General features: G+C 39.6%; 1 protein-coding gene across 1 annotated transcript; it reads left to right on the top strand.

The window, feature by feature from the left end:
- Window positions 1-32,210: 32,210 nt before the first annotated feature.
- On the top strand, window positions 32,211-115,695 carry MAPK1IP1L (mitogen-activated protein kinase 1 interacting protein 1 like). The gene is made up of 4 exons (XM_053697613.1): window positions 32,211-32,375; window positions 50,691-50,718; window positions 74,713-75,706; window positions 114,287-115,695. Exons 2-3 carry the CDS (start codon window positions 50,695-50,697, stop codon window positions 75,655-75,657), a joined length of 969 nt encoding a protein of 322 aa, XP_053553588.1. The 5' UTR covers window positions 32,211-32,375; window positions 50,691-50,694; the 3' UTR covers window positions 75,658-75,706; window positions 114,287-115,695.
- Window positions 115,696-144,179: the final 28,484 nt, after the last annotated feature.

Consider the following 144,179-nt stretch of genomic DNA (forward strand, 5'->3'; position numbering starts at 1 on the left):
TAATTAGGTAGAGAGAAGAGATTACAAACAAATCTGAGTCTGTTTAATTAAACATTTTAATAATTTATAATTTAACTAAAGGGACAGTCTACGCCAGAATTTTTATTATATATTAATATAACAATGTGGGTTGTGCAAAGCTGGGGAATGGATACCGTAGTAAAGTTGTTATCTTTCTTTTTAAAAAATAACAATTTTGGTGTAGACTGTCCTTTTAAGTGCCTTTAAAGGGACACTGAACCCAAATTTTTTATTTCATGATTCAGATAGAGCATGCAATTTTAAGCAACTTTCTAATGTACTCCTATTATCAATTTTTCTTTGTTCTTTTACTATCTTTATTTGAAAATCATGAATGTAAATCTTAGCAGCCAGCCCATTTTAGGTTCAGCACCATGGATAGCGCTTGCTTATTGGAGGCTGACATTTACCCACCAATAAGCAAGCATAACCTAGGTTCTCAACAAAAAATGGTCCAACTCCTATGCATCACATTCCTACTTTTTAAATAAAGATAGCAAGAGAACGAAGAAAAATTTATAATAGGAGTAAATTAGAAAGTTGCTTAAAATTGCATGCTTTATCTGAATCAATAAAAAAATTGTGTTTAGTGTGAAGAGAGGAAGGAGGGCTTTGTATTGTGATTTTAATGTCTATCCTACTGCACATGTGTGAACCACAATGTACATCCATATGAACAGGGTTGTGATTGGTTAGCAAGGGCTATTTGTGCAAAATGTTTCTCAAAAATAATTTATCCATTTAATTGATTCATTAATAATTATTCAAACAACAACAAAACTTATAAATCAACTATGATTATGTTGCACTACATGTGCCAGAACACACTCACAAATATATTTCTATGAACCAGATACACCTGTCTAGTAGAATAAGATCAGTTTGCAAACCACAACAGTATCTGCATTATCTGCTTAAATGGGTATTCTGGGGTAGAGAGAGACTGGGATATATGCTGCTATAAACAGAACAGACAACTGTTCAAAGCTGTTCCAGCTGTACTGACAATGCCATTTAATAGCTGTGGTACAGGACATGATAACATTAGCTTTTTTAAGAGGAACTGTATATTCATGTAGATTTTAAATACAGTAACATTGTTTTAGTTTTTCTGAAGCCTGCGTAATTCAAGATTTAAACTCCAATGTAGAAAAGGGGATATTTAAAAAGATAAAATAATAATAATACTAAGAAGGTTATCTCCAGACTCCAGCTTATTTCATATGAACATTATAAAGGGACTCTTGTTTTCTAAATTTTATCTTAAAGGGACATTGTACACTTGATTGTTCTTTGCATAAATGTTTTGTAGATGATCCATTTATATAGCCCATCTGGGTGTGTTTTTGTAAAAATGTATAGTTTTGCTTATTTTTAAATAACATTGTGCTGATTTTTAGACTCCTGACCAAGCCCAAAAGCTTTAGATGTATACTGATGTATACAGACGTCAGACTGCTTCTGTTTGAATAATGGGTCTTTTCATATACAGGGGGGGGGGGGTTCTGCTTTTAGTGTGTGTCCCAGGCTAATCTCATCAACAGTGCTAAACTGGGAGCTTCTAAGTAAGTTTTTAAAAGGTTTTATACTGGATTTTGATATCAGTATCTGAGCATAATATTATTTATAGTAGTGTCTATTACATGCAGTTAAAGGACCACTCAATGCAGTAGAATTACATAACAAGTACATAATAAAAACAATGCAATAGCACTTACTCTGAATTTCAAATAAGCAGTAGATTTTTTTCTGACACATTTTATTTTTTTCAACCATTTGCCATCCCCCTGTATCATGTGACAGACATCAGCCAATCACAGAGTAGTATACATATACCCTGTGAGCTTGTGCACATGCTCAGCAAAATCTTGTTCCCTAGGAAGCGTAAATATACAAAACTGTGCAAAATTTGATAATGGAAGTAAATTGGAAAGTGTCTTAAAACTGCATGCTTTGTCTGAACCCTAAAAGTTTATTTTGATTTGAGTGTCCCTTTAAATTAAAATCGTGGAGCTTATGCATAGATTTTGTAGAATGTTGCAGCCTCTGGACTCTGCAGGATATATGGTGCATCCTATTTTCACAATTATTTAAAGGAAAAGCAGACAAAATAAATAATGAAAAAGAAATAAACTGACTTAAGTTTAGCCTATTAAATTATTTCTCAGCCCCGGTCCTGAAAGAGCCCTATCCGATCAGATGTCAGTCATTCGTATTCTGAATCTGTTACTCACTCACCTGTGGTAATGTAGGGTAACCTTTAAATCAGGTATGTTAGGTGTATTTGAGGACCGGAGTTCAGAAACACAGTCCTATGAGACAGCAGTTTAGATTTATTAAAATATATAGGGCTACATTACAAGTGGAGCGCTAATTTAACACGCACACGCAAAAAGGGTAAATTGGCACGTTTGTGGGCACGTGATTAATAATAATAATAATAATGACAGCACTATACCTGGTGCCAGTGATATAGGGTCCACAGCTCCCAGTCTTAAGAAGAATCTTAGGCCTAGATTTAGAGTTGGGCGGTAGCCGTGAAAACCAGCGTTGGAGACTCCTAACGCTGGTTTTTACCGCCCTCTGGTATTTAGAGTCAGGCATTAAAGGGTCTAACGCTCACTTTCCAGCCGCGACTTTTCCATACCGCAGATCCCCTTACGTCAAATGCGTATCCTATCTTTTCAATGGGATCTTTCTAACGCCGGTATTTAGAGTCGTGGCTGAAGTGAGCGTTAGAAATCTAACGACAAAACTCCAGCCACAGAAAAAAGTCAGTAGTTAAGAGCTTTCTGGGCTAACGCCGGTTTATAAAGCTCTTAACTACTGTGCTCTAAAGTACACCAACACCCATAAACTACCTATGTACCCCTAAACCGAGGTCCCCCCACATCGCCGCCACTCTATTAAAAAATGTATAACCCCTAATCTGCCGACCGCACGCCGCTGCCACCTACGTTATCCCAATGAACCCCTAATCTGCTGCCCCTAACACCGCCGACCCCTATATTATATTTATTAACCCCTAATCTGCCCCCCTCAGTGTCGCCTCCACCTGCCTACACTTATTAACCCCTAATCTGCCGAGCGGACCGCACCGCTACTATAATAAAGTTATTAACCCCTAATCTGCCTCACTCCCGCCTCAATAACCCTATAATAAATAGTATTAACCCCTAATCTGCCCTTCCTAACATCACCAACACCTAACTTCAAGTATTAACCCCTAATCTGCCGATCGGAGCTCACCACTACTCTAATAAATTTTTTAACCCCTAAAGCTAATTCTAACCCTAACCCTAACACCCCCCTAAATTAAATATAATTTTATTCTAACTAAATAAATTAACTCTTATTAAATAACTTATTCCTATTTAAAGCTAAATACTTACCTGTAAAATAAACCCTAATATAGCTACAATATAAATTATAATTCTATCAGCCAATCGGAATTAAGGTAGGAAAATTCTGATTGGCTGATGGAATCAGCCAATCAGAATCAAGTTCAATCCGATTGGCTGATCCGATCAGCCAATCAGATTGAGCTCGCATTCTATTGGCTGATCGGAACAGCCAATCGGATTGAACTTGAATCTGATTGGCTGATTACATCAGCCAATCAGAATTTTCCTACCTTAATTCCGATTGGCTGAATCCTATCAGCCAATCGGAATTCGACGGACGCCATCTTGGATGACGTAATTTAAAGGAACCGTCATTCGGCGAGTAGGCGTCGGTAGAAGAGGATGTTCCGCGTCGGCTGGAAGATGATGGCTCCGGAAGAAAGAAGATTGAAGATGCTGCTTCATAGAAGACTTCATCCCGATGATGGACTTCTTCAGCGCCCGCTTGGATCAAGACTTCAGCCCGATGATGGATTTCTTCAGCTGCCGCTTGGATCCAGACTTCAGCCCGAGGATGGACGTCACTCTTCAGCCCCCCGCTTGGGCTTGGATCAAGACTTCGGACCCTCTTCTGGACCGATCGGTGAACCTGGCATGGTGAAGACAAGGTAGGGAGATCTTCAGGGTTTAGTGTTAGGTTTATTTAAGGGGGGTTTGGATTAGATTAGGGGTATGTGGGTGGTGGGTTGTAATGTGGGGGGGGTATTGTATGTTTTTTTTTTACAGGCAAAAGAGCTGAATTCTTTGGAGCATGCCCCTCAAAGGGCCCTTTTAAGGGCTGGTAAGGTAAAAGAGCTTTGAACTTTTGTAATTTAGAATAGGGTAGGGCATTTTTTTATTTTGGGGGTCTTTGTTATTTTATTAGGGGGCTTAGAGTAGGTGTAATTAGTTTAAAATTGTTGTAATTTTTTTCTAATGTTTGTAAATATTTTTTTATTTTTTGTAACTTAGTTCTTTTTTATTTTTTGTACTTTAGTTAGTTTATTTAATTGTATTTATTTGTAGGAATTGTATTTAATTAATTTATTGATAGTGTAGTGTTAGGTTTAATTGTAGATAATTGTAGGTAGTTTATTTAATTAATTTATTGATAGTGTAGTGTTAGGTTTAATTGTAACTTAGGTTAGGATTTATTTTACAGGTAATTTTGTAATTATTTTAACTAGGTAACTATTAAATAGTTATTAACTATTTAATAGCTATTGTACCTGGTTAAAATAATTACAAAGTTGCCTGTAAAATAAATATTAATCCTAAAATAGCTACAATATAATTATTATTTATATTGTAGCTATATTAGGGTTTATTTTACAGGTAAGTATTTAGCTTTAAATTGGAATAATTTATTTAATAAGAGTTAATTTATTTCGTTAGATTTTAATTATATTTAATTTAGGGGGGTGTTAGGGTTAAAGTTAAACTTAGCTTTAGGGGTTAATAAATTTATTAGAGTAGCGGTGAGCTCCTGTCGGCAGATTAGGGGTTAATACTTGAAGTTAGGTGTCGGCAATGTTAGGGAGGGCAGATTAGGGGTTAATACTATTTATTATAGGGTTATTGAGGCGGGAGTGAGGCGGATTAGGGGTTAATACATTTATTATAGTAGCGCTCAGGTCCGGTCGGCAGATTAGGGGTTAATAAGTGTAGTTAGGTGGAGGCGACGTTGGGGGCAGCAGATTAGGGGTTAATAAATATAATATAGGGGTTGGCGATGTTAGGGCAGCAGATTAGGGGTACATAGGGATAATGTAGGTGGCGGGGGTGTACGGAGCGGCAGATTAGGGGTTAAAAATAATATGCAGGGGTCAGCGATAGCGGGGGCGGCAGATTAGGGGTTAATAAGTGTAAGGTTAGGGGTGTTTAGACTCAGGGTACATGTTAGGGTGTTAGGTGCAGACATAGGAAGTGTTTCCCCATAGGAAACAATGGGGCTGCGTTAGGAGCTGAACGCGGCTTTTTTGCAGGTGTTAGGTTTTTTTTCAGCTCAAACAGCCCCATTGATTTCTATGGGGGAATCGTGCACAAGCACGTTTTTGAAGCTGGCCGCGTCCGTAAGCACCACTGGTATCGAGAGTTGCAGTGGCGTTAAATTATGCTCTACGCTCCCTTTTTGGAGCATAACGCACTGAAAACCCAGCCATTCTGTGAACTCTAAATAACAGCGGTATTTAAAAGGTGCGGGGGGAAAAAAGAACGCGTAGCTAACGCACCCCTTTGGCCGCCAAACTCTAAATCTAGCCGTTAGGCTTTTATTGAAGCATCATGGCACACAACAGCAACCAGCAACGTTTTGGGTTATTCACCCTTAATCATGCTAATACAGAGTACCTGTGTGTTGCTCCTTATACACCTCCTACATTAACTCGTAAATTATTTTCACATATCAAATACAAGTAATACTGCCACCTAGTGGTCAAAGTTACAAAACATTTTTTTATACAATGTTAAAATATATTTTTTTGCTCAATGTTTGCCTAACAAGATATAATTTGATTCACAATATTTTAAAAAATGATTTGGTTTAAAAAAAAAACATAGACATATCTATTTCCCTATTGAGTCCCTTAGGGTACAATGTATCCAATTTATCAATCCAGAATGATTCCTTTTTTAAAGCAATAGTTCCCTATTACCACCTCTTCTTAAAGGGCCCACGCTGTCAATGCCTGCCATCTTAACTGTGATATATTGTGCCCTGCTTCTAGAAAGTGACAGGCTACCGGCGCCTTTTTGTCACCACATCTGATGTTAGATCTGTGTCGACTGAGTCTGTATTTGATTTTTCTTGTCGTTTCACCTAAATAAATCCTAGAGCACTGACATTTTATTATAAATATATATAACATAGGATGATTCACATTCTTTAATGAAAAACTTTTCCCCTGTATGGGGATGAAAAAAATCAGTACCCTTTATTACTGAATGACAGCTGGCACATCCTAAACATGGGCAGGTGCCCTTATTTTTAGAGGTGATATAACTTTAGTGACCCTTTTTATTATTGATGTCTATATAATTTTTTTTTTTTTTTTTTTTTTTAAATATTCTTTTTATTGAAGACAAAGAAAAAGCAATAAGGTTACATGCATATTATCACGAAGCCATATAAACATGAGAAAATACAGGGATGTAAAATTATACATAAGCTAGATCTGTAGGAATGTTTATAATACACAAACTTGCCAATGAAATGTATTCAAAATTCTCAAAGTAAGTCAAGTATAAACAATAGTTATGGCATATATTTCACAATATGTAAATAGCGAATGGTCTTCATGTGTCTTCCTTATTTTTTTTTTTTTTATAACACAGCAAAACAAGTTTTTGTAATATATAAGTAGTGTGGTGAAATTGAACATACTAAACTTAAAACTTGTAACTCAATTTGTAAGTGAAGCTTAACAGTTTCGCTTGACTAGGTAGTAGAAATAGAGTCAATTTTATGGTAGAGTGAAAAGCTACACATAATGGGGTAGGTTGCGGTACTGGTTAGAAAGACCGCATAGATAGGCCTCCTTACCTAGGAGGTACATTATAAGATGGGGGGGGAGGAGGTGGTCATTGGAATGTGAATGGAAATTTAGACCAAAAACTATGGCTAGAGGATAATTGTTAATAGTAAGAATTAACAAAGGAGTAGCTCAGCATTTAGGGAGATTTAAGGAAATATATAGATATTTGATACCTGTCAGACTGGTCTGTAATATAATATAAATATTCATGTCATGATAAGATGGGGGAGACCCATTACAGTAGGAGTTTGCAGTTGTAAGCTAGATAGGACAAACCGGATTTGGAGTTATAAGATAAAATGAACAGTTATCATGTAAAAATAAAAGCTTGTTTCCCATACATGTACTGGGCATTATGAAAACTAGAGTGAACGTTAACTCCTAAGAATTTGGCTATCACAGAATTAGTTCACCCTAAGGATCAGTATCAATTCAGAGGCCATGTCGCATATGCAGGATTGCCAGACAGGAGACATGTAAGTAAGACAATCTCTGATCATCTAAACCGTGATTACATGGATGGGCAAATAGAAAATAAGTCTACCACAGGGCATGGGCCCTATGCCCTATAGTATTAGACATAAAGATCCAACATACAGTCGAGCACAAACTGAGTATAATAATTTTTAGGGCAAGTATAGTATCGGAAGTGAGCTCGAACTGTACTGATGCTAAAATATGTAGTTTTAAAGACAATGGTTGGGGGGGGGGGGTGGTTACTGATGTGTAGTAAGTAGCTTATATGTCAATTATATAGTGGGCTAGTGTTATACCCGGCTCAAGGGAGCCTCAAGTTCTAAATTCACAGGGCTGACACAGCTTATGGAGCTTAATTGAAGTGCGGTGTATGATAAAGACCTTACATATACTAGCAATGCAGGACCTGCCTGCACCAAAGACAGTGTGGTAGATTATTAATTAAAACTATGTGTCTCAGTATGGCCATGTACCCCTCTGTGAGTTATAGATGTACCCACTGTACCATGAGTTAGACCGGAAGAGCACTTAGTAAGATACTTATGGACTAAGCAGCCAAACCTAAAGATAGATTAAATGTAACTGCTAACCTCTTTGCAGATCTGTCAAGCTCCAATTAGTTAGGAGGTTAATCTAAGTTAAATCTATCAAACATAATGTGCTCCATAATTTAACATTAGTTGCGCTACACAAGTGCAGAAAACGTTTGTACATACAAAGTGATGCTCAGTATAATAAGAATAAGATGAGGGGAATACAGTCATATCCACAGTGAATACATCTAATTTAATAAAGCAAATTACTGGGGAAGACACTATGCGGGTAATGCGCCTGGATAGTTGGCGTTAATATTGATATGTGCACTAGATCTATGACCTGACAAACTTAAAACAGATAACATTGAATAACCTCCACCCCTATAATGTCTAAGAAACCTGCTAGCGAACATAAGCAGAAATAAACTTGTAATGAACCTTAGAGCGTCTGAGTTCATGTTTAAGTATAGATTTTTGAATAGCTATGAAGCCGGGAATCGTCCAGAGGGGTGTCCATAGAGGTAAAGTTAAGTTCACATAGGTGCCGAATTAAATGATCAGCGGCACACTAGCGACCTGTACACAACATCGGGCATGGTAAGGACTTCAGGATGTTTAACCTATGCCTTGTTTTTGGGAGCGGAAAGCTCTTTTAGACTGAACTTCCAATCTTGTCAAGGCTAGGGGAAATGTGGCCTGTTTCTTAACGCCGGAGCTGCTGTTGCTCAGATCCAGCACCATACCGGGTAGGCGTACAACTTTAGAGATCTCTTTGGTAGTGGTCGCCATGTCATCAGTAGCGGTATTTTTATTGTGCAGAGTCAGTACTTGTGGCGTTTCCATAGAGGGCCTGAGAGCCGGATCCAAGCTCCCAGGTCCCAGTAGCGCCATTTTATCCGCAGCCATGTGTCTCATTCTCCCATCGCTTTCCAGTGAGCCTGCCTTGCCTTGAGCCGCTGAGCAAATTTCTTGATGTAGCTTAGATCTCTGCCCGGTGGAGCTGCCAAACACTCTCTCGGTGGAAGCAGAGGCGCACAACATGTGCCGGGGCTCAGAAGCAGCTCCACTGACTCCATTGTCGGCCATTGTATGTAAGCAGTGAGGTGAGGTCTCGGCAATAAGCACGGAAACAGGCAGTGTATTGAAAGAGGCTTCAGGTTTGAGTCTATACGTTTCTAGGAGCTTACCGAGCTCTAACAAGATCCAGTGAGCGCTCTCCATAGTAAATATATCACTAGCTCTCGTGGCCATATGGTTGCTGTCTGCGTAGGCTGAGTTTAAACCACCGGCCCCATTTTTAGATTGTAAATAAAATCGGCTCTCCATCAGTCTGTAGCCAGGCAGTCAAGTCATAGATTTGTGTTTTGTTTTTAGATGAAATGGATAGTTAAATGCTGTATTTTATAGCAGTTAGAGCCAGAGCTCCAAAAGCTTGCGACCGTTCCTGTAGGTTGCTGGCTCCGCCCAATGTCTATATAATTTTTAACAATGAAATTGTTCAAATTGGGAACAGGTCTGTAGGCCATAAGTGGGTATTGATGAAAGTATTCTATGTCTTTGTTACAATTCTTTAATATGTGCCAATACCTTTTTTAAAATCTGACTGATTTCTTGGCTATATGGGTTATATTGTGTGACACATACTAATCTGTCATTTTTGTCCTTATTTTTAACCCTTTCCACCACATTTTTGTCTTTTTCAATGACCCTTTTTTTTCAGAATCAACAAGATTTTTGGGGTACCCCTGCTTCAATAAAATCCTAAGATTCTTCTTATGACTGGGTGCTGTGGACTCTGTTTTTTGTGTCTGACAGCATGAGAAGGAGGCTCCCATTGGAGCCTATGGAAGTGCACTCTCTGTTGGAAGCACGCTTCTGTGCAATGTAAACAGGACCTCACTTGTAATACCAGCGCACATTAGCGTGCGCTGGTATTACTCAGTTGAGCACAAATATTGATTTAGCATAAGCGATATTTTGCCAGGGATAGGCAAGGTGTCCATGACTAGCCCTTGCAGTGTCCGCTACAACCTTAGTATATCTTTTTTTCTGATTAAATAATAGGAATAAAAAAAAATATGTAGTGTGAATAAAGTTAGTGGCTTGTTAAGAGACTGCTAGCGATATTGGGTGATAAGTTATGGAATAAATAAAGCCTGAGTGAAATACTGCATGTGTATCTGCATCTGTATAATAACACCCTGCTCTATACAAAGACACAGTAGTGACACTGGCACATGCATATAGCCAGACAAGGTTATAGAGTCAGTGGTATCTGCATCAGTATAATAACACCCAGCGCTATATAATGACACAGTAGTGGCACTGGCACATGGGTATAGCCAGAGGATGGCTGGTTATAGGATCAGTGGTATCTGCATCTGTATAATAACACCCTGCTCTATACAAAGACACAGTAGTGACACTGGCACATGCATATAGCCAGACAAGGTTATAGGGTCAGTGGTATCTGCATCAGTATAATAACACCCAGCGCTATATAATGACACAGTAGTGGCACTGGCACATGGGTATAGCCAGAAGATGGCTGGTTATAGGATCAGTGTTATCTGCATCAGTATAATAACACCCAGTGCTATATAATGAAACAGTAGTGGCACTGGCACATGGGTATAGCCAGAGGAGGGCTGGTTATAGGATCAGTGGTATCTGCATCAGTATAATAACACCCAGTGCTATATAATGAAACAGTAGTGGCACTGGCACATGGGTATAGCCAGAGGAGGGCTGGTTATAGGATCAGTGGTATCTGCATCAGTACAATAACACCAAGCACTATAAAATAATGTTTTTAATTTCAAATGTACCTTGGTGTCCTTCACTAAGGTCTGTACTTTTGAAAATGTCCGCCACAGCCTTTGTCTCTGCCTATCCCTGTATTTTGCGCTCAACGCGTAATCTGGCCCATAGAAAGATATAGATATAGATAACTATGTTAGCCTTTAGTTCATAGTGAAAAGCTCTACAAAACTAAGTGAATCTTCTACCAAGGATACTTGTTTTACTGTAGACTTTTCTGAAATATATCAATATGATTATTTCGATTTGCTAAACATACCCTACACTAGTGGGAGCTAGCTGGTGATTAATGCCTGCATACATTTGTGTCTTGCGATCAGCTAACCAGATGTGTTCAGCTAGCTGCCAGTAATGCAATGCTGTTCCTTCAGCAAAGCATAACAGGCATATTTGATAATAAAAGTAAATTTAAAAGTTGTTTAAAACTATATGTTCTATCTGAATCATGAATTCAATTTAGGGGTTTTCTGTCCCTTTAAGGGAAATAAATACTGAACCGGTGATTTTTCACCATTTAAAAACACATTTTTATGTTTTCTTTGGTTTCTGGGTGATTTTGTTTCCCTATTTTTTATATTGTTAACCTTTTTTTTGTTAAAATGCTCAATTTTGTTACAAACTTTTTTTATTTTAACTTTTTTTGCATTCCAATCCATCCAAATTCCCCATGAAAAAGTGCCTTGCATGGCTTTTTCTATAACTTGCATAGGACATAAGTATTCAGATCAATGGGAAAATCCTTTTCTAACAGCTTTTTTCATTTTTTTTGTTTTATGAATCTGTTTCGTAATTGAAATAAAAAGATGCACAGATGCAAAAATCTGTGGACCTAGTGAGCTGTACATAATCTACTGGATATCTCTGGTGCCCATCCGTTTAAATATTCAATCAATACAGCACCAGCAAAGCTTCAAATTGTTGTGAATATTGTAACACTACTGGTTGGTGCCACTACCCTGTAACAATTGGTCTGCCTGCTGTGAAGCATGGTGATGGTCTGGATGTCCCTGGGGATAAACCTCTTTATTTGTGTATATCAAGCTGTATCCGGTGGCCACTCGCCAAGTGTTCTTCCATGGGGGCCACTTGAACAGAGTGAGTGCTCTGGAAATGGTTATACTAGTAAATGGAAGTGACATTTACCCAAGTAGTAGCGCATGGCAGGTTCTGTAGTCTACAATAGACATACCCAGTGTATATTTATCTTGTGAGTGACAAGTGAAGTGATCAATCTGGAACTGAATAAAAAGTGACATTTATCCAAACAGTGCATAATGGGAGACTATTCTGGACAATGCATGCTTCTTGTCTTTATATTTATCTTGTGAGTGTCTATATAGATCAGCTTGCTACACCTCTTAGAACCCTAAAAAAGTTGATAGGGCCAAATTAATAATTTACCTAATAAACAAGGGAGGGCCAGATTAAACTATCTTGAGGGCCGCAAAAGGCAGCAGGGTCGGTACTTTAAGGCCACTGGTCTATATAGAGGATGCTCTATCATTCACTGTCAGGACATTGTAGGGGTTGATATAGGTATTATAGTATTTATAAGTTTATACGTATTATGTGTAATTTTAGTGAGTTCCTTATTTGAACTTTATATGAAATCCCTACAGTCTGATACATAGGGGCCAATTTATGTCAGTGTGAGCGGACATGATCCGATATTGCGGATCATGTCCGCCGCACATCGATAAATGCCGACAGCATACGCTCTATACATTTATCATTGCACCAGCAGTTCTTGTGAACTGTTGGTGCAACGCCGCCCCATGTAGATTTGCGGCCAATCGGCCGCCAGCAGGGGGTGTCAATCAACCCAGTCGTATTGGATCAGGTTGATTTTAGGCGATGTCTGTCCGCCGCCTCAGAGCAGACGGACAGGTTATGGAGCAGCGGTCTTTAACTTGTGTTTCTGGCGAGACTGAAGGCTCGCCAGAAACACGGGGCTTCAAGCTCCATACGAAGCTTGATAAATATGCCCCATGAAGTTCTATTCGGGTCTTACTAAAGAGATGCACATTCTTTTGTGAGTAACTATTGCTGAGTATAGAAATCATAGCACTATATTTCTGGAGACTTCCACTGTTTATTATTTAAAGAAACATGAAACCAACATGCTTCCTCATTTTGTGGTATTCTATGCTGAAGGAGCAGCAATGCACTACTGGGAGCTAGCTGAACACAACAGTAAGCCAATGACAAGAGGCATATATGTGCCGCCACCAATCAGCAGCTAGCTTCCAGTAAAGTATTTCTCTGACTGAGCCTACCTAGGTATGTTCGTCAACACAGGATACCAAGAGAACAAATTAAATTTGATAACAGAAGTAAACTGGAAAGTTGTTAAAATAAAATGTTCTATCTGAGTTCAATTTTGATTGTACCATCCTTTAAACTTTAAGAGAGAACTAAACATATTTGGAATTAATTTGTGGACTTATTTTGATAATCTCCTGCCATTGGAATGTGTGGCCCATAACATATAGTAAATTAAAGGTACCAGGTCCTTCTGTTCATGTGCATGAGTTCACAGTATGTTTGTGTGTGCGGAGATTGGCTAAAAGCTGTCACATGACACAGAGGGCAAACAAATCAAAAGAAACTACTCATCTGAAAATTAAAGTTAGTGTTACTGCATTGTCCTTTTTTTGTGCATCTCTTGATTATACAATTCTAGTATATTTAACCCCTATTGACGTAGGTTTTTACTATGTTACAGGGTACTTTGCCGAGCATACCCTGTTGACGTAGTGCCTACGTCCAACCTTCTGCCTCATGCTGCGGTAACAGCTGTCAGCTTTGACAGCCAAAACTGCAGTCAGAGGAAAAAGGCATCTGTATTCATACGATACTGATCGTGCTCCCTTTACCATATAAAGACAGATCGCCAATCTAAACAGTGAAACTCTGTGTCGTCGCTGTCTGCATTGGTTTGTGTTGATGCCATGGGTGGTGTGGGAGGGAAGAAGGGAGGCAGGCGGTGCATCACAGGAGGGGGGAGGGGAGAAAGGGAGCTCTATACATATTAAAAAAAAATATATATAAAATATATATATATATATATACTGTGTTTTATATATATACAGGGAGTGCAGAATTATTAGGCAAATGAGTATTTTGACCACATCATCCTCTTTATGCATGTTGTCTTACTCCAAGCTGTATAGGCTCGAAAGCCTACTACCAATTAAGCATATTAGGTGATGTGCATCTCTGTAATGAGAAGGGGTGTGGTCTAATGACATCAACACCCTATATCAGGTGTGCATAATTATTAGGCAACTTCCTTTCCTTTGGCAAAATGGGTCAAAAGAAGGACTTGACAGGTTCAGAAAAGTCAAAAATAGTGAGATATCTTGCAGAGGGATGCAGCACTCTTAAAATTGCAAAGCTTCGGAAGCGTGATCATCGAACAATCAAGCGTTTCATTCAAAATAGTCAACAGGGTCGCAAGAAGCGTGTGGAAAAAACAAGGGGAAAAATAACTGCCCATGAACTGAGAAAAGTCAAGCGTGCAGCTGCCAAGATGCCACTTGCCACCAGTTTGGCCATATTTCAGACCTGCAACATCACTCGAGTGCCCAAAAGCACAAGGTGTGCAATACTCAGAGACATGGCCAAGGTAAAAAAGGCTGAAAGACGACCACCACTAAACAAGACACACAAGCTGAAACGTCAAGACTGGGCCAAGAAATATCTCAAGACTGATTTTTCTAAGGTTTTATGGACTGATGAAATGAGAGCGAGTCTTGATGGGCCAGATGGATGGGCCAGTGGCTGGATTGGTAAAGGGCAGAGAGCTCCAGTCCGACTCAGACGCCAGCAAGGTGGAGGTGGAGTACTGGTTTGGGCTGGTATCATCAAAGATGAGCTTGTGGGGCCTTTTCGGGTTGAGAATGGAGTCAAGCTCAACTCCCAGTCCTACTGCCAGTTTCTGGAAGACACCTTCTTCAAGCAGTGGTACAGGAAGAAGTCTGCATCCTTCAAGAAAAACATGATTTTCATGCAGGACAATGCTCCATCACACGCGTCCAAGTACTCCATGTGGTGACATTTTATCACTGGAATATTCACTTAGCTGTTATTGGGATCCCTTCCCCCAGGTACACCTTTCTCTCTGAACTATAGACACTCCCATTGGTCTTTTTGAGTGGCATTTGATAAGCCACTCCCTTTTGAATTGGGTTATAAAATATTGTAACACCAGAGCCTCTGCCTCTTCTTTTGTATCCTGCTCCTGCTAAAAGATGGATGATGCTGGACACAGAGAATCTGGCTAAGTATTTCTGGGATAATATTCTGTGTAGCACAATTGGGGTTAGTTTAGAAAAGTTGCCCTGTATCTTAAAATGTGGACTGTATCTGTAAAATAGATTGATATATATATACACCTGTAAATATTTATCTTATTATTAACATATATTGATTCCTAAATAAACTGTTTGACAAATAATGGAGGATCCTCATATAGTTTATTTTCACAATTTATCTGTGTTGGTTTTAGTGGTTTCACCATAGAGATTTAGTATATTATATTTAGTAGAAAGTAGAGATATTTTAAATTAATAGATAACCACACTCCACAGCATGGCTGGCAAGAAAGGGTATAAAAGAAGAAAATCTAATGACATGGCCTCCTTGTTCACCTGATCTGAACCCCATTGAGAACCTGTGGTCCATCATCAAATGTGAGATTTACAAGGAGGGAAAACAGTACACCTCTCTGAACAGTGTCTGGGAGGCTGTGGTTGCTGCTGCATGCAATGTTGATGGTGAACAGATCAAAACAATGACAGAATCCATGGATGGCAGGCTTTTGAGTGTCCTTGCAAAGAAAGGTGGCTATATTGGTCACTGATTTGTTTTTGTTTTGTTTTTGAATGTCAGAAATGTATATTTGTGAATGTTGAGATGTTATATTGGTTTCACTGGTAAAAATAAATAATTGAAATGGGTATATATTTGTTTTTTGTTAAGTTGCCTAATAATTATGCACAGTAATAGTCACCTGCACACACAGATATCCCCCTAAAATAGCTATAACTAAAAACAAACTAAAAACTACTTCCAAAACTATTCAGCTTTGATATTAATGAGTTTTTTTTTTGGGTTCATTGAGAACATGGTTGTTGTTCAATAATAAAATGAATCCTCAAAAATACAACTTGCCTAATAATTCTGCACTCCCTGTATATATATATATCCCTAAACTGCATACTGGCAGACTGTCTGCCAGTACCTAAGATTATGGTGACCATTGGGGGGTGAGGGAGGGAAGAGAGCTGTTTGTGAGAGATTAGGGGGTGGGAGGTGTCTGATGTGCGTGTAATCTCTACACTACACTACAGCTAAAATTAACCTTACAAGCTAGCTCATTAAACCCATTAACCCCTTCAATGCCAGGAGTGTGGTGCGAAGCAACAATTAGCACTCTTCTAATTTCCAAAAACAATGGCAAAGTCATGCAAGTCTGTTGTTTCTGAACAAAGGGGACCCCATAGAAGATTTTACAACCATTCGCCTTGTGACTGCTGTAGTTGTGTGTAAATAATTTCAGTGAGAAACCCAAAGTTTGTGAAAAAGTTTACGATTTTTTAAATATGATCGCATTTGGCAGCAAATTGGTGTCATAAAATATACCGAAATGGACCTAGATCACTGATTTTCAAACCTATCTTCAGGCCTTCCCAACAGGTCTGATTTTCAGGATTACCATGGGTGGAAAAGGTAAAATAACAATGTTTACTAATCCTCTGACTATTTCACCTGTGTTCCAGTTCAGATATCCGCAAAATGTGGCCTGTTAGGGAAGTCTGACGACAGGTTTGAAAACCAGTGACCTAGATCAATACTTTTGTCTACTAAATATATATGCAAACCCAATTGCGTATTCTTAAGTGTGCTAAAACGACATGAAAATATTAATATTTCACATTCCAATGTTCTTCACTTAGAAGAATGTTCTATTTATTCATAAATACATATTTCTACATATATCTGATGGTATTTTGGTACAATATATATCTATACCTATATATATATATATATATATATATATATATATATATATATATATATATAAAATTAAATATAGATATATACAGATATATCTATATATGACTATTTAAAAATACATAGAACATATCCCCCTATGTGAAAAACATTGGAATGTGAAATATTTACAGTATATACATAGTGTAACACTTTATTAAATATGAATATTGCATAAATGTTTTTACATATTTTCAGCTACTTGACTGCAAAAGGCTCCTATGCATTTCAATATATGTCTATGTGTGTAATATGTATTTATATGTGTATATATGTCTGTAGATACATATATACACATATACATATTTACACACATATACACATATATACAGGGTCCAGCAGAATAACCTGACTGTTTTCTGTCAATAAACACACAGACACAGTTTTCTAGTTTAAAATGTTTATTTAACATCATGAAAGAGCAGTAACTACCATTTTTAGTGGTATCTTCGTTTTATAGCTAAACCTCAGCTAAACTATACCAGAAGCAAAATAAAAAAGTTATGTTTTAAAAATTACATTGTCCATATGATTCCCGTCATTTCAGACACATTCATGCAGAAGTGCTCTGAAGGTTCTCATCGCTTGCCTGATCATTTCCTCAGGTATTGCAGTGATTTCATTCTGAATTGCAGTCTTCAGCACAGCGGTGGTCTGGGGTTTGTGCTTAAAGACTCTTGCTTTCAGGTACCCCAGAGAAAGAAATCGCACATCGCGAGGTCAGGTGTTCGTGCTGATCAGATTAATTGAATAAGAAAAAACATAATTTATGTAAGAACTTACCTGATAAATTCATTTCTTTCATATTGGCAAGAGTCCATGAGCTAGTGACATATGGGATATACACTCCTACCAGGAGGGGCAAAGTTTCCCAAACCTCAAAATGCCTATAAATACACCCCTCACCACACCCACAATTCAGTTTAACGAATAGCCAAGCAGTGGGGTGATAAAGAAAGGAGTAGAAAGCATCAACAAAGGAAATTTGGAAATAATTGTGCTTTATACAAAAAATTATAACCACCATAAAAAGGGTGGGCCTCATAGACTCTTGCCAATATGAAAGAAATGAATTTATCAGGTAAGTTCTTACATAAATTATGCTTTCTTTCATGTAATTGGCAAGAGTCCATGAGCTAGTGACATATGGGATATTAATACCCAAGATGTGGAGTCTTCCACTCAAGAGTCACTAGAGAGGGAGGGAATAAAATAAAAACAGCCATATTCCGCTGAAAAAATAATCCACAACCCAAAAAATAAGTTATTTTCACTTTTGAAAGAAAAAAACTTAAATCAAAAGCAGAAGAATCAAACTGAAACAGCTGCCTGAAGAACTTTTCTACCAAAAACTGCTTCTGAAGAAGCAAATACATCAAAATGGTAGAATTTAGTAAATGTATGCAAAGAGGACCAAGTTGCTGCTTTGCAAATCTGATCAACTGAAGCTTCATTCTTAAAAGCCCACAAAGTGGAGACTGATCTAGTAGAATGAGCTGTAATTCTCTGAGGCGGGGTTTGACCCGACTCCAAATAAGCTTGATGAATCAAAAGTTTCAACCAAGAAGCCAAGGAAATAGCACAAGCTTTCTGACCTTTCCTAGGACCAGAAAATAAAACAAATAAACTGGAAGTCTTGCTGAAATTTTTTGTAGCTTCCACATAATATTTCAAAGCTCTTACCACATCCAAAGAATGTAAGGATCTCTCCAAAGAATTCTTAGGATTAGGACACAAGGAAGGAACAACAATTTCCAGGAAAGTAGTTTAATGTCCAAAGAATGCATAGGCTCAAATGGAAGAGCCTGTAAAGCCTTCAGAACCAAATTAATACTCCAAGGAGGAGAAATTGATTTAATGACAGGCTTAATACGAACTAAAGCCTGTACAAAACAGTGAATATCAGGAAGAATAGCAATCTTTCTGTGAAATAAAACAGAAAGAGCAGAGATTTGTCCTTTCAAGGAACTTGCAGACAAACCCTTATCCAAACAATCCTGAAGAAACTGTAAAATTCTAGGAATTCTGAAAGAATGCCAGGAGAATTTATGAGAAGAACACCATGAAATGTAAGTCGTCCAAACTTTATAATAAATCTTTCTAGAAACAGATTTACGAGCTTGTAACATAGTATTAATAACTGAGTCAGAGAAACCTCTATGACTTAGAACTAAGCGTTCAATTTCCATACCTTCAAATTTAATGATTTGAGATCCTGATCGAAAAACGGACCTTGAGATAGTAGGTCCGGCCGTAACGGAAGTGGCCAAGGCGGGTAACTGGACATCCGAACCAGATCCGCATACCAAAACCTGTGTGGCCATGCTGGAGCCACCAGCAACACAAAAGAATGTTCCATGATGATTTTGGAGATCACTCTTGGAAGGAGAACTAGAGGCGGAAAGATGTAAGCAGGTTGATAACAGCAAGGAAGTGTCAGCGCATCCACTGCTTCCGCCTGAACATCCCTGGACCTGGACAGGTATCTGGGAAGTTTCTTGTTTAGATGAGAGGCCATGAGATCTATCTCTGGAAGTCCCCACATCTGAACAATCTGAGAAAACACATCTGGATGGAGAGACCACTCCCCTGGATGTAAAGTCTGGCGGCTGAGATAATCCGCCTCCCAATTGTCTACGCCTGGGTTATGCACCGCAGATATTAGACAGGAGCTGGATTCCGCCCAGGCAAGTATCCGAGATACTTCTTTCATAGCTTGGGGACTGTGAGTCCAACCCTGATGATTGACATAAGCCACAGTTGTGATATTGTCTGTCTGAAAACAAATGAACGGTTCTCTCTTTAGTAGAGGCCAGAACTGAAGAGCCCTGAGAATTGCACGGAGTTCTAAAATATTTATTGGTAATCTCGCCTCTTGAGATTTCCAAACCCCTTGTGCTGTCAGAGATCCCCAAACAGCTCCCCAACCTGAAAGACTCGCATCTGTTGTGATCACAGTCCAGGTTGGGCGAACAAAAGAAGCCCCTTGAACCAAACGATGGGGATCTATCCGCCATGTCAGAGAGTGTCGTACATTGGGATTCAAGGATATTAATTGTGATATCTTTGTATAATCCCTGCACCATCGATTCAGCATACAAAGCTGTAGAGGTCTCATGTGAAAACAAGCAAAGGGGATTGCGTCCGATGCTGCAGTCATGAGACCTAAAACTTCCATGCACATAGCCATTGAAGGGAATGACTGAGACTGAAGGTGCCGGCAGGCTGCAAACAATTTTAAACGTCTCTTGTCTGTTAGAGACAGAGTCATGGACACTGAATCTATCTGGAAGCCTAAAAAGGTGACCCTTGTCTGAGGAATCAAGAAACTTTTTGGTAAATTGATCCTCCAACCATGTTTCCGAAGAAACAACACTAGTTGATTCGTGTGAGATTCTGCAGTATGTAAAGACTGAGCTAGTACCAAGATATCGTCCAAATAAGGAAACACCACAATACCCTGTTCTCTGATTACAGATAGTAGGGCACCCAGAACCTTTGAAAAGATTCTTGGAGCTGTTGCTAGGCCAAATGGAAGAGCAAAAAATTGGTAGTGCTTGTCTAGAAAAGAGAATCTCAGAAACTGAAAGTGTTCTGGATGAATCGGAATATGAAGGTATGCATCCTGCAAGTCTATTGTGGACATATAATGTCCTTGCTGAACAAAAGGCAGAATAGTCCTTATAGTCACCATCTTGAAAGTTGGTTACATAACGATTCAAAATTTTCAGATCCAGAACTGGTCTGAACAAATTTTCTTTCTTTGGTACAATGAATAGGTTTGAATAAAACCCCAAACCTTGTTCCTGAAGAGGAACTGGCATGATTACCCCTGAAGACTCCAGGTCTGAAACACACTTCAGAAAAGCCTGAGCTTTTACTGGATTTACAGGGATGCGTGAGAGAAAAAATCTTCTCACAGGAGGTCTTACTTTGAATCCTATTCGATACCCTTGAGAGACAATGCTCTGAATCCAATGATTTTGGACAGATTTTATCCAACAATCCTTGAAAAACCTTAATCTGCCCCCTACCAGCTGAGCTGGAATGAGGGCCGCACCTTCATGCGGACTTAGGGGCAGACTTTGGTTTCCTAAATAGCTTGGATTTATTCCAATTTGAGGAAGGCTTCCAACTGAAAGCAGATTCCTTGGGAGGAGGATTGAGTTTTTGTTCCTTAATATGACAAAAGGAACGAAAACGGTGAGAAGCCTTAGATTTACCCTTAGGTTTTTTATCCTGAGGCAAAAAAACTCCTTTTCCGCCAGTGATAGTTGAAATAATAGAATCCAACTGAGAACCAAATAAATTATTACCTTGGAAATAAAGAGATAGTAATCTAGATTTAGATATCATATCAGCATTCCAAGATTTAAGCCATAAAGCTCTTCTAGCTAATACAGCTAAAGACATGGATCTAACATCAATTTTGATTTTATCAAAAATTGCATCACAAATAAAATGATTAGCATGTTGCAGTAAGCGAACAATGCTAGATATGTCAAAATCCAATTCATGTTGCGCTAAATTTTCCAACCAGAAAGTTGATGCAGCCGCAACATTACCCAAAGAAATAGCAGGTCTGAGAAGATGACCTGAATATAAATAGGCCTTCATTAGATAAGATTCAAGTTTCCTATCTAAAGGATCCCTAAAGGAAGTGCTATCTTCCATAGGAATAGTGGTACGTTTAGCAAGAGTAGAAATAGCCCCATCAACTTTGGGGACCTTTTCCCAAAACTCTATAGATTTTGCTGGTAAAGGATACAATCTCTTAAACCTTGAAGAAGGAATAAAGGAAGTACCTGGCTTATTCCATTCCCTAGAAATCATATCAGAAATAGCCTTAGGAATGGGAAAAACACCTGGGGAAACCACAGGAGGTTTAAAAACAGTATTTAAACGTTTATTAGACTGAACGTCAATAGGACTGGTTACCTCAATATCCAAAGTAATTAACACTTCTTTTAATAAAGAACGCATATATACTCTATTTTAAATAAATAAGTAGATTTGTCAGTGTCAATATCTGAGGAAGGATCTTCTGTTTCAGATAGATCCTCATCAGAAGAGGATGAATTATTATGTTGTTGGTCATTTGAAATTTCATCAGCTAAATGAGAAGTTTTAAAAGACCTTTTACGTTTATTAGAAGGTGGAAATGCAGACAAAGCCTTCATAATAGAATCAGAAACAAATTCTTTAAAATTTACAGGTATATCATGCACATTAGAAGTTGAAGGAACTGCAACTGGCAATGTACTATTACTGATAGAAACACTATCTGCATGTAAAAGTTTATCATGACAACTATTACAAATGACATTCGGTGGAATAATTTCTACAATTTTACAACAAATGCACTTAGCTTTTGTAGAACCCATGTCAGGCAGCAATGTTCCAGCAGAAAGTTCAGAGGCAGGATCAGATTGGGACATCTTGCTCAATGTAAGAGAAAAAACAACATATAAAGCAAAATTATCTATTTCCTTAAATGACAGTTTCAGGAATGGGAAAAAATGCAAAAGCATAGGCCTCTAGATAGAAAAGAAAGCAGGAGACAAACAACAATGGGGTATTGAAATAATTAAGAAAAATAGGTGCCAAGTATGACGCACAACGTAACGTAAACTTTTTTGGCGCCAAAAATGACCGGAAATGACACACTTGCGTCACTAATGACGCTGCCGTGTGAAAGGTCTCGACGTCACGTATGACGCCGGAAATGACGAAGTTGCGTCAAAAACGTAATTTCCCACGCCAAAAAAGTTTGCGCCAAAAATGACGCAATAAATACCCGCAAATGCAAAAAGTAGTCAAATTGAAAAAGACTAAACCCCAGGTAAGAAATACATTTCTTAAAGTGTTTATATTCCCAAATATGAAACTGACAGTCTGCAGAAGGAAATACATGAACCTGACTCATGGCAAATATAAGTACAATACATATATTTAGAACTTTATATAATTTGCATAAAGTGCCAAACCATAGCTGAGAGTGTCTTAAGTAAATGAAAACATACTTACCAAAAGACACCCATCCATATATAGCAGATAGCCAAACCAGTACTAAAACAGTTATCAGTAGAGGTAATGGTAAATTGAGAGTATATCGTCGATCTGAAAAGGGAGGTAGGAGATGAATCTCTACAAGTGATAACAGAGAACCCATGAAAAAGACCCCCGTTAGAGAAATCATCGTATTCAATAGGTGATACTCCCTTCACGTCCCTCTGACATTCGCTGTACTCTGAGAGGAATCGGGCTTCAACAATGCTGAGAAGCGCATATCAACGTAGAAATCTTAGCACAAACTTACTTCACCACCTCCATAGGAGGCAAAGTTTGTAAAACTGAATTGTGGGTGTGGTGAGGGGTGTATCTATAGGCATTTTGAGGTTTGGGAAACTTTGCCCCTCCTGGTAGGATTGTATATCCCATATGTCACTAGCTCATGGACTCTTGCCAATTACATGAAAGAAAGACTGGATATAAGAAACCAGAAAAAAATCTTCAAATCATAAGCGCTATTAAAAGCTTAAAATAGGTGACAGTGGTGCATAAAAAACTTTGTGAAAAAAATGAATAAACAATTATGTGAACCTACAAACTAGTGGACCTTCAAAGATTGTGTATTAAGTGAAGCCTAAAACAGGCTAGATAAAAAAACGAAATAGGATAAAGTGCAAAGTCTGCATAAATTTAATACAAATATATTAAACAATTAGAACAAATATAACAAGTATACTGAACTCCACATGCGTTGATCAGGCGCAAATATAAAGTGTAGCATACAAACTGTGAAACAACTCGCAACAATATATTAAAGCTATGTTGCAAAAATAATTACAATATATCAATATAAAGTACTAGCAATAAAAACATTAAAGCGATGGAACAGATGGTTTCCAGACGAATATGAGGATAAATTCAAACAACAAGCCAGACGTTTTGTAACGGAGTGAGGCTGAAATGAAATAAGGAACCGGATCAAACGGCAGAAAAGACACCAATCAGGCAACATCCCCACAGAGAGAAATCAGGTGTCCAGGGAACATCTGCTTCATCACCTCCATTGATGCTCTTGCAGTATGGGCTGTAGCTCCATCTTGCTGGAACCAGACCGGAAGATTTCCAAGCTCTGCAAGTCTTGGTCCCAGGAAGGTTGTCAGCATCTCCACATATCGATTGGAGGTGACAGTGACCACACGAGCATTCTCCTCAAAAAAGTATGGTTCTATCACTCGAAAGTTAGAGACAGCACACCAGACAGTGGCACGGTCACAGTGGAGAGGTCTTTCATGAAGTTCCCTAGGGTTATTTTCAAACCAGCACCGAAAGTTTCTTTATTGACACAGCCTGACAGGTGAAAGTGCGCTTAATCACTTAAAAACACACTGATGTCAGCTGTGACACTGTTAAGGATGGCTTCACAAGAGGCTTTGCGGTTGGCACGGTCACGGTCATTTAGCTCCTGGACCACCATTATTTTTTATTGTAGGGATGGAATTTCAGATCGGTGTGTAAGATTCGTCTTAAACTGTGATCTGATATTCCTAATGTAAGGGCATTGACCACACATCTAGGCATTATTACCTAATTAACTAAATAAAATAAAACACGGACACAGAGTATGGGTGAAAAAGGCCGCAGCCCGCATTTATTAAAATAAATGAAGAAAAAACTTTATTAAAATACAGAAACTTAATTTAAATGTGCATGCCCTAAACAAACAAAGACGTGCCTTCCACTGGCACTCAGCCAGGCACGCCCCCATATAAATCTCTCCCCATATCTGAGGAGGTACCCACAATAATATTCCACTTTTTAGGCTAGCACCCCGCCACAGCTGCGACAACCACTTACCAATACCAAAGGGGGAGGGAGGGACGCTTCTTCCACAGGTCCTCTTCGATCTACGCTGAAGAAAAAGTGAGCAACGGCTCACGCAGCCACGCCCCTCTACGCCTTGAGTGAGGTCACTGGCCCCTCCTCTCAAAGGCGCTCGACGGGGCCTCATTGACCACAGATCTAGGCATTATTACCTAAGTAACTAAATAAAATAAAACACGGACACAGAGTATGGGTGAAAAAGGCTGCAGCCCGCATTTATTCAAATAAATGAAGAAAAAACTTTATTAAAATACAGAAACTTCATTTAAAGGTGCATGCCCTAAACAAACAAAGACGTGCCTTCCACTGGCACTCAGCCAGGCACGCCCCCATATAAATCTCTCCCCATATCTGAGGAGGTACCCACAATAATATTCCACTTTTTAGGCTAGCACCCCGCCACTGCACGAATTACAATCGTGCTCCAACCCACAGGGCTAAGGCCTTTTTCACACCTTCGCTTAGATTAAAATTAAATAAATGAAGACCAATCTCGTTAAGGTGAACACCATCATTCAAAAAGAAACATCTCCCCGTTTCACCTTCGAATTCAACATGACGGATTGCACAACCACCCAATTTTGTCACAAAGCTAGAAATTGTCCTGTTAACCTTCTTTCTAGAGCAGTCCAATTTCCGAAGATCCCATGCAGATCTCCAACTAAGGCTGCATTCTATATCGGACCAAACAATCGTGATTTGAGGAAATAATTCCCTTAATCTAATGATATCCCACTTAATCAAATCTATTAACTTTTTCTGCAGCATGAAACCAAGGTCATTGCCCCCCGCATGAATGACTAAAATATCGGGAGGGTGAAAAAGCCTAGCCCAGCTAATAATACGCCCTAACAATTGGTCCCACCTCAAACCCCTAATACCAAGCCACTTAATGAATACATTCTCAACTGAACAACAAAGTTGAGACACCGCATCTTTACATGAAGCTGCTTTTCTCGCCCAGTAAATATAGGAGTGACCAACGATCCAACAATGCGGAGCACCTGCTGAAACAAAAAACTAACACACTAAGTCTGGCCTAACATATAACTTGAAACAACCAGACTTCCACCTTCCAATCCTCTTAACCACACCTTCATTCAGACCTAGTATGCTCGCTTCTGTAGCTGCCCTAATCCTAAAAGAGTGGCATCCAAAATCCTTACTATCCACTCCAATAAGCGCTAAAGCTTTCTTCAACACCACTTCAAATTGAAAATGGGATAAACATGTTCCATCCTCATGTATTAACAAAGATCTACCTTTTAAACAACTCCTAAACTGCAAAAATTCTTGAACTGCCGTAACTGGGCAGCACACCACACCAATCCTTTTTAATCTAACCCAACAACCCCTACCTTCTTGATCGGTTTTTGATCTTCTCAGCCATAACAAAACCTCCTGAGAATTCAACACAACCTCATTTAAATCAAAACCACCATGACTTCAACGATTAGGAGAAACCAATTCAGACACTCTAAAAGCTCCGAAATAGGCTAATACAAAAGCTACCTTAAATAACGACACTTCAAAGTCAGAAAAACAAACCTTATGTAAAACTAAAACTAATCTTTTCAAAATTGAAAAGACCAATGGACGCCTCTTATCAAAAACAACCCTATTCTTTAACAAACTTTTAACTGCCATGCGGATACAAAATAACTTTGATAAGTCTTCCCAACCTAAAATTTTAAACAAGAAGGATAAAGCCGACATGTTCTGCTTTATAAAAGATTTAGAAAATTTTTTCACCCTCCACACCTCAATCCAATCCAAAAGTAAATACACATCATCCACCTGATTATCTTTCTCCACCAATTTATTAAGCCATTGAACCCAAACAGCCACATAAGCCTTCCAAGTCCTAGGAGCTAAGGCTCCCCTTACCATATTCAGCACTCTAGAAAATTCAGGTAACACATTTCTTCCGGGCATGTAGCACCCACCATGTCTGCATCTGGAACTGCCTCTCGAAACCTCTGCCACTGAAAACGAGAAAGAGCATCAGCCCCTATATTCTCCTTTCCCGGCACATGAACAGCTCTAAAGTACACATTATGCTTCAAACATTCGAAAACAAACATCCTGATCAAACCAATAACCGGTTTAGAACTAGAAGACAGGCGGTTGATGGCAAAAACCACTCCCATGTTATCAGAATGAAAAACCACCTTTCTGTTTTCAAACTCGACGCCCCAGATCTTCAAAGCAACCACTAAAGGGAATAACTCCAGAAAAACTAGGTTTTTTGTCAGGCCAGCAGACGCCCAAACACTGGGCCAAGGGCAAGAACACCATTTGTTACCAAACAAGGCACCAAAACCATGTGCACCAGAAGCATCCGTAAACAAATGCAATTCACTGTTCAACACTTCTGCAGACTGAATTAATGAGTTCCCATTGAATTCCTTTAAAAAGGCCTTCCAAACCCGAAGGTCTTCCTTAACCTGAGCAGACAAACGGATCCTAAAATGAGGGATTTTAACCCCAACCGTTGACAAAGACAACCTCCTACAGAAAATTCTGCCAACAGGGATAATTCTACAAGCAAAATTCAGCTTGCCTACCAACGATTGAATCTCCCTCAAAGAAAGCTTCTTCCTCTTCAGAGCAGAATCCACAGAAGATAATAAATCTTTCACCTTGTCCTCAGGAAGCCTACATTCCATCCTAACAGAATCAATGCAAATACCCAAAAAACTAATCACAGAAGAGGGGCCTTCCGATTTGTCTGAAGCAATAGGAATACCAAAATCCTCAGCCATAGTCAAAAAGGAATCCATAAGCACCTGACACGAATTCTTGCCAAACGGCCCCACAAAAAGAAAGTCGTCCAAATAATGGATCACTGATGACAACCCAGAAGTCTGTTTCACCACCCATTCCAAGAAGCAACTAAATTTTTCAAACAAGGAACAAGAAATGGAACAACCCATAGGTAAACACAAATCTACAAAATAGGAACCATCCACGAAACAGCCCAATAAATGATGGCACGTGGGATGCACCGGCAACAACCTAAAAGCAGATTCAATATCAACCTTAGCCATCAAAGCGTAAGAACCAGCTTCCTTAACCAAAGACAAAGCTTTATCAAATGACACGTATCTTACCATAGACAACTCAGGTTCAATTCCATAATTTACCGAAAAACCTTTCGGAAAGGACAAATGGTGAATCAGCCTAAATTCATTCAGAACCTTCTTTGGAACAACACCTAAGGGGGACACCCTTAAATTATCAAATGGAGGAACACAAAATGGGCCAGCCATTCTGCCCAAAGAAACCTCTTTCCGAATTTTACGCAAAACCACCTCAGGAAATTCCCTTGCAGATTTAAGATTACCAGAGAAAACAGGCTCAATATCCTTAACAAAAGGAATAAAGAAGCCATCATTGAAACCATTAAACAAAATATCCGCATCAGAAGCCATCCCCCTCCTCCTACCGTACAATCTTAACCAAGGCTCCATCTTTTTTAATCTCACTGGAGTCTTGGCTTTGAATGACACTATCAACTTTTGTTGAAGCTTTAGCCCTCTTGAAACACTTGCTGCTGGAATGAATTCCTCCACAAAAGGAACATTCGTGCTTGTATTTACAGGACGATCCAAATTTGCACGTCCCTTCATTAAACTGAAAGCAGAGGCCTTTTCTAAAGGCCACTGCAGACGCAGCTGACGAGGAGGAACTTGGGACTCCTCCCGAACCACGAAAGGGCTGCCCAGACCTTAGCGGAGTCATGAGCTCTAACCAGATACCCATGTCCCTGTCGTCCCAAAGCATCTCCGGCCGAACCGCCAATTGCTGACGGAACTGCTCGTCGTACTTCCACCAAGCTAAACCCCCATACGTACGGCAAGCACTTGCTATTTCGTCTAGGTAACAGAAAAGAGAAGAACACAATTCAGGATTCCTTTCCCCAATAACACTGGCTAAAATACAAAAAGCCCTAGACTAATTTGACAAAGTTTTAGGAATCTTCCTAAATCTTCTTTTCCTATCATCATCTTCCTTCTTACCCGACTCACTTTTAGAATCCTCCTTGTTATCAAAACTTTGCTCCACAGGAAGAAGCGAGAATATTTCGACGAACTCTCGTCTCCATATCCTCTCTTTAACGTCCTTAGTAAGATGAATACCCAAAGGGCCAACTGAACACAAGCACGGCCGCCTCAATGCTTGATCAGAAACCTTAGCCTGACTATCAAAGAATCCCCTGATGGAACAGAAACCGACTGATCTAATAAACTTCCACCGGAAGTCGCATTTTGCGCAACCCAGGCACCAATCGGGCCCGAGGGGGCAATAACATTAGCCCTCACACTGTTAACAACACTAACATTAGATTGAGAACTGTTCTCCATTTTAGAAACTAAGTCCTTCAAACCTTTCAATAAAACCTCACACCTGTCGTCTGCCACACTCCCACTCACACCTGGAAACACACTACTACACGCACCTACATCAAATGAAGATTTGGATAACTCCTTAGATGTACCTGACTCTTTCCTTGCATCCGGGCGGCTATATTCGTTTCCGTGTCTTGGAACCACTCTATCTTTGTGACTCCTTCTCTCCGGAGATCTAGATCTCCTATGTCTCACTCTCTCCCTTGACTGACTGTCTATTGTACCCCAGACAGATGTTCCTGACTCCTGTTTTTTTCTGAAACTAATAGGCGACCGGGATCTTACCCGACGCCGTGCTATTGGAATCCTGGACCTTCTCTCCTGACTCTTCCATTCTCCTGACTTGACCTGTGACCGAGAGGATGCGTAATCCCTGTTATCTACAATTCTATTACTAACAGATTCAGTATTATCCCTGTGGCTCCTGACCGAAATATTCCTATCCCTAATATCACTACACTCAGCTAAAGGAGAATTCCTACCCATTGGACTACTAGAAAACCCCCCAACTTCACCCGGAACTAAGGCTTTAATCAATTGATTTAAGATATCAATACCCCCTACCTGCTCCGCAGTAACCGGTCCTGAACAAGATGGGCGTTGTTCCTCATCCTCCTCACCAAAGTCGCTGTACTGCTCCTCTATCCACAGCGAATCACCTTCTTCATGGCCTCTCCGACGAGCAACGTCAGCCTGTCCCGCACCTATCCTGCAAAACAGCTGGGGAAAAAGACATATTACCCTGCCGACAGGCATCCCCCCTAAAATCATTAAAACTATGGTTAACTCCACTATCTTTAACCCTGCTAAATTGATTACCTCCCTTATTAACCACATCATCCCCCAAACTACCAATCTCCTGAAAACCTACATCTAAACTAGCATCCTGTGACACAGTGTAAACAGGTCCCTCCAAATTATCCAGATGCTTTGTCTTTCTAACAGCTTTTTTACCCTGCCCTTTGGTGTTGTGCTCCTGAAAATTTAATTCTCTTCTTGTTGCACTAAATTCCTGCCTTTCACTCGACCTAGCCATAGGCCTAACGCCCGTTGAGCTCCTTTTTCCTCCTGACATTAATAAAGCCCCACTGGCACCTTCAGTGAGGGCCGTATTCTCCTTCAAATATGTTCCCCCAGGCCCAGCGGCCGTAAAAGTTTCCTGTAACGCTGCACCTCTTAGGCCTACCATAGCCGTTACCTCGTCCCTAATTGGCGCCAAATTTGAATAATCCTCCTCTTCCAAATCCTCACCTACTGCTCCCATGGCCGCCTCATTCTCCTCATTGCTGCCTCCGAGTTTCCCCACTTCACCTGCAAAATAAATTATATTACCTACACCAGGCTCCTCCACCGGCAACCGTGACACCTCCGGAACGCTGCTGACTCCGGTCCTGCTCCAACGCTTCTCACCGACTCCCTGCTTCCTTGCGACGGTGCCGACCTGCACCGCCCGTTGACCGGAAACACCTCCCGCTGACAAAGTCTTCGCCGACCGTCTTCCTCTGCTGCCGGAATCCCGACGTTTTGCTCCAGACGGACTGAGCCTCTCGGGCGGGCAGGACCTGCGGACAGGCCTGGAAGATCCTCCACCCGCCGTAGCTGCACCTCCGGAACCGACGTCCTCATCAGAAACGAGTCTTCTTTGGATCCATTCGATGCCCTTCGACTTCAGCAGCTCCTGGACCGTCCTAAGAATTGATTGCAGATCAGCCATGGTGAGTAGGTCCTCTTCGATCTACGCTGAAGAAAAAGTGAGCAACGGCCCTCTACGCCTTGAGTGAGGTCACTGGCCCCTCCTCTCACAGGCGCTCGACGGGGCCTCATGCTTCACAGTTGACCGGCATGGATACTGCACAAATGCTCGTCTGACAGCTTCAATATTCTGGTGTCCTGACCGCACGCATTCTGCCTGAGTTTTTTTTTTTTTATGTAGACCCTGTTTGGTGGAAATATTTACCCACAGCATAATTGTGTTCCTGCTTGGAACACTTCCATTTCGATCAATGTTAAAATGGGTTCTGAAAAGATGCTGTGTTTTAATCAGTCATTATGCCGGAAAAAGCTTTCTATCACAAAAGCGAGGCACTCTCCGGTCCACAACATGCTGGCAACACAAATACTATGGCCAGACTGAAATATTAAAATTACCGTCACCCGTCCTACACCAATAGCCTGGGATGATCTGACGTCACAAAATAGGTTATTCTGCTGGACCCTGTATATATATATATATATATACACATACATATTTAGACATGTATATGTATATATATTTATGTTAAAACTCTTTGCCTGCCATTTTTTCTCCCAAACACCATAGATCTCATATCTTTGAGCCCTTATAACTTTTTTTGTGGAATATTTTTTTTTAAATTCATTTTTATACTTTGTAATGTATTTTTTTATGTGTTTTGTGACTTTATTTTGTTTCGCAAAACAGTTAACCAGAGCTGAGGACGCAATAATCATTCTAGTGTAAATTGCTATGGCGCTCAAGCAATCACATTTACTTTCAACTTGTAATAAAAGCGATAAACCTGAAGTGCGCAAACACCCGCAATAAGCCCCTTTTCGCTCGCACGTAACTGTTAATGCGACACTCATTTTTACTTTTATTACCAAATTGCTTCTTTATCTTGGTATTCTTTGTTGAAGATACAGCAATTGCACTACTAGGAGCAAGCTGAAAACATTACTTGAGCCAATGGACCGACATACAGAGTGAATTGCTGCTCATAAGCCTACCTAGGTATACTTTTCAACAAAGCTTGGAGAAGTAAATTGGAAGGTGGTTTAAAATTTAAATCTGAACATTAAAACAAATGCTTTTATGTCCATTTAACTACACACTGTAAGTTGTTTTACTAATTGAAATGTTAGATTGGTTTTGAATGAAAACCCAAACAAATATGATGCATAGAAAGATTGGATTCGTTTGGGGACTGCTTTAATATTTATGAACCCTTCCTGATTCCGTATCTCACTCGTTGACTAACAACACTGTTAGTCACCTCTAGTGACATTTCCAGTCTGCCAACATCACTGTCTCCTGTATTGACAAACTTGCTCAATGCGCCCAGATCCACTAGTGGGTGTGGACGAACTTTGAGCCTTTGAACCCAGCTGGGTGTGAAGGTTTCCTGTTCCTGTGACACTGAGCGTTCTGCAGGAGTTTTACTTACATCGTCGCAGCTTCGTTTTCCTTCCGATCAGACCCCAACACACACGGATAATTCAATCTAGGTATTTTTGTTCTACCTTTTCGATTCTTAGAATGGGAGTTACTTAGGATCTTGTTGAGCTATTTTCGCAAATTCTTGTTTAAATTATGCCAATGTTTTTATGAGACTTTCTTCCTGGAAAAAAAGTTTGTATTTGTTTTATTGGACCAATAACAAAATATATAATTTGCGAGTTGTTTATATCTAACAATATCATGTTTCCTGGTAAGATTATTACAGAAAAACGGCTGCGTGCACGCAGGATAAAGTTGCAAAGTACTAAAAAGTCACGATCTTGCTGGTTTCTGTTTGGTTTTGACGTTGTGAAAATTCTAATGATTCTTTATTTTAGTTATTTTAACTGTTTCTTGCTACTCTTGCAACAACCGCAGACTGTCAAATACTCTTCTATTGTGTAAAATATATTAGCAAACCATTAAAACAAAAATAAGATTATAATATTAAGGTGTGTCAGTGTCTCTATGAACGATGGAAACATTGACAATTGTATTGGTACCACCTTTTTAATGGACCAACAAAAAACTTGTGTGGTAATCCTCTTATTTTTACGTATTTGCTTAATGTTGCAAGTAATCAGACAGCATGAAAACCTGTGAAGCTCACCATTTCATGCCTTCAGTTTCAGTTTTAACAACTAGTATTATGCCCTGTAAAATTAACCCTTTATTGCCTACAGTAACTAGTACTATGCAGTGTAAAATTAACCCTTTATTACTAGTATTATGCCCTGTAAAATTAACCCTTTATTGCCTACAGTAACTAGTACTATGCAGTGTAAAATTAACCCTTTATTACTAGTATTATGCCCTGTAAAATTAACCCTTTATTGCCTACAGTAACTAGTATTATGCAGTGTAAAATTAACCCTTTATTGCCAACAGTAACTAATATTATGCAGTGTAAAATTAACCCTTTATTGCCAACAGTAACTAATATTATGCAGTGTAAAATTAAATGATGCCCTCTAAAATGATCCCTTTATTGCCTACAGTAACTAGTATGCTCTGTGAAATTAACCCTTTATTTCCTAAAGTTTACCTTACATACCAAATTCACTCCTAGAGTCATGTGTCTTACTCTAATTTTACTTCTGTTTTTTCCCTACCCATTATACCAAAATTCTAAATTACCTTGAATAACGGCGTGTCCTTTGCTTTTATTAAAGGGACAGGAAACCTCAAATATTTGTTTGATGATTTTGAAAAAGCAACCAAATAATGAAAAAATGCACATCTGAATCAACTGGCTATACAGGATAGGGTTAAAACAGGTTAGAGATTGTAAGGTAAATGGTTATACGGCAAGGGTGATTCCACATTCAACCCTGTAAACATTAGAAAGTGAGTTACATGTCTGAAGGCAAGCTGAATCTGAGCAGAAGGATGAAGGATATAATTTGTTTTATTTTTATCAAGATGCAACATTGTATTAAAGGGACAGTTTCATCCTGAAAGTTTTTGGCCACAAGGCCAAGCTGTGTTAACACAGCCTGCAGAATAAATTACACTCCCAGTGGGTTATAGAAGAGAGAAGGTAATACAATTTTAATTTTCCATTGTTCTCTCCAAGTATTGGTGATTTGGTTTATGGACAGATATAAGATAAAGAAGCATGTATATGTACACAATGTGATAAAGTAATGAGATCTGATTACACCTACAAGCTCAACCCATTTTATTAGGTTGTCACTTCAAAACATAAAATCAGCTAATTCATATACACAAATACGCCTTAAAAAAGCTAATCTCATACATTTTATACTCTGCAACTGGTAAAAAAAAGTAATTGGAAACACATTAAGGGAAAAATAATTTTATAGTATACTGTCCCTTTAAGGAACATTGTATAGAAAACTTCAACAGTGGCTGGGAATTTAAAACGCTTATTTCTCCCATAGAGAATAAAATACGCTAAAATAAGAGATTACCCATTGGTTTTTCATAATCTTTAAGTACCTCACTGGAGCTTATTGTGTGTGTTTTTTTTTTTTTTACCTTGAAGCCATATGAAATAAAAAAATATTTATGAACAAATAAAATGTATGCATAAAGCTATCATAGGAATTCATAAAGGGTCAGTGAAGTCAAAATTAAACTTTCAGATCCAGATAGAAAATACAATTTTAAACAATTTTCCTGTTTACTTTTATCTAATTTGCTTTGTTCTCTTGCTAACCTTTGTTGAAAAGCTTACCTAGTTAGGCTCAGGTGCAGTAATACACTACTGGGAGCTAGCTGTTGATTTGTGGCTGCACATATATGCCTCTTGTCATTGGCTCACCGTGTGTTCAGCTCACAGTAGTGCATTGTTGCTTTTTCAATAAATATCAAAATAATTAAAGGGACACTGAACCCAAATTTTTTCTTTCGTGATTCAGAGCATGACATTTTAAGCAACTTTCTGATTTACTCCTATTATCAAATTGTCTTCATTCTCTTGGTATCTTTATTTGAAATGCAAAGAATGCAAGTTTAGATGCCGGCCCATTTTTGGTGAACAACCTGGGTTGTTCTTGCTAATTGGTGGATAAATTCATCCACCAATAAAAAAAAGTGCTGTCCAGAGAGACTTATTTTTCAAATAAAGATAGCAAGATAACGAAGAAAAATTGATAATAGGAGTAAATTAGAAAGTTGCTTAAAATTGCATGCTCTATCTGAATCACGAAAGAAAAAAAATTGGGTTCAGTGTCTCTTTAAGCTAATTTGATACTATAAGTAAGTTGAAAAGTGGGGTTCTATCTGAATTATGAAACAAAAAAAAAATCAAGTTTTGTGTCCCCTTTAAATAACCACACTCTTGACATGCTCTTTGTGGTTAAGATATATTTTTTTCCTACTGGGTAAAACATATTAATTTATTTAAAAAACACATTTTTCCTTTTCTTTGCTATGTGTTATAACCAGCTTTACCTGTCGCACAACTTCTTGTGTTGCGTATGATGTTTCTAATGTCCTTTTACGTTTGAATGCTGTAAAATGTAGTTTCAGTAAAGTCACTGGGTGTCCGCGTTAATCAATAATTGCATATGCCTCAGCATTCATTGTTTGATTCTATATCTATCGATCTATACACAAACCCACACAGGTATATGCTCACACACCCACACACACTTGGAATCTGAAAGTATGTGAACACCACTCCTGTTAAATACATTTAATTTCTTAAGCGGTGAGTAGTGTTACAGGTGCTTTAGTCTAAGGGAGTGTCACATCAAGGTAACGTGCATACTATGAACATGCTTTTTAAAACAAAAATCCTTTGACCTCTAACAGATTAGTAAACCTAGTATGCCTCAAGCATAAAAACATAGAAAGCAATCTTTCTAACCTGCTATATGGAGTCATCTTTGTGCTTTTTATGTCATAAAAGACAGTAAACACTTTTGGGAGTGTAATATAAATAGCTTAATTATGCATAATAAAACAATTTTGCAATAAGCTTTCATGATTTATTTTGGCCCCCTTTTAAGTCTGTAAATTGTGGATTTTTCACCCCCGAAAACTTAGACAACATAGCAGTCTTCACAGGCCTATCCTTGTTAATTTGTAGTTTATCTAATCATTTCTGCTGAAGCCAAACAATAAAGATTTTTGAAAACACAATGACAGAAGCAAACCCTGTCATCTTCAGACTCGGGTGCTTTAAATAAGGATAGCGGTGGGTAGCGTTTGACCATTCAAAAGCAATTGAAAGAAACTAGGTTAAACTGTTCTAATAAAGTTCAGACTCTACTGATATGTTAATCTTTTGGAAGAATGTAGCACATTTTTGTAATGACATAGGGGCTGATTTATGCCCCCTGTTTCCGTGCGAGCCTTGCCGGAAACAGAGGTTATGAAGCAGCGGTCTAAAGACCGCTGCTCCATAACTTGTCCGCCTTCTCTGAGACCGCGGACAGAAATCAACCCGATCGGGTTGATTGACACCCCCTGCTAGCGGAAGATTGGCCGCAAATCTGCAGGGGGTGGCATTGCACCAGCAGTTCACAAGAACTGCTGGTGCAATGATAAATGCAGACAGCGTATGCTGTCTGCATTTATCGATGTGCAGTGGACATGATCCGCTATATCGTATCATTTCCGCTCGCACTATGATAAATATCCCCTATAGTGTTTACTAATCGTTTTAATGTATTTTTGTTTAACTATTGAAAAAATAAGTGTAAAGTTTTATTCTCCATAAAGCAGTTGAAAGCCCGGCTTCTTTCTCAGTAAGGCCAAATTGGGATGGTTATAAATTAGTTACTAGACTGTGCAGCCAATGATTGTGCGGAATACAGCTATGTCAAGTCTGGAGTCTGCACTTCCTCTTTTAACAGGATTTTAAATATATAGTGATAGGGCTTCATATTAAATTGATTCGATATCAATAATGTAGTCTAGTGCTATAATTAAGACTTATTCACATTAAGATTTCAAACTAGTAGCTCCAAAGTACATTTTACAATAGAGATAGTATACATTTAATGCAGCCCATTGGTTGAGTATTGCACCTGTGCTACTTGCCCAAAGTTTGGCTGAATATGTATGTTTTCCTTCCCCCCCCCCCCCCCCCCCCCGGCACTGTTAAGTCAATACCATTATTCAAACTTAAGTTATTTGTTCCTGTTCTGTAACTGTCATGTAAAATACATTATTGGATTTCTGAATACAATGTTTTCCTATCCAGTATATTTAGTTGAAATATTTCTGTATTTGTAGCATGGACATGAGGTTACAACATGAAAAGTATACAGAAATAACAATCAGTTCCCTTGTTCCCATTCATGAACTTTGGCCCTATCATGGCCTTAATGATTGAGATTGCTGGAATCTCCTTTTCGGTTATTGGAGACTTCTAAGTGCTTATCATAACAAAGTCATTCACCAGTGTCAAGCTGCTCTGACGGCGTAAAGTCTTTTTGAGTGAAGAAGTTCCCCTCTACTTCTTGAGTGATTGTTGAAGTACTCTTACTCCTCCTTTTACTTGGTTGTTAATACTGTAGGTATCAAAGACCAAGTCTCAACTTGTATAAGTACATTGATATGCTACATTGTAATCCTATTATCTTTCACATTGTAGTATACTTTTTTTTTTTTTTTAAATATTCATTACTTTTTTTTAAAACAAACTGTATAACAAATAAAACAATTTTAACCAAATGTAAACAATTCTCAGGTCCTATGTGTGGTCATCTACACTCCGATCGTTCTGTAACAGGTCTAATCTCGTTCTAGGTGAGGGTGGTATTCATTCATTTACTCTCGTTATTTTAGGAAGGCTAACTTTTGGTAAATTCCCATTTAACTCAACGACCCAACTTATCTCTTCTAGATAGTACTTGATGATTTTTACCCTTCCCCATTTATTCTATCTGTTCACTTTTCCTCTTGCATGATACAATAAAACCATATCTAAGTAAACTGTTCCCTAGTCCCCTGTATTGTGGCTGCTAATTCTGCCGTAGTGTATGTATATTCTATTTTATCTAACACTTCTCGCCAAGCTGGAGCTCCTACCTTCCAATGTCTGGCAATCACAAACTCTAGTCGCTGTGAAAAGAGTCTTGATAAATGTGTTAATTGCCTTATTGTACGTTGTGAGTCTCTGATTTAAAAGAGCCTGAGTCACTGTCAAAGTAATTGGTTCTTGTAGTACCCTACCTAGGAGTTTCTGTAGCTGATCCCATATAAACCTTATCTTGGGGCGTTGCCACCACATATGGTAGGTAGGTTTCTTTTTCTCTACAACCTCTATAGCACATTTTTGTACCAGCCCATGAGGAGAAGTGACATGTTCTCTCCGAGAAGTATTAATGGTTTTATATTGGAACCCTGTCGCTCTGACTGCCGTCGGTTCTGAATATATTCCCTTTATTGCCTTCATAAAAGCCCCCCCCAAATCCCATTTCCTTTAGGATTGTGGTCATATAAGCCCAGTCCACCCTGTCAAACGCCTTCTCTGCATCCAAAGAAAGGAGCAGAGCAGGCGTTTCAGGGCCCACGAGATAATCCACCAGAGCTATAGTTCTTGTTACATAATCTGGAGCCTCCCTATCTGATAAAAAACCTACCTGTTCTGGATGGACCAGTAGCGGGACTAATTAAGTCTATTGGCTAGAACTTTGGTAAGAATTTTAACGTCCTGATTAATCAGGGTTATTTGTCTATAACTCTGGCATTTCTCAGGATTTTTGCCTATCTTAGGAATCGCTACTATTTTAGCACTCAACACATCTGTTGGTATCACTTTGCCCTTGCAAAATTTTTGTAGATGGGGAACCAATTCTAACTTAAATACTTTGTAATACTCTCCGGGAAAACCATCCGGTCACGCCGCCTTTCCCGGTTTCAGATCTTTAATTGCTGATAAAATTTCCCCCTTTGTAATTTCTGCATTTAGTTCCTCACTATCCTTTTTGTTTAATTTCTTGAGTTTAGCTGTAGCCAAAAACTTCCTAAGCAAGTTCTGTGTATGTGGGGTTTGGTCAACTTTTATCCCGTCATAGAGAGTGTTATAATATTCCGCAAATGTTTCGGCTATCTCTTGCAGGTGGGAAGTACGTTCTCCATCTGCTTTTTGTTATATTGGAATAGAAAAATTCTTAATCCTTTCCTCAATTTGTGGGCTAAGTATTTATCAGGTTTGTTGGAATACAAATAGTAATGGGCCTTCAATGTCTGAATAGCTTTTATCGAATTGGCATCTAAAATTTTGGCTAGGGCTGTTCTCTTTGTTTGGAGTAATTTAAAAGCAGATGTGGATATTGTTTGTTGGTGTTGTTTCTCAAAGTCCTTTATCTCTAATTGGAGTTTGCTTATTGCTTCCGTATTCTTTTTATTGGTGATTTATTTTTCTTTAATTAATAAACCCCTAAGAACTGTTTGTGAGCTGCCCACGTGTTTATGGAATTGCTAGTTGTACCCTCGTTTAATAACCAGTATTCTTTTAGGGCCTTGGAGATATTCTTTTGTGTAGGTTGTAGTTTAAAAATCGTTGGGTCAAATGTTTATGAGCGTTGTCTATGTATATTATATCCGTCAGTTCTATTTGTATTAGTGAATGATCAGACCATACGCATGGTTGTATAGATGAGGAAATAACGTTAGGGATTAGCGTCTGACTATCAAAAATATAGTCCAACCTGGAGTAAGATTTATATGCATGTGAATATTTAATATGTGTAGTCCGGTGTTGGTCCATATTTAGCCTCCCATGAGTCTGAGATTATGCGTGGCTAAGGAGTCTTTCATTATTTTCGCAATATTGTTTATTAGTTAGTTTTGTTGTTGTTGTTGTTGTATGGGGAGATAATGAGATATTAAAATCTCCTGCTAAAATAATTAGAGACTGCGACCATTGTGTCAGCTGTTGTGATATTTGCCAAAAGAAAGCGTCCTTCTTTTCGTTGGGGGCGTACACATTACAAATGGTAACCGGAGTGTTTTGGATGCGTCCCCTAACTATATGATATCTACCTGTCGGGTCTGCTATGACTTCTTCCGTGTTAAATTGAAGTAATCTTTTCTTTCTGTCGAGTGGTAGTGTAGAGGGTAACATTTTTTACCAGTATTTAGGAATTAGTGTTAGTAAAATGAGTTTCATGTAGCATTATAAGGTCTGCTTTTGCCCTAGAGTATTGGGTCAATGCTGTTTTACGTTTAACATCTATGTTTAGACCTCTCACATTATGTGAGATGATTCTAATAGTCTGAGTCATAGGTCAAATCCTCCCTGTCTATCCCTTATGTACCCACCCTCACCTCTGGTGTAGTGCCTAGTACCACAGTAACAGAACATTAATAAACAATATAAACCATGTAACAATTTAAACTTAGGAACATGCATAGAACATACGCCCAGTGCCCATATACTATAGGTGAACATTTACCAAAGTAACTTAGAAAAATAAGTTTAAAAATAACAATCGTTAAGTAAGAAATATTGAATTGACATTTTAACTTTAGTGCAAAGGAGCTGTATGTGACGTGGTAGTATCTTATCTTCTCTAAAGCGACTTTGGTCATTTCACCCCTTTTACTTTCTTGTCACATCAGATAAAGTCTGAGGGATCTTGTCTCATTTCTAACCCCAAAGTCACCTTTTGCTCTTCGTTATTTGCCGTTATGTCCTCCCTTCAAGCAGATCCACCAAAACTGATGTCCTCCTAGTGGTTTGCCTCACCTCCCAGGACCATCAAACCCCCCCCCCCCCCAAAAAAAAAGGTCAGGTATGGGGTTCTAACCCCTACAACAAATATACACATATAAATGACTCCTATACTCATCTGAATCTCGTCGTCCCAGAGGATTTAAGGAACACAGGTGTTTCGCCCGTATCTTAAGCCAGCTGAAAATTCAAGCCTTTTGTTTCTTCTTTGGTACCTTTGTCCAATGTGGAAGGTTATGTGTTTTAAGATTTCCTTCTCCTTTACCGGAAAGGTTGTGAGGCAGTTGGGGGGTTTCCAGCCCCAAGTGGCTACAGATATCTGGAATGTCTTCTGCCTCTTTTATAGTGAGTATTAATCCGTTGTGAAGGATATTAAGTGCGAATGGAAATCCCCATCTATAATTCATTTGAGTCTTCCTTAACAGCAGTGTGAGTGGTTTAATGGCACTTATCCTCTGTAGGGTCCTCACACACAAGTCCTGATAAAACTGGATTACTGACCACTGGAACTTAAAGGTTGGATGCTTCCTTTTCTTGAAAGCAAAACATTTGGACTATGACATCCCTTGGTGGGGCTTCACCTTTAGGCCTCACTCTTAAAGCCCTGTGTGCTCTCTCCTTCTGGACAATATCATCTTCTGCTTGTCCTGTAATTGCTTGGAAGAGCTGTGTTAGATATTTTTCCAACTCACTTGGAGTTATAGTCTCAGGGATTCCTTTTTAATCTGAGATTGCATCTACGGCTCCGGATTTCAAGATCTTCCATCCTCTCTTGCATTAATTTTATCTCTTGCTGGTGTGAGGTTACCTGCTGGGATAGTAAGGCAACTTCTTCTAGAACTGAGTTTTCATTCTACTTTAGGGTAGATGCATGGTTACCTAAATCTTGGATATCTCTGCCAAACTACTGGTCACCATGTGTTGCATTGCATCCATCTTTTCCCAGAGTTTGTCAAAGTTGACAGATATATCTTGCTTAGAGACCAGCATTTTAATGTCTGCCTTAGTTACTGGAATTTGATCTTCATGAGGGGAATTTGAGTTAGTATCTGAGTCTGCGTCTTCCTCCTGCATAGCTACCTGGGCTTTTGCCGATTTGTCCCCTTTTGTGGGTTTAAAAAAGAGGCTTGCATTAGATGTTTTACCCCCTTTGTGTGGTTTTCTGGCAGACATTTCTGTAGATGTGTAATGGTGAAATGCCTCACTTTTATTATCCTTCACCTAGTTATAGGCGGGCGTTCCCTCAGTTGGACCTGTAGTAATGGTTAGGAGTATAAAGTTAATGTCCACTTGTTGATATAGATGGAGTCTTTTTTGATGTGTCAGTAAAGCAGCTTTGTTATTGGATCATCAGATTTCTCTAATCCTCTGGTGAGCTTGCATCCATAATATAAGCATTTGTGAGGTTTCACTATGATGGCACTGAATTAATGACTGTTTATATCCCCCAATTATGCTTCCTTTGTAGTTTAATTATGTGAGGGTTCTCTTATGTTTATCTGTTTGGCTGAGACCTGCATACTGTCCCTCCGGTTAGTTAGATGGCCCTCTAATGTGAGTAATTCATAGCCCCATGTCAGGGAAAGTTGTATATACGTAGCTGACTATTATGTAAGCCATTGCCATTTCTAACTTTCTTTTAGTGTATAATGAGGTACTCACTCAGTCACTCGATATCATCCCTTAATGTTCGAAACCTTTTTATAGGTACTGGCTTTGCCTCGACTCCTTTTATTGCAGCCCTATCGACCGCATGGCTCCTCCCAAAACGGTGACCGCAATCTCTGCACCGTTACACTCCGGGAGTGTTCAGTTCAGGGAAATGCTCCAGATCCATTCCAAGTGTTTCTGCAGGTGCTCTTATGCTCAGAGCATTGCTGGGTCTCTGTTAGTGTAAGCAGTGAGGATTTAGTGCAGTGTTATTGCCCCTTTGCTCTTAACTGTGCACGGAGCTGCTAGATTAAGCAGCCAACTCCATGTTCCTCCAGACTCCGCCCCTAATCCAGTATATTTAATCTGGATAAGATGTACAGTAGATAGATGAGCTGTTGAAAATAATGATGTTACATCTGATGTAGCCAGACAGTAAAAAACTTACTGACCTCTTTTAGTCTGTATTCTCACAAAAATCCTAATTCTGCCTTTGAAATTAATACAGTGTGCGAGGCCACAGCTGTATGTGAATAGCTGGTTCTGTTAGCGGTGTGTACTTATAGCAGGGGTGTTTTTAGAACATAACATTTTGAGAAGGAAATCATTGGCCACAAAGCTAAATATCACAGGTGCAGAGTGTACTGGGGGGGGCTCCTTCCTTTACTTATTAAAACCATAAAGAACCGTAAAACTTCCACTGATCTATGGCCACATAGCAACCCCCTGTAAAACTGATACTGACATATGGACGCATAGCAACCCCCCTAAAACTACCACTGACCTATGGGTGCATAGCAACCCCCTCTAAAACTGCCACTGCCGTTTGGGCACATAATAATCCCCCTATAAAACTGCCACTGATGTTTGGGCGCATAGTAACCCCCCTGTAGAACTGCCACTGACATATTGGTGGATAGCAACCCCCTGTAGAACTGCCACTGACGTATGGGCACATAGCAATTCTCTATGTAGAACTGCCACTGACTTATGGGTGCGTAGCAACCCACCCTGTAAAGCCACCACTGATTTATGGGCGCATAGCAACCCCTCCTGTAGAATGTGGGAGGTTAAACGCTTGTAGGCAGTGGCACACTGGTAATTTGTCGGTCACCCCTGTATGAAAGGGGTGGGGTTACAGGTGGTCTGTGGTCGTGCTTGGAAGGGTGTCATGCCCCATTGTGTCTTGAACTCTGGTCTCCCAGAGGGATTTAGTTGTGGATGCTTTCCTGGCTCCACCTCTTGCCAATTGTTGGTAATATGCAATTACCAACAGACTATTTATTTAAACCTGCATGGCTAATCAGTTTTTGCCCTGACATTGGGGTTCACTCCTGTTGTTTGTGCCTCTGACCTGCACCCTGCTGTGTTGTTGATTTTCTGGCTCCTGGACCTTGCAAGTCTTTTAACCTTCTGGAATATCCCTGTGCTTGTCAAAAGATTGGAATGTTACCTCAGTCTTGTCTTTGCCTCCGCTGGAGGAAAGGGAATAATGAAGATGTGCATGATGTTATCCCTTTTAAGTCACAAGCCTTCCATGGGTGTCGCAGGGACTTGTCCTTTTGCCTCTTCCTGCTGGGTATTCTATATATTAGAAAATATAACACTGCCCCCAGCCACCTACTTCCTTATGCTACCTGTCTACTTCAAAATGTCACAGAGCTAGCAAAATTTTCTGTGGAGAACACTATATGTGTGTATATGTATGTATGTATGTATATATATATATATATATATATATATATATATATATATATATATATATATATATATATATATATATATTATTTTTTTGCACACGTAGAGCTTACTTGTTTTCCCGCACATTGGCTTTAGGGTATATACGTGTTTCGGGGTTGCGCATGTCCGGTTTTGGCATGCTTCTTTTTTAAGACGACTGTTTTTTTGTGTATTCCCTAAGTTCTTGGTGCGCTAGCTAGTTGTTTGGTGTGGAGTCTGCTGGTATCTTGCTTACAAATTAGCATGCTCTGGCCTAGTAAGTTTTCAAGGAGCTTCTTTTGGAGAATGTAAGTTTTCCTTTTCCTCAAACTCTTTTTTTGGGGCGATGGGGCTGTGCCTTTTTCAGGGAGCTTGGTTTTAGTCTGTTCTGCATCCCGGGATTCTAAATATCGTTTCCCAGGGTTACAGATCGAGGCCTTTGAGAGGATCCTTTGAAGGCTCAAGCCTTTTCTTTAATCAGATTCAGAATCTATAGGAGTGATTGCTCCTGTTCCGTTGTTGGAACAAGAGATGGGATTTTGTTCAAATATCTTCATATATAAAATGTGTGTGTTTATAAATCCCTCTCAGTGCTGTTTTATTTTATTCAGTCATTAATTCATGCAATTTCTCAAGGATACAGGAATAGGTGTAACCAGGAAGGTATTTAAAAATAAACATATAATTAAGATTTCACAGTGAGTCCATGTTCGTAATTTCCAGTCAATGCAGTCCCTTCAAGATTTATAATTTTTTTTTATTTTTTTTTTTCTTCTTCAAATATTTTATTGAAAGTCAGTCATACAGGTTTCAAAAAAAATTTCAAAAAATTATTTCAAATAATGACAATAAAATGATTGGCATATTACATTTGGTCTATGACATGAGCAGTTTTCATCTGTATTATAAAGGGGAGAGAAAAACAGGGGGAAGATAAAAAGATCACTGAAAGTAGTTACACCGTTTTCAGTAAACCCACAAAGCAGGGTTTACTCTATGCATTGTTTATATAGTTTTACAAAGACCCACCTGTCCTGTCTTTATAACCTGGTTAAAAATAAAGGCCTATGTATTGGTAAAACGTAAAAGTGCTAGAGGCTTAGATCACTTTCCATTTGTTAAAGGGGAGGGTTGCAAAAAAAATATATGGCATCAAAAAGATAGGAGCAAACTACACATTTTAGGAGCCAAATGGTTTTATTTGTATAGTAACCTAAAAATTATAGCCAGGAGTAAATATTAGGAGTTTTTTTTTACATGGTTAGTATATATCAGATATTAAAGGAACAGTCTACGTTATCTTTTTATTGTTTAAAAAAATACCCATTCTCCAGCTTTGCACAACCAACATGGTTAAATTAATATACTTTTATAACTTCTAAATTTCTAAATATCTGCCTATTTCTAAGCCCCTGCAAGGCCGCCTCTTATCTCAGTGCATTTTATTAGCTTTCCACAACCAGGCAGTGCTAGTTCATGTGTGCCATATAGATAAGTGTGCAAGTTTGCAAAAAGCACTGAAATATAGGGGTAGTCTGCAGAGGCTTAGATAGAAGGTTATCACAGAGGTAAAAAATATATTAAAATAACAGTGTTGGTTATGGGAATGGCTAATAAAGGGATTATCTTTCTTTTTCAAAAGACTGTCCCTTTAAGCACTGTACTGCAAAAGATCATCACATACAACAAATGTTTTAAAAGCATTTAATTTGTTGGCAAAATGTAAACGTTTCTGAAATGATAGAGCAGTTCAAGTACATAACCAAGTTACATGTGTTGTGGCATAAGTGATGGATTTATTGATATTTGTCTTCAATAAAAACATAAAAATAAAATAAAAAAAATCTGTGGTGCCCATGTGCGCCCTGCATTTTCCCCTCCTCTGGCCTCTAACAGCCACACACAAAATTTAGCTTTTGGCAGCTGGAGCCTTTCTAGGCCTTGCAGCTGTGAAATACAAATACTTTTTCTTGTGTTATATAATGTGTGTGTAATGTATACATCATTTATATACAGGTAGCCCTCAGTTTACGCCGGGGTTAGGTTCCAGAAGGAATGGTTGTAAATCGAAACCGTTGTAAATTGAAACCCAGTTTATAATGTAAGTCAATGGGAAGTGAAGGAGTTAGGTTCCAGGCCCCTCTCAAATTGTCATAAGTAACACCTAATACATTATTTTTAAAGCTTTGAAATTAAGACTTTAAATGCTAAACAGCATTATAAACCTAATAAAATAATCACACAACACATAATATATAATTAAACTAAGTTAAATGAACAAAAACATTTGCTAAACAGCATTATAAACCTAATAAAATAATCACACAACACAGACTTCACTTGCATTTTTCTGCAAACAGTTCTTTCTATGCTTTACAATCTGGACTGATTTATAGACAGGAAGTTCTTGTTCCTTTGAAATCTGCTCGATAGGGGGGCGGAGCCAGCCACAGAGGGAACAAGGCGTGCAGTTCATGGGCTCCTGATAACTAATTTGATTTAAGGCTATATTTCCTAGATCCAAGCAGAGTTTCTGATCTACACTTATAAATTGGGAAAGTAGCTACTTTAAAAACCCAGCTGGCGAACTTTTGCATAACTACTACGGCAATTTTTAAAACCCTAATACATCAGATTGACCACAGGGCAATTGAGCCTGTAGGCCTAGAAGACGCAACCTGATACAAGTGGGACTCTTTTTCATACGCCCAAACATGGAACATTTCTGCTCGCAGATACAAGCACTGTTTAATGACTTTCAGAGGAAGATGTTTCATAGCCTAGATGAATTTCTTCCCACACCAGGGATTCAAACTGTAAGAGAAGTCTATGTGACATCGGAAGTGACGGACGGCGCAGACCGATGACATACCGCAAGAGCTCTCAGATGATTGCGAGAGGCTATGTCCCGGAGCAGAAGCCTGACCACTGCATACAAGTTCCTCGTATGGGCAAGTTGTGCGACCTACAAGCACCTCATCTAGTTGTGAGAGACATGGATGTTTCTAGGAGCTGGCGTGTGAACGCCGCTCCACCATTTGTGCAGCCCGCCTTGTGCGAGAATCAAGCAAGACCCTCAATAGATCCTACTACAGAGAAGGACTTGTATTTTCCGGATTTAGTGAGGGACGGTTTATACGCAGATGGCGATCCTTGGCGGTTTGTTGTCGCCCCGACAGTGCTTGCCGTGCTGCAACCTAGAATAAGTGCTGGGGCGCTCAATTTTAACACACCTCCTGCAAAGGTTATTCGAACATAGCTGCATCTGCAATGTGTCCAGTCTGCTGCTTCTTTCCCGCAGTCGGCGTTGGTTAAAACAGCAAGGCTTCTTACAGCGAGCGAGTGCTGGGTTTTTCCGTATAGTTCAGTCTCCCTCCTTTGACTTATGGGCTACAAGACGTTCATTGACAGTTTCATAGATTCTTTGATACTGAGTTCTTATGTTGATACCAGGTGGATTTATTATAGCTTATCCTTGTGCTCCGATATTTTTCTCTATTATACCTTTTTAATATGCTGAAAATGCTTAACCATTCAGAGACGTTGCTTGCTTATGTTTGAACTCTATACATATGTTTCACAGCTGACCATAGTACTTGTTATTTCCAACACATGCATTATTATTTGTATTACATTGAATGAAAAGTTTAGTATCACAGTGTTTATGGACAGGTAACTTAGTGCTGTGTGTTGAGATTTACCCTCTAGGAAAACGTTAACATAGATAGCTTTCTAGCATGATTGAGCTGCCTTTGAGAAATTTCACTTAGATATCTACTTTAGTGTATGTGCAGTTCTCGTGTTCCATTTAAATTCCTCATCAAACTGGAACAAGCTTGGATTTAATATATAGATCCCTAACATTGGTTCCCCCTTAAAATGGTTACAGGTTTCACAAAATACTTTGCTATCACAAACCTTCCGTAGGTATACCGAACTGTCTTCATACTAATTTTTTGATTGAGTTTGTTAGTATTTTATAGGGTAGATTATGTTGGTTGTTAGAACCATTCAGCTATTGTATAAACCTGCTGTGCATGATGTTGGTCATAAGCACCCTCTCCAGGGGGATATCTATCTAGCCCGACATATGTTATGATATATCTCACATGACCTAGTTAATTCTTTGATATTTTTGATAATTGCTGGTCTGTTATAATTAGTTATTTCCTTTGCTTTAACCTCTACAATAATAGTCACAGACAGGTAATGCGAGGTTTGACCTGGTGCCCCCAGTTGTGTATTCATATATTGCTTTAATTTGCAATTATGTTTGGGAGCTTGGATGTCTGCGGCCGGGATGTTCGAGCCCTTCCACATTTGTATTTATGGATAAAGTTTGTAGTTTGCATGCAGAGTGGGGATTTCTGGGTCTTTTAGAGCATATGAGTTATTAGTTGCCCTAGATAACTGTTTACTACTACAGTTGGATAGGTCATGGTAGATCTCTTGGAAATTTGGCAATAACACAGGCACCGCATATGAGTTGGATTCAAAGGGTATAAAATGGGGTTGCAGATATTACTATACCTCATCACATAATTTTTCCTTTTTTTTTTTTTCTTTTTTTTTTCTTCTCTCAAAGAATTTACCATGCCTCTTGTGCAGGCTGGACCTGCACCACTGCTAACATTTGTGGCCCACACCTGATATGTCACCTTTACATGTCATCAGCCAATTCTTATTCATACATTTAATTATTCACCTGCTGGCAAGACTTTCTCTAGTGATATGATTCTTAGACAAGATGAAGCCTGCTTACTCTGAGTTATGATGTAATAGTCTACCTTGTTGTTATATGAAGCCATCATTTCTCTTAGTTTACACTAGCTATCAAGCTTTTAAAATTGTTTAATTGTACCCTATTTTAAGTTAGGATAATGTAGCTTATCTTGTATTCACTAGAAAAATGTACGTCCCTCTGAAACACCCTAATTAATCTATTTGATTTACCACCTCCTCTCTCCTATAAGAATGTGCCTCCTATTATAGGAGGATTAACTACGCGGTTTTCTCACCTATACCGCACCCCACCTAACAATTCCTATGTTCCCTCGAATATATATCCCATATCACTTTTTGACACAATATTTACAGCATGTATTACTTAAGTTCACTATTTAAAAAGAAAAAGAGGTATGCTATGGGGCCCAAGAGTGGTCCCCCTTATTTTGTGATAGCCTTCACTAACTTTTTTTTACTTTCTGTACACATGAGGTTCTAAAGTGACCTCTCAAGCTCGTTAGAAGGCTCACAGATAATTTGGCAAATCACTACTGTACACTAGAGTTGTTCACTAATGTATATTTTCCTTCTGAGACTACCTATATATACTATATTGTAATATATTTGAAATTCTTTGTAAATTCTAAATGAGCATACTGTATTTCCTTCTTATTTGTGATTTGTTTTTTGAAACCTCAATAAAAAATATTTATATAAAAAAAGGTCTGGTTAAACTGATTAATTTCAGCTTGCTTGGCTTTGTTGCAACACAAGCAGACAGCTCCACCTACTGGCTATTTTAATAAATGCACTGCTTCTCATTGCTTTTCAATAGCAGTCACATGACTGGAAAAAAAGGTTGTTATTCTGAAACGGTGTAAATTGAACCGTTGTAAAACGAGAGCCACCTGTATTGGCTTTGCCCCTTCTCTCAATCAGGTAAAATAGATCATTGGGAACAAATTAAAGAGAGCATTTTTACAGCACAATGGTAAAACAAAGCTGTTATATAAATGAGATTTTATTTATTTTTCTCTTACTGGATTTAAATGCTACGTGAAGGGGATTTCTTGTGCAATAACAAGTTCTCTACTGATAATTTGCCCGCATTAAAATTACATTAAAAGGGGGCAAGATGAACATTGTTTTACTATGAATAATTAAACATTTTATATTACAATCTCAAGTTGTTTAGTCTCTTTTTAAGACATTTCTGTTGTGTCGCTATAAAATAACATATCAACCAAGTCTTAACAAATTAACGTCCTTTTTACTGCAATTATTTTTCAAAATCCATGCTCCAGCCACCATTTGTCTTATTTAAAGGTGCCAATCAGAGCTTTAGCCTGCAGACAACAAGGCTAGCCACAGTGATACAGTTAATATAAAGTACATTGTTTTGCAGTTGTTATCTGATAAAAAAAAAAACAATTAGGAACAGATAAGTATCAGCGCTAGCCTTGACAATTTAGCAAGCTGCATTTTAATATCTTAGTATTAGAAATTTACATTTTTTTTTAGCTAAATTACATGAAAATGAGCAAAATAAATAATTTAAAATCTTTATTATTAAACAAAAATATTTTACTTCAAAATCTCAAGGTGTTTACTAAGGGAACATTCTAATGTAAATATAGAACGGGTCATTTGGTACAATATTTATTTTAAACTAAAATTGTCAGTTTTTTTTTTTTTTTTTTTTTTTTATGTCCCAGGAGACAATCTTGAAGCATCCTAAGCTGCACAGTGCGTGCTTTTGTCAAGAAGAAATTTGATTTGCACACTAATCTCTGAAAAATAAGACCTAAATATTGCATATTTCAGGAAAGAAAAACTACTTAAATCACTGTGTGCTATTTCTCTTTTTAACTACAATAACCCCTTTTTTAATGCAAAAAAGTTTTTGTTCTTTCATAAGTGTTGTAGAAATCTGGCAATGTTCTTTAACGTATTCAAGCTAAGATATTTTTTTTTAGTATTGTCTCTAAATCCTTTTGCACTTGTATTTTATGCAACATTACATATTTTTTTTTATTAAAAATGTTTTTTTTTCTTTTTTTTTCATTCTTAGTACAATGTCGGGATCAGATGAGCTGTCGGTAAGTGGAAATAAAATATTTATAGTTGTTTTACAAACATTAACGTTGTCATTGCCCTGTAGACAGTGTTTTCAACCGCATTATTTTCATATTGGTTTGTTTTAACTTATGCAGGTGGCAGCCCCACTGGTTAATAAACCACACATTAAATATTTATATTCATATCTATTTTTATCATTTTTAGTCAGTGTATAAATAAAATGTCCTGTTTTTTTTTCAGAACTGTTCATTTAAAAAAAAAAAAAATCCACTTTTTTTCTTTGTTAAACTCATAGTCCGTATCTCCCATTTGAAATTCTGTGCAACTCCAGATAAGGGTTCAGCTGGTGAACCAAAAAGCCAAATACCAGCTGTGTCGAGCTTAGGACAGGTTTAGTAGGGTGCCTGCTATAGGAGCTTAACCCCTTAGTGACCAGACCATTTTTCAATTGGACCAGGGCTGTTTCTGCAGTTTTGGTGTTTAGCTGTATTTCTCCTCTTACTCATTTACTGTACCCACACATATACCGTTTTCTCGCCATTAAATGGACTTTCTAAAGATACCATTATTTTCAATATATATTATAATTTACTATAAAAAGAAAAATAACACAGTTTTTCTAAGTTTGACCCCCAAAATCTGTTACACATCTATCGCCACCAAAAATCACCCATGCTAAATAGCTTCTAAATTTTCTCCTGAGTTTAGTAATATCCAATGTCTACATGTTCTTTGTTTTTTTTGCAAGTTATAGGGCAATAAGTACAAGCAGCACTTTGCTATTTCAAAACCATTTTTTACCCAAAAAAATTAGCGATAGTTACATTGTAACACTGATATCTGTCAGGAATCCCTGAAAAACCCTTCACGTGTGTGTGTATGTGTGTATATGTATATAATGTGTGTGTATGTGTATATATATATATATATATATATATATATATATATATATATATATATATATATATATATATATATATATATATATATATATATATATATATATATATATATATATATATATATACTATTTCTATCTCTTGTAAGGTGTATCCAGTCCACGGGTTCATCCTTTACTTGTGGGATATTCTCCTTCCTAACAAGGAGTGGCAAAGAGAGCACACAACAGAGCTGTCCATATAGCTCCACCCCCCAGTCATTCTCTTTGCCGGCTCTAAGCAATAGGGTCCCTCTCGGAAGGGTGAAGTGAATGTGGTGTTAGATTTGTAGTTTTTGTTCTACAAGCAAAAGTTTGTTATTTTAAATGGTACCGGTGTGTACTATTTACTCTCTAGCAGAAAAGCGATGAAGATTTCTGCAGGGAGGAAGATGATTTTAGCATGTTGTAACTAAAATCCACTGCTGTTCCCACAAAGGACTGAGGAGTACAAGAAAACTTCAGTTGGGGGGGAACGGTTTGCAGGTTAGGCTGCAATAAGGTATGTTCAGTCATTTATTTCTAGACAAGACTGTGATAATGCTAGAAAAGGACTGATAAGATCCCCATGAGGGAAGGGTAAGCTTTATTCAGAGACTAAGTATGGAATTGCAAGCTTACATAACAGGGCTAATTTATGCTGGTTGACACTATTTTATGGCAAACGGTTTTTACTAATAAAATCGTTTTTTTGAGACACTTTGAAGGTTCCTTTGGGTTTCTTTCAGGGGTTGTTACCCACATGGCTATTATTATAACACTTAGGAGTGTTTCTTTAGGCCTCACAGCACCGGAGTAGGGTGGGTGGGGCCTAATTTCACGCCTCAGATGCGCAGTTAGATTGACTAGATCTTCAGGCCGTTTCACATGGAGGGTCCTGCTGCAGTTTGAGGGCCTATAAGAAGCTTTTTCCCCACAAATCTGGTTCCTAAGGGCAGGTAGGGCCACAGCAGAGCTGTGGCAAGGTGCTGAAGTCGTCTTAACCGGTTGTTAGCTTGCTATTGATTTGGTTTGGGCATTAAGGGGTTAATCATTTTTCTTGCTAGTTGTGCAATCTTACCAATGCTTTAGGTACATACTGTGAACATTTCGAAAAGTTTGCTTCATTTTTCACTGTTTTGGAAAATTGTGTGCCTTTTTTATCTCATAAAGGCACAGTAACGTTTTTTGCAAAGTGTGTTTTTACTTGATTAAAGTGATTTCTAAGCCTGTTTGTCTTACTACTAGTCTGTTAAACATGTCTGACACTAAGGAAAATCCTTGTTCAATGTGTTTAGAAGCCATGGTGGAACCCCCTCTCAGAATGTGTCCTCACTTGTACTGATATGTCTATACACTTTAAAGAACATATTGTTGCACTTAAAAATGTGGCCCAAGATGATTCTCAGACAGAAGGTAATGAGGTTAGCCCGTTAACCTCTCCCCAAGTGTCACAACCAGTTACGCCCGCTCAAGCGACGCCTAGCACCTCTAGTGCGTCTAACTCTTTTACCTTGCAAGACTTGGCGGCAGTTATGGATAATACCCTCTCAGTGTTTTTATCTAAACTGCCCGTGTTACCTACAAAGCGTGATAGCTCTGTTTTAAGAACAGATTCTGACGCTTTGGTAGCCGTATCCGATATACACTCACAACGCTCTGGAATGGGGGCGAGGGATGTGCTGTCTGAGGGAGAAATTTCCGATTCGGGAAAGGTTGCTCCTCGGACAGACTCAGATACGTTGGCTTTTAAATTTAAACTAGAACACCACCGCTTATTGCTCAGGGAGGTATTAGTTACTCTCGATGACTGCGACCCTTTGGTGGTTCCAGAGAAATTGTGTAAAATGGACAAGTACCTAGAAGTTCCTGTTTACACTGATGTGTTCCCGGTCCCTAAGAAAATGTTCCCCATATCTGACCCCACGCGGGACTCGTGGCAGACGGTCCCTAAGGTGGAGGGGGCTGTTTCTTCACTTGCTAAACGCACAACCATACCAATTGAGGACAGTTGTGCTTTTAAAGTGAAGGTAAAGTTTTTCGTTTTTGCAGCCTGTATTCTATTCCTCATCTAATATATAGTATAATCGCAACTTTTCTTTTAATTTTTTTTTTATATATATTATTGTTATAAATACACTTTATATTTACATTCCCGGCCGTTCCTAGCTCCGCCCTCCATGTATTTCCGGATAATTGCCTTTATGGGACCGCTCTGTACGTACTTCAAATGCGCGTTCCCGATTGCCGGAACAATTGCGCATGCTCACCATTCCCCATACAATCGATTTGCGCCTGCATGACCCAAAAAATGTTATGCCTAAAGCGCAGGCGTCAATCGTTACAACATAGTATTCAATGACTAGCTATTCATTCATTACTATGTTGTAAGCGAATTGTGAACGCTGCAAGGGCCCGATCCGATATGCAGCGTCGCCCGCAAATGCCGGCGACGCTGAAATTTGCGCTGGTTTGGTATCCTATATACGAGCGTAACCTAGAAGTTATGCTCGTATATTTCTGCCGTCGCCCAGTAGTTTTTTTGGGCCATAGGCAGGTATACCAAACCAGCGCAGTTTGGTATCCAATATACAGCGTAAGGACTTACGTGGCGAAAATGGAGAAATCTTACTCCATTTTCACCTCGCCACAAAAGCAGCCGTAGTAAGCCTTACGCGGTCTATTGGAGCCCCGTAACTCCCTAAACTAGCTACAAAATAATCCTAACACCTAACGCATACGCAATGTCTATCTACCTGTCAACCGCGATCCCCCGCCGCAATCCCTAATAAATATTGGACCCCGCCGCCACCTACATTAACTCTACCCCCTAATGTGATCCCCCTACACCAACAATATTAAACTACACCCTAAAGTGAGCCCCTTACACCGCCGCCATCTACCTTACCTACCCACTAAAGTGAGCCCCTTACACCGCCGCCATCTACCTTACCTACCCCCTAATGTGAGCTCCTACCCCGCCGCCATCTATTTTAAAATTATTGACCCCTAATTTAATCCCCCTACCCCGCCGCCAGCTATATTAAATTATTTAACCCCTAAAATACTAAACTACCACTAAACCCAAGTCTAACCCTAAAAATAGCCCTGAAAAGGGCCTTTTGCGTGGCATTACCCCAAACTAACAGCTCTATTGCCAGCCCTTAAAAGGGCTTTTTGCAGTGTTTTGCCCCAAAGAATTCAGCTCTTTTACCAGCCCTTAAAAGGGCTTTTGGCGGGGCTTTGTCACAAAGTAAACTGCTCTTTTGCATCTGATCTAAATCCCCTTACACCGCGGCCACCTATAATAAATGTATTACCCCCTAATCTAATCCCCCTACACCGGCCCTACCTATAATAAATGTATTAACCCCTAATTTAATCCCCCTACACCGGCCCTACCTATAATAAATGTATTAACCCCTAATTTAATCCCCCTACACCGCCTATATTAAACACATTAACCCCTAATCTAATCACCCTACACCCCCGCCAGCTATATTAACTATATTAACCCTAATTATATTAGGGTTAATATAGTTAATATAGTTATTATATATATTAACTATATTAACCCTAATTATATTAGGGTTAATATCGTTATTATATTATCTATATATTAAGTATAATAACCCTATCTAACTCTAACATCCCTAACTAAACTCTTATTAAAATAAATTTAATATTAATATTATTAATGAAAATATTCCTATTTAAATCTAAATACTTACCTATAAAATAAACCCTAAGATAGCTACAATGTAATTAATAATTACATTGTAGCTATTTTAGGGTTTATATTTATTTTAAAGGTAACTTGGTATTTATTTTAACTAGGTACGATAGCTATTAAATAGTTAATAACTATTTAATAGCTACCTAGTTAAAATAATTAACAATTTACCTGTAAAATAAATCCTAACCTAAGTTACAAATACACCTACACTATCAATAAATTAAACTACAAATATCTAAACTAAAATACAATAAAATAATCTAAACTAAATTACACAAAAAACAAACACTAATTTACAAAAAATAAAAAAAAAATATTACAAGATTTTTAAGCTAATTACACATATTCTAAGCCCCCTAATAATATAATAAAGCCCCCAAAATAAAAAAATTTCCCTGCCCTATTCTAAATTAAAAAAAGTTGGCTCTTTTACCTTACCAGCCGGGGCATGCCCCAAAGAAAACTGCTCTTTTGCCTGAAAAAAAAAAAAACACAATACCACCCCCCAACATTACAACCCACCACCCACATACCCCTAATCTAACCCAAACCCCCCTTAAATAAACCTAACACTACCCCCCTGAAGATCTCCCTACCTTGTATTCACCCAGCCGAGCAGAACTCTTCATCCGATCCGGGCGATGTCTTCAATCAAGCGGCAGAGAGTCTTCTTCCATCCGGCGATGTCTTCAAGCAAGCGGCAGAGAGTCTTCTTCCATCCGGTGATGTCTTCAAGCAAGGCTGCATCTTCAATCTTCTTTCTTCGCTCCTCCACCGCGGAGCATCCATCCGGCACGACGACTTCCCGACGAATGAGGTTCATTTAAATGACGTCATCCAAGATGGCGTCCGTCGAATTCCGATTGGCTGATAGGATTCTATCAGCCAATCGGAATTAAGGTAGAGAAATCGGATTGGCTGATTGAATCAGCCAATCAGATTAACTTGAATCTGATTGGCTGATTGAATCAGCCAATCAGATTCAAGTTAATCTGATTGGCTGATTGAATCAGCCAATCAGATTTTTCTACCTTAATTCCGATTGGCTGATAGAATCCTATCAGCCAATCGGAATTCGACGGACGTCATTTAAAGCTACCTCGTTTAGTCTTCGTGCCGGATGGATGCTCCGCGGCGGAGGAGCGAAGAAAGAAGATTGAAGATGCCGCTTTGCTTGAAGACATCGCCGGATGGAAGAAGAGTTCACTGCCGCTTGATTGGACATCGTCCGGATCGGATGAAGAGTTCTGCCCGGCTGGGTGAATACAAGGTAGGGAGATCTTCAGGGGGGGTAGTGTTAGGTTTATTTAAGGGGGGTTTGGGTGGGTTTAGAATAGGGGTAGGTGGGTGGTGGGTTGTAATGTTGGGGGGTGGTATTGTGTTTATCTTTACAGGCAAAAGAGCAGTTTTCTTTGGGGCATGCCCCGCTAAAGGCCCTTTTAAGGGCTGGTAAGGTAAAAGAGCTTTGAACTTTTTTAATTTAGAATAGGGCAGGGAAATTTTTTTATTTTTGGGGGGCTTTATTATTTTATTAGGGGGCTTAGAATATGTGTAATTAGCTTAAAAATCTTGTAATATTTTTTTTATTTTTTGTAATTTAGTGTTTGTTTTTTTTGGTAGTTTAGTTTAGTTTAATTAATTTATTGTATTTTAGTTTAGATATTTGTAGTTTATTTAATTTATTGATAGCGTAGGTGTATTTGTAACTTAGGTTAGGATTTATTTTACAGGTACATTGGTAATTATTTTAACTAGGTAGCGATTAAATAGTAAATAACTATTTAATAGCTATTGTACCTAGTTAAAATAAATACAAAGTTGCCTGTAAAATAAATATAAACCCTAAAATCGCTACAATGTAATTATTCGTTATATTGTAGCTATATTAGGGTTTATTTTATAGGTAAATATTTAGATTTAAATAGGAATATTTTAATTAATAATATTAATATTAATTAGATCTATTTTAATAAGAATTTAGTTAGGGATGTTAGAGTTAGATAGGGTTATTATACTTAATATATATATATAATATAATAACTATATTAACCCTAATATAATTAGGGTTAATATAGTTAGTATAGCTGGCGGCGGTGTAGGGGGGTTAAATTAGGGGTTAATAGATGGGGTAGATGGCGGCGGGGTAGATGGCGGCGGGGTAGATGGCGGCGGGGTAGCTAAGGTAGATGGCGGCGGTTTAGGGGTTAATAACTTTATTAGTAAGCGGCGGGGTCTGGGAGCGGCGGTTTAGGGGTTAAACACTTTATTAGGGATCGCGGACCGCGGTTGACAGGTAGATAGATATTGCGCATGCGTTAGGTGTTTGGAATTGTTTGTGCATGCGCTACATGTGAACGAGCATGGATTGTCAATGACGATTTGTTAGGGAACGCATGCGCAGTTTGATCGCGTTACGTGTGCAAAAAGGGGCTGGACGCCACGGGGTATGAGCTATAATTCGTTAAGGGCAATGTCAATCAAATTAGATACGAGGGACAAGATGGCTGGCGGAGGAAGAAAGTAAGCGAAGTAGGGTTTTAAATTAAACTAACGTTTATTTTAGGTAATTAACAAGATGAGGAAGAGTGGTGAATGTGACTTGACATTCACTTTAAAGACCCTATGGATAAAAAATTAGAGGGTTTACTTAAGAAAATTTTTGTTCAACAAGGTTTTCTTCTCCAACCTATAGCGTGCATTGTTCCTGTAACTACTGCAGCTGCTTTCTGGTTCGAGGCGCTGGAAGATGCGCTCCAGACGGAGACCTCATATGAGGACATTATGGACAGAATTAAGGCTCTTAAGCTGGCTAATTCTTTTATCACAGATGCCGCTTTCCAACTAGCTAAGTTAGCGGCAAAGAATTCAGGTTTCGCCATTCTGGCGCGCAGGGCGCTATGGCTAAAGTCCTGGTCTGCCGATGTGTCGACAAAATCCAAACTACTGAACATCCCTTTCAAAGGAAAGACCCTTTTCGGGCCTGAATTGAAAGAGATTATCTCAGAAATCACTGGGGGAAAAGGCCATGCTCTCCCTCGGGACAAGTCCTTTAAGACAAAGAACAAACAAAATAATTTTCGTTCCTTTCGAAATTTCAGGAGCGGTCTCGCTTCATCCTCCCCTGCTGCAAAGCAAGAGGGTAACACTTCACAACCCAGGGCAGCCTGGAAACCTTACCAGGGCTGGAACAAGGGTAAACAGGCCAAGAAGCCTGCAGCTGCCTCCAAGACAGCATGAAGGGGTAGCCCCCGATCCGGGACCGGATCTAGTAGGGGGCAGACTCTCTTCGCTCAGGCCTGGGCAAGAGACGTACACGATCCTTGGGCCTTAGAGATTGTATCCCAGGGATATCTTCTAGAATTCAAGGACTCCCCTCCAAGGGGAAGGTTCCACATTTCTCGTCTGTCTACAGACCAGACAAAGAAAGAGGCGTTCTTACGCTGTGTAGAAGACCTACATACAATGGGAGTGATCCACCCAGTTCCAATTGTGGAACAAGGGCTGGGTTTTTACTCAAACCTGTTTGTGGTTCCCAAAAAAGAAGGAACTTTCAGACCAATCCTGGATCTCAAAATTCTAAACAAATTCCTCAGAGTCCCATCATTCAAGATGGAGACCATTCGGACAATCTTACCAATGATCCAGGAGGGTCAATATATGACTACCGTGGATCTAAAGGATGCGTATCTGCACATTCCTATCCACAAAGATCATCACCAGTTTTTCAGGTTCGCCTTTCTGGACAAGCATTATCAGTTTGTGGCTCTTCCTTTCGGGTTGGCCACTGCTTCTAGAATTTTCACAAAGGTGCTAGGGTCCCTCCTGGCGGTTCTAAGACCGCAGGGCATAGCAGTGGCGCCTTATCTAGACGACATCTTAATTCAAGCGTCGACTTTCCAAAGAGCCAAGTCTCACACGGAAATTGTATTGGCCTTTCTGAGGTCTCACGGGTGGAAGGTGAACATCAAAAAGAGTTCTCTCTCCCCCCTCACAAGAGTTTCCTTCCTAGGAACTCTATTAGATTCGGTAGAAATGAAAATATTTCTGACGGAGGTCAGAAAGTTAAAACTCTTAACCACTTGCCGAGTTCTTCATTCCATTCCTTGGCCATCTGTAGCTCAGTACATGAAGACAATCGGACTAATGGTAGCGGCAATGGACATAGTCCCTTTTGCTCGGATACACCTCAGACCACTGCAACTATGCATGCTCAAACAGTGGAATGGGGATTATGCAAATTTGTCTCCTCAAATACAGTTGGACCAGGGGACCAGAGATTCTCTTCTCTGGTGATTGTCTCAGGGTCACCTGTCTCGGGGAATGTGTTTCCGCAGACCAGAGTGGATCATCGTAACGACAGACGCCAGTCTGTTGGGCTGGGGTGCAGTCTGGGACTCCCTGAAAGCTCAGGGCTTATGGTCTCGGGAAGAAGCTCTTCTCCCGATAAACATTCTGGAACTGAGGGTGATATTCAACGCTCTTCAGGCATGGCCTCAGATAGCTGCGGCCAAATTCATCAGATTTCAGTCGGACAACATCACGACTGTAGCTTACATCAACCATCAAGGGGGAACAAGGAGTCCCCTAGCAATGATGGAAGTAACCAAAATAATCAGGTGGGCGGAGGATCACTCTTGCCACCTCTCAGCAATTCACATCCCAGGAGTAGACAACTGGGAGGCAGATTTTCTAAGTCGTCAGACTTTTCATCCGGGGGAGTGGGAACTCCACCCGGAGGTATTTGCCCAGCTGACTCAGCTATGAAGCACTCCAGAATTGGATCTGATGGCGTCCCGTCAGAATACCAAACTTCCTCTTTATGGGTCCAGGTCCTGGGATCCCCAGGCGGTGTTGATAGATGCTCTAGCAGCACCTTGGCCCTTCAATCTGGCCTATGTGTTTCCACAGTTTCCTCTCCTTCCTCGTCTGGTTGCCAGAATCAAGCAGGAGAGGGCGTCGGTGATCCTAATAGTGCCTGCGTGGCCACGCAGGACCTGGTATGCAGACCTAGTGGACATGTCATCCGTTCCACCATGGACTCTGCCAATGAGGCAGGACCTTCTACTTCAAGGTCCTTTCAAACATCCAAATCTAATTTCTCTGCTTCTGACTGCTTGGATATTGAACGCCTAATTCTATCAAAGCGTGGTTTCTCTGAGTCGGTTATCGATACCCTGATTCAGGCTAGAAAGCCTGTCGCCAGGAAAATCTACCATAAGATTTGGCGAAAATATCTTTTGTGCGAATCCAAGGGTTACTCATGGAGTAAGATTAGGATTCCCAGGATATTGTCTTTTCTCCAAGATGGATTGGAGAAAGGATTATCAGCTAGTTCCTTAAAAGGACAGATATCTGCTTTGTCTATTCTTTTACACAAGCGTCTGGCAGAGGTACCAGACGTTCAAGCGTTTACTCAGGCTTTAGTCAGAATCAAGCCTGTTTATAGACCTGTGGCTCCGCCATGGAGTCTGAATTTAGTTCTTTCAGTTCTGCAAGGGGTTCCGTTTGAACCTTTACATTCCATAGATATTAAGCTTTTATCTTGGAAAGTTTTGTTTTTGGTAGCTATCTCTTCTGCTCGAAGAGTTTCAGAGTTATCTGCTTTACAGTGTGACTCACCTTACTTGGTGTTCCATGCAGATAAGGTAGTTTTGCGTACCAAACCCGGTTTTCTTCCTAAGGTTGTGTCTAATAAGAATATTAACCAGGAAATTGTTGTTCCTTATCTGTGTCCTAATCCTTCTTCGAAGAAGGAACGTCTGTTACACAATCTTGATGTGGTTCGTGCTTTAAAGTTCTATTTACAAGCAACTAAGGATTTCAGACAAACAACTTCATTGTTTGTTATCTATTCTGGTAAGAGGAGAGGTCAGAAGGCGACTGCTACCTCTCTTTCCTTTTGGCTGAAAAGCATCATCCGTCTGGCCTATGAGACTGCTGGCCAGCAGCCTCCTGAAACAATTACTGCTAATTCTACCAGAGCAGTGGCTTCCACATGGGCTTTTAAAAATGAGGCTTCTGTTGAACAGATTTGTAAGGCAGCGACTTGGTCTTCGCTGCATACTTTTTCCAAATTTACCAAATTCGATACTTTTGCTTCTTCGGAGGCTATTTTTGGGAGAGAGGTTTTACAAGCAGTGGTGCCTTCCGTTTAAGATACCTGTCTTGTTCCCTCCCTTCATCCGTCTCCTAAAACTTTGGTATTGGTATCCCACAAGTAAAGGATGAACCCGTGGACTGGATACACCTTACAAGAGAAAACAGAATTTATGCTTACCTGATAAATTACTTTCTCTTGTGGTGTATCCAGTCCACGGCCCGCCCTGGCTATTAGTCAGGTAGATTTTTAGTTTAAACTACAGTCACCACTGCACCCTATGGTTTCTCCTTTTTCTTCCTAACCTTCGGTCGAATGACTGGGGGGTGGAGCTAGAGGAGGAGCTATATGGACAGCTCTGCTGTGTGCTCTCTTTTCCACTTCCTGTTAGGAAGGAGAATATCCCACAAGTAAAGGATGAACCCGTGGACTGGATACACCACAAGAGAAAGTAATTTATTAGGTAAGCATAAATTCTGTTATTTGATCTAGGCCCATTTTGGTATATTTCATGCCACCATTTCACCGCCAAATGCGATCAAATAAAAAAAACAAACACTTTTTCTCTTAAGTGTGTTCAGTCCACGGGTCATCCATTACTTATGGGATATATTCTCCTTCCCAACAGGAAGTTGCAAGAGGATCACCCAAGCAGAGCTGCTATATAGCTCCTCCCCTCACATGTCATACCCAGTCATTCTCTTGCAAAACTCAACAAAGTAGGAGGTCGTGAGAGGAGTTAGGAGTTTTTTACTTAATTATTCTTCAATCAAAAGTTTGTTATTTTAAATGGCACCAGAGTGTGCTGTCTTTTCTCTCAGGCAGTATTTAGAAGAAGAATCTGCCTGCGTTTTCTATGATCTTAGCAGACGTAACTAAGATCCACTGGCTGTTCTCGTACATTCTGAGGAGTGGGGTAACTTCAGAAAAGGGAATAGCATGCGGGGTCCCCTGCAAATGAGGTATGTGCAGTATAATATTTTTTAAGGAATGGAATTGACTAAGAAAACACTGCTGATACCCATATGATGTAAGTACAGCCTTAAATGCAGTAGTAGCGACTGGTATCAGGCTGATAAATGTATGCGCAGTAGAGTTATTTTCTAGGGAATGGAATTTGACTGAGAAAATAATGTTAATACTGAAATAATGTATGAGCCTTAACTGCAGTAGAAGCGACTGGTAGCAGGCTTAGTGATAACTTTACATAACATTTGAAATGTTTGTTTTTAAAACGTTTACTGGCATGTTAATCGTTTTGTGAGGTACTTGGTGATAAATCTTTTGGGGCATGATTTTTTTTCCACATGGCTAACGTATATTTCTGCATAGAAACAGTTATATCAGGTCTCCCACTGTTGTAATATGAGTGGGAGGGGCCTTTTTTTAGCGCCTTGTTGCGCAGTTAAAATTCAATCACAGTCTTCCTGCTTCTTCCTCCTTGATCCAGGACGTCTCCAGAGAGCTCAGGGGTCTTCAAAATTTATTTTTGAGGGAGGTAATCAGTCACAGCAGACCTGTGACAGTGTGTTTGACTGTGATAAAAACGTTAACTGTTAAATTGATTATCCGTTTTGGGTATTAAGGGGTTAAATCATCCTTTTGCTAGTGGGTGCAATCCTCTGCTAATTTCATACATTTACTGTTAAAATTTGGTTGCTATAACTGAATTAGTTCATTGTTATTTCAACTGTGACAATTTTTTTGTGTTTTTTTAAAAAAAAAAAAAGCGCAGCAGCGTTTTTTATATTGCTTGTAAATTTATTGAAAGTATTTTCCAAGCTTGCTAGCCTCATTGCTAGTCTGTTTAAACATGTCTGATACAGATGAATCTGCTTGTTCATTATGTTTAAAAGCCAATGTGGAGCCCAATAGAAATATGTGTACCAATTGTATTGATGTTACTTTAAATAAAAGTCAGTCTTTACCGGTAAAGAAATTATCACCAGACAACTAGGGGGAAGTTATGCCGGCTAACTCTCCTCACGTGTCAGTACCTTCGCCTCCCGCTCAGGAGGTGCGTGATATTGTGGCGCCAAGTACATCAAGGCCCTTACAAATCACTTTACAAGATATGGCTAATGTTATGACAGAAGTATTATCTAACTTGCCTGAGTTAAGAGGCAAGCGCGATAGCTCTGGGTTAAGGACAGAGCGCGCTGATGACACGAGAGCCATGTCCGATACTGCATCACAATTTGGAGAACATGAGGACGGAGAGCTTCATTCTGTGGGTGACGGATCTGATCCAGGGAGACCGGATTCAGAAATTTCAAATTTTAAATTTAAGCTTGAGAACCTCCGTGTATTGCTAGGGGAGGTGTTAGCGGCTCTGAATGATTGTGACACGGTTGCAATCCCAGAGAAATTATGTAGGCTGCATAAATACTTTGCGGTACCGGTGTGTCTTACGTTTTTCCTATACCTAAAAGGCTTACAGAGATTATTAACAAGGAGTGGGATAGACCCGGTGTGCCCTTTTCCCCTCCTCCGATATTTAGAAAAATGTTCCCAATAGACGCTACCACACGAGACTTATGGCAGACGGTCCCTAAGGTGGAGGGAGCAGTTTCTTCTTTAGCTAAGCGTACCACTATCCCGGTGGAGGATAGTTGTGCTTTCTCAGATCCAATGGATAAAAAATTAGAAGGTTACCTTAAGAAAATGTTTGTTCAACAAGGTTTTATATTGCAGCCCCTTGCATGCATTGCGCCCGTCACTGCTGCGGCGGCATTCTGGTTTGAGTCTCTGGAAGAGGCTATTCGCACAGCACCATTGGATGAGATTATGAACAAGCTTAAAGCACTTAAGCTAGCTAATGCGTTTGTTTCGGATGCCGTTGTGCATTTAACCAAACTAACGGCTAAGAACTCCGGATTCGCCATCCAGGCGCGCAGAGCGCTATGGCTTGAATCCTGGTCAGCAGACGTGACTTCTAAATCTAAATTGCTTAATATTCCTTTCAAAGGGCAAACCTTATTCGGGCCCGGCTTGAAAGAAATTATTGCTGACATTACTGGAGGTAAGGGTCACACCCTTCCTCAGGACAGGGCCAAATCAAAGGCCAAACAGTCTAATTTTCGTGCCTTTCGTAATTTCAAGGCAGGAGCAGCATCAACTTCCTCCGCTCCAAAACAGGAAGGAACTGCTGCTCGTAACAGACAGGGTTGGAAAGGCAACCAGTCCTGGAACAAGGGCAAGCAGGCCAGAAAGCCTACTTCTGCCCCTAAGACAGCATGAAGAAAGGGCCCCCTATCCGGAAACGGATCTAGTGGGGGGCAGACTTTCTCTCTTCGCCCAGGCTTGGGCAAGAGATGTCCAGGATCCCTGGACGTTGGAGATCATATCTCAGGGATACCTTCTGGACTTCAAAGCTTCTCCTCCACAAGGGAGATTTCACCTGTCAAGGTTATCAGCAAACCTAATAAAGAAAGAGGCATTTCTACAATGTGTACTAGACCTCTTAGTAATGGGAGTGATCCACCCAGTTCCGCGGACGGAACAAGGGCAAGGGTTTTACTCAAATCTGTTTGTGGTTCCCAAAAAAGAGGGAACCTTCAGACCAATCTTAGACCTAAAGATCTTAAACAAGTTCCTAAAGGTTCCATTGTTCAAAATGGAAACTATTCGAACCGTCCTACCCATGATCCAAGAGGGTCAGTATATGACCACAGTGGACTTAAAGGATGCCTACCTTCACATACCGATTCACAAAGATCATTATCGGTACCTAAGATTTGCCTTTCTAGACAGGCATTACCAGTTTGTAGCTCTTCCCTTCGGGTTAGCTACGGCCCCGAGAATTTTTACAAAGGTTTTGGGCTCACTTCTGGCGGTACTAAGACCGCGAGGCATAGCGGTGGCTCTGTACCTAGACGACATTCTGATACAAGCGTCAAGTTTTCAAAATGCAAAGTCTCATACAGAGATAGTTCTAACTCTTCTGAGGTCGCATGGGTGGAAAGTGAACATGGAAAAGAGTTCTCTATTACCACTCACAAGGGTTACCTTTCTAGGGACTCTTATAGATTCTGTAGAGATGAAGATTTACCTGACGGAGTCCAGGTTATCAAAAATTCTAAATGCTTGCCGTGTCCTTCATTCCATTCCAAGCCCATCAGTAGCTCAGTGCATGGAAGTAATCGGCTTAATGGTTGCGGCAATGGACATAGTGCCATTTGCGCGCCTGCATCTCAGACCGCTGCAATTATGCATGCTAAGTCAGTGGAATGGGGATTACTCAGATCTGTCCCCTCTACTGAATCTGGACCAGGAGGCCAGAGATTCTCTTCTCTGGTGGTTGTCTCGGGTCCATCTGTCCAAAGGAATGACCTTTCGCAGGCCAGATTGGACGATTGTAACAACAGATGCCAGCCTTCTAGGCTGGGGTGCAGTCTGGAACTCCCTGAAGGCTCAGGGATCGTGGACTCGGGAGGAGAAACTCCTCCCAATAAACATTCTGGAATTAAGAGCAATATTCAATGCTCTTCTAGCTTGGCCTCAGTTAGCAACTCTGAGGTTCATCAGATTTCAGTCGGACAACATCACGACTGTGGCTTACATCAACCATCAAGGGGGAACCAGGAGTTCCCTAGCGATGTTAGAAGTCTCGAAGATAATTCGCTGGGCAGAGTCTCACTCTTGCCACCTGTCAGCGATCTACATCCCAGGCGTGGAGAACTGGGAGGCGGACTTTCTAAGTCGCCAGACCTTTCATCCGGGGGAGTGGGAACTTTACCTGGAGGTCTTTGCCCAACTGATTCTTCGTTGGGGCGAACCGGAACTGGATCTCATGGCATCTCGCCAGAACGCCAAGGTTCCTTGTTACGGATCCAGGTCCAGGGACCCGGGAGCGGTGCTGATAGATGCACTAGCAGCCCCTTGGGTTTTCAACATGGCTTATGTGTTTCCACCGTTTCCGTTGCTGCCTCGACTGATTGCCAAGATCAAACAGGAGAGAGCATCGGTGATTCTGATAGCGCCTGCGTGGCCACGCAGGACCTGGTATGCAGACCTAGTGGACATGTCGTCCTGTCCACCATGGTCTCTGCCTCTGAGGCAGGACCTTCTAATTCAGGGTCCTTTCAACCATCCAAGCCTAATTTCTCTGAGGCTGACTGCATGGAGATTGAACGCTTGATTCTATCAAAGCGTGGTTTCTCGGAGTCGGTTATTGATACATTAATACAGGCTCGGAAACCTGTTACCAGAAAAATTTACCATAAGATATGGCGTAAATATTTATATTGGTGTGAATCCAAGAGTTACTCATGGAGTAAGGTTAGGATTCCTAGGATATTGTCTTTTCTACAAGAGGGTTTAGAAAAGGGTTTATCTGCTAGTTGGTTAAAGGGACAGATTTCTGCTCTGTCTATTCTTTTACACAAACGTCTGGCAGAAGTTCCAGACGTTCAGGCTTTTTGTCAGGCTTTAGCTAGGATTAAGCCTGTGTTTAAGACTGTTGCTCCGCCGTGGAGCTTAAACTTAGTTCTTAAAGTTCTTCAAGGTGTTCCGTTTGAACCCCTTCATTCCATTGATATTAAGCTGTTATCTTGTAAAGTTCTGTTTTTGATGGCTATTTCCTCGGCTCGAAGAGTCTCTGAGTTATCTGCCTTACATTGTGATTCTCCTTATCTGATTTTTCATTCAGACAAGGTAGTTCTGCGTACTAAACCTGGGTTTTTACCTAAGGTAGTTTCTAACAGGAATATCAATCAAGAGATTGTTGTTCCATCGTTATGTCCTAATCCTTCTTTGAAGAAGGAACGTCTTTTGCATAATCTGGACGTAGTCCGTGCCCTGAAGTTCTACTTACAGGCAACTAAAGATTTTCGGCAAACTTCTTCTCTGTTTGTCGTTTATTCTAGACAGAGGAGAGGTCAAAAGGCTTCGGCCACCTCTCTCTCTTTTTGGCTTCGTAGCATAATACGTTTAGCCTATGAGACTGCTGGACAGCAGCCCCCTGAAAGAATTACAGCTCATTCCACTAGAGCTGTGGCTTCCACCTGGGCCTTTAAGAATGAGTTGTTGAACAGATTTGCAAGGCTGCAACTTGGTCTTCACTTCATACCTTTTCAAAATTTTACAAATTTGACACTTTTGCTTCTTCGGAGGCTGTTTTTGGGAGAAAGGTTCTACAGGCAGTGGTTCCTTCTGTTTAAATGTTCCTGCCTTGTCCCTCCCATCATCCGTGTACTTTAGCTTTGGTATTGGTATCCCATAAGTAATGGATAACCCGTGGACTGAACACACTTAACAAGAGAAAACATAATTTATGCTTACCTGATAAATTTATTTCTCTTGTAGTGTGTTCAGTCCACGGCCCGCCCTGTCTTTTTTTTGAGGCAGTTCTAGATTTTAATTAAAACTCCAGTCACCACTGCACCCTATAGTTTCTCCTTTCTTGTCTTGTTTCGGTCGAATGACTGGATATGACATGTGAGGGGAGGCGCTATATAGCAGCTCTGCTTGGGTGATCCTCTTGCAACTTCCTGTTGGGAAGGAGAATATATCCCATAAGTAATGGATGACCCGTGGACTGAACACACTACAAGAGAAATAAATTTATCAGGTAAGCATAAATTATGTTTTCACTAACTTTAGGTTTTTCACTGAAATTATTGACAAACAGCTTGGCACAAATGGTTGAAATGCTTCTCTGGGATCCCCCTTGTTCCGAAATAACAGACATATATGTCTTTGGCGTTGCTTTTTGGTAATTAGAAGTCCACTAAATGCCACTGCGCACCACACTTGTATTATGCACAGCAGTGAAGGGTTAATTTTAGCTTTAGTGTAGAGATCAGCCTCCCACCTGACACATCCCACCCACTGATCACTCCATGACCCCTCTCAAACAGCTATCTTCCCTCCCCCACCTCACAATTGTCACAGCCATCTTAAGCACTAGCAGAAAGTCTGCCAGTACTAAAATAAAAGGCTATATATATATATATATATATATATATATATAAATATATATATATATATATATATATATATATATATATATATATATAATTTTTTTTAATATTATTCTGCAGTGTTGGATCACCCCGTTAGCCCCCAACCTCTGTGATCCCCCCCCCCCCCGCACACAACTCTCTAATTCTCCCCCCTCTACCTATTTGCTGCCATCTTGGATACTGGCAGCTGTCTGCCAGTACCGAGTTTGCTGAAAAATTTGCTTTATTTTATAAAAAAAAATATGTAAATGTGCCCCCCTCAATACCCTCCCCCCCAAGATCCCTCTCCCAATATTTATACCTCCCTCTCGCTCCTTCATATGTACCGTAGTGTAGCGGTCTCGCGCGCATCCGCCCTAAAAGGAAGTTCAGGAACTCTACATTCAGCGATGGGCCGCCCACACACCTCCCTGCGATTCCTCCCACGCAAACAACGATCAGCACCATCGCTGGCTGATGCAGAGTGGCTCTCTGCATTGGATGCTTAAAAAAGGGTATTGCAGGATGCCTCAATATTGAGGCATCACTGCAATACCCTGAAAACGTCTGAAAGCGATCACAATCTCTTCCAGCGCTTGAAAACCCTGAGGATGTGCCGGGTATGTCCTTGGTCATTAACGACCAGTTTTTGTATGACGTACCCTTCACGTCCCTGGTCGTTAGGAATTTTCTAGTCAAAATTAATCTTTCATGATTCAGAAAGAGCGCTGATTTTCAAACCTGTCCTGAGGCATCCCTAACAGGCAACATTTTGAGGTTGTATGAACTGGAGCACAAGTAAAACAATTAGCCGATTAGTAAACATGGTTATTTACCTGCTCTCATCCAAGGTAATCCAGAAAACCTGGACCGTTGGGGAGGCCTGAGGACAGGTTTGAAAACCAGCTACTCCTATTATCAATTTTTGTTTGTTCTCTTGGTATCTTTATCTGAAAAAGCAAGAATGTAGGCTTAGAAGCCGGCCCATTTTTGGTTGAGCACCTGGGTAGCACTTGCTGATTGGTGTATAAATGTAGCCACCAATCGGCAAACGCTACCCAGGTGCTCAACCAAAAATGGGCAGGCTTCTAAGCTTACATTCAAATAAAGATACCAAGAGAACAAATAAAAAATAATAGGAGTAAATTAGAAAGTTACTTAAAATTGCTGCTCTATCTGAATCATAAAAGTTTAATTTTGACTAGACTCTTTAACTATGTGTTTACCCCCCTTTGTTGCCAAGAATCATTAGTTCAATAATAAAATATTTTAACAAATAAGAGCATTTTACTTTTGCACAAACATGTTTTGTTAACTCCTTTAGTGCCAAGGGCTTGTTTCCGTTTCCCCTGGACCAGTCAAGTTTTTGACTGTAAACATTTATTGTCAACAGTATCTACATATATGTTTCAGAATAAGCTGAGCTTTCTGTTGGCATATTTGCTCTTTGGTTTAACTGTAATGTGTAAGAAATATAAACCTGGGGGGACGGGGACTTTCCTATAACATTTTAGCAAAATAAAGTTATACAAAGTTTTGACTGCTGGCTGTAGCTTTGCTTTAGCTTAAAAATTCTCTCTCTACAGGTTTTTTGCTATTACAAGGGTTTGATCTCTCTGACGTCTTTCAGGGGACTTGTAGCTCTATTATGCAGTATTCCCTCACCTAACAACATGTATCCTAATAGGGGACCATGAAGTGTAGTTGTATTCTAAAAGTGGGTTCTCTCTTTTCACCTCCCAATATTTGAATCTTATATCTTGGGGCTAGACGCAAGGAGGGCCAGGAGCCCTTGATGCACTGTCTGGGTGGCACAAGATGAGGCTAATAATTCTGTAGCAGCATATCAGTGGTCAGTGCAGGGATGAGCAATGAATGGTGGAAATTGATTGGTCAGGATGAGAACCGTTATCAGAGGTTGGAGGTTGTTTAATATGGTATAGAGTTTGAACATTTCTTAGCAGGCCTTTTGGTGTTCCTGGATGGGCTTTAAACAGTCCCAGGTTTGTAATTGACCAATTTCTGTTACTGTAAGAAGATGGGGACTCAAGGTTCTAGATGGTTTAAATAATGATTATTCTAAACACTATTTTTAGGACTCTTCATTTTTTAAAATATCTTGAGTAAAAGATCTTGGTTGCCATCATAAAAATGTGAGCATAAAATAAAAAAAGTTCAGAAGAAGATTGCTACATGCCTAGATTCTAGATTTATGCAGTCGTGATTTGCATTTTCTCGTGTTTCCAGCAGATCTTGTTAGCGGTATATATTAAATACCTATACATATGTACATTTTTGCCCCACTCCCTGCAGATGGACTATACAATATCAATGAATTGAGGAATCTGGACCATATATACCTCTAAAGCGGTGTATGTTGCCATTTGAGAGTGTATTGCACATGCTTAAAATAATATTTTTCAAAATTGTCTTGGAATGCCCTCAAAAAGGATAGTTTGGGACTTTATTTAGTGACTTTAGGTGCTGAATTTGATAAGTGAAAAATTTTCTTGAAACCCTGTGAAGTAAAAGAAAAATCGATTGTGACAGTCAAGAAATTTTTGGTTCCATTTTAAAAATAGGACCTTTCCGTAAGCCGATAACACGGTTTTGGAAAAACAACTGAAAACCTGCAATTGTGATCACCTTACAAGGAAAGTGCCATGTTTCATGAAATGCGCAAAAAGTATTGGAGGCTAGCAGCAGAAGCTACCAAACAGCAGGTAGAACCACTGAACATCTAACAATTACATTGCATTTACAGTATGTAGTGGCGAAACTATGAAGGAGAGGGTGTTGTTACCCAGGGTTATTGTATAGATTTTAATCAAGTTTCCTCTACAAATGTTCATTCTTTCAGCCTAGGAGCCGCCCCATTTTTGCTTCCGCACCCTGGGTAGCGCTTGCTAATTGGTGGCTACATTTAGCCTCCCTTTAAAGTTCCTGTTGCTTTGTCTGTCTAATTTCAGGTTTCCTCAGGTTTGTCATTGAACATTTCCATTTCCAATAGTTTTGGTTCAAATGGCCTTTACCAAAGGGCTTGCTGCTCATCTATTAAAGACTTGTTCACGTGGATTATTTGTTAAAACTTTTTTTTTACCAAGGGCCTTGTTGCTCCACTTGTAAATACCAAGGGCCCAAAACTCTAAAGCTCCCTCCTCAGGTGAGATTATCCAAAGAGATCTATAAGTTCCTTCACAGGATTCTGATGTGCATCTTGCTATGGTGCCTACCTTGCATTGAAAAATGAGACATGCTGCATTCATTTTCAGAAGATCTAAAAAATTACACATTTTCCTTGTTCTTGTCATTTATCCAAAAATTAGAAACAAACTTGAATGTAAAGTTTCATCAAGTAGTGCCTAGATTTTAAAAATACTATTAAAACAGGGGCACTTTCATTGATGAAACTTTACTTTGCACCATATTTGTAGAAATACTTCTTCATCTTGAAAGCCGGATCGCCGCTTTCCCCGCCCGTAGCAAGCCTCTTCCTACGTCTGAAATGACTATTCCGGCCTTCCTCCAATCATGGCGTTGCTTTAGACAATGCTTCCCCCCCGGGGGGGGGGGAGTCGTGATTGGAGGATGCTGGAATCGTCATTGCTGACGTAGGAAGAGGCTTGCGACAGGGAAAAAATTAAATTTTGTCAGAAAAAAAAATTACTGCTTATTTGAAATTCTGAGTAAGGGCTATTGCAATGTATTTTTATTTTGCACTTGTTAGTTATGCATATTGCATGCATATAGTGTATTTAGTGATCCTTTAATGAGTTGCCATATGTTAACGATGGACAAATCCAGAATGGTATTGATGGCAAAAAAGAAAAATGTCAGTGTAACAAAGAATTGGGGGCAATGGCAGGGATCCTATAGCATTTACCAGAAATGCATTGGTGATTCCTTTGGAAGTTTAGATTGATTTTCCTCTTTTCTCTGCTTCCCAAATGAATGCAAAATATCAAACTGTACATCTATATAAAAAAATGTTGGTCTAGAGTAGTGCAAGGATTTACCCCTTTAAAATTATTTTGAGTATTTACCTGGCTCTTGCCCTGAAGCAATCACTGCGTAGCATGTAGTCAGTCAGACAAATGGAATATATATTATATTTATTTTTATATATATATAGAGAGAGAGATATTGCATGTCTGCGCCTCAAAGCAGAGGTTTAATATAGATTAAAACATAAAAAATAGCACTGAAATTGTGGGGTATTAGCCCCTGTAGCAATGCACTTCTAGTTACCTCAATCAGTATGAGGTAAGTAGCTGCTGTTAGGTAATAAAGCACAGCTCCCACCGGTCTCCACACTGCTCAAATGTTTTAGACAATAGATGATACAGGGTGTCTGATCTGCCGTGCTGCTCCTGAGGTATGATAGTATATATTTCCACTGGAGATCAACACTTTTGCCTCTCAAGATGTAAGGTGCATATGTAAAAACAAATATACACTAATATAGTGAAGTACGTTTTTATTTTTAACATATAACACTTGATTATAAAAAGTTTGCACTCACAAACTAATCCTTACCTCATTTTGATTGAGGTTATGACACAAAATAGTATAGGTTTAGAAGCCGGATTCCTACCAGAAGTACCAGATCAGGAGCGAGGTAAACTCAATATCGAAAAACATTCAAAGTCCCCCCACTGTAACAGATCTCCTGACTGAAGCTTCCTAGGGGTGTGATGTGATATAGAATCGGGAAGTTAATCATTTTCAGTTGTGTGGGTGAGGTTTTCTGAGGCCCATATCTTGGCCCCCACCACATGCTCTTTCAAGAGAGGGGTCCCTAGTATGCAGGTACCTATTGTGCTAAAAAGTACCTGCAGTTTTGGCTGAGGGGAAGTCCCTCTTAAAGGAATATTCTAGTCAAAATTAAACTTTCATGATTCGGATAGAGCATGCAACTTTCTAATTTACTCCTATAATTCTTTGTTCTTTTGGTATCTTTAGTTGAATGTAGGCTTAGGAGCTGGCCCATTTTTGGTTCAGAACCTGGTTAGCGCTTGCTGATTGGTGGCTACTTTTTAGACACCAATCACAAAGCTCTACCAAGTTGCTAAACCAAAAATCGGCCGTATCTTATGCTTACATTCTTGCTTTTTCAAATAAAGATACCAAGAGAACAAAGAAAAATTGATAATTTTGACTAGACAATTCATTTGAAATGAGGGGTCAGTAGTCACCTAGGGTGCAGATGAGCAATGATAAAAATGTGTGCTCGCCTGCCCCTCTGGAAACCAGAGAATTGTTTCTAAGGAAAAGGTGAATGAAGGAATTCCCATCTTTACAACTCACGCTCACATGCCCATCTTATGTTGATTGCCGCTGTAATCAGCTGCTTTAGCTAGGCACTACGGAGGTGTTTGCCACGGGGCAGGGGACTCTCTTTATTGCCACTATCACCCCTGGAAAACTACACAGAGGGCATTAGTCATCATTGTTTACATAGAGTAGTAGCCCCTTATTTTCAGTTTGGATTCCAATACCTATGTCATTCAAATGTCAGCACCTTCCTAATTACTATTGTTCAAATTAATACAAACGGATAAAAACAACTATAGCATGGGGGTTACATTTTTAATAATTGCTATCTCCAGTAAATGTAATGTAATTTGCTCCTTAGCCAATCCCACCACTAGTGATTGGATGACTGGCAATCCACAATACAAGTTTGGGTGCCCCTGGTTTTGGCTTGTAGACCTAGAAATAGCCCAATTTTAACAAATTTCTTATATTTTTAAAAGTAGGTAACATTTCAAAAGGGTAATTTAAATATATATTATTTGTTATTATTTTAGAGATCCACTTTTTAAAAGGGACACAAATGTCTTACATAATTTTCTGGAAAAGCTAAATATTCATAGCAGCTATTTTGTCATCAAATATTTCTGTAAATGTATCTATTAGATTTATAATTGATACTGTGTTTACATGTATAGTTCATATTTAGAAAGGAAGAGAGACAAAATATTGTAATATTTTTTGACCCATTTGCTATATTTTTATAATATAAATTTAAGCTTATGTTCCCTGAAAAAAAAGAAGTCCAAAAGAAAAAAACAAAACCCAGGGATTTTAAACATTTATACACAATTTGAAAATAAATCTCCTAAATGTCTATCAAAAAGTAATAAACTACTGAACATGAGTAAGCCCAAATGCTCAACAATCAAATATACCGTAAGCCTTTGTGCGTAGTTATCTCTCGCTGACTGATGATGTAAATAATTGGTATTTATAAAAAAAAAATTGCATTAAATTTCATTTTAACACTCTGCCTAAAAACATTTTTGTTTGTTTTTTCTTAAGCTGGAAGATGCTTTGGACTTTAAACCACAGAAGAAAACAGATGTAGTTGATCCAAAGAAAGGAACACCTTCAAATACACCCTATGGACAAGGTCCTCCTGGGTTATATCCAGGATTGCAACCAAATGCTCCAGCACAGCCATACCCATCTGGTCCTCAACCTGGAGTTCCTACCCAGCCATATCCTGGTGGAACTCATCCAAATCAACCATTTCCTTCCGCACCAACTGGACCCCATCCAGCTCCAAACCAACCATATCCATCTGCACCAACTGGACCCCACCCAGCTCCAAACCAACCATATCCATCTGCACCTACAGGTCCACATCCAACTGCACCAACACCGTCATATCCAGGAGGACCAGCTGGTCCCAATCCAAATGCCCCATATTCTTCAGGACTCCCGGGGTCCTACCCAGGAGCTCCTTCTGGTCAGCATCCTGGTGCCCCTACAGGGCCTTATCCATCAGCCCCTACAGGGCCTTATCCATCAGGTCCAACAGGGCCATATCCAAGTGCACCTTCTGGACAGTATCCTGCAGCACCTTATCCTTCAGCACCTTCAGGACCAACAGGAATGCCATCACAATATCCTAATCCTTCTGGTGCTTCTGGTCCATCTTATCCACATCCTTCTGGGCCTGCTCCTTCTCCCGGTGGGCCCTACCCAGCCCCCAATGTACCCTTTCCATCACCTTCTGGTCCATATGGTCAGTCAGGATCTACAGGCCCCTCACCAGGAGGGCCTTGGGGTGCTGGATCGTGGGGATCAGGAGGACAGTACCCTACACCACCAAACCTGCCATATCAAGCCTCTGGGCCATACCCAGCTCCTAGCCAAGCTCCTGGAGCTGTACCATCAGTACCTTGGGGATCTGTGCCACCTGGGCAATGGGGACCACCAGCATCTTATCCATTTCCAGGGGCCCCTGGATCTTATCCCTGAAGTTGCCAAGTTCCTAAACTGAGCTTGACCATCAGTGCCATATTTCTTGGTAAGAATTGCTGAATTACCATTGTTTTAAAACAGAATTTATATAAGTATTTTTAAACCAAAGATTATAGACCTGCCACTCTATCTTGTACTTTAAAGCTTTTTCTTTCTTAATCATAATAAAACAGTGTTAAAGGGACATGATCTCCAACATTTTTTCTTTCATGATTCATATATATATTAGTTTCAAACAACTTTTCTATTTACTTCTATTATCACATTTGCTTCATTCCCTTGGTGTACTTTATTGAAGGAACAGCAACGCACTAATGTGAGCAAGCTGATCACATCCGGAGAGCCAATAACGAGGCATATATGTGCAGCCACCAATCAGCAGCTAACTCCCAGTAGTGCATTGGTGAGTCTCTACCTAGGAATCCTTTTTTCTTCATAAATGGAAAGAGTCCACAGCTGCATTCATTACTTTTGGGAATTCAGAACCTGGCCACCAGGAGAAGCAAAGACACCCCAGCCAAAGGCTTAAATACCTCCCCCACTTCCCTCATCCCCCAGTCATTCTTTGCCTTTCGTCCCAGGAGGTTGGCAGAGAAGTGTCAGAAGTTTTTGATAGTCTCTTATGGAGGGTAGTTCTCTTCGCATGGGACTGGAGTTTTAAGTAGTCCTGTCAGTCTCTCAGTGAGAGCATGGATGAAAGTTAGAGTCCGGAGATGCAGGGAGAGTCTTTCTGCGAAACCATCCCGACTCAGAATAACAGCTCCACAAGCAATCAGCGTTGACGAGTTTCGCTGCCTGTTTTTCTCTTGTAAAGGTATATCCAGTCCACGGGTTCATCCATTACTTGTGGGATATTCTCCTTCCCAACAGGAAGCTGCAAGAGGACACCCACAGCAGAGCTGTCTATATAGCTCCTCCCCTAACTGCCACCCCCAGTCATTCTCTTGCAGCTCTCGACAAGAAAGGCAGTATCAAGAGATATGTGGTGACTTAGTGTAGTTTTTAACTTTAATCAAGAGTTTGTTATTTTTAAACGGTACCAACGTTGTACTGATTTACTCTCAGGTAGAAATTGGAAGAAGAATCTGCCTGGAGGTTGATGATCTTAGCGGTTTGTAACTAAGGTCCATTGCTGTTCTCACACATAACTGAAGAGTATGGAAAGAAAACTTCAGTTGGGGGGACGGTTTGCAGATCACCTGCTTTGAGGTATGTTCAGTATATTTTTTTCTAGAGAGATAAGGTCTGGAAAATGCTGACAGTGCCTGGTATATTTGAGGTAAGCCTGATACAGTGATTTAACGACTGGGATCATGCTTACAAGATAAGGGTAATTTCTCCAACATAGGTGTGTCCGGTCCACGGCGTCATCCTTACTTGTGGGATATTCTCTTCCCCAACAGGAAATGGCAAAGAGCCCAGCAAAGCTGGTCACATGATCCCTCCTAGGCTCCGCCTACCCCTGTCATTCTCTTTGCCGTTGTACAGGCAACATCTCCACGGAGATGGCTTAGAGTTTTTTAGTGTTTAACTGTAGTTTTTATTATTCAATCAAGAGTTTGTTATTTTAAAATAGTGCTGGTATGTACTATTTACTCTGAAACAGAAAAGAGATGAAGATTTCTGTTTTTATGAGGAAAATGATTTTAGCAACCGTTACTAAAATCCATGGCTGTTCCACACAGGACTGTTGAGAGGAATTAACTTCAGTTGGGGGAACAGTGAGCAGTCTTTTGCTGCTTGAGGTATGACACATTCTAACAAGACGATGTAATGCTGGAAGCTGTCATTTTCCCTATGGGATCCGGTAAGCCATTTTTATTCAGACAGTAAATAAGGGCTTCACAAGGGCTTATTAAGACTGTAGACATTTTCTGGGCTAAATCGATTCTTATATTACACATATTTAGCCTTGAGGAATCATTTAATCTGGGTATTTTTGTTAAATAATATCGGCAGGCACTGTTTTAGACACCTTATTCTCTAGGGGCTTTCCCTAATCATAGGCAGAGCCTCATTTTCGCGCCGGTATTGCGCACTTGTTTTTGAGAAGCATGACATGCAGTCGCATGTGTGAGGAGCTCTGATACATAGAAAAGACTTTCTGAAGGCGTCATTTGGTATCGTATTCCCCTTTGGGCTTGGTTGGGTCTCCGCAAAGCAGATACCAGGGACTGTAAAGGGGTTAAAGTTATAAACGGCTCCGGTTCCGTTATTTTAAGGGTTAAAGCTTCCAAATTTGGTGTGCAATACTTTTAAGGCTTTAAGGACACTGTGGTGAAATTTTGGTGAATTTTGAACAATTCCTTCATACTTTTTCGCAATTGCAGTAATAAAGTGTGTTCAGTTTAAAATTTAAAGTGACAGTAACGGTTTTATTTTAAAACGTTTTTGTACTTTGTTATCAAGTTTATGCCTGTTTAACATGTCTGAACTACCAGATAGACTGTGTTCTGAATGTGGGGAAGCCAAGGTTCCTTCTCATTTAAATAAATGTGATTTATGTGACACTGAAAATAATGCCCAAGATGATTCCTCAAGTGAGGGGGAGTAAGCATGGTACTGCATCATTCCCTCCTTCGTCTACACGAGTCTTGCCCACTCAGGAGGCCCCTAGTACATCTAGCGCGCCAATACTCCTTACTATGCAACAATTAACGGCTGTAATGGATAATTCTATCAAAAACATTTTAGCCAAAATGCCCACTTATCAGCATAAGCGCGACTGCTCTGTTTTAGATACTGAAGAGCATGAGGACGCTGATGATAATGGTTCTGAAATGCCCCTACACCAGTCTGAGGGGGCCAGGGAGGTTTTGTCTGAGGGAGAAATTTCAGATTCAGGGAAAATTTCTCAACAAGCTGAACCCGATGTGATTACATTTAAATTTAAGTTGGAACATCTCCGCGCTCTGCTTAAGGAGGTATTATCCACTCTGGATGATTGTGAGAATTTGATCATCCCAGAGAAACTATGTAAAATGGACAAGTTCCTAGAGGTCCCGGGGCTCCCAGAAGCTTTTCCTATACCCAAGCGGGTGGCGGACATTGTAAATAAAGAATGGGAAAGGCCCGGTATACCTTTCGTCCCTCCCCCCATATTTAAAAGATTGTTTCCTATGGTCGACCCTAGAAAGGACTTATGGCAGACTGTCCCCAAGGTCGAGGGAGCGGTTTCTACTTTAAACACACCACTATACCCATAGAAGATAGTTGTGCTTTCAAAGATCCTATGGATAAAAAATTAGAAGGTTTGCTTAAAAAGATGTTTGTTCAGCAAGGTTACCTTCTACAACCAATTTCATGCATTGTCCCTGTCACTACAGCCGCGTGTTTCTGGTTCGATGAGCTAGTAAAGGCGATCGATAGTGATTCTCCTCCTTATGAGGAGATTATGGACAGAATCCGTGCTCTCAAATTGGCTAATTCTTTCACCCTAGACGCCACTTTGCAATTGGCTAGGTTAGCGGCGAAGAATTCTGGGTTTGCTATTGTGGCGCGCAGAGCGCTTTGGTTGAAATCTTGGTCAGCGGATGCGTCTTCCAAGAACAAACTCCTTAACATTCCTTTCAAGGGGAAAACGCTGTTTGGCCCTGACTTGAAAGAGATTATCTCTGATATCACTGGGGGTAAGGGCCACGCCCTTCCGCAGGATAGGTCTTTCAAGGCAAAAAATAAACCTAATTTTCGTCCCTTTCGTAGAAACGGACCAGCCCCAAGTGCTACGTCCTCTAAGCAAGAGGGTAATACTTCTCAAGCCAAGCCAGCCTGGAGACCAATGCAAGGCTGGAACAAGGGAAAGCAGGCCAAGAAACCTGCCACTGCTACCAAGACAGCATGAAATGTTGGCCCCCGATCCGGGACCGGATCTGGTGGGGGGCAGACTCTCTCTCTTCGCTCAGGCTTGGGCAAGAGATGTTCTGGATCCTTGGGCACTAGAAATAGTCTCCCAAGGTTATCTTCTGGAATTCAAGGGGCTTCCCCCAAGGGGGGAGGTTCCACAGGTCTCAATTGTCTTCAGACCACATAAAGAGACAGGCATTCGTACATTGTGTAGAAGACCTGTTAAAAATGGGAGTGATTCATCCTGTTCCATTAGGAGAACAAGGGATGGGGTTCTACTCCAATCTGTTCATAGTTCCCAAAAAAGAGGGAACGTTCAGACCAATCTTAGATCTCAAGATCTTAAACAAGTTTCTCAAGGTTCCATCGTTCAAAATGGAAACCATTCGAACAATTCTTCCTTCCATCCAGGAAGGTCAATTCATGACCACGGTGGATTTAAAGGATGCGTATCTACATATTCCTATCCACAAGGAACATCATCGGTTCCTAAGGTTCGCATTCCTGGACAAGCATTACCAGTTTGTGGCGCTTCCTTTCGGATTAGCCACTGCTCCAAGGATTTTCACAAAGGTACTAGGGTCCCTTCTAGCGGTGCTAAGACCAAGGGGCATTGCAGTAGTACCTTACTTGGACGACATTCTGATTCAAGCGTCGTCCCTTCCTCAAGCAAAGGCTCACACGGACATAGTCCTGGCCTTTCTCAGATCTCACGGATGGAAAGTGAACGTGGAAAAGAGTTCTCTATCTCCGTCGACAAGGGTTCCCTTCTTGGGAACAATAATAGACTCCTTAGAAATGAGGATTTTTCTGACAGAGGCCAGAAAGACAAAACTTCTAAACTCTTGTCAAACACTTCATTCCGTTCCTCTTCCTTCCATAGCGCAGTGCATGGAAGTAATAGGTTTGATGGTAGCGGCAATGGACATAGTTCCTTTTGCGCGCATTCATCTAAGACCATTACAACTGTGCATGCTCAGTCAGTGGAATGGGGACTATACAGACTTGTCTCCGAAGATACAAGTAAATCAGAGGACCAGAGACTCACTCCGTTGGTGGCTGTCCCTGGACAACCTGTCACAAGGGATGACCTTCCGCAGACCAGAGTGGGTCATTGTCACGACCGACGCCAGTCTGATGGGCTGGGGCGCGGTCTGGGGATCCCTGAAAGCTCAGGGTCTTTGGTCTCGGGAAGAATCTCTTCTACCGATAAATATTCTGGAACTGAGAGCGATATTCAATGCTCTCAAGGCTTGGCCTCAGTTAGCAAAGGCCAAGTTCATACGGTTTCAATCAGACAACATGACGACTGTTGCGTACATCAACCATCAGGGGGGAACAAGGAGTTCCCTGGCGATGGAAGAAGTGACCAAAATCATTCAATGGGCGGAGACTCACTCCTGCCACCTGTCTGCAATCCACATCCCAGGAGTGGAAAATTGGGAAGCGGATTTTCTGAGTCGTCAGACATTACATCCGGGGGAGTGGAACTCCATCCGGAAATCTTTGCCCAAATTACTCAACTGTGGGGCATTCCAGACATGGATCTGATGGCCTCTCGTCAGAACTTCAAGGTTCCTTGCTACGGGTCCAGATCCAGGGATCCCAAGGCGACTCTAGTAGATGCACTAGTAGCACCTTGGACCTTCAAACTAGCTTATGTATTCCCCGCCGTTTCCTCTCATCCCCAGGCTGGTAGCCAGGATCAATCAGGAGAGGGCGTCGGTGATCTTGATAGCTCCTGCGTGGCCACGCAGGACTTGGTATGCAGATCTGGTGAATATGTCATCGGCTCCACCATGGAAGCTACCTTTGAGACGAGACCTTCTTGTTCAAGGTCCGTTCGAACATCCGAATCTGGTCTCACTCCAGCTGACTGCTTGGAGATTGAACGCTTGATCTTATCAAAACGAGGGTTCTCAGATTCTGTTATTGATACTCTTGTTCAGGCCAGAAAGCCTGTAACTAGAAAAATTTACCACAAAATATGGAAAAAATATATCTGTTGGTGTGAATCTAAAGGATTCCCTTGGGACAAGGTAAAGATTCCTAAGATTCTATCCTTTCTTCAAGAAGGATTGGAGAAAGGATTATCTGCAAGTTCCTTGAAGGGACAGATTTCTGCCTTGTCTGTGTTACTTCACAAAAAGCTGGCAGCTGTGCCAGATGTTCAAGCCTTTGTTCAGGCTCTGGTTAGAATCAAGCCTGTTTACAAACCTTTGACTCCTCCTTGGAGTCTCAACTTAGTTCTTTCAGTTCTTCAGGGGGTTCCGTTTGAACCCTTACATTCCGTTGATATTAAGTTATTATCTTGGAAAGTTTTGTTTTTGGTTGCAATTTCTTCTGCTAGAAGAGTTTCAGAATTATCTGCTCTGCAGTGTTCTCCTCCTTATCTGGGTGTTCCATGCAGATAAGGTGGTTTTACGTACTAAACCTGGTTTTCTTCCAAAAGTTGTTTCTAACAAAAACATTAACCAGGAGATAGTCGTGCCTTCTTTGTGTCCGAAACCAGTTTCGAAGAAGGAACGTTTGTTGCACAATTTGGATGTTGTTCGCCGCTCTAAAATTCTATTTAGATGCTACAAAGGATTTTAGACAAACATCTTCCTTGTTTGTTGTTTATTCTGGTAAAAGGAGAGGTCAAAAAGCAACTTCTACCTCTCTCTCTTTTTGGATTAAAAGCATCATCAGATTGGCTTACGAGACTGCCGGACGGCAGCCTCCTGAAAGAATCACAGCTCATTCCACTAGGGTTGTGGCTTCCACATGGGCCTTCAAGAACGAGGCTTCTGTTGATCAGATATGTAGGGCAGCGACTTGGTCTTCACTGCACACTTTTACCAAATTTTACAAGTTTGATACGTTTGCTTCTTCTGAGGCTATTTTTGGGAGAAAGGTTTTGCAAGCCGTGGTGCCTTCCATTTAGGTGACCTGATTTGCTCCCTCCCTTCATCCGTGTCCTAAAGCTTTGGTATTGGTTCCCACAAGTAAGGATGACGCCGTGGACCGGACACACCTATGTTGGAGAAAACAGAATTTATGTTTACCTGATAAATTACTTTCTCCAACGGTGTGTCCGGTCCACGGCCCGCCCTGGTTTTTTAATCAGGTCTGATAATTTATTTATTCTTTAACTACAGTCACCACGGTATCATATGGTTTCTCCTATGCAAATATTCCTCCTTAACGTCGGTCGAATGACTGGGGTAGGCGGAGCCTAGGAGGGATCATGTGACCAGCTTTGCTGGGCTCTTTGCCATTTCCTGTTGGGGAAGAGAATATCCCACAAGTAAGGATGACGCCGTGGACCGGACACACCGTTGGGAGAAAGTAATTTATCAGGTAAACATAAATTCTGTTATTCATGTTAACTCTCATATTACTTAGTGTAAAAACGTTTGCATAACTTACAGAAAAAACGTTTTTTTTCTCTGAGGTTGATAAATCTTTATTTGGGGTCTAGTTTTCCACATGGCTTGTTAGATTACTCCTAGGAGTACTTTTTTAAGGCCCTCTGACATTGAGTGCATGGTGGGAGGGGCCTATTTTCACGCACTTTATGCGCAGTTGATATCCAGACTGAGATATCCAGCTTCCCTAAAGGAGTCCTCTGGCATCTAGGACCACTATAGAGGGTTTTTTTCCTGCAAAAATCGGGTTTAAGGGCAGGTAGGAGCCACAGCAGAGCTGTGGCAGTGTGTTTGACAGTTTAACGGTTTTACCGTTTTTCTAATCCGGTTTGGGGCCTAAGGGATTAATCATCCATTTGCAAGTGGGTGCAATGCTGCTTCAGTCTCTTATACACACTGTAAAAATTTCATAGAGTTTACTACTTTTTATCACTGTTTTGCAGTTTATGTGCTAGTTTTTTTCTCTTAAAGGTACAGTACCGTTTTCTTTCATGTAATTAGCAAGAGTCCATGAGCTAGTGACGTATGGGATATACATTCCTACCAGGAGGGGCAAAGTTTCCCAAACCTTAAAATGCCTATAAATACACCCCTCACCACACCCACAATTCAGATTTACAAACTTTGCCTCCGATGGAGGTGGTGAAGTAAGTTTGTGCTAGATTCTACGTTGATATGCGCTCCGCAGCAAGTTGGAGCCCAGTTTTCCTCTCAGCGTGCAGTGAATGTCAGAGGGATGTGAGGAGAGTATTGCCTATTTGAATGCAGTGATCTCCTTCTAAGGGGTCTATTTCATAGGTTCTCTGTTATCGGTCGTAGAGATTCATCTCTTACCTCCCTTTTCAGATCGACGATATACTCTTATATATACCATTACCTCTGCTGATTCTCGTTTCAGTACTGGTTTGGCTATCTGCTATATGTAGATGAGTGTCCTGGGGTAAGTAAGTCTTATTTTCTGTGACACTCCTAGCTATGGTTGGGCACTTTGTTTATAAAGTTCTAAATATATGTATTCAAACATTTATTTGCCTTGACTCAGAATGTTCAACTTTCCTTATTTTTCAGACAGTCTGTTTCATATTTGGGATAATGCTTTTTAATTTAACATTTTTTACCTTAAAATTTGACTTTTTTCCTGTGGGCTGTTAGGCTCGCGGGGGCTGAAAATGCTTCATTTTATTGCGTCATTCTTGGCGCGGACTTTTTTGGCGCAAAAATTCTATTTCCGTTTCCGGCGTCATACATGTCGCCGGAAGTTGCGTCATTTTTTGACGTTATTTTGCGCCAAAAATGTCGGCGTTCCGGGATGTGGCGTCATTTTGGCGCCAAAAAAGCATTTAGGCGCCAAATAATGTGGGCGTCTTATTTGGCGCGAAAAAATATGGGCGTCACTTTTGTCTCCACATTATTTCAGTCTCATTTTTTATTGCTTCTGGTTGCTAGAAGCTTGTTCTTTGGCATTTTTTCCCATTCCTGAAACTGTCATTTAAGGAATTTGATCAATTTTGCTTTATATGTTGTTTTTTTCTTTTACATATTGCAAGATGTTCCACGTTGCAACTGAGTCAGAAGATACTTCAGGAAAATCACTGCACAGTGCTGGAGCTACCAAGCTAAGTGTATCTGCTATAAACTTTTTGGTATCTGTTTCTCCAGCTGTTATTTGTATTGCATGTCATGTCAAACTTATTAATGCAGTTAAAATTTCCTTTAGTACTGTTACATTACCTGTTGCTGTTCCGTCAACATCTAATTTTCAGAGTGTTCCTGATAAGCATAAGAGATTTTATTTTTTAAATCCATTAAGAAGGCTATGTCTGTTATTTCTCCTTCTAGTATACATAAAAGTCTTTTAAAACTTCTCTTTTTTCAGATGAATTTTTAAATGAACATCATCATTCTGATACTGATAATAGTTCTTCTGGTTCAGAGGTTTCTGTCTCAGAGGCTGATGCTGATAAATCTTTGTATTTGTTCAAGATGGAATTTATTCGTTCTTTACTTAAAGAAGTGTTATTTGCATTAGAAATAGAGGATTCTGGTCCTCTTGATACTAAATGTAAACGTTTAAATAAGGTTTTTTAAATCTCCTGTAGTTATTCCAGAAGTGTTTTATCTCCCTGATGCTATTTCTGAAGTAATTTCCAGGGAATGGAATAATTTGGGTAATTAATTTACTCCTTCTAGACGTTTAAGCAAATTATATCCTGTGCCATCTGACAGATTAGAGTTTTTTGGGACAAAAATCCCTAAGGTTATGGGGCTGTTTCTACTCCTGCTAATGTACTACTATTCCTATGGCAGATAGTACTTCATTTAAGGATCCTTTAGATAGGAAAATTGAATCCTTTCTAAGAAAAGCTTACTTATGTTCAGGTAACCTTCTTAGACCTGCTATATTTTTAGCGGATGTTGCTGCAGCTTCAACTTTTTGGTTAGAAGCTTTAGCGCAACAAGTAACAGATCATAATTTTATAGCATTATTATTATTCTATAACATGCTAATAATTGTATTGGTGATACCATCTTTTGATATCATTAGAGTTGATGTCAGGTATATGTCTCTAGCTATTTTAGCTAGAAAAGCTTTATGGATTAAACTTGGAATGCTGACATGTCTTCTAAGTCAACTTTGCTTTCTTTCCAGGGTAAATAATCATTTTCGTTCCTTTCCTCACAAGGAACAAAAGCCTGATCCTTCATCCTCAGGAGCGGTATCAGTTTGGAAACTATTTCCAGTTTGGAATATATCCAAGCCTTATAGAAACCTATAGCCAGCTCCTAAGTACCTATGAAGGTGCGGCCCTTATTCCAGCTCAGCTGGTATGGGGCAGATTACGTTCTCTTCAAAGAAATTTGGATCAATTCCGTTCTTAATCTCTGGTTTCAGAAACATTGTTTTCAGAAAGGTATAAAATTGGCTTCAAGTTAAGGCCTCCTGCTAAGAGATTCTTTTCTTTCCCGTGTCCCAGTTAACACAGCAAAGGCTCAGCATTTCTGAAATGTGTTTAAGATCTAGAGTTGGCTGGAGTATTTGTGCCAGTTCCAGTTCTGGAACAGGGGCTGGGGTTTTATTTTATCTCTTCATTGTACCAAAGATGGTCAATTCCTTCAGACCAGTTCCGGATCTATCATTATTGAATCGTTATGTTAGGATACCAACATTCAAGATGGTTACTGTAGGACTATCCTGCCTTTTGTTTAGCAAGGGCATTATATGTCTACAATAGTTTTACAGGATGTGTATCTGCATATTCCGATTCATCCAGATCACTTTTAGTGTCTGAGATTCTCTTTTTAGACAAGCATTACCAGTTTTGTGGCTCTGCCGTTTGGCCTAGCCTCAGTTCCAAGAATTTTTTTCAAAGGTTCTCGGTGCCCTTCTTTCTGTAATCAGAGAATAGGGTTTTGGTATTTCCTTATTTGGACGATATCTTGGTACTTGCTCAGTCTTCTCATTTTCGAAGAATCTCATACGAATCGACTTGTGTTGTTTCTTTAAGTTCATGGTTGGAGGATCAATTTACCAATCAGTTCATTGATTCCTCAGACAAGGGTAACCTTTTTAGGTTTCTAGATAAATTCAGTGTCTGACTCTGTCCTTGTCAGACAAGAGAAGTTTAACATTGATATCAGCTTGTCAAAACCTTCAGTCACAATCATTCCCTTTGGTAGCCTTATGCATGGAAATGTTGGGTCTTAGGACTGCCGCATCAGATGCGATCTCCTTTGCTCGTTTTCACATGCGACCTCTTCAGCTCTGTATGCTGAACCAATGGTGCAGGGATTACTCAAAGATATCTTAATTAATATCTTTAAACCGATTTTATAACACTCTCTGACATGGTGGACAGATCACCATCGTTCAGTTCAGGGGGCTTCTTTGTTCTTCCGACCTGGACTATAATCTCAACAGATGCAAGTCTTACAGGTTGGGGAGCTGTGTGGGGGTATCTGACGGCACAAGGGGTTTGGGAATCTCAGGAGGTGAGATTTCCGATCAATATTTTGGAACTCCGTGCAATTTTCAGAGCTCTTCAGTCTTGGCCTCTTCTGAAGAGAGAGTTGTTCATTTGTTTTCAGATAGACAATGTCACAACTGTGGCATACATCAATCATCAAGGAGGGACTCACAGTCCTCTGGCTATGAAAGAAGTATCTCGAATTTTGGTTTGGGCGGAATCCAGCTCCTGTCTAATCTCTGCGGTTCATATCCCAGGTATGGACAATTGGAAAGCGGATTATCTCAGTCGCCAAACGTTGCATCCGGGCGAATGGTCTCTTCACCCAGAGGTATTTCTTCAGATTGTTCAAATGTGGGAACTTCCAGAAATAGATCTGATGGCGTCCCATCTAAACAAGAAACTTCCCAGGTATCTGTCCAGATCCCGGGATCCTCAGGCGGAGGCAGTGGATGCATTATCACTTCCTTGGAAGTATCATCCTGCCTATATCTTTCCGCCTCTAGTTCTTCTTCCAAGAGTAATCTCCAAGATTCTGAAGGAATGCTCGTTTGTTCTGCTGGTAGCTCCGGCATGGCCTCACAGGTTTTGGTATGCGGATCTTGTCCGGATGGCCTCTTGCCAACCGTGGACTCTTCCGTTAAGACCAGACCTTTTGTCTCAAGGTCCTTTTTTCCATCAGGATCTGAAATCCTTAAATTTAAAGTTATGGAGATTGAACGCTTGATTCTTGGTCAAAGAGGTTTCTCTGACTCTGTGATTAATACTATGTTACAGGCTCGTAAATCTGTATCCAGAGAGATATATTATAGAGTCTGGAAGACTTATATTTCTTGGTGTCTTTCTCATCATTTTTCTTGGCATTCTTTTAGAATTCCGAGAATATTACAGTTTCTTCAGGATGGTTTAGATAAAGGTTTGTCCGCAAGTTCCTTGAAAGGACAAATCTCTGCTCTTTCTGTTCTTTTTCACAGAAAGATTGCTATTCTTCCTGATATTCATTGTTTTGTACAAGCTTTGGTTCGTATAAAGCCTGTCATTAAGTCAATTTCTCTTCCTTGGAGTTTGAATTTGGTTCTGGGGGCTCTTCAAGCTCCTCCATTTGAACCTATGCATTCATTGGATATTAAATTACTTTCTTGGAAAGTTTTGTTCCTTTTGGCCATCTCTTCTGCCAGAAGAGTTTTCTGAATTATCTGCTCTTTTTTGTGAGTCTCCTTTTCTGATTTTTCATCAGGATAAGGCGGTGTTGCGGACTTCTTTTGAATTTTTACCTAAGTTGTGAATTCCAACAACATTAGTAGAGACATTGTGGTTCCTTCATTATGTCTTAATCCTAAAAATTCTAAGGAGAAATCGTTGCATTCTTTGGATGTTATTAGAGCTTTGAGATATTATGTTGAAGCTTCTAAGTCTTTCCGAAAGACTTCTAGTTTATTTGTTATCTTTTCCGGTTTTTAGAAAGGCCAGAAAACTTCTGCCATTTCTTTGGCATCTTGGTTGAAATCTTTAATTCATCTTGCCTATGTTGAGTCGGGTAAGACTCCGCCTCATAGGATTACAGCTCATTCTACTAGGTCAGTTTCTACTTCCTGGGCGTTTAGGAATGAAGCTTCGGTTGATCAGATTTGCAAAGCGGCAACTTGGTCCTCTTTGCATATTTTTACCAAATTCTACCATTTTGTTGTATTTTCTTCTTCTGAAGCAGTTTTTGGTAGAAAAGTACTTCAGGCAGCGGTTTCAGTTTGAATCTTCTGCTTATGTTTTTCATTAAACTTTATTTTGGGTGTGGATTATTTTCAGCAGGAATTGGCTGTCTTTATTTTTTCCCTCCCTCTCTAGTGACTCTTGTGTGGAAAGATCCACATCTTGGGTAGTCATTATCCCATACGTCACTAGCTCATGGACTCTTGCTAATTACATGAAAGAAAACATAATTTATGTAAGAACTTACCTGATAAATTCATTTCTTTCATATTAGCAAGAGTCCATGAGGTCCGCCCTTTTTTGTGGTGGTTATGATTTTTTTTTGTATAAAGCACAATTATTCCAATTCCTTATTTTATATGCTTTCGCACTTTTTTCTTATCACCCCACTTCTTGGCTATTCGTTAAACTGAATTGTGGGTGTGGTGAGGGGTGTATTTATAGGCATTTTAAGGTTTGGGAAACTTTGCCCCTCCTGGTAGGAATGTATATCCCATACGTCACTAGCTCATGGACTCTTGCTAATATGAAAGAAATGAATTTATCAGGTAAGTTCTTACATAAATTATGTTTTTTGTTGCTTTTTCACATTTATTAAAGTGTTTTCCAAGCTTGCTGGTCTCATTACTAGTCTGTTAAACATGTCTGACATAGAGGAAACTCCTTGTTCATTATGTTTAGAAGCCATTGTGGAACACCCTCTTAGAATGTGTACCAAATGCACTGACCTTTCTATAAGTTATAAAGACCATATTATGGCTTTTAAAGATTTATCACCAGAGGTTTCTCAGACTGACAAAAGGGAGGTTAAACAACCTAGCTCTCCCAATGTGTCAGAACCTATATCTCCCGCGCAAGTGACGCCAAGTACATCTGGCGCGTCCAATGCGTTTACCTTACAAGACATGGCGGCAGTTATGAATCATACCCTCACAGAGGTGTTGTCCAAACTGCCAGGGTTACAAGGAAAGCGAGACGGCTCTGGGGCTAGAACAAATACAGAGCTTTCTGACGCTTTAGTAGCTATGTCTGATATACCCTCACAATGTACAGAAGCCGAAGCAGGAGAGCTTCTATCTGTGGGTGACATTTCTGATTCAGGGAAGGCGTTACTTCAGTCTGACTCTGAAATGACAGCATTTAAGTTTAAGCTTGAACACCTCCGCGTGTTGCTCAGGGAGGTTTTAGCGACTCTGGATGACTGTGACACCATTGTAGTCCCAGAGAAATTGTGTAAAATGGACAAATACTTTGCAGTGCCTGTTTACACTGATGTTTTTCCAATCCCTAAGAGGTTTTCAGAAATTATTACAAAGGAATGGGATAGACCAGGTGTACCGTTCTCTCCCCCTCCTGCTTTTAAAAAGATGTTTCCCATAGATGCCGCTTCACGGGACTCGTGGCAGACGGTCCCTAAGGTGGAGGGATCAGTCTCTACCCTAGCTAAGCGTACAACTATCCCCGTCGAGGACAGTTGTGCTTTCCTAGATCCAATGGATAAAAAATTAGAGGGTTTCCTTAAGAAAATCTTTATACAACAAGGTTTTATTCTCCTGCCTCTTGCATGCATTGCCCCAGTCACTGCTGCAGCGGCTTTCTGGTTCGAGTCTCTTGAAGAGGCTCTACAGGTGGAGACCCCGTTGGATGATATCCTAGACAGGCTTAAAGCTAATTCATTTATTTCTTATGCCGTTTTTCATTTAACAAAGCTAACGGCTAAGAATTCAGGTTTTGCCATTCAGGCACGTAGGGCGCTATGGCTTAAATCCTGGTCAGCTGACGTTACTTCAAAGTCTAAGCTTCTCAACATCCCCTTCAAAGGGCAGACCCTATTCGGGCCTGGATTGAAGGAGATCATTTCTGATATTACTGGTGGAAAAGGCCACGCCCTTCCCCAGGATAGGTCCAACAAATTAAGGACCAAACAGACTAATTTTCGTTCCTTTCGAAACTTCAAGAGTGGCGCAGCTTCAACTTCCTCTACTGCAAAACAAGAAGGAAATTTTGCCCAGTCCAAGCCAGTCTGGAGACCTAACCAGGCTTGGAACAAGGGGAAGCAGGCCAAAAAACCTGCTGCTGCCTCTAAGACAGCATGAAGGAGTAGCCCCCGATCTGGGACCGGATCTAGTTGGGGGCAGACTTCCTCTCTTTGCCCAGGCTTGGGCAAGAGACGTCCAGGATCCCTGGGCTCTGGAGATTGTTTCCCAGGGATATCTTCTGGATTTCAAAGCCTCATCTCCAAAGGGGAGATTTCATCTCTCACAATTATCTGCAAACCAGATAAAGAGAGAGGCATTCTTACTTTGCGTTCAAGACCTTCTGGTTATGGGAGTAATCCACCCTGTTCCAAGGGAGGAACAGGGGCAGGGATTCTATTCAAATCTGTTTATAGTTCCCAAAAAAGAGGGAACTTTCAGACCAATCTTGGATCTCAAGATCCTAAACAAATTTCTCAGGGTCCCATCCTTCAAAATGGAGACTATTCGAACCATCCTACCTATGATCCAGGAGGGTCAATATATGACTACCGTGGACTTAAAGGATGCTTATCTCCACATTCCGATACACAGAGATCATCATCGGTTTCTCAGGTTTGCCTTCCTAGACAGGCATTACCAGTTTGTGGCTCTTCCCTTCGGGTTAGCCACGGCACCAAGAATCTTTACGATGGTTCTAGGGTCCCTACTGGCGGTTCTAAGGCCACGAGGCATAGCGGTGGCTCCTTACCTAGACGACATTGTGATACAGGCGTCGAATTTTCAAATCGCCAAGTCCCATACGGACATTGTTCTGGCATTCCTGAGGTCTCACGGGTGGAAGGTGAACGAAGGAAAGAGTTCTCCCTCCCCTCTCACAAGAGTTTCCTTCCTAGGAACTCTGATAGATTCAGTAGAAATGAAGATTTTTCTGACAGAGGTCAGGTTGTCAAAGCTTCTAACTTCCTGCCGTGCTCTTTATTCCACTTCTCAGCCGTCAGTGGCTCAGTGTATGGAAGTAATCGGCCTAATGGTAGTGGCAATGGACATAGTTCCGTTTGCCCGCCTACATCTCAGACCACTGCAATGTTGTATGCTCAATCAGTGGAATGGGGATTACACAGATTTGTCCCCTCTGCTAAATCTGGATCAAGAGACCAGGGATTCTCTTCTCTGGTGGCTATCTCGGGTCCATCTGTCCAGGGGAATGAGTTTCCGCAGGCCAGAATGGACTATAGTGACGACAGATTCCAGCCTTCTGGGCTGGGGCGCAGTCTGGAACTCCCTGAAGGCTCAGGGTTCATGGACTCAGGAGGAAGCCCTCCTTCCGATAAACATTCTGGAACTAAGAGCGATATTCAATGCTCTTCAGGCTTGGCCTCAGCTAGCTGCGGTCAGGTTCATCAGATTTCAGTGGGACAACCACACGACTGTAGCCTATATCAACCATCAGGGGGGTACAAGGAGCCCCCTGGCAATGTTGGAGGTTTCAAAGATAATTCTATGGGCAGAGGTTCACTCTTGCCATCTCTCAGCTATCCATATCCCAGGAGTAGAGAACTGGGAGGCGGATTTCCTAAGTCGGCAGACTTTTTATCTGGGGGAGTGGGAGCTCCATCCGGAGGTATTTGCCCAGTTGGTTCAACTCTGGAGCAAACCAGAACTGGATCTCATGGCGTCTCGTCAGAACGCCAAGCTTCCTCGTTACGGGTCCAGGTCCAGGGATCCCAAGGCAGCGCTGATAGATGCTCTAGCAGCGCCCTGGTCCTTCAGCCTGGCTTATGTGTTTCCACCGTTTCCTCTGCTCCCTCGTCTGATTGCCAAGATCAAGCAGGAGAGAGCTTCAGTGATTTTGATAGCTCCTGCGTGGCCACGCAGGACTTGGTATGCAGATCTGGTGGACATGTCATCCTTTCCACCATGGACTCTGTCGCTAAGGCAGGACCTTCTACTTCAAGGTCCTTTCAAACATCCAAATCTAATTTCTCTGCGTCTGACTGCTTGGAGATTGAACGCTTGATTCTATCAAAGCGTGGTTTTTCCGAGTCGGTCATTGATACCTTAATTCAGGCTCGAAAGCCTGTCACCAGGAAAATCTATCATAAAATATGGTGTAAATATCTTCATTGGAGGGATTGGAGAAAGGATTGTCTGCTAGTTCCTTAAAGGGACAGATTTCTGCTCTGTCTATTCTTTTGCACAAACGTCTGGCTGAGGTTCCAGACGTTCAGGCGTTTTGTCAGGCTTTAGTTAGAATCAAGCCTGTGTTTAAACCTGTTGCTCCGCCATGGAGTTTAAATTTAGTTCTTAAAGTTCTTCAAGGGGTTCCGTTTGAACCTTTGCATTCCATAGATATTAAACTTTTATCTTGGAAAGTTCTGTTTTTAGTAGCTATCTCCTTGGCTCGAAGAGTTTCGGAGTTATCTGCTTTACAGTGTGATTCCCCTTATCTGATTTTCCATGCAGATAAGGTAGTTTTGCGTACCAAACCTGGGTTTCTTCCTAAGGTAGTATCTAATAAGAATATCAATCAGGAGATTGTTGTTCCTTCATTATGTCCTAATCCTTCCTCAAAGAAGGAACGTCTTTTACACAATCTTGATGTGGTTAGTGCTTTAAAGTTTTATTTACAAGCTACGAAGGATTTTCGTCAAACATCTGCTTTGTTTGTTGTCTACTCTGGACAGAGGAGAGGCCAAAAGACTTCGGCAACGTCTTTCTTTTTGGCTGAGAAGCATAATACGCTTAGCTTATGAGACTGCTGGCCAGCAGCCTCCTGAAAGAATGGCTTCCACATGGGCTTTTAAAAATGAGGCCTCTGTTGAACAGATTTGTAAGGCGGCGACTTGGTCTTCGCTTCATACTTTTTCTAAATTCTACAAATTCAATACTTTTGCTTCTTTGGAGGCTATTTTTGAAGAGAAAGGTCTTACAGGCAGTGGTGCCCTCCGTTTAAGTTCCTGCCTTGTCCCTCCCTTCATCCGTGTCCTAAAGCTTTGGTATTGGTATCCCACAAGTAATGGATGAACCCGTGGACTGGATACACCTTTACAAAAGAAAACTAAATTTATGCTTACCTGATAAATTTATTTCTCTTGTGGTGTATCCAGTCCACGGCCCGCCCTGTCATTTTAAGGCAGGTGTTTTTTTTTTTTAAACTACAGTCACCACTGCACCCTATAGTTTCTCCTTTTTTCTTGCTTGTCTTCGGTCGAAATGACTGGGGGTGGCAGTTAGGGGAGGAGCTATATAGACAGCTCTGCTGTGGGTGTCCTCTTGCAACTTCCTGTTGGGAAGGAGAATATCCCACAAGTAATGGATGAACCCGTGGACTGGATACACCACAAGAGAAATAAATTTATCAGGTAAGCATAAATTTAGTTTTTTTCTCTCAAGTCCATGGCAGAGGCGACTCTCCTATCCGTCACACTTGAAGGGCCGTGTTCCTCTTCCACAGCGTAGATTCCGGTAAGATCGTTTCATTTTAGTTTCATCATAGATGTATTGTAATTTCAACTGTTTATCCTAGAGGGGCCACAACCTTTCGGGATAACTTTAACATAGGGTCTCAGTGAGGCTCCTTTTTGTGGCACATTTTGGCTCTCCATTTCCGCATTCCTGAACGTGTGGCGACGGAGAAATCCTGGTCCGCTGTTGTCTGGTTCCCTGGAGGTGGTGAGTGCCCCAGCCATTGGGGGTGTAAGGTGCCGTTTTAGATTTTTCTTATTGGTCCATTTTTTATTCAATATCCCAGTTATGGAGGATTCTGATTTTTTTTGGAGAAGGATGTCTCTGATTCAGACTCTACTTCTTGCGAAGAATATGAATTGGCCTGGGTGATGCATGCCCATCAGTTATGCTCCGAATGCCGTTTTAGAGTGCTCTGTACCTCGGGATCGGGGAATCAGGTGCCCACTGAGCCATCCGCCTCTGGGGATTCTATTTCCCATGAGACGAGTTCCCTACCACCAACTGTTACTACGCATGCAGGTAACCCAAACGCTACTTATCCTTCTATGGAGTGTGGCCTATTCCCACCGGAGGTTACGACACGGTTCTGCATGGCCATATCTTTGGCACTGACGCATCTGCACCTCCCGGGAGTGTGCTTACGTTATTGTCCCTGTTCCATTAACCGGGGCTCGTCAGGCGTGGGATCGCCTGGTCCAGTTCAGCCCTCCGGGGGAACGACTGCCCCTGAGGCCATAGGGGCCGGTGTTTTCTTTTGTCCGGGCGGAGGTATGTTGCGCCTTTTTGTTATAGACTAGTGCGCCTTCGTGTTCTTCTGAGGCACATTTTGGAGTTGCTGGAGGATCCCACTATTAATGGGTCTGGGGATTCTCAGTCTTAATCTTCTACTGGCTGCTTGCATAGACATAAGGGGATGAAGTAATCTTCTTATAGTCTTTGTTATTTGTGTATCCTTTTCCAGTTCTGAGCTTGGAAGTCTCGGACCCCTGTTGAGCTGGTCCTGCGGGTCTGTCCGTTCTTCTTGGGCGATAACCTACGGGTTGCCTTATCTTTTTATTTTAATCCGGTGAGGATGATTTGTATTGGTCTAAAGCTCATTCTGGAACTTTCTTCTCTGGAATTGATACTTGCGATTTTGTGGTTGCACTGTTTACTTTTACAAGAGTGAGGACGTACTAGTCCTATGTTCTGTCTGACTGTTCTTTATCCCTCCATCTCGGGGGAGACTCTGTGGCCTTGACAGTGCTGGGGCCCTTGGTTTCCGGCTGGCCCTATCTGGGTACAAATCCTTCTGTCTTGAGGCCTCGTTCAGACATGTGGTGCCTTTTTTATGTCCGGCTGGTCCGGTGAGGGTGCCTAGTAATCACAATATGATTTGTGTTGTTTACTTGTTATTTTACAAGCTTCAACTAGCATCCTTAGAGGACTTGATGGTCCGTGGTTGCTTAGGGACATGGGGGATTGGTTCAGTCCTCATTCGCCTTTCAATCTAGTGGCCGGGACTCCATTGAGATCTGCCGTGACATGCTCAGTCGTTTCCGATTTTTCCGGGAACTAGAGTGTTCCTTCCTGTTGTGGGTTGGAGGCTTGGAGGATTTAAGTCCTTCATACCGCCGTTCTTAAGCTTTTGCCTCTCATGGTCTCTTTGGAAGTGTCCTTATGACTTGTTCCTTTTAGAGGTTCTCTTCCTTTGGGTCGAGACTTTCTGGACTTCGTCTGGTTTTTCGGGCGGCTTTGGATGCTTAATTAGGAAGTGATGGCTCTGTCTTCCTTCGGGAGTTAGTAGTCTCCATTTCAGGGGCGATAGGAGGTGTTGTCTCTTTTTCCAAGCTTTTTGTTTAGGGGATGTTTTCTGCCTGGGTTTGGGATGCTTTGCATTCTTCTCCCTTGGGTGTGGTCCTCTGGAACATTAATCTGAAAGGATTGTGGAGACTAGCCTTTCTTTTCTACTCTCTCTTTTGGGTGACTCTGTTCTCGTTCTCTTTTCCCTTGTGTTGCCTTTGGGGCCTTTGGGCTCTAGAGAAATTGCATGACTTTGTCGCGGCCAAGCACCTTGTATGGGGGGTGTTGACCTCCGGCCAAGGGTGTTCTCTTCCCATTGGGCTGGGAATTACAAGTGAGTCCTGTACCCGTTCTCCAGGTTCCCTGGTTGTCTTGGATCCTTCTTGGATGTCTGGACACTTATGATCTTGTGGACTGGTTTGGGACGACCCAGTTTTTTCAGGGACCCTATGTTGCGACATAGGGGCTAGCTCATTGGTCTTGCCAGCAGGAAGGCCAGAGTTCACATCCACCTTTGTGTACTGGTTATAAACTTTTAAGCCTGACTTGTCCTTCGGACAGAGTGTGCTCCTCTTCATGGGGAGTTTTTTCTCTGTTGGGTCAACAGTGGTGTCTGGATGATTTTTTTCTTTCGGTCCGTGTTTTGATCATACTATGGCTTCATGTCTTGTGGACATGTACACTGTTCTTATCTGTGCCATTCCCTTTGGAGGGGCTAGTTTGTCTTCCTTATGAGCTGGGGTTTCCTCTCTCTGGAGGGTCATTGTCCTGCCCTGTGTGTAGGAGGTTCGATCAGGTGGCTTTATTTCTGTAAGGGGCAGCATCTGCTGCTCTGTAGGCTCTGTTCCACCTGTTGGAAATTGATTTCTCTACTTAGAGACTGTCTAACAGAGTTGTGACAGGTCTTCCTACGGATCTATTGCACTTTTCTCTGTTCCAGGTCCTAGGGGGTTCTCCTTGGGAGTGCCTTATTTTGGAGGAGCGGATTGGGTTGGCACCTGAGCTCTGTTGGGGTGGGTGAGTCCCCCGTTTTTCTTTCCATTCCCTTTGGGCTTGTGGTTGGGGTCTTTGTGTCCCCCCTGTCTGTCGGACATATTGGTCGCTTGGGCTGGTCTGGTGTTGGAGCAGGATCTGAGATCTGTTTCTCTGCTATTTCGTCCTCGGAGCATTCGAGGTACGGTAAGCCTCTTTGAGGTTTCTCCTTTCTCCACAAATCTGAAGGATCCTATCTTCAAATCTGAAGGATCCTATCTTCGACTGCTTTATACTTGCCCTGCAAGTATTTAAGTTTCAGAGTTATTTTTAGATGACTGCAGCGTGTAGTGTTTTTGCTTCAGGTGTTGTTCGTCAGACCTATCTGTGCTTGCTGCACGAGGTTTCGTTTCTGAATATTTTGGTATTCTGAGCTACCTTTTTGCAACTTGGGGACCTTCATCTTTAGTTGCTTTCTAGAGTGTGGTTGCACTGTGTTAGGGGAAGATCCTCTCTCGGTTTCAGACTCCCGGCACTGTAACAAACCGAGGGTTGCAAGTTCGATCCCCGGCGAGGTCTACTCAGCCTTTCCCCCTTTCGAGGTTGATAAAATGAGCAGCGCCTTGAGCCCCTTAAGGGGGATTAGCTGCGCTTTACAAGTACAATCATGTTTTCTCTGTGTCTTTTCTTCTTTGTGGAAGAATACGGTAGTTTGTTCCTTTTCTTTAGTAAGGGGTGTGCTGTTTGGAGACCGACTGCTGGGCGACAGTGTCTCTTGGAGGCTGTTGACTCAGTCGAGTCTAGTTCCTGTGGTCTCTAGCAAGTCTTGTGGACTATCTGCGGGTCAGTGTCCTTGGGCTTTTTCCTTTTTTCAAGGTTGTTCTCGGCTTCGGACGAAGCAGGATTTTGTTGAGTAGGGGTTTTCAGGCCTGGTGCCCTCAGAATGGGCCACCTCTTGTTCCCTCCCGTTTTTGCATTCAGTGTCCTCTATAGCTTGGGTATTTGTTTTCCCAAAAGTAATGAATGCAGCTGTGGACTCTTTCCATTTATGTAGAAAAACTTAAATTATGCTTACCTGATGATAGTTTTCTTTTCTTCAGATTGAAAGAGTCAACAGCTCCCTGCCCATATTTTTTCTGTGGGGAGTATGTTATTTTTGTTCTTCTGGCATGTTTTCACCCTGATATTTCTTCTACTGTTCCTTGTTCCCTCAGCAGAATGATTGGGGGATGAGGGAAGTGGGGGAGGTATTTAAAGAGACACTGAACCCAAATTTTTTATTTTGTGATTCAGATGGAGCATGCAATTTTAAGCATCTTTCTAATTTACTCCTAATATAAAATTTTCTTCATTCTCTTGATATTTTTATTTGAAATGCAAGAATGTAAGTTTAGATGCCGGCCCATTTTTGGTGAACAACCTGGGTTGTCCTTGCTGATTGGTGGATACATTCATCCACCAATAAAAAAGTGCTGCCCAGAGTTCTGAATAAAAAAAACGCTTAGATGCCTTTTTTCAAATAAAGATAGCAAGAGAATGAAGAAAAAATGATAATAGGAGTAAATTAGAAAGTTGCTTAAAATGTCATGCTCTATCTGAATCATGAAAGAAAAAAATTGAGTTCAGAATCTCTTTAAGCCTTTGGCTGGGGTGTCTTTGCCTCCTCCTGGTGGCCAGGTTCTGAATTCCCAAAAGTAATTAATGCAGCTGTGGACTCTTTCCATCTGAAGAAAAGAAAATGATCAGGTAAGCATAATTTAAGTTTTTAAAAGATCACCAAGAACAAAACGAATTTTATATTAAAAGTAAAATAGAAAGTTGTCTAAAACTGCATTCTCAATTTGAATCATAAAGTTTAATTTTAAATATATACTTACCCTTTAACCCCTTAATGACAACTGACGTACCAGGTACGTCATGCATTAACAAGCAGTTAATGACAATGGACGTACCTGGTACGTCAGTTGTCTAACAGAGTGCTGGAAGTGATCACAATCACTTCCAGCAGCTCTGAGGGTATTGCAGTGATGCCTCGATATGGAGGCATCCTGCAATACCCCTTTACAAGACTCGATGCAGAGAGAGCCACTCTGTGGCCCTCTCTGCACCGGTAGTGATGGTGCCGATGGTGCCTTTGGGAGGTGGGAGGAGGGAGCATGTGCGCGCTCGTGCACGGGTGTGCGTGGGCGCGCGTGCACGTGCACATGCGCACATTAGCCACACTGACACCAATGAAAAATGAAGGGGAAATTTTTATTTTATTTTTTTTTTTACATTTAAAAGGATCTGGGAGGGGGAGGGGGTGGGGGTATTGTGGGGGGGCTGCTACACTACAGAAATAATTAAACATACAGATAAAAGTTAAAAATAAAATTAAAATAGTTTGGTTTGTGGGGTCAAACTGGGTACTGGCAGACAGCTGCCAGTACCCAAGATGGCGGTAATTAGGTAGGGGAGAGGGTTAGAGAGCTGGAGGGGGGGATCAGGGAGGTTGGTGCTAAGGCAGGGGTCCATCACAACTAAAATATTTTATAATTTTTATTTAAAAAAAAAAAAAAAACTCTTATTTAGTACTGGCAGACTTTCTGCCAGTACTTAAGATGGCGGTAACAATTGTGGGGTGAGGGAGGGAAGAGAGCTGTTTGGGAGGGATCAGGGGGTGGGATGTGTCAGGTGGGAGGCTGATCTCTAAAATTAACCCTGCAAGCTCCCTACAAGCTACCTAATTTAACCCCTTCACTGCTGGGCATAATTCACGTGTGGTGCGCAGCAGCATTTAGCGGCCTTCTAATTACCAAAAAGCAATGCCAAAGCCATATAAATCTGCTATTTCTGAACAAAGGGGATCCCAGAGAAGCTTTTACAACAATTTCTGCCATAATAGCATAAGCTGTTTGTAAATAATTTCAGTGAGAAACCTAAAATTGTGAAAAATGTAAAGTTTTTTTTTTTTATTTGCTCTCATTTGGCGGTGAAATGGTGGAATAAAATATACCAAAATGGGCCTAGATCAATACTTGGGGTTGTCTACTACACTACACTAAAGCTAAAATTAACCCTACAAGCTCCCTAATTAACCCCTTCACTCCTGGGCATAAAACATGTGTGGTGCGCAGCGGCATTTAGCAGCCTTCTAATTACCAAAAAGCAACCACAAAGCCATATAAGTCTGTTATTTCTGAAAAAGGGGATCCCAGAGAAGCATTTACAACCATTTGTGCCATAATTGCAGAAGCTGTTTGTAAATAATTTCAGTGGGAAACCTAAAGTTTGTGACAAAATTTGTGAAAAAGTGAACTTTTTTTTTTAATCGCATTTGGCGGTGAAATGGGGGCATGAAATATACCAAAATGGGCCTAGATCAATACTTTGGGATGTCTTCTAAAACAAAATATATACATGTCAAGGGATATTCAGGTATTCCTGACAGATATCAGGGTTCCAAAGTAACTAGCGCTAATTTTGAAAAAAAGTGGTTTGGAAATAGCAAAGTGCTACTTGTATTTATTGCCCCATAAATTGCAAAAAAAGCAAAGAACTTGTAAACATTGGGTATTTCTAAACTCAGGACAAAATTTATAAGCTATTTAGCATGGGTGTTTTTTGGTGATTGTAGATGTGTAACAGATTTTGGGGGTCAAAGTTAGAAAAAGTGTTTTTTTTTTTTCATTTTTTCCTCATATTTTATCTTTTTTTTTTAGTAAATTATAAGATATGATGAAAATAATGGTATCTTTAGAAAGTCCATTTAATGACGAGAAAAACGGTATATAATATGTGTGGGTACAGTAAACGAGTAAGAGGAAAATTACAGCTAAACACAAACACTGCAGAAATGTAAAAATAGCCATTGTCATTAAGGGTAAGAAAATTGAAAAATGGTCCGGTCATTAAGGGGTTAAAGGGACACTAAACCCAATTTTTTTTTTCATAATTCGGATAGAGCATGTCATTTTAAGCAACTTTATGATTTACTCCTATTATCAATTTTTCTTTGTTCTCTTGCTATCTTTATTTCAAAAGCAGACATGTAAGCTTAGGAGCAGGCCCATTTTAGGTTCAGCACCATGGATAGCGCTTGCCTATTGGTGGCTACCAATAATGTGCCGGGTCCTAAGCTTTACATTCCTTCTTTTAAAATAAAGATTGCAAGAGAGCAAATAAAATTTGGTAATATTAGTAAATTAGAAAGTTGCTTAAAATTGCATGCTCTACCTGAATCATTAAAGAGTTGTTTTTTTTTTTTTTGTTTTTTTTTTGTCTAATATCCATTTAAACAAGACCACTGATAACGGTGCAAATGATCATAGCATAATTTAAGTACCCAATGTTAGCACATGGCATAAATTTCCCAGTGATCCATTTTACCTGCTGTAATGTATTATCACAACCTATACTAACAATTTCAATACTACAGTATTGACTACTAAAGATATGGAACAAGAGGCATCAGCAACATTCAACCCCCAATTGAGGGAGGTGCTCAGCTGATTTGAATTTGTGTTCCTGCAGTTACTTTGAATGCAATTAACTCTTATCAGCTGTGAAGTAAGCGGTTTGTTAAATTCTTAGTGATTTTAAACAACTTTCTAATTTTATTAGAAGGAATGTTATCCATTTGCAAGATCACTAGATGGCAGCACTAGTTCCTGCCATGTAGTGTTCCAGATTCCTACCTAGGTATTTCTTCAACAAAGAATATCATTGGAATGAAGCAAATTTGATTATAGAAGTAAATTGGAAACTTTTTTTAAAAATGTTATGGACTTTCTGAATCACAAAAGTATTCATATCCATTTAAGTTGCATAATATCTTTTTTGTCCTGCCTAGGGTGCATTGGACAATAATTTTCCACAAAACAAGGAGTTTAAAGGGACATGAAACCCTAAATTTGTGCTTTGATCATTCAGATAGAGAATATAATTTCTTTCATGTAATTAGCAAGAGTCCATGAGCTAGTGACGTATGGGATATACATTCCTACCAGGAGGGGCAAAGTTTCCCAAACCTTAAAATGCCTATAAATACACCCCTCACCACACCCACAATTCAGTTTTACAAACTTTGCCTCCTATGGAGGTGGTGAAGTAAGTTTGTGCTAGATTCTACGTTGATATGCGCTCCGCAGCAAGTTGGGGCCCGGTTTTCCTCTCAGCGTGCAGTGAATGTCAGAGGGATGTGAGGAGAGTATTGCCTATTTGAATTCAATGATCTCCTTCTACGGGGTCTATTTCATAGGTTCTCTGTTATCGGTCGTGGAGATTCATCTCTCACCTCCCTTTTCAGATCGACGATATACTCTTATATATATATATATATATATATATATATATATATATATATATATATATATATACCATTACCTCTGCTGATTTTCGTTTCAGTACTGGTTTGGCTTTCTACAAACATGTAGATGAGTGTCCTGGGGTAAGTAAGTCTTTTTTTCTGTGACACTCTAAAGCTATGGTTGGGCACTTTTTTATAAAGTTCTAAATATATGTATTCAAACATTTATTTGCCTTGACTCAGGATGTTCAACATTCCTTATTTTCAGACAGTCAGTTTCATATTTGGGATAATGCATTTGTTTCAATCATTTTTTCTTACCTTAAAAAATTTGACTTTTTCCCTGTGGGCTGTTAGGCTCGCGGGGGCTGAAAATGCTTCATTTTATAGCGTCATTCTTGGCGCTGACTTTTTTGGCGTAAAAATCTTTCTGTTTCCGGCGTCATACGTGTCGCCGGAAGTTGCGTCATTTTTTTGACGTTCTTTTGCGCCAAAAATGTCGGCGTTCCGGATGTGGCGTCATTTTTGGCGCCAAAAGCATTTAGGCGCCAAATAATGTGGGCGTCTTATTTGGCGCTAAAAAAAATAAAAAAAATATGGGCGTCGCTTTTGTCTCCACATTATTTAAGTCTCATTATTTATTGCTTCTGGTTGCTAGAAGCTTGTTCACTGGCATTTTTTTCCCATTCCTGAAACTGTCATTTAAGGAATTTGATCAATTTTGCTTTATATGTTGTTTTTTCTATTACATATTGCAAGATGTTCCACGTTGCATCTGAGTCAGAAGATACTTCAGGAAAATCACTGCCCGGTGCTGGAGCTACCAAGCTAAGTGTATCTGCTATAATTTTTGGTATCTGTTTCTCCAGCTGTTGTTTGTATTGCATGTCATGACAAACTTATTAATGCAGATAAAATTTCCTTTAGTACTGTTACATTACCTGTTGCTGTTCCGTCAACATCTAATTATTCAGAGTGTTCCTGATAAGCATAAGAGATTTTATTTTTTAAATCCATTAAGAAGGCTATGTCTGTTATTTCTCCTTCTAGTTTACATAAGTCTTTTAAAACTTCTCTTTTTTCAGATGAATTTTTAAATGAACATAATCATTCTGATACTGATAATGGTTCTTCTGGTTCAGAGGTTTCTGTCTCAGAGGTTGATGCTGATAAATCTTTGTATTTGTTCAAGATGGAATTTATTCGTTCTTTATTTAAAGAAGTATTAATTGCATTAGAAATAGAGGATTCTGGTCCTCTTGATACTAAATCTAAACGTTTAAATAAGGTTTTTAAATCTCCTGTAGTTATTCCAGAAGTGTTTAATCTCCCTGATGCTATTTCTGAAGTAATTTCCAGGGAATGGAATAATTTGGGTAATTCTTTTACTCCTTCTAAACGTTTAAGCAATTATATCCTGTGCCATCTGACAGATTAGAGTTTTTTGGGACAAAATCCCTAAGGTTATGGGGCTGTCTCTACTCCTGCTAAATGTACTACTATTCCTACGGCAGATAGTACTTCATTTAAGGATCCTTTAGATAGGAAAATTGAATCCTCTCTAAGAAAAGTTTTCTTATGTTCAGGTAATCTTCTTAGACCTGCTATATTTTTAGCGGATGTTGCTGCAGCTTCAACTTTTTGGTTAGAAGCTTTAGCGCAACAAATAACAGATCATAATTTTATAGCATTATTATTATTCTATAACATGCTAATAATTTTATTGGTGATACCATCTTTTGATATCATTAGAGTTGATGTCAGGTATATGTCTCTAGCTATTTTAGCTAGAAAAGCTTTATGGATTAAACTTGGAATGCTGATATGTCTTCTAAGTTAACTTTGCTTTCCCTTTCTTTCCAGGGTAATAATTTATTATCTCAACTGTTTCTGGAAGGAAGGGAACTTTTTTATCAAAGGATAAAAAATCTAAGGAAAATTTAGGTCTAATAATCATTTTCGTTCTTTTCCTCACAACAAGGAACAAAAGCCTGATCCTTCATTCTCAGGAGCAGTATCAGTTTGGAAACTATTTCCAGTTTGGAATATATCCAAGCCTTATAGAAACCTATAGCCAGCTCCTAAGTACCCATGAAGGTGCGGCCCTTATTCCAGCTCAGCTGGTATGGGGCAGATTACGTTTTCTTCAAAGAAATTTGGATCAATTCCGTTCTCAATCTCTGGTTTCAGAACATTGTTTCAGAAAGGTACAGAATTGGCTTCAAGTTAAGGCCTCCTGCTAAGAGATTTTTTTCTTTCCCGTGTCCCAGTTAACACAGCAAAGGCTCAGCATTTCTGAAATGTGTTTCAGATCTAGAGTTGGCTGGAGTAATTATGCCAGTTCCAGTTCTGGAACAGGGGCTGGGGTTTTATTTTATCTCTTCATTGTACCAAAGAAGGTCAATTCCTTCAGACCAGTTCCGAATCTATCAATATTGAATCGTTATGTTAGGATACCAACATTCAAGATGGTTACTGTAGGACTATCCTGCCTTTTGTTTAGCAAGGGCATTATATGTCTACAATAGTTTTACAGGATGTGTATCTGCATATTCCGATTCATCCAGATCACTTTTAGTGTCTGAGATTCTCTTTTTAGACAAGCATTACCAGTTTTGTGGCTCTACCGTTTGGCCTAGCCTCAGTTCCAAGAATTTTTTTCAAAGGTTCTCGGTGCCCTTCTTTCTGTAATCGGAGAACAGGGTTTTGGTATTTCCTTATTTGGACGATATCTTGGTACTTGCTCAGTCTTCTCATTTTCGAAGAATCTCATACGAATCGACTTGTGTTGTTTCTTCAAGTTCATGGTTGGAGGATCAATTTACCAATCAGTTCATTAATTCCTCAGACAAGGGTAACCTTTTTAGGTTTCTAGATAGATTCAGTGTCTATGACTCTGTCCTTGTCAGACAAGAGAAGTTTAACATTGATATCAGCTTGTCAAAACCTTCAGTCACAATCATTCCCTTTGGTAGCCTTATGCATGGAAATTTTAGGTCTTAGGACTGCCGCATCAGATGCGATCTCCTTTGCTCGTTTTCACATGCGACCTCTTCAGCTCTGTATGCTGAACCAATGGTGCAGGGATTACTCAAAGATATCTCAATTAATATCTTTAAACCGATTATACGACACTCTCTGACATGGTGGACAGATCACCATCGTTTAGTTCAGGGGGCTTCTTTGTTCTTCCGACCTGGACTATAATCTCAACAGATGCAAGTCTTACAGGGTTGGGGAGCTGTGTGGGGGTATCTGACGGCACAAGGGGTTTGGGAATCTCAGGAGGTGAGATTTCCAATCAATATTTTGGAACTCCGTGCAATTTTCAGAGCTCTTCAGTCTTGGCCTCTTCTGAAGAGAGAGTTGTTCATTTATTTTCAGATAGACAATGTCACAACTGTGGCATACATCAATCATCAAGGAGGGAATCACAGTCCTCTGGCTATGAAAGAAGTATCTCGAATTTTGGTTTGGGCGGAATCCAGCTCCTGTCTAATCTCTGCGGTTCATATCCCAGGTTTGGACAATTGGAAAGCGGATTATCTCAGTCTCCAAACGTTGCACCTGGGCGAATGGTCTTCACCCAGAGGTATTTCCTCAGATTGTTCAAATGTGGGAACTCCCAGAAATAGATCTGATGGCTTCTCATCTAAACAAGAAACTTCCCTGGTATCTGTCCGGATCCCGGGATCCTCGGGCGGAGGCAGTGGATGCATTATCTCTTCCTTACAATTGTCATCCTGCCTATATCTTTCCGCCTCTAGTTCTTCTTCCAAGGGTATTCTCCAATATTCTAAAGGAATGCTCGTTTGTCCTGCTGGTAGCTCCAGCATGGCCTCACAGGTTTTGGTATGCGGATCTTGTCCGGATGGCCTCTTGCCAGCTGTGGACTATTCCGTTAAGACCAGTCTTTCTGTCTCAAGGTTCTTTTTTCCATCAGGATCTCAAGACCTTAATTTTAAGGTATGGAGTTTGAACGCTTGATTCTTGGTCAAAGAGGTTTCTCTGACTCTGTGATTGATACTATGTGACAGGCTCGTAAATCTGTATCTAGAGAGATATATTATAGAGTCTGGAAGACTTATATTTTTTCAGGATGGTTTAGATAAAGGTTTGTCCGCAAGTTCCTTGAAAGACAAATCTCTGCTCTTTCTGTTCTTTTTCACAGAAGGATTGCTAATCTTCCTGATATTCATTGTTTTGTACAACCTTTGGTTCGTATAAAACCTGTCATTCAGTCAATTTCTCCTCCTTGGAGTTTGAATTTGGTTCTGGGGGCTCTTCAAGCTCCTCCTTTTGAACCCATGCATTCTTTGGTCGTTATATTACTTTCTTGGAAAGTTTTTTGTTTCTTTTGGCCATCTCTTCTGCCAGAAGAGTCTCTGAATTATCTACTCTTTTTTTGTGAGTCTCCTTTTCTGATTTTGCATCAGGATAAGGCGGTGCTGCGAACTTCTTTTGAATTTTTTACCTAAGGTTGTGAATTCTAACAACATTAGTAGAGAAATTGTGGTTCCTTCATTATGTTCTAATCCTATGAATTCTAAGGAGAAATCATTGCATTCTTTGGATGCTGTTAGAGCTTTGTAATATTATGTTGAAGCTACTAAGTCTTTCCGAAAGACTTCTAGTCTATTTGTCATCTTTTCCGGTTCTAGAAAAGGCCAGAAAGCTTCTGCCATTTCTTTGGCATCTTGGTTGAAATCTTTATTTCATCATGCCTATGTTGAGTCGGGTAACACTCCGCCTCAAAGGATTACAGCTCATTCTACTAGGTCAGTTTCTACTTCCTGGGCGTTTAGGAATGAAGCTTCGATTGATCAGGTTTGCAAAGCAGCAACTTGGTCCTCTTTGCATACTTTTATTCAATTCTACCATTTTGATGTGTTTTCTTCTTCTGAAGCAGTTTTTGGTAGAAACGTACTTCAGGCAGTGGTTTCAGTTTGAATCTTCTGCTTATGTTTTTTCATTAAAATTTTATTCTGGGTGTGGATTATTTTCAGCAGGAATTGGCTGTCTTTATTTTATCCCTCCCTCTCTAGTGACTCTTGTGTGGAAAGATCCACATCTTGGGTAATCATTATCCCATACGTCACTAGCTCATGGACTCTTGCTAATTACATGAAAGAAAACATAATTTATGTAAGAACTTACCTGATAAATTCATTTCTTTCATATTAGCAAGAGTCCATGAGGCCCGCCCTTTTTTGTGGTGGTTTTGATTTTTTTGTATAAGCACAATTATTCCAATTCCTTATTTTATATGCTTTCGCACTTTTTTCTTATCACCCCACTTCTTGGCTATTCGTTAAACTGAATTGTGGGTGTGGTGAGGGGTGTATTTATAGGCATTTTAAGGTTTGGGAAACTTTGCCCCTCCTGGTAGGAATGTATATCCCATACGTCACTAGCTCATGGACTCTTGCTAATATGAAAGAAATGAATTTATCAGGTAAGTTCTTACATAAATTATGTTTTCGGACAACTTTTCAATTTACTTCTATTATCCAATTTGCTTCATTCTCTTGGAATCATTTGTTTAAGGATCAGCAGTGCACTAATAGGAACGAGGCATATAATGTGCGACCAATCAGTAGCTTTTGAGCCAACCTAGGTATTCTTTTCAACAACGTATACAAAGAGAATAAAACAAATTAGCCAATAGAAATTAATCGGAACGTTTTTTAAAATTGTATGCTCTGTCTGAACCATGAAAGATAAAATGTGTGGATTTCATGTTCCTTTAAGTCCCATTAAAGAGAGTTAAAATATCAATAATTAAATGCTCTAAAGTGGTACAGCATCTTATTATTGCACTGTTACCTGTGTTAACTGTTAATGGAGTTAAACACCTAGTTCAACTTGGCTCTAGAGCACCAATACTTTTTTTTTTTTTTTAAATGATATTTTTATTGAGGGTAATAGAGTTACAAGACATACTGTTTGCTCAGTTAAACAGAGTAATACATACAGTCAGAAAACTAGAAAAAAGAAAATATACACAACCTCTTACACCTGACTACTACTGGAAATACAAACATCTCCTGGATCAGCAGATACATAAATTTGGAGAGCAAACGTATAAGCTACCCTCTGATTTTATCCCTCATAAATAGTAGAGGCCACTTTTGGACCTCAAATAATACAACACACTAAACTGAGGGCTTTTTTAGACGATAGACCACTTTTGGGTCTATAATGCTCAAACGCACCTCCTATGCCCGCCAGGGCCTCGGGATTGCCCAAAAATCTATAATGACAGAGGAGGGCAAATGATCAATTATGAATAGTAATAGGGCCACTTTTGGGTCCTTGGATAGTATTTGACAACTTATACAGAAATCTGAACTTTTTGTATAATCAGCGTCTATTGCAAAACACTTGTTGAGGAGGGCACTATAGCAGGATAACTGAAACTTGAACCTACTGTATCTAAGCTTTTAACTAGGCTGTATATGTGGTGCCACTCCTGGACTTAGATTGAGATATTATTGGACAACCTCACATTGAGACAGGGTAATAGAGGGCAGTAAAGTTACCGGGGCCTCACCTAGACTCCTAGTATATAATATTTAAAAAAGAAAAGTGGCGTAGGGGGAGACTAATCATAAGCTTATGAGAAATACAGCCCATATAGAATACAGTTAAAGTTGCAAATGAGACTCTAAGGTTTAGATTAGGAATTTAAAAATTCCAATTGTTAACTTAAAGAGAGGGCAAATAACTCAATGAGAAAAGTAACACTACCACTAAGTGTCAGGACCTAGAATTACGTACTCCACTGCCTCGGCCACTGACAGCAGGGCCGCAAATTACACTATCCTGATAAGGGTTATCACCAAGGTAATAGCAATATAAGTTTACCCTCTTAACAGGTTAATGATAAGTGGATGTGGTAGTGACAAATAGAGCAGCTGATACTCATATTTTGACCTTGGCAGTAGTCTCCCCCCCCTCTTTAATGTCATCCCATTCTACATAGGGGCATAGTGTAATCTAATAGGGGGCATGCTAGACAAAATAAAGCTACTTATTGAGTTCAAGATATAATATACCTTAACTGTGCAATCCATGCTGCCCTTGAAAGTGGACTAACTTCTATCTGAGATTATATAAGCATTGCAGTTATATACCATATACTCAACATATATGCAGTAACATCAAGGAGCCACTATAAATATCAAAGAAGTAAGGACAAGGGAGCATCGGATCTAAAACAAAATAACCACCTCCTTACATCATAAAAATATGTGCTGAAGAGTGAAATCTCCAATAATGATCAGTTTTGAACAAAAGTCCAATCAGATGTTAAAAAAAAAAGTTATACTATCCTCAACATCTGACTGGCAATAACAGAGGTAAAACTGATGTAAAATGTTGAGCTAACATATATGTTACTAAGATAGTCATTTCTAGTATGAAAAAACTATTTTCAATATAGTCTGAACATTGGGTGACCAACATAATTTTTTTTTAAATATTTTAGCCTAAAGAATACAGACTAATGGTTGTTTACAAAATTTGTATATCTTCAACACATTTTCCTGCAATAGCATAAAATCACAAACACAGAAAAAATAAAAAAAACATTGTACCATAGTTGCATAGAATTGCAATATAACGCATTAGAATAAGAAAGGCACAGGCCACATCTAATTGTCAGCTTCAAAACAGCAGTTGTTTAGGTCTTTTAGATACTGCAGAGCTGTGACTGAATAAGCAGTGAGGAGCCTATCATAATATTAATAAGGGGAACAGCTTTATCTTCCCTGTATGGTACCATTCTCTTCTGAATTCTAGAATAGTCATTTCTGAATATAGGGGCTCAGCTTTCTAGTGAATATTTGCGCATAAATTGTTTCTAGTGCCTCTAACATAAAATTATAGATCCTTAATGCTTAACATACTCCTATCCTGTATAAATCATACTTAAAGTCTCATAGGCACTATGTCCCAAATTCTCCAGATTCCGGCTCAGAAGCCTTCATTTATGAGAATACGAGATTTACATAGAGGAAATAGCATAAACAAACAAAAGAGTAGTTAGCACCTCAAATGTCTCATAGTCACCATTACCCCACGCCTGTACTGTCCAAACGGTATCGATGACTGTTGTATAAGGCCTTTATACTGCCAAACCAGGGGGTGTTTAGCCGGGAGGATCCTGCAGTAGTGACTTTGGCAGAGAGTCGCGCCAGAATTTTCAACCTGTGTGTTTTGACTCTCTGTCTCAAAAGCTTGTGAGATCTGTATTATTTTTCGGCCCATGCGGTTTGGTACAATTTCTCCTAGTGGGAGCTGAACGCCATGGTTCCAGGACAGCGGATAAGTCCCTTTCTCCATGGAGACACATCCGTCTGTAAGCACCAATACTTTTTTAATGCAAGGTGAACATGGCTGCTGATTGCTGGTTACGCACATATGATGTCCCAAAATTTACATACAGTAGGTTGTGTTCAGCTCAGGAATATCTTTGCCCGTCCAAAGCAGATTTTAACTGGGGTTACCCTCTTTGTATGGTTAAAGAGTTTTCTGCAAGCAATTATAAAATGCTGTTGAACATTAGAGCATTGCATTATTGCTTTTACATCTATTTAATAGCACAGAAGGGAATAACTTTTATAACGGTTTTATCTATGATCATATAAGAGAGACTACAGAATTTTCTTATATATACAGTAATGTGCAAACGTTTTAGGCAGTTGTGCAAGAGTGCTGTAAAAATAGAAAAGTACTAGTTTATTTTGATCAATTTAATAAAAAAAATGCTAAGCAAGTGAACAGAAGAAAACAAATCAATATTTGGTGTTACCTTCTAAACCGCATCAATTCTTCTAGGTACACTTGTTTGTGGATTTTGTAATAATAATATAGACAGGTGCATGATTAAACAATTATACCAAAAAGGTACTAATCGTCTATTTAATATGTAGGTTGAAACATAATCATTAACTATAGGTGGAATAAAACTGGTTGAGTAACGGCTAAACTCTGCTAACAAGGAAAGGTTGCTGAAGACCTTTTAATGTCAAAAGTTCTAGGCAGCTAAATTGCATCAGTAATGTGTCTCCCAGGCAGATATTTTAAGGCAGACATGTTTCCAGATGTGCTATCCGTGCTCTTCTGAACAGCACAAAGTACCGGCAACGTTGAGGAATGTAGATGCAGTGGTTGTCCATGGAAGCCTAGTGTAGCAGATCAAAGACGTATCATGCTTCCCTTTGCAATTGGAAGATGTCTAGCAGTGGTCTCCACTGAAGACTTGCTCACACAATGCCAAACCTCTGACTTGGAAACAAGGCCAAGCGAAAAATGGCAGCAGACGCTCTGGACCAATGAGTCAAAATCTGAAATATTAGGCTGTAGCAGAAGGTAAGTTGCTAGCTGAAGAGGAGCAGTACAAAAATGAGCCTCTGCAGACAACAGTGAAGCATGGTGGCAGTTCCTTGCTAGTTTTCAATGCTGAGAAGTACCAGGCAGATTTGTATCCATCATGCAATACCATGATTGGCCCAAAATGTATTCTGCAGCATGACAGCGACTCCAAATATAGTCAATGTCATTAAGAACTATCTTCAGCGTAAAGAAGAACTAGGAAAGAAGAAGAAGAACTAGGAATCCGGGAATTGATGATATGGCCCCCACATAGTTCTGATCTTAACATCATCAGGTCTGTCTGGGATTACATGAAGAGACAGAAGCAACTGAGGCTTCCTAAATCCACAGAACAACTGTGGTTAGTTCTCCAAGATGCAACCTACCTGTCCAGTTCTTAAAAAAACCTGTTTGCAAGTGTACCTAGAATTGATGCTGGCAAAGTGTGAAAAGGGTGGTTACACCAAATATTGATTTTTCTTCTGTTCACTCGCTGCATTTTGTTAATTGATAAAAATAAGCTATTGCCATTTCTATTTTTGAAAGTATTCTTCCTTAGCAAAAGTTTTAGACAGATTTGAAGAAATGTTTTACAGTACTATATTTCTGTCTCTAAAAGAAAAACCTAAAAAACTGAGTATCTGTGTAAAATTGACAGCTAGCCATTCCTTGCATTCAGAAGTAAGCAGAAATAAAACCAGGACCCCTCCTGTCAGATAACTAAGCAGTGGCTTTGAGGTCTAATCTGCAGCCCATTGCACATGCGCTAGCTCGGAGACATAAACGGTGGTGCAGTACTGAGTCTGTGCCTGCAGCTCACTGGCTGCCGGTAAACATGAATGTGGTCTGCAGCACAGAGTTATTATAGTAGTGTTTACCACTTCATGCTACGCAATGAGTTGCTTAATCAAAAGAGGCCATGGCCGACGGAAGGGTTAATTTGTGCAAAGGCTGGTACTGGTCATTCCAGGTGGACAAACTGCCACCCTCTGGGCTGTAATCCGTGCATTGGTTACGTGCCTCCTACACATTCATGTAAAACCCATGGCACTTAACTCCTCGCTGCCTGTCACCATATTGAAATCTGTCTTTCACTACATCTCGGTGCTGATGTGTTTGCACATGCGCAGTAACTCTCCTTCAGATACCTAGGTTCCATAATGGCAGCATTTATGATTAGATAGAAGTGCATGAAATGTGTTTAGTATACTTTTAAAAGGACATAAAATCCCACGTTTTTCTTTCATTACTCAGAGCATACCATTTTAAGCAACGTTCCAACTTCTGTTACCAGATTTGCTTCGTTCTCTTGGTATTGTTTGTTAAAGGAGCATCAATGCATTACTGGGATCTAGCTGAACATATTGGATGAACATATTTGAACATATTTCCATCCCACTGCTCCTGAGTCTAGGAGCTATGCTTTTCAACAAAACATACCAAGAGATCAAAGCAAATTACATAATAGAAGTCAAATTGGAAAGTTGTTTAAAATGCATGAACGTTTAATTTTTACTTTAATTTTCCTTTAATCGGTGCTCTTGAAACTATGGTATTGTGTACTTTATGTTCTAGTGGAAAATCAAATCCAAGGCTGTGTATTATTTGTAATTATTGACACAAGTTGGCTTTAGTTAATATTATCCGTTCTATATCAATCACCTTTATTCCCCCCCCCTTTTTGACTCTCCCTTTCCCCCTATTTGAAATGAATCTGTTCTGTTCAGCAAGCAAATTAAAAATCGAGACAATGCTCCATTACAAAAAGTTCTGTAACGTGCTTTTCACTTAACGCTCCCTCAGAGGGGGACGATGACCTAGTAAGAAGGTCTCTAATCCTAGGGCAGTCCACAGTGTGCAATATAAAGGGGCTAAGGACCAGGCAATACAAGCACAAATATAAATCCTGCACACCTAGACTGATACAGCATGTAAATGAGCGTGATAAATATTAATCCTTTCACCCCCCACCCAATCTTTTTCTACCACTTGTTGAATATGGACATTTGTAATAATCAACAACTTTAATTGACATTAAAGTAATAGTAAATCCTAGTGTTTTTGAAAAGCTAGGATTTACCAGTGGAACAAATAAAGGGGACTTTCAGTCATGAAGTATAAAATGCTTTATGCTGAAAGCTCCTTTATTTGTCTGAAGCGCTCGCTACATTGTTGGTTAAGAGGTGGAAACGTCACCTCACCTTCTGCCGTGGGCTGCTAAAGAGACGTATCATTATTTTATTTATTTTTTAACGCATCATGTTGGGGTATCGCTGTCTGTCAATAGAACTTTGAAAACTTTAATTATCATCTGATACACCAGTTGAGCGCAGATGCATTTCCTAAATAAAAATATACAGCTTTAACATTGTCATTCATTTAAAAAAAATGTCATGCTTAAATAGTGCTTTCAGATATAAGTTTACTTTTTATATTAAATGCCCCTTTGTGCCTAAAGGGCACTAAACACCGTAGAATAGCATAATCAGTAAACACATAATAAAAAGACAATGCAAAAGCACTTATCTTGAAGTTCAAACGAGAAGTAGATTTCTTTCCTACAAATTTTAAAGTTGATTCTATTTTCCATCCCAATGCATCATGGGACACCCATCAGACAATCACAAAATGCATATATGTATATTCTGTGAATCTTGCACATGCTCAGTAGGAGCGGGTGCCTCAGAAAGTGTGTGTATATATAAAGATTGAGCACATTTAGATCAGGGAAGTTAATTGGAAAGTTGTTTAAAATAAATAAGTTTATTTTTTACTTGAGTGTCCCTTTAAGACTGCACAAATCTTTTCTTTGTTCTTTTTCCCCCCCTCTCTTAGGTCATTTTTTGCTTAATCAAGAAGTACTGCTGGAAGAATTGACAAACCCCTTTAAGAAAACAACATGGCAACATTGAAAGCCTCAGCATGTTTACCTATGAATTTACTAGAAAACGCTTTGGTGTGTTATTCTTTTGATGAAAACAAATCTAGTTACTCACTTTCAACTATAAATATATATAAATATTCATAAAGACTCCAAAGAATCGGACCCTGTGTTGATTAAAACATCAAGAATTTGTTAAACACTAGTAAGTTTTACACAAGATTCTTTTTTGTCGTGTGTGTGTGTGTGTGAGGACAAGCAATGCATATTAGAGGAACATCTTCCTACCTTAAAGGGACATGAAACCAAACATTTTTCTCACACAATTTATTAAATTTACTTCATTCTCATGGTATTAATTGTTTAAGTGATATCTAGGTAGGTATCAAGCACATTTCTGGAGCAGTACACGACAGGGACCACGGCTGCCACCAACTGTTCTTGTATATGTATAACACGATTATAAAACTGCTGCCAAATATTGCTCCAGTCACGTGTACGCTACCACACCTTCCTATCTGCTTTTCAACCAAGGACACCAAGAGTACAAAGTAGATTTCATAACAGAAGTATGTGTGTGTATATATACACACACATATATATATATATATATATATAGCACATGTACGAAAAGCGTTCGATTCTAGGGAGTACACCTCTTACCTGTATGGCTCTTATCCAATAAATTGTTGGATTATATTGATTATGACTACGGGACTCAGTCTTTTCTTATGATTTATCATGTTATATTACCATCTCAAAGTGTTTAATGTCCCTTTAAGTGGCTGTATGAGAAGGAATAAGTGTACATATGGTTTAAACCCTCCTCCCACACACACATATGTATTGTTTAGTGTCCCTTTTAAAAGGACATTCAACGCCTCTTGCAATTGTGACAAATTGTCCCTTTTCCCCCATACTGCATAGACAGGGCAAAAGGCACAATCTGTAACCTACAAATGCAGCAAATTAAGGGGAAAAAAAAATCCAATGTTCATTTCTTACAGGCAACTGCGGCACATCAAATAGTCGTTATCATGGAACGTAACCTATAGATAAACAATCTGTTTTGTAGCTCTCCAGAAGAAAAAGCAAGTGAACGTGCAAAACCTTAACCAGCAAATGAAAACGGTTGAAACAATTAGCTTATTTTTATAGATTCGAGTGCCCATTTAATCCACTGAGTTGAAATAGTGTTTGGCTGTTTCAAAATATTTATATTAAAGATTTATCATTTTGAATTGTACATTTCTCAGGTGCTCAAATATTGAGTGGGAACTTTATATAACTGGTGGCGAAGTGTCCGCTGAATAATTATCTATAAAAGCACCATATAAATAAACACAGTTATAGGAAAAATAAATCTGCATTTATATATTTTTTTGTTTCTCTACAATAAAGTTAAAAAAAAAAAACTGCTGTCAACTAGCATTATTTTTGAGACGTCAAAGGGACAGTGTACACCAATTGTCATATAACTGCATGTAATAGACACTGCTATAAAGAAGAATATGCACACACTGATTTAAAAATCCAGTATAAAACCTTAAAAAAAAAAACTTACTTAGAAGCTCCCAGTTTAGCAATGTTGATGTGTTTAGTCAGGGACACCCACTGAAAAGGGCTGGGAAAGCAGATACTCCCCCCCCCCCCTTCCCTGCATATTAAGACAGATTATACAAACAATAGCAGCATGAATCTGTAGACATGGGTCTACGTCTAATACTTTGGGGCTTGGTTAGGAGTCCCATATGGGCTATATAAATGGGACATCTACAAAACATTTATGCAAAGAAAAATCTAGTGTACAATGTTCCTTTTTAATTTATTGATCATTTTTGCTGAATTAACCCTTTCGCGACAGGGTTAAAGTGGCTACATCGGAACAACTGTTCCGATGTAGACAAATTGAAACCACACGATCGTACACAACGATCGCAAGATTTCAATTATTGGATAGTGTCTGAGGGACGTCCCTACAAACTTAGGAACACCCTCCAGACCACGATCGAATCCTGGAAGCACAGAAGGCTTCAGGACAGCTGTTAGCTATGACGTTCTATTCCATCATAACTGCTTTAAAGCCCAGTGTAATTATGACGGAATAGAACGGCATAACGACATTAAAAGGTTAATTAAATATATAACATAATCATAGCTTCCCCCACCAGTCTGCTGATACCTGTTTATAACAGTATTGCACCCGAGCTTATAACCGATTACGCACTGCACACCCTTTATAGGCTGCTGTATGGCCAGGTGAGGGAAGGGTACGATTTTTATTTTTATACACATTCCAGCTGTAAATGATGTGGTTTAGTCAAAAATAGCCTGATCTGTTATTTAAAAAAGTAATTTAAAAAAATTTAAATTCTCTCCGCTGTTTTAAAGGGATGTTAGCTTTATAATTAAAGGGCCGTTATAGTAAAAACAATACATGCTCTTATTCATCACAGCATTAATAACACATTTAAGCTAGGCATGTGCATTTCTGCTCTAAATGAATGCCGAAGGTGGCGGCTGCATTCGGAAGTTTTCAGGGCTGGATTTATTCCTGTGAAAGTGCAACACTAAAATTTGTGCAAATCCAGATCTTAGTGTGTTGCATTTTCACAAGAATAAATCTGGATCGGAAAATGTATTGAACGCAGTTTGCAGCAGCCATCTTCGTTTAATGCTGAAAGGCACGAATGGCCATGCCTAGTTAAAGCATTTTATTATTGCATTAATGCTCCTCTGCAGCTTTGTCTTTAACCCTTGCAAGACTTGGTTAAAGTCCTAATCTGAAGTTGCTATGCATTGTGCTCTAGATCACACAACCTGTTATGTGCATGATTAAACACATTGGGCTACATTTATTAAGCAGCAAATGCTGCTTTGGAGCCCCGTCGTAAGACCGCTGCTCTTTAACTTGTAAAATCGTCCCGATGCTTGTGCAATGTTAAATGCATGTCATGTCTGCTCGACTGTTGTTAAATCTACCCTATAGTTATCAATGGACATTTGGGTTACAATGTTTATAATGTAAATGTATTTAAAATAGTATATATTTCTGATTTAATCTTTTTTCTTATAAATGCATAACATATACAGAATATATTACCTTTTTCATATTTTAACCCCTTAAGGACGAGCGACGTACCCTTTATGTCACTGGCCTTTTTTTTTTTTTACTTGATTTTTTTATAGCGCGGTCTTGCCACCAGCGTTGAGACTGCTCTATTCCACAAAGCTTGCTGGAGGGAGGGCATTAATAGCGTGTTCTTGCTAGACTTGTGCTAGTATGTCCTGAAAAAACCCTTAACGACCAGTGACATACAGAGTACATTGTGGTCATTAAGGGGTTAAATAGTAAATTGTACAGCTCATACTTCTCGTTAAGAGAACCTATCAAATGCATATCTATGAAACAAATTGAAAAAGCTTTTGAATGCTACTTGTATTGAATAAATTTATACTTTTTTTTTTTTCTCTGCCCATCAGTACAGCTGTGGTAGTTGACCTTATCAGCCAATTAAGAAACGGCATGAATTGCTTTCTGCAATTTAAACAGTTTCTACTTAAGGGGTCATAATAGTAAAAAATATAAAACATTATATGCTCTAATTCCTTGTCATGCAAAGGGGTTAAACGCACAGAAGTACCGCTAGGGACCCACAGAGCACTGTTGGTCCTGAGTGGAAACTGCCGCTATCCTGGTTTTTTAAATGCATATTTTATTCAGATATTTTCCAGTGTGTATATGAGTATTGATTAAACAAACTATTTTATGAGTTAAAACAGGTAAGTAAAAGATGTTTAAATTTCAAATGTATTTTGCTGAATAACTAAATGCTCAGTGTAGTTTTTCATCTTGTCTCAGGTAAACATATACTGGCAATTACAGAAAGGGAAAACTAGAGGAAAGTAGATTCTATAGGATTGGGTGCACTTTTAAAAGTATTTACTACATTTAATATAATCTATTTAATGATCTTAGAAGAATTTTACACAGCCCTTAACCCTTTGAGTGCTAAGCTGGATTTCCTTTCCAATTGTAGGTCTTGGGTGTCTGTAGCTGCTTAGATGCATGAGATGCAGGCTTCTAAGCAGCATGCCCCCTTTCCCTATACTTTGTATTGTACATTTTAAATAAAGTTGTGCAGTGACGTCATTGCGCGTGACGTCACCGCACGTAACGGGAAGACCCGGCGATACCTGTCGCTATACAGGCCCAATCGCCAGAGTGGGAGTCGGTAGGAGCACCCAGCTAAAAAGGTGGTTGAGTGCTAGTGACGGCTCTGAGCCGTCGTTGGCACTCAAGGAACGTAGAGCCATCATTGATGGAAAAAGGAAACCTTTAATTAACAAAAAGGCCTTATTTAGCAGGGTGGTCAGTAAGTACTGGTCCAAACATAAAAGAAATGAAAAAAAATCTACTAAACATCTAGGCACATAAGTCACCAGTTTAGTCCAGAAGAGGATGCTGCTGCTGTTTCTTCAGGAGGTGAGGTTTCTTCAGATGACGAGTCTTCCTCTGATGTTGTACCTGAGACATCCTCTCTATTTAAAATTGAACATATTCGTTCTCTTTTGAAAGAGGTTTTTACTTTACGGGTTAAAGATTCTAAGGTTTCTAAGGATAAGCCTTTTAATCATTTAGATTCTGTTTTAAAACTGTTGCTAAGCTCCCTGGCGTTTTTTCCTATCTATGAGACTGTCTCTGATATGGTTTCTAGGGAATGGTCTAAGCCAGATAATGAATTTAATTTTTCTGCTAGGTTTAAGACGTTATATCCTTTACCTTCTGCTAATGTTGAATTGTGGGAAACTATTCCTAAAGTTGATGGGGCGCTATTTCCACTCTGGCTTACCGTACTATAAGACCCTTTAGATAGGAAATTAGAGCCCTTTCATAGAAGGGCCTTTTTGCAAGCTGGGTATTTGCTTAGGCTGGCTATTTCTATTGCTGATGTGTCTGTTTACTGGTTATCTAGTCTTTCAGAACAGTGTTCTAATGACTCTGCTAGAGAAGATCTTTTGGGTTTACTCAAAAGTGCATATTTTTTTATTTGTGATGCTGTATTTTGACATTATGAAAATCAATATTAAAAGCATGTATTTGACAGTCCTTGCTAGAAAAGCCTTATATCTTAAATCTTGGTCTTTTGACATGGTCTCTAAATACAGACTTTTATCTCTTTTCAGGGAAAGAAATTATTTGGTTCTGATTTATATTCTATTATATCTACTGTTACTGAATGTAAAGGGGCTTTTCTCCTCAAGACAAGAAGCCTAAGCGAAGATCTAAAGCTTCAAATCATTTTCGTTCTTTTCATCAGAATAAGGAACAAAAGGCTGACTCCTCTGCTCAGAATCACAGCACCTCTGGCCCAGAAGTCTATCTCCTCTACCAAAACTGCATGAAATTGTGGTCCCGATCCAGAGGTTTTGGTAGGGGCCGGTTATGCCTTTTTTAGATCCCTGAACATTCTGAATATAGTTTCCCAGAGTTATGGAATAAGATTCATAACAGTGTTCCAAGAAATCATTTGAAGCCTCAAGCCTTCTTTCAGTCAGTTTTAGATCTGTAAACTATGGGAGTGATTGTGCCAGTTCCTTTGCAGGAACAGGAAATTGGAACAATGTAGAGATTTAAATAAAATCCCAAGAAGGAAGGTATATGAAAGCTCTGAACATGTTTGTAAGAATTCCTTCTTTCAAAATGAAAAATATTTAAACTATTCTGCTTTTTGTTCAGCAAAGTTTATGTCCACAATAGATTTAAAGAATGCTTATCTTCATGTTCCATTCCACAGGGAACATTACCAGTGTCAGGTTTGCCTTTCTAGACAGGCAGTTTGTTACGCTACCCTTTGATCTGGCTACAGCTCCCAAAAATTTTCACAAAGGTTTTGGGTGCCCTATTGTCTGTGTAAAGATCTCAGAGTATTGCAGTGTTTCCTTACGTGGATGATATCTTGGTTCAAGCTCTATTGTTTCCTTTAGCAGAATCTCACACCAACAGACTGTTGTTTCTTCAACAGCATGGTTGGAGGATAAATTTTCCAGAGAGTTCTTTAATTCCTCAGACAGAGGTAACCTTTATGGGATTTCAAAGAGATTCCATGAGTCCTCTAACAGAGCAGAGAAGGTTAAAGTTGGTGTCAGCTTGTCTGAACCTTCAGTCCCTCTCCTTTACTTCGGTTGCTCTTTGTATGGAAGTTCTGGGTCTCATGATTGCAACTTCAGATGCAATTTCTTTTGCTCAATTTCACTATCATGCTCCACTATCTTAAAGGATTTTTGACTGACTTGGTGGCTGGATCATCAGCTCATTAGGTGGCTTATTTTGCTCATCTTACCAGGATTGTGATCACTACAGATGAAAGTCTTTCAGGTTGGGGAGCTGTTTGGGGGTCTCAGAGAGTGCATTGAGTTTGGCATCCATGGGAGGCGAGTTTGCCAATCAATATTTTGGAACTCTGTGCTATTTTCAGGGCTCTTCAGCCTTGGCCTCTGTTGAAAAGGGAGTCTCATCTCCGTTTCCAAACAATGTCATGGCAGTGGCTTATGTAAGTGAACCTCCCTATCCATGTGGGAAGTGTCTTGGATTCTCTCATGGGCAGAAATAACTTGTCTAGTCTCTGCGATTCATATTCCGGGAGTGAACAACTGGGAAGCAGACTTTCTCAGTCGTCAGTCGCTATGTCCAGGGAAATGGTCTCTTCACCAGAATGTGTTTAATCAGATTGTGGATCTTTGGCGTCTTCCGGAGATAGATCTAATGGCTTCCCGTTTGAACAACAAACGTCCTACTTTGTGAAGTGGATGCTCTATCTTTTTCCACCTCTGGTTCTTCTTCCCAGAGTGATCTCCAAGTTAAGCCTAGTGAAATCATCAATAATCTTGAAATGCCCCAGCTTGGCCTCACAGCTTGGCCAAATGTCCAGTTGCCCTCTTTCTCTACTGTCAGACCTTCTGTCTTAAGGTACACTTTTCTATACAGATATCAAGTCTCTGAATTTGATGGCATGGAATTTGAATGGTTAGTCCTTAGGCATAGAGGTTTCTCTGATTCTGTGATTGAAACCTTAATTCAGGCTTGTATGCCTGTAACTAGGAAGGTTTGTCATAAGGTTTGGAAGGCCTTTATTTCTTTGTGTATAGATCATGGAGTTTCTTGGCATTCTTTTAGAATTCCTAGGATTTTGCAGTTTTTACAGGATGGTCTGGAAAAGGGTCTATCTGCCAGATCTCTGAAGGGGCTGATTTCTGCTCTTTCAGTTTTGTTTCATAGGAAGCTAATCTTCTGGATGTTCATGGTTTTGCTTTGGCTTGTATTAAGCCTGTAATCAAGCCAATTTCTCCTCCTTGGAATGTTAACTTAGTGTTGAAGGTTTTTCAGGCTCTGCCCTTTGGACCTAAGCATAAGGTGGATGTTAAGCTGCTTTCTTGGAATGTTTTATTATTTTTAGCTATCTCGTCTGCTAGTTAAAGTGCCATAAAACAGGTTGAGATCTGTGCATATCCTAAAAGGACTAATTAAGTAAAAAATAGTTTGCATAAAAAAATTGTTTAAAGATTGCTGGCAAGTATTTCAAAATTTTCAAAAATATGGAAAATTAGTTACAAAGCTGTTATGTCTGGAGCAGCTAACTCCACCCCCTTATCAGTGTTTAGACAGAGGCATTGTATTTCAACTGAGTTCACAGCTTCTAGGCATGCTCCAGCAGATAATCCCTATTCACTTCTGCATTTTATAAAAACAAAGGTGGCTATAGCTACAACCATAAAATGAAATGTGTGAGGGGAGTTAGAGCTGTACAATTCAGAAACTAAAAATAAAAGGGTTAATGATGAGGCACTGCTGTATAAATTTGCAGTTAAAGTAATTAAAGTACATATTATTTTGTCTCTATCCCAACTTGTTTTACGTCCCTTTAATTTCAGCCCTATCTGCTCTTTCCTGTGATCCTCCTTTATCTTAGTTTTCATCAGGATAAGGCAGTGTTAGACTACATTTAACTTTTTGCCTAAAGTTGTTTCTTCAGACAATATCAAAATAGAAATTCTTGTTCCTTCTTTGTGTCCTAATCCTAAGAATGCTTCAGAAAGATCTTTGCATAATTTGGATGCTTTAGAGCATTTTAATATTATATTGATGTTACTAAGGCATTTAGACAGACTGCTAGTTTGTTTGTTCACTTTTCTGGTACTAGAAAAGGACAGAAAGTTTCTGATGTTTCCTTAGCCTCTTGGTTGAAACTCTTGATTCACATGACTTACTTGGAGGTAGGTCGACCTCCACCATAGTGGATTACTGCTCATTCTACTAGGTCAATTGTGTCTTTGTGGGCTTTCAAGAATGAGGCTTCAGTTGACCAAATTTGCAAGGCAGCTACAATGCTTTTGCTTCTTCTGAGGCAGCCTTTGGTAGGAAGGTCCTTCAGGCAGTTGTCTTAGCTTGATATATTTTTGCCGGATTGATTCATTGTTTTTAAGTGCATTAAAAATATTTTGAGGTTGTGGATTTAGTTTTTCAGTCAAAAAAGATATTTCTAAAGCCTACCCTTTATGCCTCATTACTCGTGGACTCCACTGCTTGGGTATTAGTTCCCAGGAGTAACGGATCGTGTATAAAAGAAATCATAATTCATGCTTACCTGACAAATTAATTTATTTCATGGCAGTGAGAGTCAACGAGACCCCACTCTGTTTTTGATTGTGTTTTTTTTTCTTTTCTTAAAGGGACACTGAACCCAAAAAATTTCTTTCATGATTCAGATAGAGCATGCAATTTTAAGCAACTTTCTAATTTACTCCTATTATCAATGTTTCTCCGTTCTCTTGCTATCTTTATATAAAAAAAAGGCATCTAAGCCTTTTTCTTGGTTCAGAACTCTGGACAGCAGTTTTTGATTGGTGGATGAATTTATCAACCAATCAGCAAGGACAACCTAGGTTGTTCACCAAAAATGGGCCGGCATCTAAACTTGCATTCTTTGCATTTCAAATCAAGATTCCAAGAGAATGAAGAAAATTTGATTATAGGAGTAAATTAGAAAGTTGCTTAAAATTTCATGCTCTATCTGAATCACAAAAGAAAAAAATTGGGTTCAGTGTCCCTTTAAGCACATCTTTTTTTTTTGCTCTTATTGCTTTTTCCAGCCTCATTTTGCTTGGCTATATGTTAGACTAAGGTACGTGTGGTAGGGAAAGGTAATTTCCAGGTGTTATGGATCATGGACTCTCGCTACCATGTAATAAATTGATTTATCTGGTAAGCATAGATTTTTTGTATTTTAACTTAAAGTGAAAGTCAATCCTAGCTTTTGTGAAACGCTAGGATTGACCATTGGAACAAATAAATGGGACTTTCATTCATGACAGACATGCATTTAGCCAATCAATGCCCTCTTACTTGTAAATTCACGGATGTGGTCACAATGTTATCTGTATGGCACACATAAACTTACACCCTCTAGCTGTGAAAAACTGTCAAATGCATTGAAATAAGGGGCGGCCTTAAAGGTTTTAGAAATTAGCATACGAGCCTACCTAGGTTTAGCTTTCAACTAAGAATACCAAGAGAACAAAGCAACTTTGATGATCAAAGTGAATAGAAAAGTTGTTTAAAATTGCATTCCCTATCTGAATCATGAAAGTTTAATTTTGACTAGACTGTCCCTTTAAGGGAAGTAGCTGATTGTGTGCACATCTGTTCAAACAGAGCTGTATTTAGTTGTCACTAAAGAGGAAAATACTATTTGGCAGACATAGAACTCTAATGAAATCATAAAAGATAAATGCAAATCTACAGTGAGCAGTGGAGAACTTATTTATGGGGACGTTACCAAACTGCGTACTCATCATAAGCTTTTAACAATTTTACTAACTACCAATTGACTGGGTCATTCAGGAAACCTCATTGCTGTATGGTCAACTAGACTACTCACTTTTATATATGAAAATGTGACAGCTGATCGCCTGTCTCGCTTGCCTTTGCCAGATGTTCAACTAGAGGATGATGTAGAAGTTGTTTTATTTCTTACAAGCACTCTCACTGCATTAAAGGGACAGTCAACACTTATTTATAAGATAATCTCTTAATTACCTATTCCTCAGTTTTGCATAACCAGCACAGTTATATTAATACACTTTTTACCTCTTTAATTACCTTGTATCTAAGCCTTTGCAGACTGCCCCCTTATTTCAGTTCTTTTGACAGACTTGCATTTTAGACAATCAGTGCTCACTCCTCAGTAAATTCACGTCCATGAGCTCAATGTTATCTATATGAAACACATGAATGAATTCCCTCTAGTGGTGAAAAACTATCAAAATGCATTTAGATTAGAGGCTGCCTTCAAGGTCTAAGAAATTAGCATATGAACTTCTTAGATTTAGCTTTCAACTAAGAATACCAAGAGAACAAAGCAAAATTGGTGATAAAAGTAAATTGGAAAGTTGTTTAAAATTACATGCCCTATTTGAATCATGAAAGTTTTTTTTGGACTTGACTGTCCCTTTAACACAAGAACAAAGTCAAGCAGGCTGTTTAGCATGCCCTATTCAAAAATCATTATGGGAATTTCTGTTTCAGAAATTGCCCAGCTCTTTAAGGGACACTAAAGTCAAAATTAAACTCGCATGATTCAGATAGAGCAGGCAATTTTAAGAAACGTTCTTATTTACTCCTATTGTCAATTTTTCTTTGTTATCTTGGTATCTTTATGTGAAAATCAGGAATGTAAGCGTAAGAGCCAGCCTATTTTTGGTTCAGAACCTGGGTTGCACTTGCTTATTGGTGTCTAAAAGTAGGCCACCAATCAGCATGCACTAGCCAGGGTTCTGAACCAAACATGGGCCGGCTCCTTAGCTTACATTCAAGTAAAGATACCAAGAGAATGAAGAAAAATTTGAAAAAAGGAGTAAATTATAAAGTTGCTTAAAATTGTATTCATCAAAGAAAAAAAAAAAGGGTTTACTATCCTTTTCAGTTCTAGAGGACTTGATTCAGTATTGCTGGGTGATTAACTTCTCTTACAAAATTGTTGTGGTATGAGGCACAAACGAACTACTTGTGCCAAAAAAATTAGTCTATATTCATAAGTCTTGTTTACTATACACTAGTGGAGGTGGCAACCGGCAACAATGGGAAGTGGTTGACTGCATTAACTGGCTGCTCTACAACTGTAAATTATGGTGGTGATAGAGAAAGGTGGAGACTGCTGGCCTAAAACTCACAATGCACATCATCTGTATTGGAATCTCCTCCACTATCTCCTCCGGTTCATAACCGAGTTCCTCCTGGTCCAGAGTAAAGGGTGGTTATAGAAGACGCTGGGAGTTAGAATATTATAACTTCATCGGCCAAACCAGAGACTGGGGAAATCTGCTCAATTATTCCCTCTTCTCCTTGACTACTTTGCATAATGTGATCATTTACTACTCCTGCAATGTCTGTCCTGCTGCTGGGAAACAACCTGATTCTGATAAACAATTTGCCAGAAAATATTTTACTGCTCATTTCAAATTCAAAGTGCTATTGTGTTGTCTTTATTCTATATTTGTCAAGTATTCAATTCAACTGTATTTAGTGGTACTTTAAATCATCCATCAAACCCTACCTATTCAAAGAAGCCTACAATATAATACACATCCAAGATCAATTCTCAATGCGAGAAACTCAATATCTCGGACAGACCAGCATTACAATCAGCTCTCACTGCAAACTGCCTCCCCCCTTTGTCTCCAACAGCTGCCTCCTAAATTCTCTGAGGCTAAAGGCACTGCAATTGTTCTGCCTATCTATGTTTTGTCTTAAATTCTTGTGGCATCTGAATGATAAAAAATTAGAGAGCATCACAAAACAGCTGCCATCCCACTTATTGAGAAGCCAGATAAATCTTATACCTCCCACCCACAAGCAATAGTGGACAATTTCGCAGACTACTATGGGGAACTATATAACGGACAAAAAGTTAGGCAGACACCTGAAGTGGAGAAATGCCACACCCCTAGAAACCTTGTCAGAAGACGATAAAAATACTTTGAATGCCCCCATAACGAAATTAGAAGTGGTACTGGCTATTAAGACTCTTAAACCGGGGAAGGCTGCAGGCCCGGATGGTTTACCTGGTGAATATTATAAGTTATTCAGAAACAACCTTATACCCCATCTAACCAATTTCTGCAATTATGTCATGGAGGGATACCCAATTCCTCCTGAATTGTTGCAGGCTAAAATTGTAGTTATTCCTAAACCAGGTAGGGACCCCAAAAAGTGCTCCAATTATCGTCCGATTTCCCTCATCAATAAGGACTTTAACCTTCTTACTAAAATTTTGACCAATAGGCTTAAACACATCCTACCTGGCCTGGTCCATTTGGACCAGGTGGGTTTCATTAAAGACAGAGAAGCCCCAGATAACATTTGATGCCTATTAAATATTATCCATTTCCTGAACAAGTCACAGACGCCCTCTCTGCTCCTCGCACTGGATGCGGAAAAGGCGTTTGATAGAGTAGACTGGCAATGCATGCAGTCACGCATGAATTTTGATGGCCCATTCATTAATGCCTTGAAGGCAATATACGGATCACCCACTGCACAGGTATCCTCAGCAGGATATAAGTCTAAATCATTCCCAATTTTAAATGGCACGAGGCAGGGGTGCCTCTTATCCCCTCTCCTGTTCGCGCTTTATATTGAACCAATAGCGGCTACAATTAGATCCAACCCAGATATTTTGGGGGGTTATGATAAAGGATTCTGAATATAAACTAATCCTCCTCGCGGATGATATCCTACTCACTATTACCAAACCGCTCTTATCCTTCCCTAATTTATATGATGTACTAAATAAATTCTCTACAATTTTAGGATACCGCGTCAACCTAGATAAATGTGAAATGTTACCCATAGAAATTTCCCCTCATACCCAAAAACTATTAGAAATTAATTTTGAGCTACAACAAGCCAAACACTCCCTAAAATATTTAGGAGTACATCTAACAGTCCAAACTCAGCACTTACATAAATTAAACTACACTCCACTATCAGAAACGATCTTCAAAAATCGAGAAGATATAACTTCTCTTGGCTGGGGCGGATGTCTGCCATTAAGATGAATATATTACCGCTTCTCATATCTTTTCAGAGCCCTCCCAATCAAAATTATATACCCTAAATTAGTAGCCATACAATCCGAAATTGTGGCATTTATTAGGGGGGAAAAAAGCGGCTAGGATATCTAACTCAATAATGACAAAACACAGGTCCTTGGGAGGTCTGGGAATACCTAATTTAATAGAGTACTATAGAACTGCCAGGTTAGCTCAAGACGCTCTGATCTGCAGGTCAGAAAAGGAAGCCTTCTGGATCAAAATGGAGGCAGATTTGGGCAATGGAACACCCACAATGCACTTATATGGGATAATAAATCCTCGACTTGCCAATTGGGAGTGTTTGGATCTCCTTTAACAGAAGTCACTAGTTATATCTGATCTGAATTTGCTTTGAAAAAAGGATTATGGCCAACCAAATCTACTCTAATGCCAATCAGATACTTGTTGATGAGGGAGTTTCGGAGAGACATAGCTAAGTGGAAAAAATAAAGATTTATACCGTGTGGCAGATCTTTTAGTACAAAATAAAATAATGACGTTCTCACAACTTCAGGAAAAACTTTCCCCTATTAAGATACACTGGTATTTATACCTCTAGTTGTCCTCTTCCCTAAATAAATACCTCAAGACAATTACAAGCAAAACTAAAACCATTCTATTATTTGCACAGAACGCACCAGACCAAAACACACTATAGCTAGGTTATATGTAGCTATACAAAAAATTGGAGACATATCCAAGAATTAATTAATACTTAAATAGGAAACAGAACTAGAGCTCTCCATAGACAAAGATACATGGGATAATATATTCAGCTCGGCCTCTAGGGGCCTACTTAGTGCAGATCTGAAAGAGAATTCCCTAAAAACAATGTTTAGATGGTACCTGACTCCCTTAAGAACTTCGCACATGACTCAAAACAGATCTAGACTATGCTATAGGGAATGTAACGAGATAGGTACATACAAACATGTGGTGGGAATGTGGGGAATACAAACAATCTGGAGATTACTCTCTTCTATGCTTAGCTACATATTAGATAAACACCTACAGCTTACTATCACACAAGCATTACTTCATGAATGTATCCAGAGGTTCAACATACCCATTAATATTTTCATTAGAATTTTATGTACTGTAACCAGATCTAGTATAGCAAAATATTGGAAAATTGGTGCTCCTCCGTGGATTGAAATTAAAAATAAAATCCAACACATATTCACAATGTAGGAGTCAGCGTCCTGGTCACTGGGTACAAAAGAAACCAATGATGAAGTGTGGTATTATTGGAACCTTAGAAATGGATCTAGTTTCTCAGGATAGATTTGCAGTGTATCGGTAACCGACATATAGCATTTACAGTTCTCTGGAGTGAGGTTAAGTTCCCAGAATGACCTAATTGTCATTTTTTATATTTAAATCAGTCATTGGCATCCTAATTATTTTTTTCCCCACTGGTTCATTGTCCTGGTTCCCCCCTCCCCTTAATGTTCATGTTTTAAAAACAAAAAACAAAGTCGTTCTCTCCCAGATATATATCTATGTTTTTGAAACTAATCTGGTTTAACTTGGGGAGATGAACATCAGAGGGTTTTTTTTTAAATCTTTTATCCTTCTTCTTTGGAATAAGACTTATTAATAATTATCAACGGTACTTACAGGAAGGATTCGTGGCTGCTGTTCCTTGTTACTCTCTGTAACAAGTTGTCAACAACAATCTTTATAAGACTGTACATTTCTGCATTTCTGTTTATTCATAAAGAATGACTTGTTCTATTGTATTATAATCAATATGTTTTAATAATAAAAATTATGTAAACATAAAATCTGTCCAATATCTTCTAAAAGTACATACAACTAAATGGCTGTATGCCTATAGTTTGTTGGAGTCTAATTAAAAGGCTATATTTAGTGTTAGGCAAATAAAATAAAAAATGAATGCAGATGTTCCGGACAGGTCACTGGTAACTGTATAAGATTACGTTCTAAACATGCTAAGTACAAGCTATCTGACTTATATTTGTGCTGGCAATACCTGGGGCCAGGTGGTGAGTCAGACACAGCAACATACAGGTTAAATCATGCTCAGTTCCTAGAAGTGTTCATGTTTACAAGCAAGGTAATCTATTATTCATCCTACCGCTGGTTTTATTGTGGTCTAGCAGTCAGACAGAAGTACGCTAGGAATGTTGAATTGATACCACTCTCTAAGTACACATAGGCCAAAGCAGAAATCAATCACCACCTAAACACACATTTTAAAGGGACACTCAAGTCAAAATTAAACTTTCATGATTCAGATAGAACATGCAATTTTAAACAACTTTCTATTTTACTTCCATTAACAAAATGTGCACAGTCTTTTTATATTTACACTTTTTGAGTCACTAGTTCCTACTGAGCATGTGCAAGAATTTGCAGAATATATGTATATGCATTTGTGATTGGTTGATGGCTGTCACATGATACAGGGGTAGTGGAAATAGACATAATTTTGAAATTTGTCAGAAAACAATCTGCTACTTATTTGAAGTTCAGACTAAGGGGGATATTTATCAAAGGTCTGTCGGATCTGATGCGACAGTGTGGATCAGGTCCGACAGACCTCGCTGAATGCGAAGAGCAATACGCTCTCCGTATTCAGCATTGCACCAGCAGCTCACAAGAGCTGCTGGTGCAACACCGCCCCCTGCAGACTCGCAGCCAATGGGCCGCGTGCAGGGAGGTGTCAATCAACCCGATCGTACTCGATCGGGTTGAATTGTGGCGATTCCTGTCCGCCTGCTCAGAGCAGGCGGACAGGGTTATGGAGCAGCGGTCTTTAGACCACTGCTTCATAACTGCTGTTTCTGGCGAGTCTGAAGTCTGGCCAGAAACACGGGCCCACAAGCTCCATCCGGAGCTTGATAAATGGACCTCTAAGTGCTATTGCATTGTCTTTTTATCATGCATTTGTTGATTATGCAAATCTATCGTATTTACTGGTCCTTAAACTATACATGTGACAAAAACGGTTGTAGAAAGTAAGGCTATAAAAAAAGAGTAAACCAACACATCACCATTACTACAGAAAAGATAATTTAGTTCTTTTTATTTTTGTTAATATATATATAAACGATCAAAAAGGAGCAAGTTTCCAATTTACTTTTATTATCAAATTTGCTTTGTTCCTATGGCATTCTTTGTTGAAGAGGTACCTAGGTAGGCATCTGGAGCAGCACATAACAGGAAATAGTGCTGCCATCTAGTGGTCTTGCAAATAAATAAAACATTTTCAAAACGTTTCATGTCCCTTTAATTGTGCCATTTTTATTTATTATTTTTTTTATATAAATTTTTTATTGAGGTTGAAAATATAAACAATACAATTTTGCCTTATGAAAAGCCAAAGTGGAACAAGTTATAGCAATTGACAAGATCATTATTATACATGGCATTGTAAAAGTCGTATTCAAAGGACATGTATTACTATACCTATTGGTATTTAGGTACATAATGCTGCATATGTGTCAAAATAAAGCACAAAATAAACCTCAGTTTTTCCTTGTATATAAGAAATAAGTATCCCCTTAGCTATTTTGTAGACAACAAATGGAGTGTAAACTCCCCCAATGATACACAATGGCCTCTCGGACCATCAAGAATATAAATCACACAATAGTGGGGAAACTGGGGGAAACAAAGAGACAAAACGGGTCACTCTTGGACCCTGATAGGTATCATATTTTGAAAGCAACTGTAAAGCCTGGGCCCGAAATATAGTGCTAGAAAGAGGTCTCTAAGTGAAAATAGAATATAACATCTATTTTATATACGTTGAGAGGTGTGCAAGTATCTATATATAGAGACAGTGATTAACTGTAATTTTCTAACGGAGATCCCTGTTCTTATTAATATGCTTTATAGTGGGTTGTAAATATAAGGCTTGGGCAAACCTGCTGCAAACCTGATGTTTTTGTGAACTTTTGGTTTAAAAAAGAAAACAGAAAAAATATTTAAAGAAAGCAAATTTAAAACACCAGAACCACATCAACTAGAGGTAAACATACATAGTGTTAAGTACAAACCCCCACCACAAAGTTTTTTTTAATTAAATATTCTCCTTTGTTGAAAAGCAGGCAGGTAAGGCTCAGGAACATGCATGAGTTGAGCACTATTAAGGGGTAGTTTATATAGGGGATCACTTGCTTGTGTTCATGTGCTGTGCCCGTGTTGACATGTTTCCAGGTCTGGCAATGTGGCAGATGTTCTTTCCTGTTCCCATATTCGCTATCCGTGTGCATGTGCTTATTGCCTCCCTAGTGATCGGCATCATAGAATACTTTGCTTATTAACTTATACAGGTAACCGTACACGTAGCTCACCTAGTGCTAGTCATGCCTTTCTAAGTATTGTCTGTCGTTGCATGTTTGTTTGGCTAGTTTTCAGCAACCTAGAGCTTATTCCTTGTTCTCAGTCTGTTTGTACCTTGCTGTGCAATGACCACCAATTGTTTAATGACTTTGCCTTGCCAGCCGACTTGTTAGATAGATAGATAGATAGATAGATAGAGCTAGATAGATGGATAGATAGATATGAGAAATACAGTAGATATAGATTTGAGATATAAATAGATAGATAGATAAACAGATAAATAGATAGGTAGATAAATAAATAGATGATAGATACATAAGTAGATAGATAAATAGATAGATTATAGATAGATGATATATATATATATATATATATATATATATATTTAATCCAGTATTATATAGATAAAGAATGATGGTAGAGCTATATGAGATACCATTAGATAAAGTAGGGGATTTCAGCACTCAAAGATATATAAAACCCATTTAATCCAATTCCTTAGAAATGTACGGCTGTAGGGTAGCACAGAGCCCAAAAAATGAACTACACATGCACAGATTCAAACACATGCAACTAGTTTATTGCAAGAAGCTGCCAGCACAGAAAATAAACAGCTAAAATGCTTTTCATCTCAAAATGCACCACTGCAGTGGATTTTATGAAACACATACCAAGCAACATGATATATTATCACACATATATTTGAACTAAATGCTGCAAAATAGACTGGTTTAGAACATGTGATCAGCAGATATTTTACTATTGGCATGCAACAACAAATCTTGTATCAACTCCTCTATGATAGTAAAAGAACAAAGTCCTTAATAAAGACCATATAAGTCCTTTGATGGAGGAAATCTGATGTTATACTTTAGTAGCAATTTGTATCACTTTGTAATCCAGCTGAAATAAACCTTTTGACAAACAAATGTTCGTTAATTAGGGTTAACCGAGGTGAAAACGTCCTCTATTGTTAACTAGAACTTGGCAATATTATAACTTGATAGCAGATAGAACATCTTATATTGATGAAAAGCAGAAACAATATAGCAGACCTCTGTTTAAGAACTGCAGCAAACATCCGGGAAAACAAAGTCACAGTATCATTGACGAACGGACCGGGACATGAGCCTCTGACATCCTTGTCTCACCTTTCACAACCGCGTCTCCCTGCTCACTGGGGACACAGATTAACCGGTGTATGTTTTGCTTCTGTGTGTAAACCGTATCCAGAGGGTATGTGCAAATAGCGAATTTGATTGGCTGAACTGCTACCTCCCAGTTCATTGGAACTGCAATAAAGGCTGTAATTAGGAAGAGATGGACAGTCCTGATGAGGCCCCTGTTTCGCTCAGCATTATGGGGCGAAACGCGCGTCGATTTTCTCAATAACAGCTATTACTGCACCTGTGAATGAAGCAGCTGGCCTAAGCCTGCCCGGGAATTTCAAAAAACCAAACCAAAGAAGCAAGCCTGGATCTTGCGGTAATTGGTGGTTCAAATAAACCGCCTGGATACGGTTTACACACAGAAGCAAAACATACACCGGTTAATCTGTGTCCCCAGTGAGCAGGGAGACGCGGTTGTGAAAGGTGAGACAAGGATGTCAGAGGCTCATGTCCCGGTCCGTTCGTCAATGATACTGTGACTTTGTTTTCCCGGATGTTTGCTGCAGTTCTTAAACAGAGGTCTGCTATATTGTTTCTGCTTTTCATCAATATAAGATGTTCTATCTGCTATCAAGTTATAATATTGCCAAGTTCTAGTTAACAATAGAGGACGTTTTCACCTCGGTTAACCCTAATTAACGAACATTTGTTTGTCAAAAGGTTTATTTCAGCTGGATTACAAAGTGATACAAATTGCTACTAAAGTATAACATCAGATTTCCTCCATCAAAGGACTTATATGGTCTTTATTAAGGACTTTGTTCTTTTACTATCATAGAGGAGTTGATACAAGATTTGTTGTTGCATGCCAATAGTAAAATATCTGCTGATCACATGTTCTAAACCAGTCTATTTTGCAGCATTTAGTTCAAATATATGTGTGATAATATATCATGTTGTTTGGTATGTGTTTCATAAAATCCACTGCAGTGGTGCATTTTGAGATGAAAAGCATTTTAGCTGTTTATTTTCTGTGCTGGCAGCTTCTTGCAATAAACTAGTTGCATGTGTTTGAATCTGTGCATGTGTAGTTCATTTTTTGGGCTCTGTGCTACCCTACAGCCGTACATTTCTAAGGAATTGGATTAAATGGGTTTTATATATCTTTGAGTGCTGAAATCCCCTACTTTATCTAATGGTATCTCATATAGCTCTACCATCATTCTTTATCTATATAATACTGGATTAAATTTAAATTTTAGGGGCCTGCACCACGTCTGATTTTAGCTGACCCTAAGTCATTCGAGATATATATACATATACATAACCGGAATAAAATTCCTGTGTCTTTATATTATTAAGACAGGTTCTGGGTCTCTTTGTTTTTCTTCCACACCTTTGTAAAATTTATATATATATATATATATATATATACAGGTGGCCCTCGTTTTACAACGGTTCAATTTACACCATTTCAGAATAACAACCTTTTTTTCCAGTCATGTGACTGCTATTGAAAAGCATTGAGAAGCAGTGCATTGATTAAAATAGCCAGTAGGTGGAGCTGTCCGCTTGTGTTGCAGCAAAGCCAAGCAAGCTGAAATTAATCAGTTTAACCAGACCTGAGCTATCGAGCAGATTTCAAAGGAACAAGATCTTCCTGTCTATAAATCAGTCCAGATTGGAATGCATAGAAAGAACTGTTTGCAGAAAAATGCAAGTGAAGTCTGTGTTGTGTGATTATTTTATAAGATTTATAATGCTGTTTAGAAAATGTTTTTGTTCATTTAACTTAGTTTAATTATATATTCTGTGTTGTATGATTATTTAATTAGGTTTATAATGCTGTTTAGCATTTAAAGTCTTCATTTCAAAGCTTTAAAAATAGTGTATTAGGTGTTACTTATGACAATTTTGAGAGGGGCCTGAAACCTATCTCCCTCACTTCCCATTGACTTACATTATAATTTGGGTTTCAATTTACAACGGATTCGATTTACAACCATTCCTTCTGGAACCTAACCCCGGCGTAAACTGAGGGCTACCTGTATATATATATATATAGCTTAATAGATAGATAGATGATAGATATATAAATAAATAGATAAATACAGTAGATACATGAACCAGAAATATGCTGTAGAAATTCACTGCCTTACAGGGATCAGCACCATACACACCAATATTTAGGTCTCCAACTTACACAATCCTCAAAAGCTACTACTGAATGTGTGACCAGCATTTCTATCAGATTTTCCCTTCCGCTGTGCATACTTGAAATAAATGAAAAATAAATTACTTTATTTCTCAGCAACAACTACTCATTTTTTTCACTGAACATAAAAAGCACTAAGTCTGTCAAATGCCAAATTTAATAAGGATTGGTGCAGTAATTTTTGCTGTAGCCTTAGATAATTGTTTTCAATATTATGAGAAAGTACCGCTGCTGGGATGAAGTTAAGAAGACCGCCGCCGGGATGAAGATGGAGGTACCATCTTTAGGGTTTAGTGTTAGGATTTTTTTTGGGTGGGTTTTTTTAGATTAGAGTTTTTCAGGGTCATTTTTGAGTATTTTTTTTTTGGGGGGGGGGGGTTACTTGTAGATTTCTTTCATGTAATTGGCAAGAGTCCATGAGCTAGTGATGTATGGGATATACAATCCTACCAGGAGGGGCAAAGTTTCCCAAACCTCAAAATGCCTATAAATACACCCCTCACCACACCCACAATTCAGTTTTACAAACTTTGTCTCCTATGGAGGTGGTGAAGTAAGTTTGTGCTAAGATTTCTACGTTGATATGCGCTTCTCAGCATTGTTGAAGCCCGATTCCTCTCAGAGTACAGCGAATGTCAGAGGGACGTGAAGGGAGTATCACTTATTTAATACGATGATTTCCCTAACGGGGGGTCTATTTCATAGGTTCTCTGTTATCGGTCGTAGAGATTCATCTCCTACCTCCCTTTTTAGATCGACGATATACTCTCAATTTACCATTACCTCTACTGATAACTGTTTTAGTACTGGTTTGGCTATCTGCTATATGTGGATGGGTGTCTTTGGTAAGTATGTTTTTTATTACCTAAGACACCTCAGCTATGGTTTGGAACTTTATGCATTTATATAAAGTTCTAAATATATGTATTGTACTTATATTTGCCATGAGTCAGGTTCATGTATTTCCTTCTGCAGACTGTCAGTTTCATATTTGGGGAATATAAACATTTTTTTAAGAAATTAATTTCTTACCTGGGGTTTAGTCTTTTTTTCAATTGACTACTTCTTGCAAAATTGCAGGCGGTATTAGGCCGCGGGTGCGTCAAATGCTAAACTTTATTGCGTCATTCTTGGCCCGAGAATTTTTTTGTCACGAAAAACACGTCTATGACGCAACTTCGTCATTTCCGGCATCGTAGTTGAGGTCGAGACCTTTCACACGGTTGCGTCATTAGTGACGCGAGTGTGTAATTTCCGGTTATTATTGGCGGCAAAAAAGTTTTTTAGTTACCTTGTGCGTCATACTTGGTGCAAAACTTTTTCATTATTTCAATACCCCATTGATGTTTGCCTCTTGCCTTTTTCTCTATCAGAGGGCTATGCTATTTGCATTTTTTCCCATTCCTGAAACTGTCATATAAGAAAATTGATAAATTTGCTTTATATGTTGTTTTTTCTTTTACAATTTGCAAGATGTCTCAATCTGATCCTGCCTCAGAAGTTTCTGCTGGAACATTGCTGCCTGACATCGGTTCTACCAAAGCTAAGTGCATTTGTTGTAAAATTGTAGAAATTATTTCACCGAATGTCATTTGTAATAGTTGTCATGATAAACTTTTACATGCAGATAGTGTATCCATCAGTAATAGTACATTGCCAGTTGCAATTCCTTCAGCTTCTTATGTGCATGATATACCTGTAAATTTTAAAGAATTTGTTTCTGATTCTATCCTGAAGGCTTTGTCTGCATTTCCACCTTCTAATAAACGTAAACGGTCTTTTAAAACTTCTCATTCAGTTGATGAAATTTCAAATGACCAACAACATAATAATTTATCCTCTTCTGATGAGGATCTATCTGATACAGAAGATCCTTCCTCAGACATTGACACTGACAAATCTACTTATTTATTTAAAATAGAGTATATGCGTTCTTTATTAAAAGAAATGTTAATTACTTTGGATATTGAGGTAACCAGTCCTCTTGACGTTCAGTCTAATAAATGTTTAAATGCTGTTTTTAAACCTCCTGTGGTTTCTCCAGGGGTTTTTCCCATTCCTGAGGCTATTTCTGATATGATTTCTAGGGAATGGAATAAGCCAGGTACTTCCTTTATTCCTTCTTCAAGGTTTAAAAAATTGTATCCGTTACCAGCAAAATCTATAGAGTTTTGGGAAAAAATCCCCAAAGTTGATGGGGCTATTTCTTTCATGTAATTGGCAAGAGTCCATGAGCTAGTGACATATGGGATATACAATCCTACCAGGAGGGGCAAAGTTTCCCAATCCTCAAAATGCCTATAAATACACCCCTCACCACACCCACAATTCAGTTTTACAAACTTTGCCTCCTATGGAGGTGGTGAAGTAAGTTTGTGCTAAGATTTCTACGTTGATATGCGCTTCTCAGCATTGTTGAAGCCCGATTCCTTTCAGAGTACAACGAATGTCAGAGGGACGTGAAGGGAGTATCACTTATTTGAATACGATGATTTCCCTAACGGGGGTCTATTTCATAGGTTCTCTGTTATCGGTCATAGAGATTCATCTCCTACCTCCCTTTTCAGATCGACTATATACTCTCAATTTACCATTACTTCTACTAATAACTGTTTTAGTACTGGTTTGGCTATCTGCTATATGTGGATGGGTGTCTTTTGGTAAGTATGTTTTTTATTACTTAAGACATCTCAGCTAAGGTTTGGCACTTTATGCATTTATATAAATTTCTAAATATATGTATTGTACCTATATTTGCCATGAGTCAGGTTCATGTATTTCCTTCAGCAGACTGTCAGTTTCATATTTGGGAAATTTAAACATTTTAAGAAATTTATTTCTTACCTGGGGTTTTAGTCTTTTTTTCAATTGACTACTTCTTGCTATTGCAGGTATTAGGCCCGCGGGTGCGTCAAATGCTAAACTTTATTGCGTCATTCTTGGCGCGAAAAATTTTTTGCCGCGGAAAAAGACGTTTATGACGCAACTTCGTCATTTCCGGCGTCATACGTGACGCCGAGACTTTTCACACGGCGGCATCATTAGTGATGCGAGTGTGTCATTTCCGGTTATTTTTTTCATTATTTCAATACCCCATTGATGTTTGCCTCTTGCTTTTTTCTCTATCAGAGACCTATGCTTTTGCATTTTTTCCCATTCCTGAAACTGTCATATAAGGAAATAGATAATTTTGCTTTATATGTTGTTTTTTTCTCTTACATTGAGCAAGATGTCCCAATCTGATCCTGCCTCAGAAGTTTCTGCTGGAACATTGCTGCCTGACATCGGTTCTACCAAAGCTAAGTGCATTTGTTGTAAAAGTGTAGAAATTATTCCACCAAATGTCATTTGTAATAGTTGTCATGATAAACTTTTACATGCAGATAGTGTTTCCATCAGTAATAGTACATTGCCAGTTGCAGTTCCTTCAACTTCTAATGTACATGATATACCTGTAAATTTTAAAGAATTTGTTTCTGATTCTATTCTGAAGGCTTTGTCTGCATTTCCACCTTCTAATAAACGTAAAAGGTCTTTTAAAACTTCTCATTTAGCTGATGAAATTTCAAATGACCAGCAACATAATAATTTATCTTCTTCTGATGAGGATCTATCTGATTCAGAAGATCCTTCCTCAGACATTGACACTGACAAATCTACTTATTTATTTCAAATAGAGTATATGAGTTCTTTATTAAAAGAATTGTTAATTACTTTGGATATTGAGGTAACCAGTCCTATTGACGTTCAGTCTAATAAACGTTTAAATGCTGTTTTTAAACCTCCTGTGGTTTCCCCAGGGGTTTTTCCTATTCCTGAGGCTATTTCTGATATGATTTCTAGGGAATGGAATAAGCCAGGTACTTCTTTTATTCCTTCTTCAAGGTTTAAAAAATTGTATCCTTTACCAACAAAATCTATAGAGTTTTGGGAAAAAATCCCCAAAGTTGATGGGGCTATTTCTACTCTTGCTAAACGTACCACTATCCCTATGTACTTCCTTTAAGGATCCTTTAGATAGGAAGCTTGAATCCTATCTAAGGAAGGCCTATTTATATTCAGGTCATCTTCTCAGACCTGCTATTTCTTTGGCTGATGTTGCGGCTGCCTCAATTTTTTGGTTGGAGAATTTATCGCAACGAGAATTGGATCCTGACATATCTAGCATTACTCGCTTACTGCAACATGCTAATAATTTTATTTGTGATGCCATTTTTGATATTATCAAAACTGATGTTAGATCCATGTCTTTAGCTGTATTAGCTAGAAGAGCTTTGTGGCTTAAATCTTGGCATGCTGATATGACATCTAAATCTAGATTACTATCTCTTTCTTTCCAAGGTAATAATTTATTCGGTTCTCAGTTGGATTCTATTATTTCAACTATCACTGGAGGAAAAGGAGTTTTTTTGCCTCAGGATAAAAAACCTAAGGGTAAATCTAAGGCTTCTAACCGTTTTCGTTCCTTTCGTCAGAATAAGGAACAAAAACTCAATCCTCCTCTCAAGGAATCTGCTTCCAGTTGGAAGCCTTCCTCAAATTGGAATAAATCCAAGCCATTTAGGAAACCAAAGTCTGCCCCTAAGTCCGCATGAAGGTGCGGCCCTCATTCCAGCTCAGCTGGTAGGGGGCAGATTAAGGTTTTTCAAGGATTTTTGGATAAAATCATTGAATTCAGAGCATTGTCTCTCAAGGGTATCGAATAGGATTCAAAGTAAAACCTCCTGTGAGAAGATTTTTTTCTCTCACGCATCCCTGTAAATCCAGTAAAAGCTCAGGCTTTTCTGAAGTGTGTTTCAGACCTGGAGTCTTCAGGGGTAATCATGCCAGTTCCTCCTCAGGAACAAGGTTTGGGGTTTTATTCAAACCTATTCATTGTACCAAAGAAAGAAAATTTGTTCAGACCAGTTCTGGATCTGAAAATTTTGAATCGTTATGTAAGAGTACCAACTTTCAAGATGGTGACTATAAGGACTATTCTGCCTGTTGTTCAGCAAGGACATTATATGTCCACAATAGACTTGCAGGATGCATACCTTCATATTCCGATTCATCCAGAACACTATCAGTTTCTGAGATTCTATTTTCTAGACAAGCATTACCAATTTGTTGCTCTTCCATTTGGCCTAGCAACAGCTCCAATAATCTTTTCAAAGGTTCTGGGTGCCCTACTATCTGTAATCAGAGAACAGGGTATTGCGGTGTTTCCTTATTTGGACGATATCTTGGTACTAGCTCAGTCTTTACATACTGCAGAATCTCACACAAATCAACTAGTGTTGTTTCTTCGGAAACATGGTTGGAGGATCAATTTACCAAAAAGTTTCTTGATTCCTCAGACAAGGGTCACCTTTTTAGGTGTCCAGATAGATTCAGTGTCCATGACTCTGTCTCTAACAGACAAGAGACGTTTAAAATTGGTCACAGCATGCCGGCACCTTCAGTCTCAGTCATTCCCTTCTGTGGCTATGTGCATGGAAGTTTTAGGTCTCATGACTGCAGCATTGGACGCGATCCCCTTTGCTCGTTTTCACATGAGACCTCTACAGCTTTGCATGCTGAATCAATGGTGCAGGGATTATACAAAGATATCACAATTAATATCCTTGAATCCCAATGTACGACACTCTCTGACATGGTGGATAGATCACCATCGTTTGGTTCAAGAGGCCTCTTTTGTTCAGCCAACCTGGACTGTGATCTCAACAGATGCGAGTCTTTCAGGTTGGGGAGCTGTTTGGGGATCTCTGACAGCACAAGGGGTTTGGAAATCTCAAGAGGCGAGATTACCAATAAATATTTTAGAACTTGTGCAATTCTCAGGGCTCTTCAGTTTTGGCCTCTGCTAAAGAGAGAACCGTTCATTTGTTTTCAGACAGACAATATCACAACTGTGGCTTATGTCAATCATCAGGGTGGGACTCACAGTCCCCAAGCTATGAAAAAAGTATCTCAGATACTTGCTTGGGTGGAATCCAGCTCCTGTCTAATCTCTGCGGTGCATATCCCAGGTGTAGACAATTGGGAGGCGGATTATCTCAGCCGCCAGACTTTACATCCAGGGGAGTGGTCTCTCCATCCAGATGTGTTTTCTCAGATTGTTCAGATGTGGGGTCTTCCAGAGATAGATCTCATGGCCTCTCATCTAAACAAGAAACTTCCCAGATACCTGTCCAGGTCCAGGGATGTTCAGGCGGAAGCAGTGGATGCACTGACACTTCCTTGGTGTTATCATCCTGCTTACATCTTCCCGCCTCTAGTTTTCCTTCCAAGAGTGATCTCCAAAATCATCATGGAACAGTCTTTTGTGTTGCTGGTGGCTCCAGCATGGCCACACAGGTTTTGGTATGCGGATCTGGTGCGGATGTCCAGTTGCCCGCCTTGGCCACTTCCGTTACGGCCAGACCTACTATCTCAAGGTCCGTTTTTCCATCAGGATCTCAAATCATTAAATTTGAAGGTGTGGAAATTGAACGCTTAGTTCTAAGTCATAGAGGTTTCTCTGACTCAGTGATTAATACTATGTTACAAAACTCGTAAATCTGTCTCTAGAAAGATTTATTATAGAGTTTGGAAGACTTACATTTCATGGTGTTCTTCTCATAAATTCTCCTGGCATTCTTTTAGAATTCCTAGAATTTTACAGTTCCTTCAGGATGGTTTGGATAAGGGTTTGCCTGCAAGTTCCTTGAAAGGACAAATCTCCGCTCTTTCTGTTTTATTTCACAGAAAGATTGCTATACTTCCTGATATTCACTGTTTTGTACAGGCTTTAGTTCGTATTAAGCCTGTCATTAAATCAATTTCTCCTCCTTGGAGTCTTAATTTGGTTCTGAAGGCGTTACAGGCTCCTCCGTTTGAGCCTATGTATTCTTTGGACATTAAACTATTTTCTTGGAAAGTGTTGTTCCTTTTGGCTATCTCTTCTGCTAGAAGAGTTTCTGAGCTATCTGCTCTTTCTTGTGAGTCTCCTTTTCTGATTTTTCATCAGGATAAGGCAGTTTTGCGGACTTCTTTTAAATTTTTACCTAAGGTTGTGAATTCTAACAATATTAATAGAGAAATTGTTGTCAGTTCCTTGTGTCCTAATCCTAAGAATTCTTTGGAAAGATCCTTACATTCTTTGGATGTGGTAAGAGCTTTGAAATATTATGTGGAAGCTACTAAAGATTTCAGGAAGACTTCCAGTCTATTTGTTTTATTTTCTGGTCCTAGGAAAGGTTAGAAGGGTTCTGCTATTTCCTTGGCTTCTTGGTTGAAACTTTTGATTCATCAAGCTTATTTGGAGTCGGGTCAGGCCCCGCCTCAAAGAATTACAGCTCATTCTACTAGATCAGTCTCCACTTCGTGGGCGTTTAAGAATGAAGCTTCAGTTGATCAGATTTGCAAAGCGGCAACTTGGTCCTCTTTGCATACATTTACTAAATTCTACCGTTTTGATGTATTTGCTTCTTCAGAAGCAGTTTGTGGTAGAAAAGTTCTTCAGGCAGCTGTTTCAGTTTGATTCTTCTGCTTTTGATTTAAGTTTTTTTCTTTCATTTATGAAAATAAACTTATTTTTTTGGGTTGTGGATTAATTTTTTCAGCGGAAAATGGCTGTTTTTATTTTTATCCCTCCCTCTCTAGTGACTCTTGCGTGGAGTTCCACATCTTGGGTATTGCTATCCCATACGTCACTAGCTCATGGACTCTTGCCAATTACATGAAAGAAAACATAATTTATGTAAGAACTTACCTGATAAATTCATTTCTTTCATATTGGCAAGAGTCCATGAGGCCCACCCCTTTTTTATGGTGGTTATGATTTTTTTGTATAAAGCACAATTATTTCCAAATTTCTTTTGTTGATGCTTTTTACTCCTTTCTTTATCACCCCACTGCTTGGCTTTTTGTTAAACTGAATTGTGGGTGTGGTGAGGGGTGTATTTATAGGCATTTTGACGTTTGGGAAACTTTGCCCCTCCTTGTAGGATTGTATATCCCATACGTCACTAGCTCATGGACTCTTGCCAATATGAAAGAAATGAATTTATCAGGTAAGTTTTGTGTATAACTTTTTTATTTAAAAAAGAGATAATCAATTTAGGGCAATGCTCTACAAAAGACCCTCTTATGGGCTATTATTGTAGTTTATTGTTAGTTCAGGGTTTTTTTTTTTTTAATTTCTTTTTATTGAACAAAACTTGAAAATACATATCGTCCCGGTCTAGAGAAATCAATACATTCAGAGTAAAGACAGTTTTCCATTTTCCTATTACCCGTCCATATCCCTTGCCCCCCCACCCCCCATATATTATAGTAGAAGCTCAATACATATTTGTGTTTCTATCAGTGAAGTATCATTCCTATCCATATCTCTGTCATTTATACATACATAAGATTTCGCATTTTTCTCCTTCCCCTCTCTCTCCTCTCTCCCCTCAGCTCCCACAATCCTTACTCCCTCCCCCCTCCCAGGTAATCGAGTCTTCCATTATGAGAGCTCCAACATTGCAATATATCTTAACCATGGAGGGGAGAGAAGAAGAAAAAAAAAAAAAAGGGGAAAAGGGGGGGGGGGAACAGGGGGATTTCTCTCTTCCACCTCCCCCTCTCCAGCCATCCTGTGTATGAACTACCATATTATATATTTAATCTTTATACACTATGGACCATTCACCTCTCAGATGAGCATTTAACATGTATTCTGTTTGTATGAAAGGGAATAGTATCTGTTTTTGTTTTGGTGCTTCTAGAGTTTTTATGTAACTTCCCCATTTTTTAAGAAACACTGACAAGCGTAGTGTTGTGTCCCATTGAGTGTTCTGTAAGTAACTGTGACCACAACTTGTGAGTGAGCTGTCTTACCGTGGGACATTTCCTCTCTATCCACAAGGATAGAACACAGTTTCTAGCTAACAAGAAAACCAGGGGTAAGATGGGACACAGTCTATTTAAACTACTGTCCCAATTTAGAAAACAGATCATCTCCAAACTAATGTTAATTTTAAGATTGAAAGTTATTAATAGCCAGTGTTGTAGCCTGCCCCAGAAGTTCCTAATACCAGGACAATGATA

Source organism: Bombina bombina, chromosome 1, assembly GCF_027579735.1.
Source record: "Bombina bombina isolate aBomBom1 chromosome 1, aBomBom1.pri, whole genome shotgun sequence".
Taxonomy (NCBI): Eukaryota; Metazoa; Chordata; class Amphibia; order Anura; family Bombinatoridae; genus Bombina; species Bombina bombina.

Excerpts from the sequence above, each read along its gene's own strand:
- MAPK1IP1L (XM_053697613.1), top strand. The coding sequence starts at position 50,695 with ATGTCGGGATCAGATGAGCTGTCG. Across the intron at positions 50,719-74,712 it reads CGGGATCAGATGAGCTGTCG|CTGGAAGATGCTTTGGACTT; the intron begins GTAAGTGGAAAT and ends TTTTTTCTTAAG.